Raw genomic sequence first — 132839 nt, 5'->3', positions numbered from 1 at the left:
ACTGTATGCAAAATTGTGCTAATCCACTAAGAAAACCTTAACTGTTTGTGGTTTTAAAGGAAAGAAAAGAAAAGGAAAGGTAGAAGAGGTCACAAATTAACCTCCAAAGTTAAAACATACTGAAACAACAAAAAACTGCAGTACCTCTGAAGGCCGTGTGAGGCATTGACATTAAAAGTTAAAAATTAAAAGTGATTTGATCCCCAAAGACCCCTAAGTTATAATGCTGGGTTAGAGTTGGCGTTGGAGTTGGAGTTGGCGTCATACCTGATTAAGGGTGGTGCCTCTAGGTCATAGGTTTAACCAATGGACAAGCAGAGCTTCCCAATGCATGCCACTTCTGAGAGAAAAAAGCCAAAATGCTACCAAATACTTAAAATTCTTCAGGACAGCATTCCTCAAACCAGAGGCTGATATCGTATATGCAGTCCGAGGGGCCTTTTACACCACGCCAGCAATCAGCTGTTGGGCACATCTGGAGTGTCGGTGAACATCTCCCTTGTATTTTTGGTGTTTGCACATAGAATCAATGTCATGTCTGCCTGTGAAAGAGCTCACTGATTGGCTGTTCCCCTTACCAAATGAGAACATGAGAAGGTAAGTGGTAGTAATGACAGAAAGCTAATGGCTAACTTAACATGTCACAATCTCTTCTCATTTGTCATTTTCATTTATTCTAAACAAGCAGTATATTTGACAACAACATGGCCATGTGGTGTAAAGAAAGTGAAGATCAACTGATATTCAAGAGGGAACAGCTTCTTTTGACAATGCCAAAAAACAGAAAGCAGACACTGCTTTTTTCTTTGTTTGGACGCTGCCAGCGTGAGGATATCTATTAGTAGGCCTCTTCTCGGCTGTGGTTGTTTATGGTGGTTTGGCATACGGCATAAGAGCCCCTAAGAAGATCACCAACAACTGCAAATATCTCTGTAATCCGACTGGCTCTTCACTGTTATATTTAAAGTCAAATACACAAAGCAAAGCACAAGACTTCTGGGGACATTAAAAGGAAAAGTCACAAAAATTCAGCCGGCTTCCTCCTATGTGGAAAACCAGATTTCATAATCATACATCTCTTTTTGTTGAATAAGACCTGCTCTATCTCTGATTTCCCTTCTGATATACAACAAAAAGCAAACGAGAATCGTATGAATAAAAGTAGTGAAAACAGTGGTGGGAAGACTGCATGTTCCTGTACTCATGCAATCTGAGACACATAGATAAATCCACTCTGGCCTGTATTAACTTCGCTGCTGGAATTTGTTTGAGTACATTCTGTGACTTGGGGAGAAGCCAGAACTCCAGCTCTGCTCTCATATCTCATGTTGCAACTAATGGCTTCTGGCCGAGCCTCGAGTCCTTAGCCACTGGGCCATCACGCACACAGGGAGGAGCAGGCTCATCACGTAGGGGTTGATTCACTCTCAAGTTAGGAATAATGAAAAGAGCTCAGCTTCTGTTTGAGAAGTTACAACAGTCCTAATGCTTTCTGTTGCACCAGACTCTAATTCCAAAACTCACAACAACCCCCCATGAATTTCACGTTTTTGACTGTGTTTATTAAAACTTTCTGACCTTGACTGTGCAACATGCAAAACTGTATATTTAACCAAATATATTCCAGCTAGCTTTGGCTCATTAAGAACATTAGAAGAAATGGAGCAACTGCAAAAACATCCATGATTATGCAACAAACCGTCATGTATGTTCTCTGCCTAACCAGTCTGTCATGCGACTTATTTACTTCTAAACGTATTGAACGGTGTTGATACAGTTCTCTCTGCAGTCATATGAATGATGCAATATAGACACAAGGAAAAGTGAGTGTTTGCGAGCGTGGGTGGCGTCTGTTTGAGTGTGGGTGAGTAAACATTGAAGTTACATTATGGAGGTTATGAAGAGGGTGGAGTACCAATAAAAGAACATTATTTTAAGAATTCGTGGAGATGCTTGTGTCGCAACATTTAGATAAATAAACAGTTCTGAGTTTGGAACGGATTCTGTGACCTGAAAAATTTCTTTTGAGCAAATGAGGCGTCTCCATGTAGAGCGAGGAGATTTATCTTTTTTATTATTGTAGACTACAATGATAAAAACCTTTATGACATGTTTGACTATTACGGTTCCTGTGCCAATGTTAGGTGTAATCAACACTGTGTAGCAAACACTACAAGCTCAGATTTATTGTAGCTTTTATGTAATACTGTAAAGTTTATGTTCATGTTATGTTATCGCCGACATCAGTTCAGTGAATTCACAGACAGGTGATGTCACTGTTTGGTTTTTGGGTTCTGACTCAATAAGCAGCAGGAAACAATCAACACATTAATACCAAAAAAGGTTCACATTTATGGTTTAACTGAACAATAAGAATCTCCAGTCACTAATTAGCAAAGAATTCTTATAATATTAATTCATATATCAATCAAAATCAATGCAGCAGAAGCATAGATATCATCAGTCTTTATTACCCACGATGCAACGTGAGAGCCAAAAACAAAACACTGATACCTGACATGATACTGATATGTGTGTGTGTGTTTTTTCTTTGTTGATGACAACAAAGACTAGTCAACTGTCTAGTTTATCATTTAATGTTATGAGACAAAAAGTTTTTTATTAGTTAAGAATACAAAAGTATTGTTTACTTCTGAAAATTGTGTTTTTAATTTGATTGTTTTCCCTTTCCTTTTTAATCCTTTTAAGCTTTTGAAAACACTGAAAGCACTTTTGGGTTCACACTTTTTGGTTCAGCTTAGGCAACATAATTTCTTGGTTAGGTTGGGCCATCAGCACTACTTTGGTGAGGTTCAGGAAATGGATACTGTTTTGTTTAAAATCCACAAGTTCACAACTTTATTCTGACTTCTTAAAGACACAATAATGCTCCTTGACAAACCTCAGGAACCAGATTGTTCGAAATGCAGGGGATGGACTTGTTTCTCTGGATATGGCTCATGTTATATGCCTCCATCACATATCTAAACCAGAGAGCAATGACACATTGATTCGTAAGGGACCCATAACAGCACAGTTTGCGTTTCTTTATCAGATTTGGTTTACAAAACTCTGTCTTCGTCACCGCTAAACCAGCCAAATAGTAACATAGTCTTTGTTTTTGTGTTGTGAGCCTGTACTAGTATAATGCATTTAGAATAACATGAAAGCTGCTAAAATGGTCTGCAGAGCTGAGGGGAACTGAATAGAGATGAGACTCGTAAGTTGATAACCATGAGCAACCTCTTCCAGTTTAATTTTTTTCCCAATCCAATTATCCACCCTGAGGCTGAAACACTAAACTCTCACAGATTTAGCTGACATAACAAGTGTATAGTGTTTTCATTATGTAAGCTTAGGAGGGCTGGAGATGGTATACAGTTGCTGCTGTAGGACTTTTTATTTCATGTCTATTAATCACCACCTGTCTGCAACATTAAGGTTCAACATTATATGTTTTGGAAAAATCCTAAAAGTCAGGAAATTAACATAATCAATCTTAAAGTGACACCAGAGACGTTTATGAATACTAAAACTGCGTTGTTTTTTTGTTTTGAAATATGCCAACTTTTGTTTTGCACATGGCACAGGCCTGAGACTGCACTGGAGCACTTGGGGCCTGAGATATTGCAGTTCACGATTTAGGTTTCCAGCCCCTTGACATTTTGTGGTCTTTTGTTGGTGTCTTTGTGGCCTCTTTCACATGGCCAAAAATGCATGTGTATGGCGAATTTAATAAATAACCACCACAACAACTGATGAGATGCTGTAACTTGACAGATTAACTTCTTAGCTGGCAGGTTTCTAGACAATCTTTAGATGGCTTATGTCCATTTTGGGGGGATAGGACCATCACCATTGAACCCTGCTAATTTAGCTGTGAACTGTGGGCAAATCCTACATTTTCTAAATGTGGAAACTCACAGTGTGGGAACGTAATGAAGTTGAAAATTCAGGGGTCTTATTTCTTGAATGTCACTGAAACACTGTGTGGTGTAAATGTTGTCATCGGAAAGTGTAAGGGTTTGTAAGGCCTCATCACGGTAGCATGTATGCTCTGCATCGATGCTTCGCACAGCTCTACCTGTTGTAGGGTTTTGCAGCTACTTGGTTGCAAACTAAAAAATTGGTGGGACAATCTGAGGTGAACGCTATTCTTGCTTTTGTTAGTATTGTTGATCTTACAGTTTTGACGCTTAAAGACAAAAATCTAAATCAATTGTGAACATCTTATTTTATATTTAAGCTAGCTTTTTAACTAATCAACACTCCTGTCACCTTGTAGTGTCGTCTCTGATGGCTATGCACTGTTAGCTTTTCGGAAGACAAGTCTTTTGGTTGAATACCCACAATCATTTGCTCTGTGTATGATAAAAACGACACAGGTGGAAAGCATCATGATACCATGAATAAACGCTAATTTGGTGTGACTGCACAGACTTATCAGCTTATTTGATTCATGCACATGCATTGAAAACCCCTTTATAAATATGCTGATCTACTGCAACATGGCATTGTAACAGGAGGAAATTGTGTGTGTGGTGCCTGCAATTTGTTCACCTCTAAGCACTTCTAAGATATGTAAGGATTTGACAATGGGAGAGCCCTGAATCTAACACACCTCAAATTTGTGAGGGCTTGACTCAGAAAGCAGATATTAATTTATTAATGTTTTATAGATTTGTTGTGCCTCAAAAACACTGGCTAACATAAGATATCCATATCTAAAGAGAAGACATACATACAAAAACAACAAATATCTGCAATTAGAAGAAGTTGCAAAGAGAAATGTTGGTGCTGGCCACTGCTGGGTTATTCCTCAGTCAACTGACCACTACCATATTCAGTCAAACCAACTTTAACTTGAGCCAAACTTTAAGTTGCTTCCTCAGTTTTCTATCTTGATCCTATTATGATCTTATGACACAGTTTTCTATACATTTAAATAATAAGCTGTTATGAAGACAGTAATACACAAATTCACATCTTTGCAAACAAAATTGGAAATTTCCCAACATATAACCTGAGCTGAAACTTGAAGGGCTATTAGGACAAACTGAAATTAAATGTTCAGATTTAGTAATCTTCTTGGGGCTTTATTGATCCTAATTAAATGTGATGTTAGTGATAAAAAAAGCCAACTCTAGGCACGGCTGATTGATAATCCCTCTCCTAGCTGCAGAGTGGATGAGTGCAAAAGGTCAAACAGAGACCCAAGCTGAGAGTCAGTGGTTAAGAAGAAATGAAAGAGGATGAAGAGGACAATGGGGGAGGAGAAGATCCCTCTAGCAGACACAGAGCTGTGGTCTGGGCTCAGATGAGTGACATGACCCCGGTGTGGTCCCACACCGGGCGCATTATTGAGTGTCTGAGAGGGATTTAAAGTCCTGGGCTTAACACAGATCAGGCTCTGATTCCCTGCCTCAGCAAAACCAGAGCGGGGATTGGAGGCTGTTATAGAGGCAGTGATACAAACTGAAGGAGATGTTTTAGACATTCTTGAATGCAACACCACCTGACATACCTTGTAGTAGTAAGAAAAATACATTGTATACTGCCTTTTCTAACTCGTTCTGATCCCATCTGAGATAGAAATTTATGCTCTTAAGCATAACATTTGTCAATTATTGTTGATTATTTTAGCAAAACTGGTAAAGTATATTTTCTTAAGTACTATTTGTAAATCGTAAGCCATCTGCAAAAGTAAACAAAAACTGTTCTTGTGAGATGTAACTTGAATTGTGAGTTTAATGTTTGTGTTCAAATGTTTGAACACTTTCATGGAACACGGCAACTGTTCTGTTCCGATAGTCACAAAAGATAGACTTTGAACAGCACAATAACCTTGAATGAACCTTGTACTCTATTGCTTAATTACAAGAAAACCGAGGAGAAGAACTAGAAGTGGCCAGATTCTGAGGCAAAATCTGAACTACATCAAAATACACAAAAGCTCAGTTTAAACTAACTATGTTACTCTCTACGATTTGATGCCCAGCTTTTGGTTATAATGGAGAAGACAAAACATTTCAAGCTTGGGAAAAATGTAAACTAAAGATAGAATATTGTTTTTAACTTCTCAACTTATTGTGAAGACATAAGAAATGTGCAGTAAGTATAAAAAGATTTCAGTCTGCATACTTTTGACTTTATTTAGGACCTGCTATGTGAAGTGAAAAAGCCCAAATGAGCGTTATGTAAACACATTCCCTGCACGCACAGCCACAGCTGGCTGAACTTGCGTAAGAGGCCCTGGCTCAGTCTCAGTGTATGCCATCCGGGTTTGTAGATCACTGGAAATCTGCTTTAGTTCAGGCCTGTGTCACAGGCACCAGCTGCATGGTACCGCATCGGATGGATTAACATAAGTGCAGGATTGAGGTCGGCCCAGATAACTAGAGTATCAAAAAAGCAACCTTTTGGCCCCAGTGATTTCTAAAAGTGTTCATGAAAGTTTTCAGGGGTCGTCTGAGGCTTGTAAAATAAACTGTTAAATGAACCAACTCAACTTTTGGATTCGTCTGAATGTTACACAGTTGATGCCCTGAAGTACACACAATTAATCTTAAGAGGTCTGCTTGATGAGTATCATTTCAACTGAAACTCTATTAAATTATAGTTATGTTATTGCAGGTTCATACAACATGGAAGTACTTAGAAGTTGAGTGGCCACTATATTTGCCAGCGCGTGGCTAATGGCGCTTTGGTGATAATGGTGCTGGAATGTAGAATAAGTAGTTGCTGAGGTGGTCATAGGCGTTTGACCTGCCACTCTGCATGGGTTTTGTGGATTTGGAGACCTATCATTGGACAGTAGAGTGTTATGTCCAGGAGAATTAGTGGGGTGTCACACCAGATTATTATGTTCAAGCAAAAAAAGACAAGGCTTTTGAATTACCGTTTTGTCTACGGTCTGACAGTCATCAGACTGGGTCATGACCAAAGACTGAGATTACAGATGTATCTTCAAGAGGCAAAAAATGGATTTCTTAATTGGATGTTTGGGCTCAGCCTTGGATCTTGGAGTGGAGATGCTATTCCTTTGTGTCAAAGAAGGCCAGCCGAGTTCTCTTCCCTTGCTTCCCTTCCTCTTCTGAGTTCTGGATGTAAATTATAGATGTGTCATGGACTGGCATACCCGAGAGCCATTGAGAACGCAAATCACATTTGGTTTGACTTGAAGCCTCAAAAAGACCAGAAGGCAATATCACCGTGACCCCAGTCAGTTCTTACAGTCAGGAAGTAGTTTGCACCTGTGACTTTTGTGCCTTTGTGTCTCATGGGGGTGTTTAGATGGTGTAGAACTTACAGGACATCAGGCCATCTCACTCAGCCTGGGAACGTCTCGAGATTCCCCAGGTGTCAAAGATCCAGAAACTACCATAAACTCATATACTCATATGTACTGTAAGTTTATCTTATGCTTATTTTAGTACAATATGAATTAACATTGTGTACTTTCATGTTTGTTGGTTGCTTGAAAAGGTAAAAAGGAAAACTATGAACTTAATTTCATACATAAATAATACATTGCATGTGGATAAAATAATTCAATGTAATGGAGAAATTAAAGTTAATTCACCAGAAGCTCCTACCTTTCCATGAATATGAGGGGTAGGTCATGCGCTAACAAGTACAGCCATGCACTGATTAGGGAGTAATGCACTTAAGTGGAGTAAAGTGCTCCGCTTCATAATTGGAACAGACTGGATTTGCTTCACTTGATCTGCCAGCATGGCACAGTCTTAACAGTCACAGGAACACACAGCTTACAGCTGCTGATTTCATCAGCTCAGGATGTGGAACCAGGGCAACAATGAGCTACTGTTTAATAGAAACCTGCAGAAAAATGCAGCAAATGTCACAACTTTACATGATTCATAGTACCATTGGTATTGAGCAGATGTTTGCATTTAGTGGTGTATTTTCACAAAATGTCAGGTTTTCACTCCGACCAAACAGAGGACATATTATGCAGATGTGTTGGGACAGCTGATATGGCTGCCTCTGATGGCTTTTAACATGTTTTCCCCAGATACAACCACTGGAGACATAAGTGTTCAGATAAAAACAAAAATTACATGTATATTAAGTGCATGTAAGATTGTATAACAGTACTGGTCGCAGTGTAGAGTTCAGGTTTCTGTAAGTGTAAGTTTACTCAGTATATAAACTTGATATTCAGCTGCTTTGGGGCAGAAAAGGAAAAACACTGCACAGTGTTCCTGTTTATCTGACAATTAGATGCACTAGACTGGTCAGTCAGAGACAAAGTATCTCAACCTCTTTAATGTGCTAACTTTACACGAATACAGATTATTCTGAATTAAACCTGATCATGATAGGTTTCTACGGCCTTGTCTCTGTGCTGAAATTGAGCAGTACCATGTTTTGGGTCCAACAGAGGTCATTCCTCTAAGTGAAAGTAGACAAATCTGCTGTTGGCAGATTTCTCATGCTGTGGTGACCGGTGGCGATAGACTAGTCAAGCTGCAGATGTTCACAGATTATAGGCTTGTGCAGTAATCAGCTTTGTGGAGACGTGTTCACTCTTTCATTACCAGAGGCCTACTGTTACAAAAATGCAAAGAAGTTTGCTCCTATTCTTTGGAAACTACACGAGCAAAAGTTTATTTTAACTTGTTAGCACACAAATAAAAGGAATGGATCATGGAGCCATGGTGTACAAACGCCAGAGGCCACATGGTCACACAATTAATATTAATATTTTTAAAAAATCCTCCCCTATACGAAAAGGCCATTAAAGGCCACCCCTGGTTCCAGATATTGAAATAGTGCACCCAGGGAGTGTCTCATGCCTGCTCGGGGTCAAAAGCTGAATAATTAGCTGGTTTCTCCCTAAAGTACCGCTTTTCAAAAGAGGTGCAGGATCAGGTCCTACAAGGCATGAGCTTACACAAAAAACACAAACCAAAGCAGTCTAAGATAGGACAACATACCACTGTAACCACCATAACACAAGCTGTGTTTCTTGCTGCTTTTTTTGCATTCCTCCCCTGTGCATGAGGTTATTGTGGCTTAAGGACAAACACGGCCAGCAGCATGAGATTAATTACTAAGAAAGCATTGTGAAGTTAGCATGTGACACCCAAACTCTTGAATATATCTATTCATTTGGAGGTCATACCAGAGCACTGCTTCCCCCAAATTTGCTTGGGGCATATCTAAATCTGAAATGCAAGGTCGCTTTCCTGAGCTATCATTGGAGAACAGTACACATGCAGTATATTATGGAAGAACAGAAAAATGCTGTCTGAGCGGTCAGTGGAAATCATATAAAAACTCACCTTTCACACAGGGACACAACAGCAGACTGTAGATCTTTTTAATGGAAAATAAAAGTGGCACAGCACATATGTTTAGCCGCTCTTCGATTTGAACTTATACTGAAACATTTATTTAGTGGTATTCCATTAAATGTCTTGAATAACCAGCAAAGCTAACAACTGTAATAATAGCCTATTTTGGACCCGGATTGCAGGAAGCACTTTTCTTTAATGGATGATTCATCCTGGTTGCTGACAAGAACATGGTCCAATGTTCCCAGCAGATTTGTGCTGAAAAGCCTCCCACTCGCATTATCCATTTTAGGGCTCAATCGGGAACCAGGTTATCAGATGAGGTAAACTTTCTCTTCAGTGAACTTTTGTTATCTATTTCAAATCCATTTGGCACAGCATTAATCCAGCCCTATTTTCCTGAGGACAGAGCAGTAAAATATATAAGAATTGATTTGGGCTTCAGAACAAGTCATTCAGAACTATAGTAATCAGATTTTACATGGAAGCATCTCTCAGTGTTAAGCTGATTTAATAGCATTTTCTGTGGGGGAGTCAGGCAGTGAAATACAAGGTAGTAGAAAATACAAACGACAGTCTGTTAACCATTTTATACAATTAATGCAAGTGATTCAGCGTATTTCTCAGTAACCTGGAAAATAAATCAATATCAGGATCCCAGTTTCTTAGAAGTAAGCTGTTGCAGTGCGTAACAACAAAGGTGTCTGGTGTGATTTTAGATTGTTGCACTGCTGTCCAAATTCTTATATAATCATGATTTACGATGACATGTATAACAACCTATTAATTAAAGCTTCACTAAACACAGATAGAAATTACATGGAGAAGTTGAGAGAATAACCCCCCAAAAATCTGATTTGAGTAGAAAAACTTACAGAGGCCTGAAGATAAGGCCCTATGGATTAATGAGTGTGAGAGTCTGCCAGGGATGTCCAAAGTTGGTCCTAGAGGGCCAACTTTGGACATCCCTGACCAAGATTTCACCCAACTATGTTATAAATATTAAGCTTTTATAGCCAAGTATGTCTGGCTGCAACTTGCGGTTGGATCACCCAGTTTCCCACATCCATCTCCACTATTTCAGTTATTTGGGTCTGTCTCTGTAATTTCGCCCCACCACTTGATAGTTGCCCCAAAGTTTGGTATGAAGATTAAAGGTGTTCCCACAGATTCGATTAATTTCAAAACCCTGGGTAAATGGTCCAGGAGGCCCCTGGGCGCATCTTTAGTGTCTTGTGTGTTGTATTTGGTGCATAGATGTTTGAGGGGTTCAAGGGAGCATCTTTGTGGGTGCACAGACATATACAGGAAGCACCATTCGTCCAAAAGGTCACAACCAGAACTCTTGGGTTGAGGTCAGGAGAGAGTTTAGGGCTAGAGTTTTTAGGTTGTAGTTAGTTTAATCCTTTGTAGAGTTTGTGACCAAAAAAAATATAAGAAAAATATAAAAAATGTATCAGATACATTTAGAAATTTTATTTGAAAGAAGGGTTAGATTAAGAGTTGGGAAGCAGAGTTGGGGGTTAGTGGGCGTGGCCTCTAAAGTAACACAACAGAATGGCTTAGATGTGGGTTTCAGATTTTATTATCCAAATATCTTTTTGGACACAAAAGTATTTACATGGAGGAATACATCCATCCATCCATTTTCTATACCGACAGTCCGTTAATCGGGTAGCGGGTGGGCTGGAGCCTATCCCAGCAGTCATCGGGCGAAAGGCAGGGTACACCCTGGACAGGTCGCCAGTCCGTCACAGGGCCACATAGAGACAAACGAGACAAACAAACCATGCACGCTCACACTCACTCCTACGGACAATTTGGAGTCACCAATTAACCTGACATGCATGTTTTTGGATGGTGGGAGGAAGCCGGAGTACCCGGAGAGAACCCACGCATACACGGGGAGAACATGGAGGAATACAGTCTCACAGAATTTTGTTAAACATTTATGAGAGAAGTCTTCACCTGTTTTAAAAGATGAAATGGTTGAAATACAGCGGTTTACCAGTGGTGTTGTAGATATGACTGTCATCCAAGAAACCTGAGTCGGTTTCTCATCCAACCCAGCATTTTTTCACTCACTTTTGTTTTATACTTCCCATTTGTTGCTCATTATTTGGTCGGTTAGTTAAGTATAGGCATTAAAGAGTGTAGTTAGGCTTTGGAAAATGTCTACCTCATCTTACCAGTTTTCTTTTTTTCTCTTTCCAACTGACAACTCCTACTACCTCTTAAAAAAATTTTAAATCATTACTGTGTTTTCTTTATAACCGTCTTCTTTTCTTATCTTTTCCCTATTGGACCAGTCGTGGGTTCGGATTTAAGTCAGGACTCGTTTTCTGGAAAGTTTAAATCATTTCCATAATTAGTGCGTTTGATTGCTGATGATGATGATGATTGGGCACTTCTCATTGCTGGTCCAGTCTTCCTTCAGGTCTTCATGATCCTTGGATTTAACTCCACACAGAATAAACAGACTTGGAGTTTTGAAAGAACGACATGTGAAAACAACAAAATCTTTCATATGTTGTGTCAAATGCCGATAAGATCAATAATACTGCACCGCTCCAAAGGAGGGGAACGCTATAATCATTTTGTGTTAGAAAACTCCTGTTATATCATAAAGGAGTTTGGCAGGGAGCTGAAGGGACAGGATGTCTGATTCTAAACAGGGACTGGAAACAACTAATATCCCTCCTCCCCTCTCCTAATCAGATACTGTACTCTCCCAAGAGAGGACTGAATCAAAGGCATTATCACTGCCATGGGTCTTTTAAAGCATAAAACCCAAATGTGTTTGTAAACACCAAGAAGGCCTCAGCAAGAGTTCCAGTAAGTTATATCGAATATGATGGAGGTGATTTGGAAGCACTGGAATTAAGCCAAATACACTGATGCAAAAAAGGAAGTGCATTACTTTGGAATTTGGCATCTCTAAGGGCCTGTTTTTGGAAATCTGTGAGCATCACAGACCTGAAATTCTTCCTATTTAAGTGTCCCCTTGATGTGCCTCACTTTCTACATGTCCAGTAGAAGTTTTCAGAACGCATCCACTGCAAGTTGGCATGGTCACTACAAACTGGTCTGCAGAAAGTCTCTCACACACGCACTGTGATAACAACATGTTGGCTACATGAAGACGCCCACCGTGTAACCCTCCTGGGGTTTTTTTCATGATGATTCATGATAAACATTCCCAAAGGAGCATTTTCAATCTTTGTGTACAGTTTTAATGTATGGATAAAATTTTATCAGAAACCTTCAACTTGCATCAGTTTGTCATTTCAAATGAAGGACAGAAATTAAACCAAGTAAGGAATGATTGCAACTCCCAAATTTAGTTGAAAGTAACACTTAATGTAATTATTACCTTATCTGATGCAACATGAAAGGAATATAGCTGAGAGAGACATTAGCACTGTTTGCATTTTAGTTATCAACTCTGAACATAAGAATTTAGAATGTCATCACAAACAGATAAATACCAATGCAGTAAAATCATATATCTTCAAAAAATATATACAGGATTATTGGCCAGATAAACTAAACTCAATTCAAATGTCCATTCTTCCCGTTTCTATACCTGTTTAATCCAACTGTATGGTCGCGGGGGGGCTGGAGCCAATCCCAGGTGCCATTGGGCGAGAGGCGGGCTACACCCTGGACAGGTCGCCAATCCATCACAGGGCCACACAGAGACAAAAGTCCACACACACTCACACTCACTCCTAGAGACAATTTAAATTTAGATTTACTTTTGGATGGTGAATGGAAGCCAGAGTACCCGGTGAGAACCCACACATACACGGGGAGAACATGTAAACTCACAGAAAGGCTCCAGCTGGGAATCAAACCTGGCAGCCTCTGGCTGTGAGGTGACGGTGCTAACCACCACACCACCGTGCAGCCCCTACTCAAATGTCGTAATATTGAAATAATACAAGCACATAATACAACCTGGACATAATAGTCCTCAATGTTAAAGCAGATTTCAGCTCTTTTCAAAGGTTTTCACTGGGATTAAGGTCAGAACATTGCTGGTAAGTTTAAATCAGTCCATCCTTTTTTTTTATATGCTTGGATCTGTGAGAGATGACAAACCTAGTTTTTCTTCAACTAGGTAAACTTTTGCTGTTAACTGCTTCAGTAAACCTTTGGTTTAATCGTTTCTTTGAGATATTCAGTGTCTCCAGTACCAGAAGCAGCAAAGAGAACCCATAGCATGAAATAACCTCCACCATGTTTTACTGCAGGTTGGATGTTATTTTGCTTACTGGCTTCATAAGGAATATTTTAGATATGTTCTTTGTTATTTGATATCTTTTTCAAATTCCAGCTACAATACTACAACAGTTTAAGGATTACCCCTTAAATTTCTAAGAGATATTCAAATAGTATTGTATCAGATCAGATGGAAATGTTGTGTTTTTTCCATTCAAATAGTTTTTCATTTGTGATGTCAGTCATGTAATGTAACAGCTCATTGTATAAAAAGGGTTAAAATTCTGATATTCCCAGATGCTTACTTTAAACACTAGTACAGTTTTTTTTCTTTTCCTTGTTATTTGATAAGGATTTAGATATACAAAGAATCCATATTCCATGGCTTACAGCAGGCTCTGAGGCCTAAGCTGTGCTGGGGAGACAGAAGATTGGTGTCCTGATCAGACCTGGGAGACTGAGCTGCAATATTTATTTTTATATCTCTTCCAGGAATGGTAAAAAGCCTCAGAGCCACATTCATAAATGTTAGTCATGCCCTGGCAGAGAACTGTACTGATGAATTGATATTATATGTCAAACAATGCTCAATCCAGTTTTAGTAGTCTATTCCAGTTGCACACATAGTCAGAGCCTGCAGTCATGCAGACTTGTCCCAGCCTGCACTGTGAAGCCAGACTAGTTGAGAGAATGTCTAATGGATGGCAGAGCTTTTAGTTTTGTCCAGAGAAAGCAATCTGTCTGCGAAACCAAGTTTTAACTTCAATATAAGGTCTTTTCATCAATAAAATCCAACCTCGGATTGTGGATTTTACAAAAATGTCCATGTAGTTTATTCAATTTAAATATCTTCTTAGCTTTACACTTTTAAAGGGTATGTTTCAGTCTAACACCTATTTTGTTTATTCATGATAACCACAGTTGAGGCTGTTGATAATAATTAACAAACAATCAATTCTTCAAATTAATTCTTCAGTTAATCAACAAAACGGTCGCTATTTTCCAGAAGCGATGTCTTTCAATACTCTACAACATATTCTTGTATCTTGGAATTTAAAGTTTAAGAACAATGCTATTTTTGGTTGATAAACAAATTAGTTCCTTTTAATACAAGTAAAGATTCAACATTAGCTCTGAATAAAGAGAGAAATGGCCACTATTTGCTGATTTAATAACAGTAAAAACCTGTCTTCATTTTTCACTTCTCTGGGGCCAAATTGACCAGTTTTCTTTCTCACAAAAACACTTGAAATAACTATAATGCCCAAACTTTACATTATGTTATTATGTTACATTGTGTTTAAAATAATTAAAAATTACATGCTGGTACCCTTGAAACAAAGCTGATGGAAAGCATTTGAATGTCTTTATTTGGTGGACTAGTTCCTTCCCTCAGTTAGAGCCATCCAAAGTCCTAAGAAAGTTTGGCATAAATAAAATACTTTTAACTATTTTGGTTTGATTCCCAAGTAGAATATGTCATTTATTCCCCTATTAGTTATTATTTAAATATATGGTTTGGTTTCTGCTCAATTTTATCTGGCAAAACATCAACAGAACCTCATTTTTGCTTTCCTCTCTATGAAATGCGTCAGTATTCTAACATCTTCTGTAGTAGTGTAAAGGGTCCATAATGTAAAAAGTGCTTTAAGAAAACTTCCTCATTTAATGTATCTTTGTGAAACTGGGCTGCTTCTTCGTGGAGGTTATGTTTCCAATTAGTATGTATCTACTACTCGGTTTCCTGCACATAAAACAGAGACTGTCCAGAAACAAGGCCTTCAAATGGTCAGTTCCTGTACAAATCATGTTGTTGCACTACTGAGTTGCCTCTTTAGGAAACCAGTTTTAATTCCAATGTAAGGAATGAAGATTTTCACTTTTTTTTTTCTTCAATTTTTCAGATTGCATCATTGAACAAGGCTTGATCTTCTCATTCACGCAGATTAGTGGAATACCAAAATGAAAAGGTACTAAAAGGATCATTTGTAGTACTTCTGACTACACAGTCAAACCCACAAATCCATCCTGACAACTATTAATCAGTGTAGCCTGTGTTTGTCTTGTGTGACGGCCACTCGGTGGGGCCTCTCTGTTCCTGTTGTTTTCTGTATGATGCCAGATGGTCAACCTTATACACAATGCAATGCCCTTTCCATAGTGTCATGTACACTGATACTTAAGCTTGTGGTGGGAAGTGAATGTGCAGTTGGGATGAAAGAAACAGCCCATTGCTCAGACCCCCTTCTTTAACTGGTCTCTAGAGCCCAGACCCTATCTTTCTGTGACGTATTCAAAGCTTCGCTTCTTCTGCCATCTTTGATTCTTTTGCCATCTGTTGTCAGAGTTGAGCAGGCATTATGAGTCCCCCTTTTGCCTTTTGTGCCATAAAGTTGGGGATTATATAGTGAAAGACAGTATATCCCTAAATCAAATAAAAAAATTGAAGGGATATCATGGTTATTGCTGCTGATGAATCCTGATGTCATGACTTGTGTCGGACTTGTTCACTAACTCCCACACTTGTTTTCAGACGCAGGAATTTAACAGTAAGTCTATGCCCACATTGTGATCTCCTTTTTCCCCATGAAACTTTCTACTCATGCAGCAACATGACCTCCTGCCATCTTTAGATACTTACTGAGACCAAGGAATGGCACTTTTATGGGTACATAGGTTACATAAGTTGTTACTGTTTGCCTCAACTTTATTGTTTCAGAAGACTGTCTCGGTAAAGGTAAAATAACGACTTTTAATAAGCAGTAAAGACCTGTATCCCAAACTAGATGTAAGTTGACTGAGCTTTGGAGACATTTCTTGTTCTTTCATTTCCCTTCGGGGCCCTGAACACACAGGCAGGAGTATTTTGATAATCACAATTATGTACAATTTTCTATGTGTTTCTCTTTTGTCCATATGCGAACAGTTTTGGGGAATGAAACCAAACTTTTTAGGTCGTGATGTCAAATTGCGTGCCGTTATTCATTGGTCTGAGATTAATTCTTCAATGTTGACATAGCAACAGGAGATGGCAGCCAAGACGTCACGATGCGCTGCAGAGTTCAACGCCACTTATTTCAATACAGAGCCAGCCACCACAGTCCCCAGTTTTTGACTAGACTTGTTCAAACTTCTGCTCATCAAAACTGTGACTAAAGTGGTTACACCAGACTCTTTTGCGTGTACATTGAGAGGGGAAGATAACTACTATGAGATCACCTGTTGGTGCTGTCAGAAAAATAAGACACAGTAAGTAAACCAGTATTAGTGGCAGTACCACTTATACCCTGTGCACATGCAGCTAATTGTCCCTGTGGAACTTGTGTTGTCGTGTTCTGCACTTCTACATGAACAGAATATTTTTCTTGTCAACAGTACTGTGTGGATGTGATTTTTTTGTTATGAATACTCATGTTTGTGTACTTAACCAGAGAAACTGTAGTGATTGTAGTTTCATGTCAAACGTGTGCTGATACTCTGCAAGATGATACTTAACAGAGTGACATTTTGTGCCAACAAAATTCAAATATTTGAAGATGTTGTGTGAGCAAATGTCCCAAACTGATATTTGATTGTATAAAAATTATTCCGTTTTGGTTTATTTCAGTTGGTGATTGAAGGGGGGATTTATTTACCCAGAGGAATGCAAATGTTTTCAACAACACAATTAGAAATAAGACGGCTTCCTTGAAAGACAGAAAAACGAAAAAGCTGCAGTAAATCTCGAAAGAACTGAGTCTTTGCAAGATTATATCTTATAATCTGAAAAAGCAGTTGTGGACCCCGCAGTGCCAGTGACAGGCGGACAGATGACTATCTACCAGGAAATTCAATTTGCAGCCAGATCTTATAGCCCTCTCGTGTAATTCAAATCGACAGTTTGAAACCCTCGCTGTGTGTTGATGACGAATTTGAAATGCAGGTGAGAAATAGCTGGACAGATCCTCTCTGTCAGCCTGGAGAGAGGAACAGAGCAGTGTGTGTTCCGTCCTGACCGCTGAAGGACATCCTTGGACTATGCATAGAAAAGTTTGTAGGGCTGATATACTTGCCTATGAAATATCACATGCAGCACATGTCATTCACAAATATTTACACCCAGTGTGTTAGTTGACAACTTTATTTTCTGCTTCAAATACTCGACTCTCACTGAAAGCTAGAAATTTAAACAGATATGCAAAAACTGTAAGGCATTCAGAGGGTGATACCGTCGTGCTAAGTTTGCTGTTGCATTTCCGATAAACTTCTGATTCACAAGTTTGTCGAGTTCTTCAACCTGTTTACTCCATTTTTCTTTGACAGAACATTTTTCAGCTGCTTATAATAAAAGTAACGAACAGAGAGAAGAGTGGAAATGAATCTGGAGATTAAGTGTATTCCATAAATTCCACTTTTATATCAATGTCAAGAGCAAAAGCTCATACTGGGCTCGCCCTCCTCAGCCCTTTACCCTTTCAGTCTCTGTGAATGATTTCTTCCTTCACTGGGAGAGCACTGTGGCAAGCACATCAAACAAGATTACATATTTAGAGCAAGGGTATATTTACTCCCCTGTGAGACATATTTAATTTGCCTGTTGCCTTGGCAACATGAATCTCACAAAGAGAGGCCACGGGGTTGGCTGTAATTATAGAGCGAGGCCTCTTCATCAGAGGCTTTAATCAAAAAAAATGAATATGCTCAAGTTGTTGTGCAGGCCCTGTGGCAACTTACACATGACCTAAGACGCCACATGATCGCAACCAGAGGGATTAAGATTCATTATTGGACTTGAACTTGCAACCTTTTTAAATAAACATTAGGTATAATTTCATAATAATGGGGAATCTGATGCCACTGTAATTCAAAAAGAAGAGAAGCAACTTAGGGGGTCCCTTGGTTTAATGGCTGTCGACTTAGAGGGGAAGCCCCATGCATTTCTCCCACCTCAGGGAGAGAATTTATTATTCAAGTTCGTAGAGCCATTCCCAGTACAGTCACCTCATAAAGCTACTGCAAAGAACTTGTATAAAGCAATGAACAAAACTCTTAGAGAATAATTATTATCTATAGAGCTCCCCTATGCTCACCCACAGGTTCAGTGTTATTTTCTTATACTTTTTTTACGTTGCTGCAACACTACATGTCACCCTCCGTCTAAAATGCTCTGATTTAGCTTCTGACTCTTTAAGGATCCACATTTATAAAGGCTCAGTCTGCTTGGATTGGTCAGCTAACTGATTGAAAATGGTAGATTTAGAAACTCTTGTGCATCTACACATGTACATGATGTAATCCAGTTCGGTTCATTTCAGTCCAGTTTATAGATGGTAGTCATGCAATGCCAGTCCATAATATGTGTCATGGCAAAAGAAACCAACAGATTAATTCAGTACCGTGTCTAGAACATGCAACAGTGGAGATGAAGAACTCTTTTTTGAAAGGAAAGACCTCCAGCTGAACCAGACTGAAGAAGGATGGCCATCTACCTCAGTTGGTTGGGGAGAAAGACAAATTTAGTAAGAAAAAAAAAATCAATTTCAAAATTCCTTCCTGAGAGAAACTTAAAATATAGCAAATAAGAGCTACTTCTTGAAGACAGAGGAACTTAATGGACTTGCTCCATACAAACACAAAAATGCAGAGAGATGTGGCAACTAAGCTCTTCCCTGCATGCCAAAAGAAATCAGTTTTTCTCTTGCCCCATTTAAGTCTCACTTTGGATTAGTGATCAGTTAACCTGGACTGCACACTTGTCTCAGTCGGTGATGTGTGCGCTTGCTGCAGACTAACTTGTCTCCAAGGAGCTAGTTGGCTCTGGGTATTTAGTGTACAAGTCAGGTGTACGTGAGACACACTGAAATAAGATTCTGCACAATCTCTGTCAGTGCTTTGTCTTTGTTGAAATGATAGCCAAGACTATAGTGCAGATCTTCATCTGTTCAATCTGTCCATAGCTGATGAGTGTCTAACAAAATATCAGACTAATGTCGAGAAATTATATCGAAACAATTATAATAATGACTCTGCAGGTCATGATGATTTTTTAATTTTGTTTAGACCAAGGAGCTGCTTTAAACCAAACTTAATGCTAGTGTTTTTGCTGCCTAAACAATTTTAATCCATTAACCTTACCAGGGGACAAATAAGGCCTGGAAATAAATATATAGTCTATCAAAGGACTCCTCCAACCTTGAACAAATGATCTGGGACTTTTTATTTAACCACCAATTTCATTGAGTGGACTTCTTTGTTAATAAAGCAAACATTTCTTTATGTTGCTGCTGTGTTTATCCTCTCTGTTAAATATTTATGTGTTTGGGCAGCAATAAAAAAGGAGGCATTTATATCTAAGAGCCGTTGACATTACGCACATCCTTGGTTTGCAAAAAACTGGTTTTGACTCTGGCAACTGGGTTGAAAGAAGTCATAAATAATTACAGGATTCAACGCTTTTATACCTTGGATATCTGACCCAGATGTTTAGAGGGTAAAAATAATCTTCTGGAGACCATGACTATCAAAAATTTAATAGAAATCCAGAGAGCAGTTTTGTTGCCATCCACTATCAGTCATCTGGCATGTCTAAGAATTTAAGAAAGACAAAGACACATAAACAGGAAAAACAAAAGGGCTGAGTGGAGGAAAGATTTTTCAGGTTCCATCCAACAAGAATCATATCTCTTCTCTCAGAAAGATTTCAACCCCAAGTGTTCCAAATGAGAGGGCCCTGAAGCAAGGGTGCAATCTCTGTTAGCTAAATCACTGGCCTGTGCTCATCAGCCATAAACATGTCACTGCGGAACTGGGTCATTCCTCTCTGTGCGTGCACATCAAACGGGGGCCTCCAATGCAGCATTGACTGTCTCTGCAAATTCTGGGCTGCACCTCCACATGATGTGGCCCATTTTTTTGCTCTTTTGTCTATGTGACATGTCACCACCTCTCGCCCTCACGGCATGCAGCAAAGAAGAGACACAGACTAACTAAGTGTTTCAGTCAGGGATCGGTTAGACGGGAGGGCGGGATCGCTTTGAGAGGCGAAAAAGAGGGTAGAGGAGAAAGGAAAGTGTGTGCGGACATGCTCTGTTATATTCATATATATTTATAAATGAGAAAATCATGAGAAGGAATAGAACAGTTTGAATATCAAGAGGAAGATGTGTTTTAATGTCACAATAGTATCACTAAAACTACAGACTAGAAGGACAGTTTCAAAGATGCTGTAAATGAATCTGCAACATGAATTATTTCTGGACTAATGTTTTGGTTAAAATCGCTGAACAACAAGCTGCCCTGCTGCAACAATAGAATGAGGAAAGACAGAAATATTTTTCAAATGAAGTGACAGTTCAGGTTTGTGTCTGTGTCACTGATTTCCCAGAGGTCTACACCACAGCTTGCCAACATTATTCATTAATCACCTTGCAGGGCTTTTTTTTTTTCCAAGGCATCTTGTTAATGCAAGGCAGAAGTTACACTGAGTTTTGTTTTTTGTTTTTCTTAAATCTGTTTTCAGGCGACATGGTGATATATAAACCTCCATATTCATTTTCACTCATCTTTTAGTTCACAGCTGCTCTCGGTGAATTCCATGCCTTATTCTTGTTATTGTAGCTGTTTACAGTGAATGAGGGGCCTGAAGAGCAAACATTCAGCTTTAATTTGACAGAAATTTAGCAGGCAGGTTTAAGAATAACAGATCCCTCTTTCAGACTAATGAACAAAACCATCAATGATATTTTTATTTGCTTTGTTGAGAATCTACTTCAGGCATGACTGCCTGAGGTCTGGAACCCATGGATTAGTGAAGATCTGCCAGAACTTTACTGAAGCTGTTATAGATTGTTTGTGGGTCTTTCTGCATTTAGTTTTGCCTACAGCAGGTAAAATGCAGCGTGATTGGGTTGAGATCAGATGATTAACTTGACCAGTGTTCCACTTCTTTGCTTTCAAAAGCTCTTGTGCTGCTTTCCCAGTGCAATTTAGGTCACCAGCCATCTGCACTGCGAAGAGCTGTCCAATCAGCTCCTGCCATTTACTGCATTTGGCTGAATCTGAGCAGATAGTACTTCCCTTCACACTTCACAGTTCAGCTGCTTCTGTTTTCTTTCGCATCATCAATAAAAACTAGTGACCCTCTCATTTCTTCTTCTTACCTTACATACCTGTTTCTTGCTGTGTTATTGGTACAGATTGATCTTAGTTTTAGAATGATGTTGCAGAGCTCATCTGTTTTTTAAGATAATGTTGGGTAAAGTCTAATAACGCCTTTCTATTTTTGAATTTATGAATGGTTTGCACCTTGTGGTGAACCCTGTGTACGTGTTCTTCTCTTTGTGTTGCACCTAGATAATGATATGTCTACCACTTGGAGAATGTTCTTTACTTGGTGGCATGTTGTAAAGGAGTTTTTCTGTACTATTGAAAAGATCCAGCGATCACCCACTGCTGTTGTCCTCTGTGGAGATCCAGGCCTTTTAATATTTCTATGCTCACTTATTTCTTTTCAGGATGAACCAAACAGCTAATGTCACCACAAACAAACACTACAACTACAACTGCAATTATCACCACTTTTTGTGCACAGGGCAGCCATGAAAGATTTGAACAAGTTCAACAATTAAAATGGCCCTAAGTATAGACAAGAAAGACCCAACGATTGGATTAGATGGTGGTTTAGGTGCAGCTCTTTCACATATTTGCATGAAACAATTGCAAGAAACATATGTTCAAGACCAACATATGACATACTTCTGAGTTCGGTTCAGGTAATATCCTTAACACTTCTGGTACTGCCTGGTTAGATTTGACTGGCATTAAAGATTATTACAACTTGGTCAAGGTTAGAAAAACGATCATGGTTACATGGATACATTATTTTTCAATGCAGCTATTAACCTCATGAACACAGTTTTGTTGTTTGTGTTGGTTACATGCAAACACAATGATAATATTTTGTCACTTCCTGGTTAAGTAAGCAAAATAACACTATGTTAGGGTTAGAAAAACAATCATGATTAGGGCTAAAATATATTCTTTTTACAATGCAACTGTTACCTTCATCGCCAACGTCTACAATTCACATGCTGTTGCTCTCATGACCACGAGAGGGAGCTTATTCTTCAAACTTAATTATAAATTGCTTTGTGGTTGTATTTGGGATTAGGACTGTCGCCAGATTTTGAGGTCAGAGCTGATGAGGTTCCTCCAGTCAAGAGGATAATCTTGCATAGAACAGAGGGGAAAAAATAACCTCTGAGTTTAAATGGAGCACCTCATTACAATCAAGTCCAGACCTTTTCCCTGCTTTATTGATGGAGGGATAATGAAGAGGCAGCTCACACCTTTTGAGTCAAATGTCATATCGTCTTTGGGGTCCATCAAAAAATTCCCTTACTGTCAATGTTAATACCCACTGACAGTAAGCTCAGGGTTAAATAACTGAAATGTCACTGCTTTCTGTTCACATGTAAGTCATGCTGTTCAATTTCTCTTAAATAACTTTAATCAGGATGTAGGAAACACCCCTTTAAATTCGGCACCATGAGAAAAATACACACGTTTTGACCTTTAGAATCATTTGAGCACATCAGTATGTGTCCACACTGCAGGACATCTTGTGTGTAACATGATCACACGTACTACATCCTTGGTGTTCTTTTAGTTTAACCTTTCACTGTAACACACACAGCTTCATACAAACCACACATACACAAATATATGTGCAGTTCAAAGAGTCAATATTACATTGATATGTTGTTGCTTCTTTTTATTGGTGTCTCATTCTATTTGTTTTGGCATTTGCTATTTCATCACTGTTTATTGTGATTAGACTGGGTCCACTACCAATGCTGCATGGAAACTATGCTTTCTCCAATGATAATAAAGTTGAATTTATAGCTCCAATATGGTGCACATTGACCTGGTGTACATTCATAAAAATTTTACAAGAGTGTAACAGGAGTTCAAGGAAAATAATAAGACACAACATGCTAAACCAGTACTTATGATATTTTGCACACACAGTGCAGCTTAACGCAACTCTGTTCAATATTCATTTATTATTTACAATGTATATTGTAACTGGCACATTTTTATTATTTACGAGTGCAAAGTTCGAAATTAGAAGAACTGGTGCTAAAAGGTGAAGTGACAACATTGCAGACCCCTAATTGGCAAGAGGGAATCATCACATGTCGGTGTATCAATGATGTCTCCAAAGCAGAGCTGCAAAGGAATAAATTGTTTGCAAATCCATCTGTATAATTTAAAGATCTGTTAGCATGGATTGTAGTGGATGGCAAATTGTCAGGCTGTGTGCGGATTACAAACCTGTGTGATTTATAGTGGAAGACATTTTCAAACATGGTTTTTAGGTTAACTCTATAGCATGCAGTTGCCACATCTGCAAAGGAAAAAAAATAGGGAAACATACGTTGTAATGAAAGTAAATAAAAAATTTGAATGTGATTTTGGCAACATGCTAGCGTCAAGCAGCACTATGATTAGCTTTCATTATGTCTGTCATGTGGACAGGAGCACTACCAAAAACTTTTGGTAATTTTTGCTTTGTGTGTCCTGGATATCAATAAACCAGGATGCTCACTGCAATAACTTATTCAGTTCTGAGGGAACGAAGGTTTAAGCTTTAAAATATTACAGCTTAAAGCTGATGTAGGTGTTCATTTACAAATTCAGCCTATGTTGATGCTTGTCTTTTGAGGGCAGCAAACACTTGAACTGTGGCTAATATTGAAAATTTATGATTTACAGGCAAGTCCTGTGAAGATTGGACTTTGTCTACATTGTTTGATGAGTTGATGTCACAGGTGGTGAAAGGAGATAGACCCAAAATGTGGACTCAGAGGCAGGAAAAAACTAAACTTGTTTATTAGAAACAGAAAGCGTGGACAAGCCAGAATACTAAAACTAAAACTGGTTGAAAAAAAGAAACGAAGAACTGAGAAACCCAACTGAGGACAATAATATAAACCAGAACTTGAATGACTAGACCAAGTGGAGATGCAGCGAGGATCTGGCCAGGACTAAAGAAAACCAGGGAGCTTAAATACTGAGGAGAAGTGAATAGTAAGACTAAGACTAAGAATACTAAGACAATCAACACAGGTGATAACCTGAGCGTGAACATGAAGGCTGAGGAAACTAAGACAGAGATGTTGGCAAAGAAAAACAATAACCCACTAAGAACAGGAACTAAGGAATAACTAAGAGCACAAGACACAAAGAGCAGAAATCATAAGAAAAACCTGTGACTAAAAACACAAGAAAACAGAATAGAAAACTACAATAACCAAGACAAAGTCTTGAAAATCGACCGTGACTGTTGATGGTTAATTAGCGGGAGAGTAATTTAATTTCAGTGGAATGCATTAAAGATTTTATTTCACAATGCACACTTAATGCATGCTGATGAAAAATATTTTATGAGTTACAGATAATTTCATGATTTTAGTCATAACAGGCAGTAGAGATTGGACAATTAAATTTGTTTTTATGTTGATTCGATAATGACGTTGATCCTCATCTCTCTGTTTTACTCTTATGGAGTTAGAAGCACCTCATGTTTAAGTATCGTGAAACAACAAACAAGCATATATATGAAAAAAGTGGAAAAGTGACAGAAACAGAAAAGGTATTCCTGTAGCAAAAAGGAACCAAAGCACAAAGAGGAAGTATCTTTTTCCCCTTTTTGGGGGGTGAGGGGATATTTAGATAGCCGTTGGTGGGTGATGCATTTCACAAGTTCATCTTATGTTAGAGAGCATTATGGGGTTGCATGTGAAACTTCTCAGCTTGCTCACAAAAGTGAAAGAACCTGTGAATATGGTGTGTGTGTGGGTGAAAAAATCTGAGTGCTCAGCAGACTAAAGTGAGCTAATTTATTCAATATCTGAAATCAACAAAGATTAACGGTTTAAAGGGACCAATGCAGCCAGAGGGAATTCTTTAAGAAGCGTGTCCAGTGTTACAACATGAAAAGAATCAACTGTCAGGTCCTGAGAGCTTAACTTCAGCATCTGAGAGTCCAGATAGCACTCTGCCCCCTGAAGCCAAATCATCTTTGACAGATTCTGGATGACGTGAGAAAAGCTATTTTTTTTTTGTAAAGCTAAAGAATTTAGTAGAGTAAACTGCTTACCCAAATGAGAAAAGTTTGTTTTTGCAATAAGAGTCTAGCTTTATGATATATAAACTAATATTTTTTGGTTGACTGACTTCAAACTTTAAAATGTAATAAATTGATCTGTGTCCCGGGACATGACTTTCACTTCTTCTTTTTCTTCTTCTTCTTTTTTTTTCTGCATATACTTTGACCTGTCACGACGGAAGTGTTTACCAATTCTGACATTAGAAATAGTCCCACTAAAAGGAATGACGATGGTATACATCGAGAAGGGCTTATTTTGTCTACTGTCTCACCTGGCACTTTTTGTGTTTTAATTAACTTTAAATTAGACTTCTGTTTTCACATTCTGTTATTTTCGGACATTAAAACTACATGGTCAAGGTTAGGAAAATACCACAGTTTGTCTGATTTTATTTTGCTTAACAATAGGGCTGTTAGGTATAAATCAGACGTGCAAAGAACTGTGGGGGAGAAACTGTCTAAACTTTGCAAAAAGAAGACTGTTTCTCAGCAGACTTATAAATGCAGAATGAATTTTCATGGTTGGAATACATTGTTGAAGTGGACAACGAAGTAGTAAAATAATAGCACGATATGAACAACTTATCCATGGTGTCTGGCTGCCTGTGTGCATGTCTGTAGACTTTTATCACTAAGCCCATTTCACACATGCATATTTCTGCAATAATCTGGTGGTGACTGAATGTATCAATGTCATGTCTGAATCACACTCCTGTGTTTATCTGTAACATTTTTCAGTGGCAATCTGAGGAGATCAGACTTAGTAGCCATTACATATCACTTAACACACAGCAAAAGTGTGAACTTCTGCTGTCATATTAATTGGCAGATTTGTCTTCTGATCAGCTTTTCTGGCAGATTGCGTTATACTCTCCTCCCGGTTTTACCTTCAATAAGATGAGTTGTTTTTTCACATCATCTTAGCCATATAAGCTGCAGCTAAAGCTTCTGCCCTTTGTCTGATCATATACTGCTGTTTGCAAATCTCAAATATTACATGCACTGTGGCTTTCTTTATTACAGTCATATTAGAATAAGATGTGGGTAACATTAACACATAAGGGACCAACACCTAAATAACTGTTAGCCATTGCTTTAACAGATTGATGAAACTGTTAATGTTGCGTATTTCATGTCTGAAAAACGTTTTACACTGTTTTTAGTTTGGGGTTTTTGCCATTAAGCTAACAGCAATAAACATTACCTCCCACTACTTGAAAAAATTAGTATCCAGTAGGCTATATTCAAACAAAGCCATCAGAAACATTTTCAATCTCCATAATTGTATGTTTAGGTTTGTTAATGGGTAAAATGCAGGAATATGGACGTTCCATATAAATTAAAGGCAACTCCCACATCTGCTCACTGATTATGAAAGCTATGTGAAGCTACAAGTTGCAGGTACTTAGCTTAGCCTAGCATAAAGAGAGTAAACAGAGGACTAATTTTGTAACTGCAACGCCTCTAAACCTCTGAATAACACTTTTTAATTTGTTTTTCTGTGTCTATACAACAGAACTGCCACTGTAACCCCTTTCCCAACCTTTACGCTAGCAGCTAAACATATATTTTGGTAGGCAGATATAAGAGTTGATCAACTTATTAAATCAGCTCTATACCAAAATATAGTTTCAACTTTTCAAAATTTTTAAATAATTGCTCTAATTTGATTTATTTTTCATTAAATAAATCTTTAAAGCTGTAAAATAAAATAAAATTGGACTAAGGAACATAATTTAGTCATTATCATAAGCCAGCACAATGCTATCTGCAACAGATATTACATTTATACATATTTGCCTGTTTTTGGTAAAATATTAATTGAATAACTTTCTACCTAACTACCTTTTTTTAAAACTCATACAAAACAGATGCAACATGGCTTCTTTGCAAATGTTGAATTGTGTAAACAGGTCAAACAAAGTTTATTGGGAGTATGAAATACATTTTATGCCTCATCCTGGACAGTCTAGACGATATGAACAAAAGTTTAATCTACTAAATGTTTTGTCTGGGAACAGCAAAAAAATTGGAGTTGTGGTTTGGGTAGCTGTAGGACAGCAGATGGGTCATCAGAGCCTGACTATTCAGTCGGGGGGGATGAACTGGTACAGGCAGAAAGGGGATTATATTGTATGGTCTGGTGGTTCAAATATTCATTTCCATCATCTGCAGCTGACTTTAATAATCAGATATCTGCTGGACACTGTTTGGTCTAGTGATAAAAAATAAAAAAACACTATCTCTTTGAGGTCACTGTGGTTCATAAAAATTGCAACATTTCCAGATAAAAAAGATAAAAAAGGGTTGTTGTGACTCAGGGGAGGGGTGCATTCTGTTTAAGTTTCTCAATTCACCACAGCAACAGCTAGAAGTTCCTATTTTTTACTGATAGTTTCAACACCATCAATACTTCTGTTCTTGACCTAACTTCCTCTTTTCTCAGTAATGAGGGGCCACTAGTGTCTGTGTGACTGAAGCACACTTAAAGGGGCCTGTCCTTCGACAAAGCTGCTTACAGTTTCTTTTAGCGCAGCCGGGACAGTAAAGGGGATTTCTGCAAGCCAGCGCTCTTTCTCAGCCATAATTAGGCCACCCACATTCACAGTCATGTGCCTCACATAGTGACTTTGTAACATTTTCAGGCCCTCCATGCTGAAAACATGTAATGATTTATAGAAAAAAATGTTAAAACCATGTACCTGAAACATGCTTACGAGCAGCCCTGACTGTATCTTAAAAGTGTGCATCTCTTTTGTTCAAGGTGTTGGAAAAGAAAGAAATTATGAATACAGGCTGTTCAATAGGTTTTACTGTATTTTACCATGTATTGTGTATTGTTAATCTTCTAAATTTTTGTCATTTTTATGATAATGATCTAAAGTCAATCAGTTTAATCCAAGCAGATGTTCACAATAAAAGCCTAAAGAATCCTTTGGGACTATGAATTCAAGTTATGTAATTTCCATAGGTGTTTCGTGTTTCATGAAAGAGTACATGGAGGGGGGAGTGTGCACCACCAACGTGAACGGGATTGGTCCAATTGTGTGAGGTAATTGATTGACAGGGATACGGACCAATGTGTGGCCGTTCTTTGTCTCGCCCCTTGTTGGCTGCTGGGACGACGTTCAAGGGAACATTTGTTCGGGACTGGGAGGTTGTACTGTTATGTCGACTGGCAGTTTGTCGTAAGACTCTGTACTGTTCATGAAATAGGATTTAAACTCTATCAGAGGTTTTTGTTTTGAACTGAGTGGGTGAGAGGTCTGTTTAAGGTTGCATTTTGCTCATCGTTTAGCGACGTTTAACCAAGTGGAAGCGGTTTAGTGAGGAGGGAAGGAGACTCGTTGGAATCTCTTCGGGATCCATGCACTCTTGGTAAGTTTCTGTTGTGCGAGCTCGCTAACTTTGTTAGCAAAATGTTAACTCTTTGTCCTTAAAAACAAACAAGGAGCCTGTTTGTCGTGTAGCTAAATTTTCCAAAGATTAGTTTAAACTGTAGCTTCTTTGTACCTTTGCGCTAACTTTTAGTCTTCTTTTGCTAACTTGGCTAACTGCTTCCACGATTTTTTTTGCACACAGTGTAAGGTCTTTGCTTCAGTCACTATCTGCTAGTTCAATTCGTGAACGTTTCCCAAACGTTCTCAACGAAGTGGATAATTAAGTTTTATAACTGACTTTAGCTCTGCCAGTGATAACGCTCATGTTAGCAGCCATATGCTGGCTGTGCTGGACTGTGTGCCAAAAACTGTAAAAGGTGCCATAAAAAAACCGGCTCATAATAACGGAGTCTTGAGCAGTGAATTATTTACTCTTGTGACAGTTATTTTCTTGCCATCTTATAACAGCTCCTTTTGGGGCTTTAGTTCAGTCACACAATAAACTTGTAAGAATGTGATAGGAATATAGAAAAAGGCTAAACTACTGTTTTTAGATCATGAGCTGTTGGGTTATTTTACTTCCATTAGTCAAACCTAAACACCAAAAATACAACTTTACAGCAGTTTATTTTTAATTAAGTCCAAATATGGACAAACCTTTTATATGAAAATTATCATAGGCATGTAATTTCATTCTTCTCATTCTTTGGCTTTGTGTAATTACTGTAAATAAGATTTCTGTCCTGTAAATTGATCTTTCTTTTTTATAACCAATTTAATGATATCCTAGATACTTATTCTGCTTGCATGCGAGTATTGCATGCAGCACAGGCAACAATTGTCTTGAGCAGTGTGCTGTACATGGCCTCTCCTCTCATCTTACAGGTCTGGATAAGCACCCTGAAGATCACAGCTGCGGGCCATTTACTGATGGGTACATACTGCGAGGCGACACACCAACAGAGCTGCAGTTTATTGAGAACAGGCACGAACTGTGAAAGAATGAAGACAAGTTAGATATTTTTGTCTCCTTAAAAGCGTTTGCTGTAGCTTTGTTGGAATCAGCAAATGAGTACCTGGACTAAACGCATATTCAGAGAAACCTGAAGAGTAACATAGCCGATTGCAGCCCGTCTTCGAGAAAACGCCTCGATACAAAGGGATCAGTATGAGTGCCGAGGGATATCAGTACAGAGCGCTTTATGACTACAAAAAAGAGAGGGAGGAGGACATTGATCTGCATGTGGGAGACATATTGTTGGTAAGCAAAGGAGCTCTGGTGGCTCTTGGGTACACTGATGGTCTGGAACAGCGGCCAGATGAGATTGGCTGGCTACCGGGCTTTAATGAAAGCACTCAGGATAAAGGAGACTTCCCGGGGACGTATGTTGAGTACATCGGGAAGAAATGGATCTCTCCCCCTACACCTAAGCCAAGACCCCTCAGACCCCTACCAGTAGCTCCAGGCTGCTTCAGGGCAGAGACGGACTCCGACTCAGAACAAGGTGAGTTCAGTACTAAAGCCGTTTAACAGGAAGCCACACACACACACACACACACACACACTTTATTGATTGGTTTCAGATGAACAAAAATGTACCTCATCACAAAAGTGTCATATTATTAGATTGTTTTGTCTTTCTTTGACTCATCAGTGCAGTGTGATGGATGGGAGACTGCACAGAACAGGAAGTTTGAATGGTTCATCTTGGGTTAAAACTCTGAACACTTAATTGGTCAACGAAGCTGTGGCTGAATCATCAATAAATGGCACCCAGTTACTGGACTGTGACATTCAGATTTTGGTACACGTATCATATTGGGTTAGTGTTAGGTTTCCTGGCTCTTGAGGATGTGATTACAACTGCCATCTGGTTACCTGACTGACATCCCACAGCCCTTTTACATATTTCTTCCAGAACTTTCGGCCATATGTCTTGGCCTTCATCAGCAGATGGAGTCGCTCGTTTGCAATGTTTCTTACAGCAAGCAGCTCAGATACATTTGGATTCAAGTTAATAGAGTTCGACAAAGGAGCTGGCCTTGTAAAATATTTTTTGTTAACAAATTGCTCTGCTTGGGTGCTGTCCAGCTGCAATGAATGCAAACCAAGCTTGGGTCCCAATGGACAATGACACTGGTGTGTATTCAGCGCACAGTACAAGTGCGCGTTATCTGCAGGCCATATGGTACCAGTGGATGTCATCTGTTTTTCTCCTCAAATTGCATCTTTAGAGGATGTAATTCCCTTATAAGTGTTGAGAAAGATGCTTAGATTCATGTGGTTGAGCCAAACTGCCTTTTGTGTGGAAGCATAGCATAACAGTTAAGCTAGCTTCATAACTTTGGATATAAATATGTCTCCTCTTGCTTGCTTGCTTTATTTAGATGTGCCTTCTCTTTGTGTTGCTGTTGGTTAATTGGCAAGATGGTCAACAAACCTTTAAATTTGTCCACGCAAGTTTGCTTTTAGACCTTAGAAATACTGCAGCTCAAAAACATGAAACAACAAGGCCTAAATTGACCCTATGGCCATAAGCGTTTTAACAACATTTCTGTTTTATATAGAGTATCATGTCAGACTGAACATTTGCTTATTTTACAATATGGCAAGAATATGTGAATCAGCTTATAGTAAAGTGACCATCTCTTTTTGCTACCTGTGTCTACTTTTGGCACTCAAGTGTCCTTAAAAAAAGATTGACTATAAGAAAGAGACTGTTTAACCAAACTACTAATTTTATTTGATGATAATCGTGTAGTACCAGGATACTGAGATGTTTTCCAAAGCTGTTATCGCACTGAAAATATATCATTGTTCCACTTGTTTTGCACAAAATACAGCATGAGATTTGTGTGGTTTTGGGCCTATAAGACACCACAGTTTTGATCAAAGCAGGCAAACTTAATGCTCATTACTTTTGTGGAGACTCGGGCCAAATACATAATCAATTTCTGTTGAACACTAAATATCTGTTCCTTAAATATCAATGTTTTTATTTTACTAATTGTCTTTACTGACGTTCTAGCTAAACTAATTGAGATGATGTAGGATAAGATAATTTTTTTCTTGTTTCATGTCAGAATTTGAATAAAGGTCCCTTTCAAAAAAGTCAGAGCTACCACAACTATGAAGAGCAATTAAAACGTGCATCTTCTTAAGGATTCTGCAGCTTGCTCAGATGTGCACTTAAAGCTCTCTCCTCACCTAAAGAGCAGATGTAGCTGCCAGGTTTCTAGTTTCTGCTCTTTGTGGTACAGTTGTGAAATTCTTTGCTGTGGTTTGCAGGGTGAGCAAAGAGCTGTGTGAAGGGGGCATGTGTTCAATGGCTATGTCGTGGTTGACTGGCAGCAGCGTTGAGCCTGGAGCAAATGTGAATGTAGCACAGGGAGAAGAAAAAGTCTCTGTGTCCTGGGCTGTGGGAGACGGGTGGGGAAGGAGGGAGGGGTCCCTGAGGTTGTGGGTAAGGGAGCGAGAGCCCTTGTGCTAGCTCCAGGGTTTGTGTAAGGGATAGTGTGCACAGGGATCAGGGCTGGAGCAAAGCTTGGGGCTTGGCAGAGGGGCTGAAGCAGGGGCTAGGGTAGGTGGGGGGCCTTGGGAGGAACCAAGGATCTGCATGCTCAAGGGGGCTTTGAAGAGGGTCTCTTTGCTCCCAGAGTGTCTGTGATTTATTGCCCACCACCGAGGGATCTAGCTCCCTTCCTCCTACACCACGGCTTTTTTTTTCTTTCTTCCTCCTTGTTTTTTTTTTTTCAATGTTTTGATAGTTCCTACAGTCAGCTCTGGGAGGGCAAAGAAGGTGGAGGATTGAGGCTTGGAAAGGGACCTCTCTTCTCTGAGCCGAGGGAGGGGGGTTAACATGAGTGCAGCAGATGTGGAGAAGGAAAGAAAAAGAGAGGAGGGCAGGGCTGGGAAGCTATTCCGCCTCATTCCAGCTCTCACCCTTTTTTTTTTCATAAACATTAAAGTGTTCTTCCTTTGCTGGGCCCCTCAGTTGAGAGAACATGCATGTGCTCGGGCACGCCATGCGAAAGCAACACGGAGTAACATTGTCAAATTGATTCGAATGCAAAAGTTCACGGCAGATAGCATGAATATTGTGTAAGAGTTTTATAAAGTAATAATGTGTCATTTTGTTACCATTTAGCTGTTTGTTGCCATGTTTAACACCACTGAAGCACCAGGACAGTGTCACGCGGGCAATGCATGATTATATAACTGTATGTAACTGTTTTTCATCGTTGAGCAGACAGTCTGACTGAGCACTCCTGAAAGCTGGAGACGAGCGTGAAAGACGGCTCGTTCTGCATGTTCTCACAAGGTTCAGCCTGCATGCTCAGTCATGTTAAAAGAAATATTTGATGCCCTCAGTCTATCTGCTCTCTGAGCCTTATCGCTACGTAAGGATTCATGTAAGATCACAGTACACTGCAAACAGTTCACCTTTTAAAAAAAAAAAAGAAAACTTGTATTCACATGTTTCATAGCTTCTTGTTACATACGCCCTTGTGAGTGGAAACGTTTGAAAAATGAGAGTTTTGGAGCTAGTAATAGACGGCGATATGGAGCGTCTCAAAGTTGTTAAAATATAGATGGTAAAAAGGACTGCTGGAAGGAAAAGAGAAGGCTGTACAGAGGGGACAGTTGCAGAGAGAGTACTCTGCATAGCTGGAGATTGAGATAATGCAACTCTCCTTCTCTGGGCCTCTTAGCACTCAGCCTGACATCTGCTCTATTGAACGCTCTTTCTGTCAGTACTGTCATTTTTTTCACCCCCTCAATATTTCACTTCTCTCTTAAATTATGCATGAAGTAGCCTTTGCAATGTTCTCAAATTTGGATTTTTGACTCTTTTTTTATTTATTTTTTTCTCCAAAAAGGACAGTAACGGATCACTTGGTCCATCCAAGTCAGCAGCAGAATAAACACAGCAGATGTTTATGGTGTTATAGTGTGCTCTGATGTAGAGTTCCTCCTCTGTGGGACTAAAGGCAGCTGAAGCCAGGAATGTGTCGGCGCTTCTCTGGTGGAGCGCTGCGCTCAGACTGCATGGTAGACTGGTTTGTAGCTTTGTGATGAATCAGTATTGTGCTAAGTGCTGATTGCAGTAACACTGTGCACAATGTAACCGGACAATAAATGGTTGAAGGCTGAATAGCGCCCCAGTGATAGCTGTTTCACACCGGCATTGTTTTTAGTGTTCATGTGAGGCAGATTTTACTGATTTGCGATCGTTGGATTTTTTTTTTCTTACATTTGTAGATTATTATCCTGTTTACAGCTTGTGTTTTTGGAAAATAATTGTCACTTTTATTTGGTCACTAGACGTTAGCGTAGGCTAGAAGTGGCAAGTGTACAACGCTGACTGTGAACATCAGGCGCAAGCTGGGTTTAAATGTATTTTTGGATCGTCGTAATTTCCAAAGTGTGACTGTGTCACAGATGGGTGTTTATTAAATGTGTGTGTTATCTTATCATTATAACCACTTTTGGGGATCATGTTTAACTACAAGGGATTGCTTATTCCAGTATTAGTGGTTGTTTCCCCAGAGCTAATATGATAACATGGATTTCTCCCTTTAATTATGTTCAGTTACAGTAACATTTAGGTTTGAAATTTAAATAGAAACAAACTTGTAACCTGAGTTGCTGTTTGTTTGTTTTAAGTGGCTGGAATTAAAGTGACTTGGTCACAAATGGCAAAATATTGGAAATAACAGGACTTCTTTCTCTAGACATGTTCATTTGTGACATTTATGGTTTGCTTTTAGAGTAATTCTAAGATCAAAAGAAGGGGCTTTAATTATAGCCACTGCTATCTTTTAGGATTTACTGCTGTCCAGTGATGTGGAAAAAGATAAGTGGTGCAGTTTCAGGGTCCAATAAAATCAACAGTGTAATTTGATATTTTTCTTTTCCTAAAACAGCATTAGAGGTTCAGTTCTGTCAGACTTGTATGTAGCTGTGTGCATGAGACCATGCATAACTGTTTCATTACTTGATTGTGTGCAGAGACTGTAGTCTGAATTGGCAAATCTTCTTTACTGGAGTCAGGGCTTGTCTGCTAGCAGGATTAAGAATGAGCGAGAAAATAAGGCGCAGACTGATGGCCTTGAAGTGTAGTAAGACAAAGGTGAGATTAAAGAGAAACACAATGTCAAGAAGGGCAGAGGGGGAATTTCAGAAATGTGATTTATTGAGACCGACATAGTAGGCAAGCTAGTGTGACGAGGGTGTGGCATCACAATGCTTTGATTAAACAAGACAAATCTTCTGCTTCGCTTAAACGCTTTAATTATTTTTAGCTTTGGCCTTACCATCCCGGATTAGCTGGTCGTGCTCCTCAGTTATACAGAATATGCAATTTTGTACTGCTGAATGTGTGTGGCTGGCTTAGCCAATAAAAGTAAGAGCTGTTGCGACACAGGACTCGTGTTGCAGTTACATATCTTAAAACCGTTGTGGTTAAACAACCATCATGATGTGCCCCACTTCTGCACAACTAGAAGTGCAGTGAGGCTGGTATCTCATTTGAAATGCATGATAACGACTCGCAGAAGTGCTTACTTATAGACCAAAGTTGTTTGCCACGGTGCATATCTTCTCATGTTTAAAAAGTTTTTACATTACATCCTCAAATGTCATATCATCATCTCATCTAGAGACAAAACCCTTTGTGTTATGCAAAGTAGACAAATAAGACTGTGTCAGCATAGCGTGACTTTGGATATCCTGTTCATTAGATTAAATCAGAATTAAACTGCAGTATTCTAAGGGTATTGCAAGTTTGAATTGGTTGAAATGATCCTTGCACCCTATGGCCAGTACTGAACATGGTGATTCTTTATTTAAAAGCTCTAACAGTGTTTCAGACATCACAGTTGTAAGTCTCTTTTTCATTTGACTTAAAGCAGCTTAGTCATCTCTGAAAGTCGTGCTCTGTACGTATAATTGCGTCTCAGGAAAATGCAACAATTTAAATGAGGTCTCCCCAACATAGGGTTAATTGTCAGGTTGTAGCAACAGTCTCCTCATTGGCTGTTGCTTTACTTCTGCACTGCATCTTCCAGCCGGTAGGAGGAGACATTGCCTGTCTGTTTTCTTCCTTCATCATTCATTGACTTACAGGTCAGCCGTGTTAAAGCATGTTCTTAGTGCTGCCCGTGCACACATGTTCATAGAGATGTTGTATATTTTGATAAAATCTGCAGTTGGGGTCCACTTAATATCTGAATTGTTTTGTCAGCACCTGCAGCTCATCTTATAAGTAATTCTTCCCAGATTTACTGCATGATTTTGTACATTTGTGGCACACTTTCTGTGTGTTTTCACTTGTGTTGAGGTGGTCTTTTAAGTTTCACTAATGTGCCCCAGCCAGACCTTTCTCAGACCAGAAGAAATGGTATAACCTGAAAATGCTGGTTACTTGAGCTGGCTCTCTAAATTTATCCAAAGTGAGTGCTATCTTTAGTGTGTCGGTGGTGCCCCAGCTCCGTCCTGCCCTCAGTCTGCAGTTTATTCAGTTCAGACATACCATTTGAGCCGGTGAGATTGTCCCCCAGTGGCAGCTGCATCGACTTCCTCAACCTGCGGTTGTCTAACTGACTATTGGCTGGCTGAGGCCTTTTGGGATATCTTGAGGTCTGCCAAACATGCAGACTTGTAGAGGCATGTCCAAGGGGCCCCCGTCGTACCGCATTTCTTTCCCAAGTTACCACAGAAACCAGCTTGCCTTGAAAAGTTAGTCTAATGATATGCAGACATTCAGCTCTTCTAAATAGAGGAAAACATTGGAATGTAACTCAAAGTAACACCACTGAGACTAGCACAATAAATGAATCGTTTATCGTCTTTATCGAGTAGTTAAAAGCTGTGGCCAGCAGGGGCATGTTGATCATTTGATCTCATGTCGAGGCATCTCAGAAATCATCACCGATGGCTCGAAGCATTTCTGCCATATTTTGTCTGATACCTGATCCAACTCCATTGACGCCAAAACTGTCACATCGTTGACAGTACCTAGAAGCAACTCTATCTCAGGCTTGACCTGTGTCACTCACAGGCCAGCCATGGACAGAATAGTAAACATAAGAGTCTGGACTCCTTTGATCTGTCTCGTTTTAGAAGTTATCACCAGGCTGTAGGAGAAACGCAGGCAGATGCTTTTAATATGTTTGTCTTTTTAATGCGTTTTCAAAGTGTTAATTAGTGACACAATGCATCTCTGAGACATCTAACAGTCTTTGATTTGTGAGAAAGATTTAATGAAACAAGTGCTTACCAGGATGTTGTGTAATCTTTATTGATGTGATCAATGGAGGGGCGGGTGGGTTGGGTTGGGGTTCATTTACCTTCTGGTTGTGAATTGAGTTTCTCAGAAAAGAAGTTGGCTCTTCTAGGAGAGTCGTGTTAGATATCTTGTCTGGGAGAAAGCTTACACTCCCAAGGTGTGTGATGGCTGCACTGCATGTCTCGATTTCTATTTAGGGAAACTTTGTTCCATCTCAAAGTTCGCTGCTTCTGAGAACCCCCCCCCTCCCCCCCCCCCCCTCCCGGTTTGCAGCTCCAATAATGTCTTCCAGATGACCAGTTGTCCAACATGGAGTTTTGTGTGTTCTGTGGTTAGAGGGACTTGGGTAATCCAGTTTCTTCACACGCGACATGCCAGCCTGAGTGCTGCGCTGGGCAGAGGATGTGGATTTGGATGAAGTTGTTCATTATATTTGACTTGATTGAACCCTTTTCTGGGGGAAGAAGGCAGTTCCTTGATAATAACTAGAGCCGGACTTGCCCATTTAAGTCTGATTTTTTTATTATTATTTTTTTTAAAGTAATCATTTTTAAGGTGGCAAGAAAGATAAATATGGTTCCAAGAAAGGTTTCATTCATGGTTTCTCAACATTTTGAATCTGCAGACTTGTTGAACAGTTGAGCCTTTCAGAAAAATACCTTTTCAACATACGCCTTTGCAAGTCCAAATATAATCCTTGCCAAATCCTTGATCCTTTCATGTCCACACCTGGGCGCAGAGTTCTGAAGACGAAATAAGTAAGAAAGTAAGACCTGGCTTACCTCATGTCACAGGATATTTACTTAGTTTCTTGGCCCACAAAACACTAAGTTTAGTTCTCAACACCTCCTGTTCTTGAATTGGTCTTTTATTAATACACACCTTTTCTGTTTGAAAGCAGCTCTTTGGTCGTGTAACCTCCTCCTTTGAAGTTCTGAGCCGTTTGCTCGTCAAACACCTAACCGGTCGTGAGCCCCCACTAGTTGAAGTCCCACCAAACAGCCATCACACGGGTTCGATTTTTCTCAGCAGGACGAATAATTTATTCTTATTATAATTTCAACTTATTGAATGTGATAATACTCTCATATTCTCTCATAGCTAGATCAGAAGACTTCCTTGTTAGACATGTGAGTCAAAACAGAAGCACAACAACTTTGAATCCTACATTTCCTTTTTGCTTTAGAAAAAGGCACGGTGACTCCTGCCTTGAGCAGAACAGCGGATAAGTAGATAATCAGAAGCTTCGACGCTGGTGAAGGCTCATTATTTCAGTGGGAAACCACTGCACTGTCCGGTTATATCTCTGCACCTGTGGAGTGTTTAAATGTATCCAGTCCATTTATGTCCTGTCAGAAAAGGGTTCACAAAATGAACCGCCGGCCCAGTTGATAATTAGTAGGAAGCCAATCACTCCTTTAATGATGATCTTTATTGACTGTTTGTTGTGATCTCCTCCAGGCTTCTCTTTGCCGGACTTGACGGAGCAGTTTTCCCTCCCAGAGACCGCTCCACCCGTGCTGACCAGACTGCTGGAAGCTATCGAGAGGAAGGGTGAGTTTCCCTGAAAAACCTCAGTTTACCCATCTTTCTGTGCTGGTGTAACATGTTTCACAGAACCATGATGTGACCTGTGTTTGGGTATTTCCAGGTCTGGATAACCCTACTTTATACCGAACATTTACTGCTGGTGCTGGACTTGAAGTCAGACAGTATTTTGATAATGGTAAGTAGCCTAACCCTCACCCTTTTTACTCGCGTCTTAATCAACTTGTTTGAAACCTGTAACTTTCCTGTGAGTGCGATTCACACGCACACACAAGAGGAAGTCAGATCAAAGAAAAGAGTTTGTTAAGCGACAAAAAGGGACTCCTGCGCACATGTAAATGAAGTTTGAAACACCACAGAAAGCTGTGGTCTTGCCATACATGAGCTTGTGTATAAACATGCAACTTGTGTTGCGTTGCTCCTCAGACCCTCCCTCAACAGACCTGGATCAGCTGGAGCTTCCAGTCATGTGTGATGGTCTGCGTAGGTACCTGCAGGATCTTCCTCAGCCCATTGTCCCCGCTGCAATACATGCCCAGATGGTCCTCTCTGCTAAAGGTGGGAGCTCAGATGCAGATGCAGTGATCACTTATGCACTGTACAGCTTGCTTTAAGCAGAAGTGTTGACGTAATGTACCCATGCCCTGCTGTACATCGAGTACTTAGAACAGAAACCGCAAGAGTTTGCCTGTACCCTTTGTTCCACAATGTTGACATTTAGATTGAATCTTTTTTCAGTCCATGAGCAATTATTCTAAAATAAAAACCATGCAAAGTGTATATTACTCATATTGTATCCCTTTTTATTTATTTTTTTTATCTTCCTTTCTCTTTTTCTTGCAGCTTCTTGCAAGCATAGGAAAAATGATCACGCCACACTTGTTCTGTAGCTCTGCATTTTCTTGCTGTCACATGGCCAGAAACAGGATATATGTGGTTAATAGGAACTAAAAGAAGCCTGAAAGTTTATCTCTAGCATCTCTGAGCAGCCAATCACCTGCTCGTGTACCTTACGCTCAATGTCAACCACACAGTCTCTCTGTGGTTTACAAGACTAACTGCATATGACGGCTGTTTCCATCTCTTCATGGTTTGATGAAGAAGCTTTCATTTTAAGCTCCTCTTCAACCAAAGACCTTTAATGCAGGATTGGTTTTTCACAACTCTTCGTCTGACCCTTGGCCGCTCTCATCTTTTTAAACAGAGGTGGTGAACCCTGAGGAATGCGCCCAGCTGCTACGTCGCATTGCCAGCACCCCAACCCTGCCTCCTCAGTACTGGCTAACTCTCCACTGTCTGCTAAGGCATTTTGCTAGAGTGTGCCAGAACAGCTCCAAGAACCTGCTTAGTGCCAGATCGCTGGGTGAGATCTTCAGCCCAGTGTTTTTCAGACAGCAACCCAGCAGGTGAGTGTTGGAGCAGTGGACTTATGCCTTGCTGCTGCACATTCTGGTTTGTCAAAGATTGACGCTCAGGCAGCAGATAGATAAGTGTGCAGGCTCAGTCATGCAGTGGTGACACACAGTCATGCACATTCAGTCGAGCACTAAGAGCGTGCAGTCTGTCAGTTATTCATGGGTTTTAGCTATACACAAATATAGGTTGGAACTTTTCTTCTTACCAGCTGTGCAATTAAAGTAGCTAAGCCTGAATTACCATCAGATTGCAACCAATGCAGAGAACCCAGAGCAGCAGACAGTCACCTGGGCTATAAAACTTTTTTTAACTTGTCTTTTCTTCACCCTCTGCAGTTGTGAACCCAGTCTGGATGCTTACATAAAGATCATTGAGGTTCTGGTGACCAGTGAGTGGAGTGAAAGTCAAGCTGCTCCAGGTAGTTAAACTTTATTTGTGCTTTCCTTTTCGTGCATCATTAAAAAATGTATCAAATGCAGCACTTCAATGAATTGCATTGCCCCATTTTGGAGGAAAACTTGTTAAGAGATGTGTGCATTATTTATTATTGGAGGTGGAACGTGAATGTTAAGTTCTGCAGGGACTAAAATTGCTGCACAACACGCACTGTGGCATGAGCTATTAATAGCATGAGAGAGAGGCGTTGAGACTTGCAACTGCTGCACTTGCAGAGGACCACAGGGTACTCTGTGGTGGTAGACTATCGATATTCCAGAGCAAAAGCAGGTTTATGTTCTTTTATTGAATACCAAATAGTAACTTTAGCATGACTCCAGAACATCTCAGTGGTAGAGCAGCAGGTTTAAGGATTAGCTGCACAGGGTGTCATTTCTTTCTTTTGAACTTAACAGAGATACTTGTTACAGTCCTTTTTTTACCTTTTTTTTTTACAATATTTAATTGTACATTTATGTACAAGGTTCCCTTTCTAATGTGTTGACTAGAAACTGATGGATTGTATAACATCAGTGTGGATTTCCATCTGTGTAACTGTGCAACATGATTATAGGTGAGATTGCATGTGGTTTATGGCTGTATTGGCAACAGGATGAGACCGGTTTATACGATCTTTAGTGATATCTTGCTTTCTTTTTTTTCTCAGAATAGTTTGTTTTTTCATGACTGACTTTATTACCTGGAAAAGCTTTGTGTCAGAGCTTTTGTTGGTGGGCTGCTGAGACAAAGCTGCTGTGGTGGTGTGAGACAGCAGTGAGTTGCGTGGCACAGTTTTCTTTTTACAGTGCTAGTTAAAAGCACCGTCTTTGGCTGGCCCAGAGGCCCAGGACTGTGGCCGTTTAAACATTTTATTACCTGTCAGGGCTATTTATAATGTGCCTGTGCATGGACTGTTGTCAGCTGTCAGCAATTTGCACCTGTGGGAGCACTTTAGCAGTGAAATTGGTGGATAAATGGGTAAACGGATGCATGGTCTGGCTGGAAAGACACAAAAGCTAAAGTGCTTCTAGTTTGTTTCTCACATATAGAGCGATGCATATGTGGTCATGTGACTTGGTCAAACAGCAAAGTTCAGGCGTGCCAGACTAGTTTCAGTCTTCAGTCTCATGCAAATAATGGGAACCAAAGACGAGAGAGCCTACTTTGTAAACACACATGTTCTGATTGTGTGCGTTTCTGTGAATGACCCGTGTGTATGCATGTGTGCACGGTGTCTGCATGCCTCCTCCCAGTTACTGCATGACTATTTTAAGTAAGCGACAAAAGGCCCACTTAGATTTGGTTGGCTGGAAAGTCGGCCTGCGCCACAGAGCACTTCTTGTTAACTGAGGACTGCTTCTGGTCTCTAGAGCCACTCCCCCCCCCCCCCCCCCCCCCCCCCCCCCCCCAGTCCAATCTTTGCCTGGATATTCACATGTCCTGCCCCTCAAAGTGCTCAGTCAGCAAATATTTGAAACTTTGCAAGTTAATCATAAGACTGAATCCACCCCCCGCCTCCTCCTTTACAAACAGAGAAAGAGGGAGTGACCAAAGAGACTTGACAGAGCCGTGCACACAGACACAGCTGGCATACAGAACAGGCTGCTCCAACACCGAGCAGCTACTGCTAATCATTAACTATCTACCTCCACGTGAGCAGGCCTCAGCCTCACAGAACTCAGAAAGGAAGAAACGGAGAGAGAGAGAGAGAGAGGGGGAGAGAGAGAGATTCAGACCTTTAGCACTCACGGCAGGAACTGAGCACTCAGTCGACTGAGAGAGAGAGAGAGAGTGAGTCAGTCACACTCAGCCGATCGCATGTTGCACCTGCCTCACGCTGAGGGGATTACCTGGATTTCATTAAGAAGCACATAAAGCTGTAACCTTTTAAGAAATTAAAACTAACCACATCCTCGTACTCAGTGGCCTAAACTATGAAATGGAGCTTGACCGGAGGACTTGAATGCAGCTTTATTGGATTAAATTTAACCTTTGGGAGTAAAAGTGAGGCTTCAAAGAAGAGACTCTTAATCCACCAAAACATGCACAACTTGCAACGTAAGTTTTCTGCTCCTGTCATGCAATATGTTTCTGCTGCTTTTTGCCTTCAGGCCATAAAGAAGAGAAACTTTGTGAATAGAATAGACACAAATTCCACGTCTTAAGACTTAACTCGGACAAGAAGAGTTGGTTTTTGTTTCCTTAAAGCTTCTATGCGACTCGCCTGGGGCCACTGCTGTGTGGCTTGTGAAACATGCTGTGTAGATATGAGCTGCTCTAAGAGATACTTAGAATTCAGAGGCTCGAGACCCACCGTTCAAAGGAGGCCTAAAACATTCAAATTATTTGTAGATACTCCAGAGTAAATACCAGTAAAACAAATAATCTTAGTTCCCCGACGGGATTGATTTTTAAAGTAAAATGGAACAGATGTTTTCAGTTGGATAACAGAGGAGGATTTAACTTTTATTTTAAAAGTATACATACACATTTTGTAATATTTAATCAGCTCCGCAGATTTATAGTTGACTTCTTTGAATTAAGTCAGTTGAGCCTCGAAGGATGATGGACTGTGTTTCACTTGAATCCTTAATTCTGTACCAAGAACTTGTTCTATTTTAGTTTCACTCAGGAAATCAAGTAGGCTATCTCTGTCACGTCGAGTGTCATGCTGTGGGATTACAGGCATATTTTGGAGCTCAGGGTGCCGCTGACCGGGCCAGGCATTATAATTCAGCTGCGTACGTGCTGCTGCAGAGCTGTCTTTGTCTGCGTGCCAGCAGTGGGACGGGCTAAGCGTCCGCACGACACATGAAGGGAGGAGGGGCCGAGCAACCTGCAGGAGAGCAAGTGGACAGGCTCAACAGAGGGAGACGGAGGATGACTGAGGGGAAAGCATGAAGCAGGCTGCAGGGTCCCTTTCTCTTCTGTCTGCTAGTAAAAAGAAGCTGCTCGTTTGCTGTTGAAGGCTAATGCACGCCAATGCTGGAGGCTGCAGGGAGGAAGATCAGAGTTTTTTTCTGTCTAGCTGCAGTTTTGTAAAGAATTGAAGCAGGACGTGAAGGAAATGTGTTTTAAGAATGACCTCATCGCTCTCAGGAAATGAAAGATGCCAGAGCGGTTGGTGACAGATCCCCTATGTGATTGGCTGTGGTAAGTGATGTAACACGTTACCGAGCAGGCTGCCTTTAATGGCTTTTCAAATTGCCGTTTCGGTGGCTGTGTAATAAAGTGTTAATTGTGCCTCCTTGGAGGAGAGGAGAGATCGCACAATATGTCTGTGTGTGGAAGCCTCGGCAGGCTGCTGTTTTATAAGACTGGTTTGGTCACATGGCTGGATTTAAGAATGAGACATTTCTAGTAATCTGGGGATGAAATATGATCAGGTTGGAAGGCTGGCACAGAAGTGCAGACCATGTGTTGTGGTTAAGCAGTTAGGCTGCAGTGAAACAGACTATAAACCTCTGCATTTCGTGCGGTCGCTCACAGTCGCAGCTGTGTGGCAAATGAGCAGCGCTTATGGTGTTCGGTGAGCAAAGTTGTGCAAGCTCCACTGCTGCAGAAGGGTGGCTAATGCAGTGCAGATTTGTGGGTCGAAAATAGCCACCTACCTTATCTCTGCTAATGCTAGACTCACTGGGAAACTGTTGGTTTAACTAATATTGATTCATTGATGGTGAATCCATGGAGCAGAATCTGGTTAGCGCACATTAAAGCTGGGCTCAAAGGGGATTCATTCCTCAGCTGCTTCAGGGTTCAAAGTCTTGTGAGCTATATGCATTTGAACCTTTCTTTTACTGCTTTTCTCTTCAAAGAAACTTCCAATGTGTGTGTTATCTGTCAAAAGGTTTCTCTGCTGCTTTTGCAGCAAAGAATATTAATAGATGGTCCTTTTCTTGAATGAAATTCATTCCCCCTGACTCACGCTTCATCTCTCCTCCCACCGCCTCCCTGTTACCGTCTCTCTCTGGGAGAGTGGCAGTATTTCATCAGCCCCGTTTGATCAATGGGGAAAAAGCATCTGTGAGAGCCTTCGAGCTAGTGCAGCAAAAATGCTTGATTCTTTTGAAATGCATCCTCTTGAGAATCAAAGCAAATGTCGATGCAGCTCAAAGGTGTTCTTTAGTCAGGCCAGAAAATCAAGTGCTTGATTTAAGCCAAGATCCCGCTTCATGTAAACAGAAGCACGAAGAAGCTCCAGTCAGTTATGTTAAATTTAGCTTGTGCTTCTCTTGTTTCCACAGCTCTACCTCCAAAGCCACCCAAGCCCACGTCTGTGATTAACAACGGTATGAACAACAACATGGCTCTGCAGGACGCTGAATGGTACTGGGGGGACATCTCTCGGGAGGAGGTCAATGAGAAACTGAGGGACACTGCAGATGGTACGTTTTTGGTGCGAGACGCCTCTACAAAAATGCACGGAGACTACACTCTGACTTTGAGGTGAGCCATTTCTCTCCTTTCAGTTTGAAATAATGCCCCCCTAATGACCGTCTTCTTTTGGATGATGTTGTTTTAAACAGGTTTTGTTTTTGTGTACAGGAAAGGAGGAAACAACAAACTCATCAAGATATTCCATCGGGATGGGAAGTATGGCTTCTCAGACCCGCTGACCTTCAGCTCTGTTGTTGAGCTCATCAACCACTATCGCAATGAGTCACTGGCTCAGTACAACCCTAAGCTAGATGTAAAGCTGCTGTATCCGGTCTCCAAACACCAGCAGGTAGGATGCCAGCTCAGTGAGAAGCAGCACATTTAAAACGAGTAGGATTTTAAACCGGTTTAACTGCAACTTTTGCCGATTTATCAATCTTTCTTCAGGATCAGGTGGTCAAAGAGGACAACATTGACGCTGTGGGGAGGAAGCTTTGTGAGTACCACCAGCAATACCAAGAAAAGAACAAAGAGTACGACCGTCTGTATGAAGAATACACCAGAACATCACAGGTGAGAGTCACCCACAGATGAACCAGGAGTTTAAAAGTTTAACTGCAGTGTTTGTGTATCAGACACTAAAAATGACTTCTCCTCACAGGAAATCCAAATGAAACGCACAGCGATAGAAGCTTTTAATGAAACGATAAAGATATTTGAGGAGCAATGTCAAACACAAGAGCGGTACAGCAAGGACTATATAGAGAAGTTCAGGAGAGAAGGCAACGACAAGGAGATCCAGAGGTAAGAAGGCTGGAAAAAAGCAGCGTTGGCTAATAAATAAATGCTCCATTATGTTCCAAACTGAGTCATCCTCTATTGTTTTCAGAATCATGGGCAACTATGAGAAGTTAAAATCGAGGATTAGTGAAATTGTGGACAGCAAGCGCAGACTGGAAGAAGATCTGAAGAAACAGGCAGCAGACTACAGAGAGATCGACAAGAGGATGAACAGCATCAAGCCTGACCTCATCCAGCTCCGCAAGACCAGAGACCAGTACCTCATGTAAGTACCGCACACCAGCACTGTTCTGGGACCTCTGACACAGATCTGGCCCGGTTCTGACGTCCGTGTGTTTGGTGTCTCGTAGGTGGCTGACCCAGAAGGGAGTCCGACAGAAAAAACTCAACGAGTGGCTGGGAATCAAGAACGAGAACACAGAGGAGTAAGTGTGCTGTTACACACGAGCTGACACAAAAATGCTAATGTTTTGCCTCACGACTAATGTTTGTGTGCATCGCTTTGTTTGTTTTTAGTCAATATTCTATGGTGGACGATGACGAAGACCTTCCTCACCACGATGAGCGGACCTGGAGACTGGGCAACATCAATCGACCTCAGGCCGAGGCTCTCCTCCAGGGCAAGAGAGACGGAACATTCCTGGTTCGAGACAGCAGCAAAGCGGGATGCTACGCCTGCAGTGTTGTGTATGTATCAGTGCATCGCAAAAACATGTCCCCACATTTCTGAAACTAATTAAACAGCCCGAAGTAATCTCAACAAGTGGGCATCCCTGTTTGAAAAGCAAGAATTGTACCCAATTGGTGTCAAATCAAGCTCTTGATTACCATTTTAATAGAGGGTTGTGAGCAGACTGTTTAGTGGTTTAAAAGTAGCTGGTGTAAAAGAAAGCAGCTGGAGAAACTGCTCTATTTTCTGGAAGCAGAGCACATTGTGATGATTGTCCTCTCTTTGCAGCGTGGACAGCGAGGTGAAGCACTGCGTCATCAACAAAACCCCCTCAGGCTTCGGCTTCGCAGAGCCATATAACCTGTACAGCTCATTAAAAGAACTCGTACTTCACTACCAGCACACGTCTTTGGTCCAGCACAACGACTCTCTGAATGTGACGCTAGCATACCCCGTTTATGCTCAGCAGAGACGGTGAGCACCTGGACGTTTGGACACGGACGCAAAGATTTAAGGCCTCGCAGGAGTCGGAGACATGTCGTGGACTACTTGATTTATTCAAAGAAAAATAAGCCACGCTCCGATGCCTGACTCGGACTTGAAAAGACAAGATAAAGCCTGAGACATTTCAGTGACTTTGCCTGACCACAAGCCTGAGGCAAATCTGAATGTAGATTTCTTTCTTTTTGCTTTTTGTGGGAGCACAGAATCAAGCAGAAACTGCTGAACTCCCCTGCGGAGGACATTTGAGGCCTTTTTCTTATGGTGCTTGTTCTTTTTTGAAGCTTTACCAGCTGGAGTGTTGAATCACCGCAGGTGAAATCTTTGAATGGACTCGCCGGCCATGAGTTGTTTTTTTTTACAATTTCTTTCCCTTTCACGTCATCGGTGTGTGTTTCTTCGTATGTGGCTGTGAGTGTGTGACTGTCCATGTGACCAAAACTCATAGATTCAGGAAACTGTGTGGCGTTGGAGGGCTGGTAACACATTGCTTGTGTTATCTTTTCAGTAGCAGACCATGGATCAACTGAAAAATGTAGCAAAATGGCACTTTTAAAACACTTTTTGTTTCTTCTTCTTTCTTTTTTTAACTTCTTTGGACTTGTGTGAGAGGATCAGAGGACATGACGTCCATCTGCATCTTGCCTTCTCGCTGTTGAACATTACAGTGCAGAAACAAACTTGATCTTAACTGTGGGAAGGTGAAGCTATGAATGGACTTACTATTTCATGTACATAAGTGAAATTCTGCAGTCATGAATCAAAGTGCACCGTACCAAAAAGGATCAGTTTCTGTTGAGTTATATTTTGATCTGCTATGCAAGTCTTTTCTCCATTTTTACATCGAAATTGTTTTACTCTGTTGCAACCCACAATATAAGCTTGTTTTATTGCTTGAAAAGTATCTTTTCCTGTGTAAATATCCAAGAGGATATTTTGTGTCAAAATGCGAAGATACAGTAAAAAAAAAAAATGCTTCTAATTTTTAAAGATAATAATAGAAACATACATTTTTATTAATTACTTTATCAGCTGGTATAAAGATGGATAAGATGAGTATTTTATTAGTTTCTTTTCTGCTTCAAACTAATGTTCCTCTCAGGCAGAGCATTTGGAGTATTTGAGCTGCTTCGGTTACAAATACTTTTTTCCGACAGAGTGAAGCCTTCATGCAGTTCTTTGTTTGAGCACTCAGAATGGGCCGATGGGATTCTACAACCCATATCACCACCAAAAACAGCAGTATAGATTTATTTTGTAATAAAATATATATATAGATACATATATATATGTTCCCATATGAAAATATTAGATCAATATACATATTACCCTTAGTATTTTTCTGTATCAGAAAATCACTGTTTACATGGGTGGATCGGCTCATTTCAGTAAGTAATTTCATAGGGTGACACGTGCCAGTGGAGTCTAAACTGGACTAACTACAGTTTCCCTCTCCATTTTTAATCTACCTTGAACAAATCTGTGATTCGAATGGTACATTTGCAAACCCAGCAATCAAGAATTATATTTTAGTGTGTCAGAAGTGAAAAATGACATAATGGATCACTTATCTGCTGTTCAAGATATATTTTAGAACAACCCCCCCTCCCCCTCCTCAAACTGGTCATTATAGCTACCAAGTTAAGCGGTTTGTGTTAGTGGAATGTGATCATTTCCATTTTGAGCTTGGAATTACCTACATCCTTCAAACAACTTCTACTCGGAGAAGGCAACTGCATTAGAAAATTGTTTTATTTTCGTAAATTTAACTTTCTGAAAGGCGGAAATGCTTCGACTAGGTTTGAAAACAGTTAAAATCAAAGTGGATGGACTTGACCAAATTGCTCTTCCAAAACTGAATCATATGCACATTGTTAAAGCTGTTCATCTGGTTTCTAACCGAATGCAACATGTCATATTTTACTAAAACGGATTTTATTTACATCCTCAACAACTGGTGTTTTAATTAATTTTTTTCTTAAGTTCCAGACCACATGCACCATTTTCTTTGGCCCAGTTCTGGGTAAATGATTATTTCAGATGTCTTTCTTTCTTTTTTTTTTAAATTTGACCCTACTATTTTTTGTCCTTGTTGGATTCCCACACACAGTGATTGGATTGAGATTTGCCAGTGTTCCCCAGTTTGGCTTCAAATCTGTATTAGGTTTTGTTAAAATTGAAATAAAACACTTCTTTTTAAGAAACGAGTCTGTTTGTTTTATTTGTTGATTTGAATGCAATGTGTTTAAAAGGAAAAGTTAATGTTGGTTGGCTTTGAAGGATTAAACTTAATCTCCTTACTGAACAACGATCGTTTCATTATGCTTCCTTGGATTTGGACCATTATACAATTTTGACTGTTGGCACCAGCATGGTGGAGTTTCACAGATATTCACTGGTGTGCAAACCAGTTTTCTGACAGACAGCTAGAGGCCTTTCCCACATGTTGTGAGACATACTGAACTGAATGTGTGACAGATGCACACTGTGGACGTGACTGTCATACCTGATTTGCAACAGAACAAGAACGCAATGTCAGTAATGAAACGAGAGACTCAAACCTACAACAAAGTGTCAACCTGGAATTTTTTTTTGATCAGATTCTGTGCATCAGCTTGAGTGGTGGAAAGTTACCATGAATTATCTCAGACATTTAACAAATTCCAGGGAAATATTCTAATGCTGATAAAACAGAATTACTTAGTTAAACTGTAACTTATTTACAGGGATATGCACATCCTGACATGTTCGGTGGCCCAGAGGCATCAACGCAGTACAAAACATAAATCCTTCTGGGCCACCGTATGTATAACATAAACATACAATTAACCATATAAGCATATTTATATTTACAAACACATAATGACATACACAAATTTATACACCCCTCCCACCCACAAAAGTACATATTTGCTTACATACATACCCACGTATACACCCATACATGTACACGGTACATATGCATACATACAGTTAAATTAATACATATTAAATGCATACTTCGACTTGTATACATATATATTTATAAGCAATAATACATAAACACATGAACAAACAATATTACACAAAGAAAATATATTTATATGTACACATACATAAAAGTACATAAACATACATACATGTTTATGTATGTATGTGTATGTATACATGCATGTAAACATACACGTATGTATTTATTTATATATTTATGTATGTCTTTATATATGTATGTATCTATGTATGTATGTATATATACATGTACGTAAATACATACATATGTGCAGCCATAAATAAATACATACATGTGTGTATACATACCTACATTCAGCCGTACATATATGCATAGATGAGAGATATGTACAAACATGCATACACACATACCTACATTCATACATAGGTACATACATACATACATATGTACTTGCACAAATACCTATGTGTATCCATAAATATCTGCATACATACACACATGTCCACATACATACGATCATACATTGATGTACATTTGTACATATATGCATATATTCATACATACATACATGAATGTATAAACATATATATGTACATACGTATATACATGCATACAAACACACATAAGTACATTCACGCATACATAAATTCATTCATTCATGTATGCATACATACATACATACATAAATTCAGGAATATATACATACATACATACACAGGTACATACACATGTTCATGCATTGATGCGAACATACATATGTGCATCCTTAAATATATGCATATATACATACATAACTAATCTGTATGTACATACATGCATAGATGGTAGATACATACATGCATACGTATATTTGCATCCATAAAAAATGTACATCCAAAAATACATACATCCATACATAAATAAATATGTAAAAACATATGTACATATGTATATACATGCATACATACATACATACATACATACGAACATACATTGCATTCATTCAAAATGCATTCATGCTTAAATACATACATACATACCCATGTTCATGCATACATACGTACATACACTCATGTATTCATACATACATTTACGCAAATAAACATACATACGTACACTCGCATATGTACGTACATTCACGCATATAAATGTAAATACGTACATTAACACGTATATACGTACATACATTCACATATACACGTACATAAATTCCCGCATATATACATGCATACATACACATACACATTTATGAATATATATATGTATATATACATATATATGTATGTATATATGTACGTACATATATACATACATTCAAATATATATATACATAGTCAAGTATATATGCATACATACGTACATTCATGCATATACGTACACATATACATACATTCACACATATATGTACAAATATATACATACATGCATATATATATATATACATATACATACATGCATATATATACATACATTCATGCATACATTCGTGCATATATACATACGTACATTCATACATATATACATACATATAAACACTCACGCATATTTACGTATATACATACATACATACTGCATATCCACATACATGCATACATTCATGCATATATACACAAATATGTACATACATACATTCATGCATATATACGTACATACATACATACAGATATACACAAATACATTCACGCATATATACCTAAATACATACATACATAAGTGCATATGTACATCCATAAATACATACAGATCTACGTATATGCATAAATACACATGTACATCCATAAATACATACCTGCATTACATCCGTACGTACATACTTACATACATACATCCATTCATACATACATAAGTGTATATGTACATACATACATGTTTGCATACATATACCAACGTTCATCCGTACGTACGTATATACATACGTAAATTCATAAATATGTATACATACATGCATATGTATTTGCATACATACATACCTACTTTCATTCGTATGTATATATCTACATTCATCCGTACGTACATACCTATATACATCCATATGTACATCCATACAAACCTACACACATAAATACATACATACATTCATATGTACATGAATTCATACATACATATGTGCATGCATACATACCTACATTCATCCGTACATACATGATTACATAAATCCATACATAGCCATACGTGCATATTTCATACATGTGTATACATATGTATGTGTGAGTGCATACATTGATACACTCACACATGCAAACATGATAGCTAGATACATACATTCATGCATATATACAAATGTATATGCACGAATATGTACGTTGATACATCGGTATATACACACAAATATATTAATATATATCTACATACAGACGTACGCACATACATGCATACACACATGCATGTATGTGTGGGTGTATCTATCATCTATGCATGTATGTATATACATGCATAAAGAGATAGATATTTCAAGCAATCCACTACATTTCTACAGCTACAATACTGCTCCCAGTCAGGAGTGCATGCTTTGTGACTTTCGCCCTCTTACATGTGGCAATACAAGTTGCGTAAGAGTGAAAGAGTGCACAGTGTTATGAGTAAACTGCACCTGCCGTCATTTCTGGTGGCCAGGGAGTCAGTTTGGATCAAGAAGTTCAATGTAGTTCATTTAAAGTATGTTTAAAAAATGTAGCTTTTCATGTTAAAACATTCATCCATTCATCTGCTTTCATTACAGGCTCTGATTGTTTTACATCAGAGGGGAATGGTGGGTTTAAATGGTATCCTATATCTGTGATTAATATCATAATCCGTAGAATATATTCAATCACAGATCTGCAAAAGCTATGAGTTTACATGAGGACAAATGCAGATTCGTCTGGAAATGATAAAAGTCCTTCAGCTTACATGTCATCTTGCTTGAAGTAATTAAAGTTACATGATAGAGAAAAAAAGCTCTGTCTCATTCTTGCTAGTGCCCACGAATGTAAGTCATAATTCTAATAAAGCTAAAAATAGTCATGTTTCTTTTTTTGCTTTCCCTCTTAGGAGGAAGAATTCTTCCTCTTTTAGGTCAGCTGCACAGACTGTAATGTAGCCACACCGGTTACAGAGCTATAAAAGATGAGCTTTTAAGATAAGGCAGCGGGTTCAGACAGTTTATCTTTAAAGCTCTGATAGTGGGAGCAGAGGCTGTCGCCTTGCACTGCACTCTGTTAATAATTAACAATTATATCTGAAGCCTTGATGGGCAACTCTTGGAAAGAGGGAAGTAATTAAGGACCAAAGTCCATCAATCGACCCCCTACAAAAGATTAACAAGCTTGTCATGATCAGGGACATACATTTCACACTTGAAATACTGCTAAATCATTCCCATCTCATTCAGCCACAACTTCATAAAAAAGGAGCAGTTTTCTGTTATTCTTAACTTGATTTCAATTTTGGTAAATCTAAAATAAAATCTCTTTTTTCTCATTGCTTTGCTTTGATGTTTCAATGACATTTCATGACTGACTTAAAGCATAAATAGTTCCATTGTCAAGTTTTTTTTTTTTAGATAAGATACAGTCACCGTGTGAATCTACAGTTGTTCATGGTTATATATTCCAGTAAGCTACATTACTGTGTTATCTTAATTCCGATTAACAACCACACGGAAACTATCAAAAATCTAGAACGTGGACTAATGAACAAAGAGTCACGTTGACGATTATTCAGTCTGTGTGCTTCCTAGAATGAAGCTCATAACCTTTACATAAAGAGTTTAGCTTCGACTGAAGGCATTTACAGTGTCAACTGTCTGAGAATATCAGATTGCTCCTCAGTTACACATCTATCACCAGGGTACATAACCCAGTCCCACATACACAGCCTCCTTTGGACTGGAGCTACGACAAACTGGGAATCATCATGTAAGCGTGCAGCTGTCTCATCCCTTTTATCTCTACACATACAGCATGTTTCAAATGAATGGTGATTTTTGTGTCCAGTCACATGCTGCCAAGTCAACTCGTGCTATGGATCCCGTGAACAAATGCGCACACTGTATACATTCAAGACTGTTGATCAATAATCAAGTGCATTATACTGACTGTTGCCAGAGCAATTTATGATGTCTGGTAGATATGAAGACATTCTGTCTGTCTTGACTGCAATCACGTAACGTGACAACAGAGGTGACTGCACGTTCTTAGACTTCAGGAGAGGGGTCAGTGCAACAGTTTTTTTGACTGCACGTTCTTAGACTTCAGGAGAGGGGTCAGTGCAACAGTTTTTTGGTTTGTTGGGAAAATGCATTGTGCGATCAGTTGTAACACTGAGATCCTAAATAGTGAAGCACTAATAAAAACTTTTTTAAAAAAAGGTTAGGTTTCTGGAAGAGGTTGAATTACTTTAAAACTATCCATGTCATAGCGCTAAGCACAGAGATGTAATAAACCCACTTTTAGATACAGAGGAACGCTTAGGATACCAAACAGACATTAAATCCACATTACAAATATTTTTAGAAATCAAGGAGAAAAAAATAGTTTCCTCAAATTTAGAACTTGACCAAGAGATCAAGTTTATCTCTACATCAAATCCCAGTTAACCACCGCATGTATGAGGACTCACGTAGGGCCTCACCTAACTCAGTCATTTAAATTAAAGCAGAGACAAACATTTGCAAGGTTATAAAACCTGATTCCAAAGGAATGACAGGCTCTGAAAGAATAAAAAAAAAATACAATTCTACAACAGCAAAACAGTAGAGCAATATTTTAGCATGTCTACCTGAATGCGGGTGGGGATTTGTTGCTAATCTTTGTAGGTATGCCTCCTGTGGACTCCAACTTAAAGTGTAAGTTTTTTTTAACTTGGACCTTCTTTCTGGAATAAAATACGTTCATCTACTCACTGATAACAGTTGGGTGATACGTGTAGACATATACAGTGCGTATGAGTCTCTGCTTCTGCATCCTCCTTCCCAGGAGCACTTCAGCCATATACTCTGGCTCAAAACGGTAAGGACATCCATCCTACTCAAAGTCGTCGTCCACGTCGTCAAAATCTGATAAATATTCTGCTATGTTGCACAAAACTAGCAGTAGCAACTCCGTGTGAAGATAGCCGACCGTCAGAGACCACGGAGTAAATAAACTGTGCTGCAGCGGCGCGCGTCGATGACGTCATCCCACTAGCCGCGTGTATAGAAAGCCCCCGATAAGCCCCCAATAACAACAACAATAATAAAAATAAATAAATAAATAGTCCGCGTTCATTCAACGTCTCAAAGTATTGGTGAAATAAAGACAGATAATGCCTTATTTAGAGGCTGTATTGCCCCATTCATTCTCGTTATATGGATATGCATGGATCTAAATGGAAGGACACCTACTTTCACCAAACTGTTATTGGTGAGTAGATAAACGTATTTTATACCAAAAAACTATCAAGATGGAAAACAGAGTTTCAGGACACTTTTGTAAATCAAATATAATTGTTTTTCAGACCATTTCAGGGCATAAATGGCAAAGGTTAAAACCCTCTCTTACAATGATAGCAAGAAATTATTTTTCAGCTTTACTTAGACATAAGAAATGCATTAAAGCATTTAGAACGAATGCATCTACTGTGTGCATTGCCCTTTTAGACCTGGAGAGTCATTTGTATGCTTATCATTTCCAAGACATAATTATCTTTATATACCTTTTAAATGTTATCACTGACTTAAAAGAAATGGAAAAAGTGTTTCCATTTCAGTATTACATACCTTCACTGCGTTTTAGAAATGGCTCAGGTAGGCTCACTTCCACAAATGGTTAATAAGATACAGTTTGGTTACAGAAAAAGTTGCTTTACAGAGTGGTATAGGAGGGCATTAAGAGATTCTTTCTGAGAAATAGAGATTTTAGTGGACAATATTGTGTTTTTCAGAAAATCATCAGGTTTTAGGAGGCCTTTTTCAGGCGTGTTTAAATTCTGAGTTTCTAGACCAAGCAGGATGCAAATCTAAACGACTGTGTTCAAAGCTAAATGTTAGGGCGTTTTAAATAAATTGCTAATGTGCAATGTTGGTCTCTCAATTATTAACAAGGCAGGGTTCACCCAGCCACGATGACATCAGCTCTGATTAGTGAAGTGTAGAGATGGAAGTCAAAGTGCTGCTGCTGTGTCTGAGGAGGCAACATAATAATTCATGACGATTACGGATTAATTTATGAATTTCCTAACAAGCCAATCACTTTACAGCAAAACAGTAAAAGCAGCAAAAGTCTGCTTTTTAGAAAAAAAGATGCAAAAAAAGATGTTTTTACAGTAAGATATTAACAAGAGTGTCAAAGTCAGTGGTATTTTTATTATAATTTTCCCCCCTCCTCAGCTTGTTTCCCCTTCAAAGCTGCTCCCAAGACCATAAAAGAAATTAATTACCTTCACTTCATACTGTCAGTGATCTTCGGATTTATATTCCAAAAGTTAGCTGATAAAGCAGTTATATGCAGATATTAACAGTTGAAACAACTCAAGACAGCAGCTCTAATGTTAACATGCATAAAAAGACAGGTGTTAACTTTTTCTAGGAAACTATAAACACAAAGTGCAGCTGAGGCATATGGCAATGCCATTAGAATAGATGTAAATTAGATGTAAGGGATTAAAAAAAGGTGTTACAGTCAAGTTAATAATGATAAATATTAGTCACTTACAGCCAATAAATGATGATGATTTTTGGAACTATGTATTTTATAGCAATCCAAAGCGTTTGAATTAAATGCTAACTGCCAATGCATGTTTACGGACAGATTGTGAGGTCAATTCCAGTGGCCCGATTACACATAGCTTACTTTTTTATATCCGTTTTGCAAGAATTTGAAACAAAAATAAGCAGTTTATAGGCAGAAAAAATATATATATGCCCTTATGTACATGACACATCCTCAACAAGCAGTATCCCATGAAATTACGTCAAAATTTTCAAAATACGACTGACAGTTCATACTAGAGGAAATTCCAAGGATCGACAAAGTCATTAACAACATGAAAAATGGGTTTATGTTGAATTAAAATTATGTTGAATAAGGGGTCGTTTTAAAGGGTGCTGTGTCTGTAAGAAGTCTGTAAGATTCATCTTCTTGGACTCACAAATGCTTTAAACTCACAAATATCTTAAACAGATTGCAGTTGCTATTTGGGCTTAAGGTGTAAGAAAGGCGCACTAAACAAATAAACTAGGTTGAGTCAGCGGCAGTGGATGATTGAACTGTAAGAGGTTTCAACAGACGAGAGATTACAGACTGCTTTATTTACCCAGATAATAAATGACTCAGGATATCATCGTGCAGTATTTGATATCAATTTGGTGCTTGCCCTCTGTCTTTGCTTAAAACGACTTGTCTTTGAGTCTGACAGTCTTCTCTCCTTGAGAAGTAAAAGAGAATGATATATCTCTTTAATAATTTCAGCTTTCACCTCACGAACTGGTAGGCAGAGATTATTGAAATTCTCATTTTGATGTAACCTTGTGTTACTGAGCAGATAAAGTTACGTGGCTGGGAGTGAGGAAGAATTTTTTTCTCCTTTGTAATGGTACACTTTAACAAGGGCAAGGCCAGCATAAGAAAACTGTGGTTTGAGCAGCTTTAAAGAAAACATGAACATGACTTGTGTGTGAACATGAATATCGATGCTGAAAGATAGAGTTTCAGCAGACAGAACGCTAGTTTTCTTCACTGCATTCTCTGCTCATGGTTATCGCCAAACGTGTCTCACATATCGCATACTTTTGTCTTTCACCCTACATTTTCACAAAGCAGTGTTTCTCCACTGGCGTGCACGTCATGCATGCATGCATGCCAAAGCCTTCCACTTATCAGAGATGCTCATCAGTGATTACAGACTGCAATGGAAAATTTCATTTTCATTTTCGTTGGGTGGACCAACCTGAGATTTTGAGAAGACTTTCATGGGTTTTAAAGGGGGAATCCCCCTTTTTTTTATTGCCAACTTTTTCCCAGACACCACCTTACAGATATTCGTGGTTCCCAGAAGATGTATCCTAAAACCTGTGTCAATCTGTTGACGGTTGGGTTCAATGTTTCAACAAACTTTTGTTACAACAAACATTTGTGGTAGTGCACAAATTAAGGTCTTTTAAAGTCCCGCTACAGTATTTCAGTTGGGTTGGGGTCTTTGACTGGACCATTGCAACGCCTTAATGCTTTTCTTTTGCAGTCATTCTGTTGTAGATCTATAGATCTGCATGGGATCACAGATGGCTTCACATTTTAATCTAGGATACTTTGGTATACAGAGGAGTTCATGGTCGATTCAGTGACTGGAAGGCATTGAGGCACTGCTTAATGGTGAAAGTATTGAAATGAGGAAAAGTCATAGCATATCACAATTTAATTTAAAAAAGGCTGTGGCTCAAAATTTGATTTGCCATTAAGATCCAAAAGGACAAGATGTATTGCCAACAATAGCTTGCCTCAGACATTCCCTCAAGGTGAGTTATATTGATACTGGCCTTTAAAATGTTTAAAACCGTGTCCAATACTTAGGTTTATGACAAAAACCTTGCAAAACAACTCACCTAACATCACACTCACACTTGAGTATACCAACAAGCTCTCTTGAAAGTCACTGAGGGCAGCTGTCGGGAAACTGGTGATACGTGCTTCCAAACAAAATATCCAGGCACAAAACAGATCATTAAACAGAGCTAAAACCTGGTGTATTGTGTGGACTTAGGTATAAGAAATGTATGCATTCACACAAATTAGCAACACCTATTACTGATTAACCTCGACTTCCTTAAGTAACAGTGCTCAATTACCCAAAACAGTGGCACTACTCAGAGGAGCTGCAGAAATACAGCCAGTGTGGCTGGAGACTCTTACTTTTGTTTTCTATTCACTTCAGAAGTGAAGTTAATCAGCACCCAGCACAGTTTAAATTCTGCTCCGGTAGCTGCTGCACTGGAGAAATAGCGCTGATAAATGAGACCTGTCACCACTTCAGTGACCCTCTAAAATAGCCTAACGCTTATCAAAAATGGCCACCTCTCTGGAATGACAGCTCATCAGATCCATGTTTAGCCATCACAACACAGATGGGGATTAACAAACATTTCAAATGTTAAAGGTCACGGAGTAGCTGACCTCTGGGTTTGAATGCTCGCAGATTCATTGTGAGGCTAATCCTGTTTTATCCCAGCAGACCTTAAAATAAACCCAATGCTCTGAAGAATGAGCCATAATCCCCATCAGAGCCTGTGTGCTCCCGTTTCGTGCCGGGGTGTTATATCACTGCGGTCAGAGCTGCAGAGTTAAAACCATCATCACATCGGAGAGAGGGGGGGCATGTGCAGGTACAGTGGCTATAATAAAGGGCAAAATGGGCAAAAAGAAAAAAAAAGTCGCTATTGTGCACAGTAAGTACAAAGTCCTTGTAGGCAAACATAGAAACTAGAGTACAAACAAAGCTAAATATAATAAATACAACCATATGTTCTAATGTTTACCAGCTGTTGTTCAGATTATGTCTAAAAGAAGCTAGTACTAGACTCTGTTACCTATTAAGATACTTAACTAGTTTTTGTCCATTTAATTTAAAAGTACAGCTAAAACTCCATAAATACTGTACAGTCAGCATATTGTACGCCTGCAGTCTGAAAGTGAAGTGCTCTGTTTGAAAGAAATGGAACTATACGTCCATTTCAACCAACAGCTTCCAGAACTTGAAGAAAAACATATATAGCTGGGTATCATCTGCACAAATATCAGTGGGGTTACATGAGTGCCATCAGATCGGATTAATGGCTAAATTACAATAAGACTAAGTTATTCAGTTCATGTAGACACCTTAATCTGACAAATAAACAGATTGGATCGGGTTACTTGTGATCGGATTAAGACCTTGAGATAATTTAGTCCAGATGTACACTGAACGTGCATGTAGAAGACAGTGGATTGGATCGAGCGTTCTGCGTATGCTCAAGACTTTTTCCCAGAATCAGACAATACTGTTGTTGTCGCCGCCGTCGGAAAGAAATAAACAACGTGATGGAGAATGCGCCGTTGTGCATTGTATTTGTGCCATAGCCATGCTCACCATAAACTAAATGTAGAGGGATATAGCTTCATCTTGCTCTTCATTCGCCATCTTTCTCGAATGCCTGAGTTTAGTTGTTGGTGAAGAGGTCAATCGGGAGTGGCTCTATTAGCGATAGTTCAATTGGGTACAGCGCCACCTATCGTCCTGGGGTATGACATGCTTTGTGCCAGTGATTCGATTCATTCACCGCCATATATCCAAGGATAGTTACCCTTGCTCAGATAAGGAGCATAACCCAACTATAGCTGTAATCGAGTTAATCTCATCGTGTAGACCCACTGAGTGTAAACCTGTGGTTTCTCCTGAAAGTGTTGCCCAAAGGAGCATGCACAGTAAAGCGAAAAGCATTTGTCAAAAACCTGCTGAATTCCACACACCAAACGCTCATCATTAACACAAACTGGAATGTGATGAATATGACTTGAAGAAGGTTGTGACTAATAATACTGAATGCTGCTGTGAGATTTTAAAGGACAAGTATAGACACCAAGTCCATTGTTAGAGGCTGAGAAAAGATCATTAGGAACTTCTAGCAGTCGTTTTTGTGTTTTCTGAATCTTGACTGAAACTCCTCAAACAAGCCATTTCTGTGCAAATGGTCTCATGCTTGAACTCTGCAGCCACTCTTTAAAGAACTTTGGAAATAAGGGGAAAGTTGGATGTAGCAATCTTAAATGCCTCTTGACATGTGGCCAACCAACAAATGCACCTGTCAAAATGACATGTGGATAGTTCAGATAAAGCAACTGTCAAAATTGAGGTGTGTGGGAGGAAAGCAGTTCAAATACAAATTACAAGGTACACCTTGTGATCCAACAACTGGCAGTGAAGGATGTTTTCTCTGACTGATACGTTTCTTTAAAGAAAACAAAAAAAAGCTCATAACGCCATTGCAATTTATAGACGACGGCAAACAGAAGACAAAGGCTCAACATAACTGTGGCTGTAACCACCTGGCTACGGTCCAGAAAAGAATCTGTTCTGTTCAGTTAGTGAGGTACTCCTGTTATAAATGGCACTAGCTTTACAGAAGGCTTTTTGGTACATTTTGAAAAAAAACAACAAAAAAAACATCTTTCCAGGCTAGCTGAAGTTCTTCTAAAATAGTGGGATCTCACTTCCTTTCCACTGAAATTAGTCGAATGTGTTCATACCAAGGAGCTAGCCAAATTTGATTGATTACATTCTTTAACTCCGTCTCACAGAAGCAGTAGCATCGAGTGTCATTTATGGTGAGGCTGCAATGTCAACAACAAGATAATCAACTTGAGTGGAAGTCATATTTAGATAGCTGCAGTCAGTTGTGTTGGCACATGGTGTAGAAGTAAGAGGGAATGGAATTAAAGATTTCAATTTTGGTCATTGTATTCTCAGACAGACACCACTGTAACAACTTTTTCTCAAGAGTTGCGTCTATTGATGTAAATTGAAACTATTTACAAAATAGACAAAGTTATGAGGGAATATAATTAAATTCTCTATTCCCATGTCCTACATAAGAATAAGGTATGATCAAATGAAAGAGTGGGTTTTGTTTTTATTGAAGAAAATGAAAGAAAACTGATAATGAAATATGTACAGTTGTCTTTTTTAATGTAATTGTGTTTATGTGTTTTATATATATATATATTTTTGTCCAATCTTGTGTTTTGCACCTCTGACACACAGTATATATCCATATATGTCCAATTGGTTCTATAAATAAGTTATAGGCTTTTAAATCAGGATTACAGTGATCTAACAAATTCTAGTGAACAATATTACTTGAACTGTACATTAATGAATGTAAACATTCATGGGATTTAAGATCCTTTAAACCCTAAATACCAAAAAAAAAGACAGATGGCAACTTGATGAGGTCAAGAAGTTGGGCTTTTGATCTGGGCAGTATGTTGGACTGCAGTGAAGCAGCTTGAACAGGTCATATGTGAGGTTCGACATATATACTCCAAACACAATCCTCTTAGGCTCGGGTCCAACTTGACGTACATTTGCAGTGATCTAATGAAATGTGTTTTGCTTTAATACCCTTCATGTAAATCGAAGGAAAGACGACACACTGGTAATGTAAGGATTACAAGGGCCCTTCAAATAGACCAAGAGGAAGGACAACCACTTCATACAAAACAAAAGAGATTGTCTTAGTATGACCTCTGATTAAATAGTTCAGTTTAATATGGCTGTCAGCTTTCTTGACTTTTAATCAGAGGTCAGACATCTGGCCACAAACCTTTTATGTCATGGCATTCAGAATTTTGCCTCGGACAATAGAATTAAATCTCTGAATTTGATCAAATCATCAGTGATTAACTAAATAAACTCTGCTGTTAATCTGGGAAACAGGGGTCCATCAGATGGGAATCACTCACCATGCTGATAGGTTATAAACCTCTCCAGCGGGATCATAAGTATATGTGAGGTCACCGACTGCCACTCGCACTCGTTTTATATGCTTTCATCTTGATGAGATGTTGGATTGCTGCCTCCATTGTTGAGCCCCCAGACATCAGGGGGTTACCAAACTGATTAGTGATTATTTATATAATGTTTCGCAGTCCTTCATATTATTTGTGACTGAAGTATCTTGTACTTAAAGAACTGTAAAATGCTGCATGAGAACAACAGCTACTGCGGATTAAAGTGTGTCTAGAAATACTGTATTTCAACTGTATGACACCTTTACTGGGGCTGAAATGAATGAAAAGCATTATTTAAAGGCCAGCATGTGTTCAGTAAATGTGCTGCGTTTAGTCTGCAAGCAGAAAAGCTCTGAAGATTTTGCTCAAACATTCTTGGTCGCAGATGCTAAATACTACTGACTTCATATGAAAGTCTGCTAATTATATTCCTGCCTCCTCCTCAGTGTGAGTTAGTCAAATTTTCATTGTGTTCAATGCAGTGAATTCTCAAGGAAAATGTCAGCACATCTGTCTGAACTGATTCTCAGGAGAAAGTGGGTCATGCAGCACGACAGCAGCCCTTCCACACAAGTCGGCGGACATGTTCTCGAATTATTGCAGTTTTTTCTCCCCATACGGATCAAACCAGTTACTGAAAACAAAGCCTGACATAGTGTTTCAACTTTCCTTGATAAATGAATCGCGTTAAAGACAGTTTGGGTGGAAAGATTGATGAAGCTAGCTGTTTCTGCAGGCAAGACTGAGTGGAGATTAGAAATATGGTAACACTGCCAAGCATGTTGGCATGTGCCTTATTAATAAGGATTTATCTCAAAGCTCTCCAATACAGGATGAATAAATTGTTTTATGTCAGTCGAAACGTGTTGAATGACAGCAAAACGATACGACCCTCACTTCACAGTTTTCAGAGTTTCTTGTGATCTATCATATCCTTCAAAGGAGGAAGGAAGCAAAGCACAGATGTGATACTTTAAAGTGAGTCAATGTGAACTTTCAGACAGTCTGGTAGCAAACAGAGATTGGATACACACGCCTGTTAACTATAGTTAACTATGTTTAGTGTATTTCTGAGTCATTGTAGAAAATATCAGTCATTTTTAAGAATAATGTGTTAAATAGCCAACCTATTACTAAATTATATTCATTTGCAGATCACTGTGTAGTACTGCACTAAATTTCTAAAAATTAGATGTGCAGTGACAGCTTATTTAAAATGTGTTAAGCCAAAAAATAACAAGCTAATCATTAATCAAACCTTATTAAAGCATTGGATACACTTTTTATAACCAGATTTTGACAAGGTCACTTACCATCTGACACATTTCTGTGATAATTATTCCAGTCTAAAGGCTTTTCCCGCTGCAGCCCTGCTCTATCCTAATGCTTGAATTCAGTAGAATTATCTATATACACCATAAATCAATGTCAATCAAATAGGACTGTGTGCAGGTGACGTTTCCTGTGCAACAGTTGGCTTTACATCAAACAAGACTCTAAATGAGGTAAAAAATTATCAAAGAGAACATTTAAATTTTTAATATCTGCTGGCTTAAATGTAAAATTACAGCCTGCTTTTATGTCCTTTTTAAATCAAAGCACAGGCGTGGGGAGTTCACTCAGCATATATAATGATCACACAGGGCATAAAATTACATATTTTTCAGCTGCACATGTCCAGTGGAGGAGTGGAAAATATTGTGGGGCGCACTGACAAGGCCGTGGCAGATGATTTAGATACATATTCGCACAGTGCCAGGGACCCTGCGCCAAGAGCAGAGCCAATTCAAATATAGCACTGACTCTCGGGAAAAAGTTTCCTTGAAAAACATGATTAATGGCCGTCCAGTGTGTTTCAGTCAGGCTGCATGGCGTGACTAATGCAAACAGGTTTTCTTAGGCAACACGGTAACCTTTGCTCAACTGGCAGATGCAGAAATCACATTATTACTTTGGTCTCTATTTGACTTCATGAAATTAAAGCTCTGTCTTCATGTTGCCCTCAGAAAATACTTTATATCATGACATATTCTCAGAAAAAAATTCAAAACCAATCACAACAACATAAAATTACATAAAACAGAACCTTAAAATAAGCCAATTACCTTTATCTGAATAGAAACCAGACTTAGTTTAGATTATTACATCAACAGGAGAGAGTTGACCGTGTAAATTTGAACCAGCGCTTTGAGCAAACAGTGATATAACTCTGTTCAAATAATGAGAGTATCACAGTGTGCAGGAACTCGATGACAGTTCAGAGAACTGTTTGCTAATTTTGGTTTGCAAGTTTTGACGCTTTGACCTGTTGAACTGCAGCCTTGCAGTGGATGTATACATTTCCGCACAAGTAGTGTATCTCTACATAGTTTGGACTCATGTTACTTAAAGCATAAAAGACACCAGAGTCACTTAAAGGTGACCCATAATGCGGCTTCTTGTTTTCTGTCATATGTTGTACGGTGCTGGGACTGCAGGGTGTGTCCAGTCGGAGGCCTTTATGGCTCTGCTGTGGTACAGAGTGGTGCTGGAGGTCAACCCACCAGCACCAGTAACCACATGCAGTGGCAGCTTAACATGATTAATGCAAAAATAATAAGAAATAGATAGAGCAACATTATAGTGACCTTTTTGGTATTAATAAAGATTTTTTCTATTAATACAATTTAATTTCTTGTTACATTTACTTGTTTATTTCCAGTAAAGCTGAGTAAAGCTGAAATGTTTAAAAGTTCTTAGCCACAGGCACAGACTATCCTATAAGCCCAAACAGAGCAGAACACAAGTACTGAGTGCTGCAGGCTACCAGAAGCTGGCCAATCAGGAGAAGTTGGCTTTTAGGGAGGGGCTCTAAAGGAGTCAGAAGCTAAAATAATCTGTGTGTATGTAAAATGTATGTGGACCATCAAGAAGTACAGAGACGGTAATCTTGTCCTTAAAAGAGAAATTGCTCTTCAGACTTCACTAAAATCCAATAGTCCTGATGCTCAAAGACAGAAAATGCCTTAAAAAGCTTAAAATGTGTTCGAAACAAAATGTAAAATGTGTTTCTTGCTGGTCAGCTATACAGCACCTGTGTAGCAGGGACTTTTCGGTCATAAGGTAGTCCTGCCCTAAAGCAAAACAGTATCTATTTAGAGTGTGTCAATGTGACAGTAATTCAGAAAATCAACACCAAATTATATTGAAGAGGAGTTGAAACTAGCGACTCATTAACTCATTAAGAAATGTTTTGAGATAATCTATCAAGTGAGAATTATGGTCACCTTCTCAGACCCATATAATCAAATAAAGAAAGCAGAGTTTCTATTGTTAAGTTACACGAGGGGGTCATGACCAGACAGCAGGATATAACACCATCAGGGTGAGAATGTGTCAATAGATCATCATCGCTGCACCCACCGGACTCGTGAGTTTACAGAAGAATTTAACAGCAGCTTTGAATGTCCTGTTAGCCCCAAGTGCACCAAGACAGTCTGGTTTTCATATCAAAACATGAGGAAAACGACATAGTTTCCACATATATGTAGTCTATATGGCAAACTATAGACTGAATGTGGCTTTAGAAACATTCAGTTCTGCTGTTGATCTTGTATAAACCACTTTTTGTTTTTATAAATGGGCGTATGACCACCCACTTGTGAAACCTACCCAGTTGTTTTTTTAAGGCCTCTTAGAAGTACTAACACAAAAGAGGCTTCTATAAAAAAAATATTGTATTACATTTATTAAGATATTGCTGCATATATAAATGCAAGACTGTCTCTTACGAACGTCACAGTGTGAATCCTGTTTGTTGTTGCCGACATACAGGTAAAGTCAAGGTATCACAACAGTCATTCATCTTCCTGAGACCATCAATGTCACAGCAGCCAGTTGAGGAGACAGCCTGCTCTACTTGGCAACATTTCGTGGAAAAACAAAATTACTATTATTACTTCTGTTATTGCTGTAGGTTGGTTTGCCAGATATTCCTGGCAATTTCAGGCACAAATGAAAGCAGAAACCATCTGATTCACAAGTTACCCCCTAAAAACATTTCTTTATATCATTGCTGTTAACTGTGCTCCTTACAGTAATATCCTAATTGTGACTAACGCTAAGTTCTTGAGTACTTCTAACACCGTCACTCTCTAGAGCTATTTGAGAAGAATATGGAGCCCCCCTTTTTTTTTTTTTAGAAACATGAAATCTGATCATAGTGGTATACTCTGGTACAAATCTAGGTCAGAAGTTATTTCTAAACCTTGAACTTAATGTGGAAAACTCCCAACTCTGTGCCGGGAGACATCTCACGTCTCATCACTCCTCTTTGTCATATTCAAACACAATGTTCCAACAAACTAAACCACTGACAGCTGAGTGTTGGGCGTGTTTGAATACGTGAAAGTTGACAACCGGTACTAATACTCGGAAGCCGTTGCTTTGAGGATCGGAGGCAGGAGACCAAAATGCATAGATTAAAAAGGGATGCAAAAACAAAAGTCCTGGAAATCATAAGGTTGCTGGGATCTGAACACGTCGTCACCTGACTGATGAAAGACTGTTGAAAGACTGACACGACCCGTTACTGCAACAGGAAGTTTAAGACACGGATCAATCACTTGAAACCAAATTGTGTCTCAAAGACTGATTTTAACAGGTTGGCAAACACCGAAGTCTGCATTTCCATCCAGTTTACTAAAAGATGGATTTGATGACCTTTGTAGAAAAGATATTTATTTTGCAAACTAAGAGGCTTTGAGAGAGAAAAAAGGGCTCCAGTTGCAAAAGAGATAAAACTCACTTTAACCTTTGGAACGGTGAAAAGAACCTTCTGCACCAGAAACCAGCAAGAGCAACCTCACCTAACATCAGTCACCAGGTCTGACACTTTTACTGCAGTAAAGTAACAGAATGTGTTCATTTCATTCACTGACGAATATTTTCTGATGTCAAACATGTAAAAACTTAAATTCAGGCTTTCTTAATAATGAGCAAAGAACACATACCACAACCACCAGAAAAACAAAAGCAGTCCATTTTCATCATGTAATGTCTTGAAATATTAAATAATTCCCAACATAGCTAATTAATTTATGTGACCTCGACTGTAATAACTGGAAACAATTGAACTAAAATGCACACTTGCACATTAAATATCATTTATTCTTCCAGCTATTGTAGACTTCAGTCACAGAAAACTAATATTAGTGCTTTTTTTTTTTTAATACTTCCCTGAATACAAAAAAGGCACTTACCAGCATCTGCTTTGTGAAAAATGCTCCCACAGCTACACTCCACTGTAGTAAACACTGCCATCTGCTGGTGTGGGCATGAACTGTGCAGTAATACAAGCTCTAGCACACTTTCAAACTGTTTTATTCGTATTGAAGGTTACAGAGCACCAGATGTTATTTTCTTCTATCAAAATAAGCAAATCGGAATTTAAATATGAACAACAAGCGTGTTGGTGGATGGTCATACGTACAGTAAACATTTGTTTTATGTTCATTACAATGAATCTTTCCTCACCAATAATTCAACATACGATGCCAATGAGATACTGCAGAGGATGTGACGTGTTACTGATCTGGTGGATTCTTTTCCACTGTTTACATACTCATCCAGGTGTTTGGTCCCATAACACATGATTGTTCATCCAAGACATTTATAAAAAAAAAAAAAAAAAAAAAAAAAGAAGTCATCGGCTACTTTCTTCAGGAACACAATCACACAGCAGAGCCACATTGGGACAGCAACAAACCCACAGCCAATTCTAGTTGGTTCTTTGGTGTAATGTTACCAGGTAAATTTCTCACAGCCAAAGCTGAAATCCAAAATTCACTGGTTCGAATATGTTTTAGAGCGTGATTCAAAGAGGAGGGAGTGATGATGGGTGGAGATGAGATGCGGGGGGGGGGGGGTCGGGTTCATGAGTTTATGATCTCTTTTTTCGACTTTCAAAATTTCTGAAGTTGGCTGGCCTGATCTTCATCTCTGCAAATTCGATTGAGTGTTCGTGGCCCTTCCAGTGAAACCAGTTGATCCCCTGTGGAGAAATACAAAACAAATCTTGTGAAAGTAGTGAAATAACAAACCAGAGTGAGCTTTTCCAACAACTCCCATCCACTGATGAAAATTCTGCTCTGCTGGTTGGATAGTTACATCTTTGTGCTAAGTGCGTATTGGTTATTTTTCCTCTTAGAAGGGAAGCAACAGATATGCTTTAAATACTTCCCAAGAGTAATGAAATCTTTTTAGTTCCAGAGACAAAAAAGGAACAGGCAGTCGATGCTTGAAGAAATGAAGTGGATGGAAAATCTGACACATTCTGAGACTACAAAAAACAGCCCTTATGTAAGATGTCGGCTCGAGAACAGAGCTGCAAATAAGTCCATCAACAGGTTTTATATAAATGATGGAACAAAGTGGAGAATGTGAGCTGTTAAATTCAGCTTTCCCTGGAATAATTCAGGATTTTATGAAAACTGTGCATACCTTGCTATGACTGCTGTCACCATATTTCCCCATGAGGTTGACACGATGGCAGTTTTTATACCAAAAGGCACCTTTGTAGGACAAGGCGCAGTTGGTCACGGCGATATCATTGTCATTATCGTAGGTGGAGAAGGGCCGACCCTGGTGGTAGGTCATGGAGTCACCTGGTGAGCAAATTAAATGAGAGTAAAACTCAGGGGCTGATTATTGACTGTACAGATTTAGCTACAACAGTTGGACTTCTTATTTGATATTAATATTAAATATTTTTGAAAAGGAAGAGGTCTGGATGAGAAGCTTCATCACTCTTATGTCTGTGCACAACTCAGAGTACAAACTACTCCAAACTACTTTTAGACTTTTTTGAAGGTAACTCTGATGCAGCTGCAACTCAGGCCATCACTTAAATGTCAAGGTTTTGTTTCTCCTCTCTTTGAGAATTCAATAAATTAAATAATTTTGATTTATTCTGCCTAAGATAAAAGCTTACACCTGCCTGCAAGATCACATAAACAACCCGGACGAATTTCATGGAAACTCTCTGGAGAGGTAGAGAATGGGAAAGACAGACCTGCAAAACTAAGGCATTTGTTCTGTGGCCAAGATGGCTGAACACACTACAAAAATAAATCTTCATCAATTCAACAGCACTGCAAAATACAGACTACACTTTCAAACAGGCAGCTACCCAACCTGAGCTGCACATACACTGTAGCAAACTAACCCTCCTCCTTCCTACCACACTGCATAGATATACAACATCCAGATTGACACCCGATGTACTTTCACACCAGGTGTCTGGCCTCTAAAATCAACTGTAACTTGCTCAATTCTTAACTAATATTAATGTAATATATTTAGTTTTATATAAATGACAGAAATGCAATATTATGATGATTACTATTCAATTAATTAAAATCATTAACTGTGGTGGGATCTAATACATTAACCCTGACAGCCACAACTGCATGCGGGTTCAGATCTATTAACAAGATTCATTTAGTTGTTGTAGATTCTCAGTCATCCAGGTCATGGTATTCCTAAAAGTCAATAAGTCAATACTCCCACCAACTAGTTTAGAACTGAAGAAGCCTCTCACATGTGGTGAAATGTTTTCAAAAACCAGGAAGAAGCCCAGTCACCCTTATTCAAGCTGTTACGGTGATGAAGTCACTATTTCAGCCTCTATGCAGTCCTCTAAGCCTGCCACTTTGATAATGATCCGTATCCTGTTTTTCCACAGTCTTCAGTACAGTTGTTGTAAAATTGATTAAAATGTTTTCTCAATTTTCGACACAGTCATGACTTTTCTCACGTTGTAGGTGACTGAACTCTTGGCCTCGAGGCATTGGTTCGGTTTTGATAAAACTGCCGCACAACTTGTGCCTGTTAATTGTGAGTAGACGTTTACATGACAGCTTATCCAGTCAGCATCAGAAGAATCTTAGCTGGAACCTTCAGGAAAACTCCACAAAGGTGGAAATGTTGAGCTGAAAAGTGAGATTCTGCTTTCTTTTTCCAAGTTTCCCCAAACTGTCTTTGTGTAAAGGTAACAAAATCACCTCTAGCTAAAACTCATCTGTTCTCATTTTAGAAAAGATTTGTTGATGCAGTCTATCCTCTGGCAACATTTGGATGGTGGAAAGACTGAGATGAAATTGCATGCTGCTACCAAACACACCTTTAAAGGCACAGCTGGTGTTTTTACACTCAATTAGTTACAGGTTAAACAAAGCAGATCTAATGTGGTCATGAGTGAGCCCAATTAGCAGTGTTTCCTTATTTCCATCTTTTATGTATCTTACAGACACACTGAGTCGTTTCAGTTTCCTCATCAAACCCATGCTTTAAAATGATACCCACCTGCTGTTCCACTGTACGCTCCTATGTAGAGTTTAAAACGTGTTTTTGGTTCTGCAATTGTGAACTTGTCATACTGAGCGTAGGCTGACTCCCCGTTGTCTCTCAAGTCCACTCGCAGCTCATAATGTCCCAAATTCGTGATTTTATGGAGGTTGGAGAGACCTATAAGAGAGGTTTAAAGCGTGCGAGTCAGAAGCAGTCCGAGAGGAGGGAATATGATGAAAGACGAGCGCTCTTACCCAGCCAGAACTCATCGTTCATGTTACCAAAACCGGCGGTGTAGTTCTTCCAGTTCCTGAAGAACTCCAGCTTTCCGTTTTGGCGTCTGAGGAAAACCTGAGGACAACTGACTTTCATGAGTGTCACAACAGCTTCAAAGCAAACCCCTCGAGTGCTGGCTGTCATTTATCATCAGAAAAACAGAGGCTGCATGCCAGGAACAATCATATATTCACTGTGATGTGTGGTGTGAAACTGCCCGCTCACCATCCATCCTCCACCATCTGTGGTCATATCACAGTAAACCTGGATGGGTTGGCTCTCCTCCCCTCCGATATAGACGGTGTAGAGGCCAGAGGTGGTCTCTCCATTTAGTAAAATCTGAGCACAGTCTCGGGGGCGCCTGTACAAATGTCCAGCTGAAAAACACACATTAAAAAGACATCAGCTTAAAGACCAGCGAACACAGTTGCTTTATCTTCATTACTGTTACATAAAAAAAACGCCACGCAGAATACAACGTCGTGTGAGAGGATGGCTCCTGGAAAATAAGAAGAAACGTATTCGAAAGATAAGTTTTTCCATCTGTGGGGCTCAGGCAAGATGAGGAATAAGCACAGGTGATCTGGTTGGAGTATCACATTAAACATAAGGAATCTGCATTAGAAGCGCATTTGGACCAATCATTAGACCCTTCACTCTTCAAAGTTTTGAATGACACACACAAATGATGAAGACTTTTTCATCCTTACTGGTGGAAAAGACGGTGGTTATGTAGCGACTCCTCTGGGCTCCAGCTATGGCCCGCAGTTGGACGTTATACTCTGTAGAGCCAGTCAGCTGAGACATGCTGTAAGAGGACGCTGTCGGGCTTAGCATCACCTCCTGCACACACAAACACAAAGTGATCCCAAAGAGCAAAGCCTTAATGAAGAAAGACACGCAAAATGTGCACTCTTTGCAGCACTGCTAACCACATTTAAGCATTTATTTCTGTATTTATTAACTATACCTAACATGAGATGGCAGGTTGAAGCTCTCTGAGATTAAGTTACCTTCTAAAGCACATATCTGATGTCTGGAAATCCAAAAACTGTTGAAACATTGGCTGCCAAGAAGTTTGGAGAATCAATTCAAATCCCTATGGCATGCTTTGAAGAACATATCCTGTAATATTTGAGTTCAAATGCCTCTGCTGTCAGTGACTGAACTGATGTGGGTGTCTTTTACTTACCCTGATTACACCATCAGCAGATGAGAAGGTGAGAGTGTACCCAGTGACTGCTGCATGAGGGGGTTTCCAAGTCAGAGTTGCACTGTCTGTTTGGATGTTAATAGCCATCAGGTCACGAGGGGGATCCACGTCTGCAAATACAGCACCACACATTAGATATCGCTGTCTTACTGGAAAATCAGCTTACATGTTGCAGCCCATGGACTTTTCATATCGACCTACCTGTGGTGAATTCAGTAACAGTGGAGGCACTTTTCTTAGCTTCTTTCACACCATGAACTCCAGCTGTATAGTGAGTTCCTGGAACCAGGGAGTTCATCTCGAACTCCACTATGTTTCCAGAAACATGCTCCACCACTGGGCTCACTGAAGGGCAAGAATCAAATGATACAATCAGATCAAAAAGAAATCTGATCATGAAGCTCTTTGTGGAGAAACTCACCTGAATCTGCCCTATAGATGATGACGTAGGCATCAACAGTGGCTACAGATGGTTGCCACAGCAACAGAGCAGACGTGTCAGTGACATTGACTGCAGTCAGACCCTGCGGGCTGTCCAAAGCTGGAAGACACAAACAGGAAGGTTTCAAATTGTTTTTCCTCGAACTGACTCCAACGTAATGACACAGGTGTGGGTGTACACGAGAGCAGAGGAAATCCAACCTGTGGTTACAGTGTCTGTGTTCGGCTCACTTTCCTCCAGGCCCTTCAGAGCACTGACAGTTACTTGGTAAGTCTTTCCAGGAATCATATTGACCAGCAAAGTCTCAGACACACCGCCATCTGCTGTCACGATCAATGGGCTTCCTGTGAAGGGAGAGAACAAACAAACTGTGTACAAAACAAGCAGGTCCAGCGGTGATAGATTTAATTTATTAGTGCATTTGTGCTGCCTTTTTCACAATTAGGTTTACCTTTAGTGACTTGAGATTACAGCTGCACTAAAACACTCACAATGTTTATATTAAGCTATATTAGTTTAGAAAATGTTAGAAAGCTAGCATTTATACAACTTAAGCTGGGTTTGATGAAGAGTCAGAGGATGACAATGTTATAAACTCCAGGTGGGCTTGGATAGCTGCATTGAAACAAAGGGCAATCCAGCATAAAGTTGTTAAAAAAAGCAAAAAAAAACCCATCAAGCTCATGGTAGCACCACAGAAACACTGGTAGTTACTTTCTTAATGTCATATTTTATAATCCAATATTTGAACAACATTTTACTGCAATTCTGTCATTCTGGACTAAGTTACAACACTTGTGATGTTAAAAGGTCATCTTAAACAAAGAGAGGATTTAGCCCTTTAACTTCTCAGAAAAAAGCAAAAGGAACATTTTCTTTGCATTTTTTTTTCTATTTCTTAGACCAACAACAATCAGACTCAATGTTTCTTTTCTCAAATTGCTGGGGTGACACTTAATGGTAAAAGTATGACATTTTGAAAAAGTAATGTCATAACACAGACTTTATTTAAGCATTACATACCTAAACCAATCTTTAGAGATGGTTCACTTCTCCTATTCTCTGATAAAACAGAGTATAGTCTGTAAAAAATGTGCTAAAAATGCGGCTAAATTAAACTATAAACCTAACCACAACTGTACCTGACACTTTGTAAAACCTTTAAATTATCCACCTGAATATTATCTGAAACATCAGATTTTTAAAAAAGCCCAAACAGAAGACAAATGGACTCCAAATTAAAGAAAGATACCACTATCAGCTTTGGTAATTTATTTCCAGAGGAAATGTTTCAATATTACATGTCACTGAGTGTTGAGAGGATGAGAATATCTTAGACTTTTCAACTCACATCATCCACTAGAATACAAACTGGCTGTCATCAGAATGCTACACCACAGGGCTAAGAGTGCACCTACTGAAGCTGAGGGGAAACAAAAGGAACATCAGCACTCCAAGAAAGCTCTGAAAACCTGTGGACACCCAACTGGGCCTTTATCAAATCAGCAAAGAAATCTGGACCAAACAACTCTGTTAAAGAAGTGAAAAAGAACAGGAGCAGACATATTGTGATTCCATATGTGACGAGAATGTCTCAGTAACTTAGAAGGATCTTCTCTAAACGTGACATTCCAGTGCACTTCAAACCCAAGAACACCCTCAGACAGAGACCTGTTCACCCAAAGGACAAAACATTCAAACATGAACTGAGCGGTGTCATATTTTCTGTGCAGTGAGGAGTCCGAGGACCCTTATATAGGAGAGACCAAACAACAGCTTCACAAATGCATGGCAGGACATAGGAGAGCCACTTTTTCAGGTCAAGACTCAGCCGTGCACCTACAGCAGTAATGTACCCATTCTGGACAGAGACAGATCGTTTGAGAAAGGAGTCAAGGAAGACATCTATGTTTAACTGGAAAAAACATCTTTGAACAGAGGAGGAGGTCTCAGACATCACCTTCCCAGCACCTACAACACAGCATCATCTCTAATCCCCAGGCAGTTCCACAACCATTCACACCTTGGATCCCGTGACTCAAGAAAAAATGGTCTCCGTCTTTCAGGCTGGTAGAAAATTCAGTGGTGATAATTATTTTAATGACATGCACATTGGTCAGGAGGTTCAGTGACACGTGACTGTACCGACCCTCTCTGCTTGTAAGCCGATACTCCCCACCATCCAGTTTAGAACTGAAAAAGCCTTGCTGATGAGAGGTAAAAAGTCAGAAAAGCCGGTAGACTGGTGGAAAATAGTTTTGAGGACAAATGTCACCGAGGCTAAAGTTTTAATTTAAATAAGTATTATGTTTAGAGGAAGGAAGACACTGCATTCCAGCATTAGAACCTCTTCCCATCTGTAAAATATGGCTGTGGCAGAATCATACTTTGGGTCCGTTTTACTGCATCTATGCCAGGACAGCTTACCATGAAAGAAGAATGGAAACTGACAGAGATGAACATCTGTCTGTGATGTGGAGCAAGACAAGAAACCCAGAGAGTAGAAATTCTTTATCAAAGACTGATTAAGAAAGAATAGGGTTGTTGTTCTGGAATGATCATGTCAAAGTCCTGACCTAGGTGCAACATAAATGTTGTGGAGGGTCCTGAAATGAGCAGTTTATTGAGGAAGCCCACCAACATCCCAGGGGTGACGCTTCTCTGTACAGAGGAATGGACTAAAATTCCTACAAGCTGATTCTGGTTCTGACCAACTGTTTCTGGAAACAAGGAGGTCACACCAGATACTGAAAATGAAGATTCACATGCAAGATAGGAACCTAAGAGCTTGAATGAGGGCAACTAGACTTATTTTTATTTTTATTCAAGCTCTTAGGATGTCTGCAAATCTACACCACCGTAATATTGAAACATTTTACTTAAAGAACAAATAACCAAGCATTTGTTGTATATGTTGCTGTCTTATTATTCCCTTTATCTATTTTTGTAATGTGCATGATGTGGTTTTTGGTCACATTTATGTCAAAATACACAAAACTCTAAGTAGCTCACACATTTTTAGGCATTGCAAACCAGCAGTAAACCGTTGCAATGCAGCAGCCCTGACAAACCACTTACCTCCTTCAAATGGCATATAGGTGATGCGGTAGTTGTCCACCGGAGAGCGGGGCATGGACCAGTGAACTATAGCTGTAGAGTCGGTCACTTCAGAGAAGCGAAGTCCCCTTGGAGTGCTCAGACCTAACAGAGCGCAACCAGATATGCACAGAGAGGAAAACAATTAAAATATGAATAAAGGTGAAGAAAACAAGTCTTCAACTTTGGGAATCCAAATGAAACCCAACAGAAGGCACATGCCCAGAGACCATTTTCTATTGGACACACCGTTTAGCCTAAACAAGAGGAATAAATAATGATTAGTGGGATTCTGGGGTCAGCGCTTCGCACTACAAACTCAAAAAGTAGTTAGTATGACACTTCACACTTGTTGTCCATGTACCTGTGTGAGCAACCCCTATAATGGGTTGAGAGCGTTGGTCCAATGTGACACCATAAAGCTCGATTTCATACTCAGTACCACCCATGAGGCCAGTTACAACCTTGGTACGCTCATCGCCGCGGACGCTGTGCTCTTGAGGATGAGCTAATCTTTTGCTGTCTCTTATTTTGATCACAAATCTGTCAAACAGGTCTTCATCAGCTGCCCACGACAGACGGAAACTGTCAGCTGTGATATCTGAGACGAAGAGATGCTCCACCTCCGGCTCAGCCTCTGGTTAGACAAGGAAACATTAACGAGGCAATGGGTTTGGTGTTTTTCCCAATGATAATCATCAACGAACGTCAGTCTGGAAGAGGTCAGCCAAGAGGTAAGGTTTCCGGGTGGCAGCCAGGATCACATTCCAGCCTGAAAGCTTTTTGGTCCACCACCTCTGATTTGCCATGCTCAGGCATCCAGTTAGTGTGAAACAGTCAAAAACATAGCGGAGGGGCTACGGAGGCATACGAGTAGTAAAGGTCAAGAGGCTTTTTGTTTTTTTGTTGTTGTTTATCTATGTCAGTAAGTGGATCTGTTGAGAGTTCCCCATGCGTCCTTAAGGCCAACCTTGATGCATTCAGTGCATTCAAAGGAAATAAAACAAATAAGATCAGAAGTTAAATCAACAGATATGTCATGCTCAGAGCATCTGTTGATTTGTCAGTGTTTTCCTACATGTGGAAGTTGGATTTCACTGTGTTTTAAACACGATCTACAAAGAAGCAAGAGTAGACAGCAGTTTGGTGGAATTTGTCCACGAATATCTCTATGCGAGCAATTAACAAAATGTGAAGGAAAACACATTGTAAAATATGAATACAAACAAAGATGCTTGCTCATATTTTAAAGGAAAGAAGAAACAGACAGGAGCTTCACGTCTCTTCTTCTCGTTGACACAGCTGCATACCAAGAAAATGCTTAAAACAAAAGAAAGGTGAGCTCATTCTGGAAAAAAGTTGTTTTATAAAATAAGAGTTAGGGTTAATTAAGAGTACTGAGCTGAAGCTTCATCATCAAAACATGGCATATACCTACATCTATTAACACTAAGGCTGATTATGATCATTTACAGATTTTAATCATTTAAATCAATTTCAGCATTGATACCAAGAAACACTGCCATGTTTTGTCTGTGAAACTTCATAAATGAGTAATAAAGTCTACAGCTACACATATAGAAGCTGCAGTAAATTGAGGAATTGGACTGTTTAGTAAGACGAGGGTCCTTGCAGTGCACTGTGAGTGGTACCTGTCACAGCCACTGTAGTCAGAGGCCGAGAGAGAAGCCCTGACTCTGACACACCGGTCAGCCTGACCTCATAGCCTATGCCGGTGATGAGGCCCCAGATGTCCAGGTGGCTTTGGTTTCCTGGCACAGTGAACTCTTGAGGCTCCAACAGCCAGCCAGAGTCTGTCACCACTATGTGAAAGTGACTGAAGCCGCCACTGGAGGGAGCTAGTTCCTCCTGTTGCTGCTGCTGCCTCACTTCCCACGACACTTGGAAACCGTAGGGGGTTACGTTGGAAATGGTCAAGTTTTCCACTTTAGGCAAAGGAGCTGGGAGGAAGGGGATGGGTTTCATTGAAGGGGGAACGAGATTCCATTAGGAGGATAATATGTGCAATGGTTGCAAAAGCAAATAAAGAGCCAGCTCTTCCAGTGTTACAAGTGCAAGAAGAAGTTGCCACCAAATTAAAAGGTAGGATATCTTCAAAATCTCAAGTTCCCAGCATGCTAAAAGGCAAAGTGACGTGCATCATAGTGCTTCATAATTCCTCACCCAGATGCTTCTAAAGCGACATTTTGAGGCTTGGATCGAGCTTCATGTTTGGAGACACAAAAAGCAATTGCTACGTCAGAGAATAGACACATTTCCACTGCAGCGTAAATGACGACTCCACTGCTTGTCCCTTGCAGCCAGTTTATGTTGCCATGTAGGAACATAGATATGAAAGATGGATGTACCCTACAGGTCTGAAAATATAGACAATGACGAATAGCCTAGCAGGGGGAGACTGCACTTGTCTGCATAGAGGTCTACAAGAAAACTGGATGTATTTAATCAGCCAGAATGTCACGTTTTTTCTTGAGTTACTTACAGTTTCTGACATAAATTCAGAGGACATCAAAACAACGCAAGTTGTTGGTATGGATCAATGGGAACAAAACAGCAACAATAGAGAGAAGTAAAATGGTTGCTGCGCTGTTGCATCAGCCTTTATGGTGAATTCTAAATTGTTTAGGTGTTTCTCAAGTGTTTGAGAAGAGAACACGGTCTCCAGTTCTTAGTCTGGCCCTGAAAGGTGTCTTCAGGGCCCTTTTTACAACCAGAACACAAAGATGCAGACCATCCTATAATTTTGAGCCATAGTGGAAACCCCATTAATATAAAGCATTCCATACATCGCAAGTTCTGCCAACAAAACTTCTAGTGCTTTTCCAACCAATACTCACGAGACACAATAAATTGAGCAAACAAAAAATTTAGGCTGATTGTATCAGTTTTGGACAGAATCTGGTTTCTCTCAAATAGGAGATTTTCAATGCTTGCTTAAACATATTTGGAGTAAATACATCAAATTGTTTAAATTGTGACAAGCAAACCAAAAACAATATCTGCCTATGATGCATGTCAACTTTGCTCCTTAAGCAATTTAGACCTTAGTTCTGTAGATATCTTTGCTATTCCCAAAAAGTGGAACAAAACCTCAAAATGTCTGAAATACATCAAATGGATTCTGTTACACTACAACTGGAACATTTTTAAAGTAAAGGATATGAGTTAAATACGTAATACCTGTGACAGCATGGGCTAACACTGAAGGAGTGCGGCGCCCATGAGAAATACCGTACAGTTCAATATCATAGCCTGTGTCATCCATCAGGTTAGAGATCGTTATGTTACGGACTTCACCAGGCAGTCTGAACTCCAGTGTATCAGACTGCTGCTCAGAGTCACTGACCCGGATAACAAAGCCATCAAAGTGGCCTGACACAGTGCTCCAGGACAAGCTGAGGTTATGTGGGCTCACAGATGAAGCAGTTATGGGCCCCAACTGTGGGACATCCTCTGAATAAAAGAAGAACATGACCTTTCAGTTATGCTGTCCTGATTATACATGTTGCTGGAACATGCAGCATCAAGAAATGCATGTAATGCAATACCTGTTGTAGCTACAGCAAACAGAGGCTGTGTGTTCTGACCACCGTCACTGGCGTAAAGCTTTATGTTGTAGCTTGTGTTCGCTTTGAGCCCAGTCATTACTGTGGAGCGCAAGTCTCCTGGCAGAGTGCGCCCCACTGCCTGCGAGGGCAAAGCAGACTCTCTGACTTCAACTATAAACTTATCAAATTCCTTCTCTCTTGTCCGCCACGACAGAGAGAATCTGTCTGAGGTAATGTTAGAAACTACTAGCTTCGACAAAACGGGCTCTTCAGCTACAGGGGAGAAAAAAAAATAGTATATATTCATTTATTGAATTAAAAAGCATGTATTTGTCTCTTCTGTAAGTCCAGAGTAAGCATGCAGGTGCAAGTCAACTCTACAGAGCAGATAACTAGTGAAGAATATTTAGAAGCTAAAAACTAATTTCTTAGGTTGATAATTTAATGCACATAAATTCAAAATACCTGTTGATGCAACAGTACTGACAGCACTTGTTCGAGATCCTTTGTATGTCCCGTAGAGGTAGGCTATGTAATCAGTGCTGGGCCTGAGCCCTGTGACGTCATGGGACCTTACATTGCGGGATATGTTATATTCCTTTGGCTTCATCAGCCAATCAGAGTCAATAATCTCCAAGATAAAACCATCAAATTGTTCTTCAGTGCCATTCCAGAGGATAGAAAAGCTCTCTGATGTTAAGTTTGAGATATATATTTTGCCAACCACTGGCTGATTCACTGAAGGAAGAAACCATGATTAGAAATTCATCAAAGCCATTCTGCAAAACAAATCTGTCCAGATATGCAAATTATTCAAATATTGGCAGCTGATTAAATCTATTTATCGTAAAAGAAACATGTTGCGTATCAGGACACTCACCAACATCAACAGCATTTTCCTGACAGTCTGAGCAGCTTAATTACATGCATGTACTTCTGTATAAAAATGCAAATAGAACATCCTGCAGTAGAAGTTACACTGCAGCTTGATTTTAAAACCAAAGCAACTATTTTTTTTTTCTTAAATATTTATGATAATAAGCAACACTGAGGGCCAAGGAAAGACACTAAAAAAAAGCTTTCAAGTAAATACCTGACAACGGTTGTCTCAATTTTTTTGTCTCAAATTAATTATTGCTTATATATATATGTGTAAAAGAAGATGATAAAAGGTGGTTAATGAGGAATATTTCATGCACATTGGAGCACTATTTGATCATGCAGCTGACCCGTTAATTTTGAGGACATGATGTTGCACCTGAGCAATTCAAAGCCAACAGCTAAAGATCAAGTTTAACCTTTAAAAAGGTAATTCCACATGCACGGATGCATTCCAAACATGCATCCAATGTAAAACAAGGTGGCGTTACTGTTAACCTCACATTCCTTAACTAGCTTTTTACCTTGATAATGACAAGAAGATTTAATCATTTGCCACCTAGTTCAAAAGGAAATAATTTTTACTTTGACATTCTGTGAAAATACACAACTATCTCAGTGTCACTCATACAAAGTCGCAGAACTCATCTGACATGTATACTCGCACATGCCATGAGTACTTAGACACCCATGGGTAAAACGGTCACTCAAGGTTAATCAATTACACACTGAATGAAGGATAATGGGATGAAATGAGATGGTCACGCTGTCACGGGATGATGGGCGAGGGAGGGTGAAAGTTATTGGTTTGCTTTTGCAATCATTGCAGCTCATCAGCGTCAGACCTGACCATGATGCAGGGATGGTAGGGGGAGGGGCTTCATGCACTTTGGTAACTGGGATGGAGAGAGCAGTTGGGGGTGAATATTTGGCTCAGTGATGCGGCATGGGCGCACATCACCCTGCTCTCTCTCAGCGAGACAGAAACAGTGGCTGGAGGGTGGAGAATGATAATGTTGGTTAAGATGCAGCAGTTCAGTGCACTGAGGCCCTGTTGTTGGACAGTGGTGCCAAAACAGAAACTGGGTTATGTTGTTTTCATTCATGCAGCGAGGAGAGGATGCTCCACTACGAGTGGGACAACAGAAATATGTTTGTGTATGCTTCACAGGTGCTGACTGAAATAGAATAATAGAAATCATTATTGGAAAGAGGGAAAGTTTGGCTGCAACACCGTCAGTTCCAGGTACCTGTAGTTGCTTCACTGTACAGAGGTTCAATGAAGGAGCCCTGATACAGCCCATACAAGCCAACCATGTAGCTGGTGTTGGGATTCAGCCCAGAGATGCCCAGGCTCAAAGCGTCCCCGGACAGAGTGAGGTTCTGGCTCTCAGCAAAATTCTCCATGTTTGTTACCTCCATGACAAAGCTGTCAAAGTCCCCACTTGTGGGGCTCCAGGACGCAGTGAAGCCGTCCCATGTAATGTCAGAGAAGGTGAGGTTAACCACTGCTGGCTTCAGCTCCGCTGGTGGATAGACAGATCAGACTGGGATCAACTGGACAGCAAGACGGATTATTCAGTTAATTTCAAGGCAGATTTTTCATTGTAAAAAGGGCAGCGGAGTATTAGGGCCAGACGGAACAGTTTGTTTCTGTGGATAGTTTAGAGTGAAGGATGAGCTGATTTCCAAAATGCATCAATGAAGAGATCAGAGATTTTCTTTAAATATTCTAAGCAAGATTATTGTTTTAGTCTCCACATTTTAAACTTTCAGATGAACTGAAACAAAGGTTTGGATGCATGGTCACAACTTACTAACGCCTTAGGGCATTTTTGTTTTGTTGGGGTACTGTGAGGGCCACGGCAACACCTTCAGCTTGGGACTGTTGCAGTCGTCCATTATAGTCATCACTGTTGTGTTGTGGATGTCCATTTTGCTGTCAAATAGTAACATTTCCTGAATGCCACAAGCTGCAACACAACCTCAAAGCATGATCAACCCTCCGCCATGCTGGAGTTCAAGAAGTGCTCTTTTCTTGAAATAGTTTAGTGAAATAGTTACTAAAAAGCATGAGGCTTGGTCTCATATGCATTCACACATTTTGGATTCTGAATTTCATGGTGTGGTTTTGCACAAAGGAGGAGCGTTCTACCACTCCAGACTCTACCCTTATTCCTGTTTGGATAACACTGGCTTTTGGTTCAAAGCTGTTTCTTCTCTTAATTTAAATGCCTTTAACAGCACAGTTCACTGTTGGTTGAAAAGCCCAGTTACTCAAAGTTATAACTGCAGTAAAAAGATGTTTTTGGTTTCATCTTTCTCTTTTCCCTTAGATTCTGTTTCGTGCTTATGATAACATCCATCTTATATACCCACCTAAACTAATTCAGGGTCGTGGGGGGCTGGAGCCTATCCCAGCTATCATTGGACAGGTCGCAAGCACAACCCAGAGTTTTATGTGTAAGTACAGTCTTTTTAGTTACATTACAGAGGCACCTGCTTCATGAAAATGCTTCGTGTGCCAGCAAGCTGCTTACAGGAGCTCGCCGCTGCTAAAGGGAGAAATTCAGAAGATATTTGAATATTTAATAACACTTGGCCGTTTTTAATTGTGACAGAACAAACCAGTCTTAACAAGCCAATTAAGACTTGAGACCTTGGTTAAGTTCAAGTTCTATAGAACAAAAATAAACTTGCTTAAATTACTGAGAGAAATGTTCCATCTTTAACTTTGGCTCTTTAGGAGATGAGTTCATCTTCTACACACTGAACTATTCACTGCATGCGTGTCTGTGCAAAACAAGTCATTTAAAACTTACTTCATAACTTGTAACTTCATTCAATCAAATTTCTGTTCATGAAATAACATGAATAATACGGATGTAATATTTTCTATCCTCAAAAAAAAAAAATATATATATATATATATATATATATATATTATATTGGGATTTTTTCATGACTCAATAATTTTATTAATATCAATGAATTATATTATCCCAACATTCTCACATTTTAATTTCAATCTAAAAAAAAGACTTTTTGGCCCCAATACTCTTCTGCAATGTGTCAGAAGTGAAGCAGAGAAAAAAATGTGATGGAGAGTGATATTTCACAAAAAAAAGAAACATCTGTGGAAGAAAAGTTACGTTGCAGCCATCTTGAATTATTTAGAGGATAGAAGAGAAATGTGAGAGTTGTGATGATGCCAGAGGCAAGAGGTTTTTATTCCATGTACCTGTAGCAGCAAAAACTTTAAGAGGTAAAGATTGCTTCCCTTCCACCATCCCTTGCAATGTAATATCATAGTGTGTAGAGGGGGTCAGACCCTTTATTTCAGCTTTCCGTACACTTCCTGGTAGTGTGGTCACTTGAGGCTGTGCTGCCACTGACGGAGCACTGAGCTCCACCAAAAAGCTGTCGAACGCCTCTTCAGGCGCCGACCAAGCCAGGCTGACACTGGTGGCGGTAACATTGACTGTGAGGTCGCCCGGTAGATCCATGCCTGAGCTTTCAGGCTCAGCCCCGGAGCTCATCACAGTAGTATCAGAGGGTGCTTCACTGCTAAGAGGGTGGAGGGGATCAAGGTTTTCATTCTCCAGAACAGACTCTGGGGCCTCTTTGATGCTCAGCGCAAGTACATCTGGAGTTGTAGGCTTAGGTGCTACAGTGAATAAAGCAGGTAAAATAGTGAATTTCCTACTGGTTTTGCTGGAAACTGTAAAAGATCCTGTAAAGAAAAATAATGAGTTAATATAAGAACACAATTCAATTCTTCTTCGGCGAGTTCTGTCCTTGATCTACCTGAAGAATGAATCTTTTCTCTGGATTTGTTTTTCCAGAACAATTAAATCACCAAGCAACAGCTAAGGCATTAATGACACTTGAATCAGTGCCATTAACTTGTTGAAGGCTCTGAGTAGTCCACTGCAGTGGAAGTACACAGTGGTCTTCAAACGGATGATGAAGCCATGCACAGCCATTTGGTTCCAGCTGCTCTAAAGACGGACTGTCGATTCACTTCAATGACATGCGAGGGACGTCTGATGGAATTTTATCTGACTGCGAGAGAATCATTTCATTCTGTGAAAGGGAGTAATGATGATGAATTGGATGGAATTAGTTAGACAAGGCTTTAAGAGAGCAAAATGGTTGCCGTTAAAAGATCAAATGCAGGAAGAAAACTGAGGCAGCCAGCTGAATAAAATCCCAGTCTAGAGCTGTTCCGACCGCTGATTTCTTCTTGTATTTGAATTTTGGGAAGCAACATTTTGCCTCAGTTCTAAAGCCTTGGCAGATGATAAGTGAGATGTGAGATGATATCGAATGAGTTTTTTTTTTTTTTGTTGTAAAACATGCCAAAGATTATGCAGATAAAAGTTGCAATTTTAAAACCAAGATCTCTGCTTGGAAATCTCATACCCACATGCAATCATGATTGGATTTCAATCATGATCTTTGCAACTCTTCCATGAAACAGGGGCTTCCACTGAGGAGAGAAGCTGGGAAACACCATTCATTCTAAAAGAGAAGCTTATACCTGTGACTGCAACAGCTTCAAGTAGCGCAGATCGCTGGCTATTCTTAAGTCCATAAAGTTTTATTTGATACTCTGTTGAAGCATTAAGGCCACTGATTCTAGAGCCATGAGCATCTCCAGGTAGTTGGACCTGTCTCACATCCCACAATCGCTGAGTGTCTTCATATTCTACTGCAAAATTATCATACACATCCTGAGGCTTTAGTTTCCAAGAGAGGTCAAATCCATCAGGCGTGATGCCTGAGATGGTCAGCGATCCGTGCTCATCCTCAGGCTCTGTCCCAGAAAACTGGGACTCGGACGGCTCTAAATACACAAAGCTAATGACATTGTCCTCCGAGCCTTTAGGAGTCACTAGCTTGCGGTCGTCTGAGTCAGCTAAATAAAAAGTGAAAGAGGCTACAAGAAAAACAAAGAGGCACAAATCAAGAAAACATGAAGTGTAGTTTTTGAGTGTGTGTTTGTTGGCTTCACATTCACAAACTTGTTTCCAAAAAAGTTACAATGCTGTGTAGAATACAAATCATTTAAACCCTAATTCAAGTGAAAATGGCACCAAGACAACATCTAAAATCAAAATAATTTACTTTAAGAAATGTTTGCTCATTTTTGATAAAAGGCTTGTAATAAAGTTTAAAAAAAAATAGGACAGGGGCAAGTTTACCACTATGTTGCACATGTTAAGAATGCGGTTTTGTTTTGTGTATTGTTTCAGCAAGACAATACTAAAGAAGTTGTCTGCATAGCAGCATGTACAGATGTGTAGCTTATCCATGTACGATGCAGATGTGTTCCATATAGCTGGGCCGAAGCAAGATGATTCAAGAAAATCGAGTTCTGATTCACTGAGCCACAGGACAGTTTTGCAGTTAATCTTTGACCACCTTAAATGAGCTCAGGCCCAGAGAATGTGGCAGCGTGTCATGTTTAAGTACGTTTTTCTTAACTGGTTTTTGAGAATGAAAGCATGCAGAAATTTCCACAACAGAATCATCCCTTGTGCCAAGATTTCCTCACAAACGTTTAATTATTTGGAATTAAGATATATGCCTTCAATTACCCCCAAATTGCTTTATCTTTTCATGTTTTTGCTTCTTTCATGAAGTCAGTTAACCACCGTCGCCTGTTGTTGCATTATATAAAAAGTACAGTCCTCATGCTTCCACTTTCTGCTTCCGTTTCACCCCCTGATCAGTACTTTTTATTTGATGTGCCTTTTACAGTAATAACCTGGCTGTTCTCTCATATAGAAGAACCCATTATGCACATCAATATAAATGGTTCATTCTAAGGTTATAAAAATAGAATTCAATAAGCAAAGGGATTAGCTATAAACTGGAATATTGATTTTAATAATAAAAAATAAAGTAAATCTGATCACCGAACGCCAAAACTTAAACAGAAAATGACCTTTTCATCTGAAATTTGAGGGTGTGTTTTCATTGATTCTCACTGAGGGGAGCTGTTCCCCACCCACCTGTGGATGCAGTCAGGGAGACGGGTCGGCTCCTCTTGTGTCCCCTTTCTGCAGTCAAGGCCAGGGTGTAGCTCATTCCAGGAGTCAGGTTGGACAAAACATAGGAAGTTGCTGTGGACGGGATCTCCACCTCTGCAGCCTGACCATCTTTGGAGATGTATGTGAGCCTGTATCCACCAACTTTGGCCTGAGGTTTCTGCCACCTCACGGTGAGAGACGTCTCTGTAGACTTGACCTCTTCAAAACCTCTGGGAGGATCAAGATCTGACAGAAGACCCATGAAGCAGTTAACACAACAAAAATGCATAACATTTTCTGACAGTAAAGCCCTGGTGTACTCAACACAAAATCATAAATTACAGTCCTCTCCATTAGTTTAATATCATCACTCAGTTTGTATCAACAGCATACGTGTGTCTGTGTATTTATGAAACAGTGTGAAGGAAGACTGTTTGAACAGCTGCTCAACAGTGTCTCTCACCAGTTGCTGCATTTGTAGTAGCAGGGAGGCTCTCCCGCTCATTCTTCACTGCTGTCACTCCGATCCCGTACTCTGTCCCCGGCTTCAGCCCTGCAATACGAAAAGATGGAAGTGAAATAACAGTATGGGGTGAGACGAATGAACGTCTGGAGGCTGTGTGTGTGTGTGTGTGTGGTTGTGCTTTATAGATGCTTTCGTTGACCCTTACCAGTGATAGCAGCTTGTGTGGCGTCTCCTGGTCCCTGTCTAAACACTTCCTCACCGTGAGTGGCCCCAGAGATCGGCCTGTATTTCACTCGATAGCTGCCTACATCCGCTTGACTGTTGGTCCACTTCAGAGTGATGCTGTCGTCTGTCTGTGACACAGCCCGCAGGTCTGTGGGGGCATCCAGTGCTGAGGTACATACAGTTTTTTACCATTAATAACATGATTAGAGTAACCTGGCGCTGATCAATATACATTTATCCTCCCAACCACACCACAGACAGCTATACAGTATGAAACTACTGGTCTTATTTACATTTTTTGTTAATCATAGAAAAGGAAAAATACAGGTCTAGCTGCTAAAAGCCAAGAAAAGACCTCTCACTGTTAAACTGTTTTATAGATTATACTCTTTGAAGGTTGTCATCAATTGCTGCAAAAGAAAATGACTGGTTTTGTGGGACCTCCTGGGAACATTATTTGTATTTGAACAGTAAAAGTATATATTATCTGTCTTGTCTACCCTGTTGTTGCCTCTAAACCACCAAGTCGACTGGCTTGTCTTCAAAAACAGTTCACAATTATAGCGTTTCATTTTCGAGAAAGTCTTGGTAATTTCCTAAAACAGTTGGATACTAAAGTTCCATCAAACAAACATCAATTAGGGTGTGGACACGTGGAGTTTCTGTTTCCTGGTCCTGACTAAAGCAGAAGTAAGTCCTGGTTCTCCGTTCATGCAAGTATTTTTATATTGAAGAGAAATGTGAGAGGTTTTTTTTTGTCAGACACCTGTTAAGAGACAGATGGATAAGTTTAAGTTTCAACAACTTCTTGCATATTTTGTTTATGGAACTTACAAACTGGTTGGATTCCAGCAGATTCCAGCATTTATTCCTCATTTTGTCACTAAGAAGTAATGCATAAAAGTCCAAACAGTGGCAGGAGCTCATGAGCTGCAATCACAAATAAAGATTTGTGCAAGGCAGCTGTGGTTCTGACGCCTGTACTGAGCTGTAATGTGCAGCATGGCTCATACTTTTTGAACGGGGTAAATAAAGTGCTGCATGTCTGTGTACGTGGCCCGTGCCACGTTCATATTTCAGTCAAACAGCATCAAACAGTGTTTGGTTGGAAGCAGACCCAGCGGATTAGGCGTTACTGGTCTGCTGGTTTTGTGCACACCAAAGTTTGGATAACAGCGTTCACACCTGCTCAAACGAACCGCTCTGACAGAGCACACCAGAGTTTGTTTTTAATCAAACTAAAGTTAATGTGCCTCCAATTTTGAGACTCACAACATAATGCATGTAGTGAAGGCTTTGAAGGAACTGGTTTGATCCACAAGATTAGTGTCTGAAACATTTTGTCTCTTAATTCAAAACCAAAATCTGACAACTTCATCTTTTTTTCAAAATTTATTGAAAAGAAAATCAGAATGAAAATAAGAGTTAGTCTTCTCTTCAGTGTTCAGTTTATTATATTGCTTTGTCCATGCGTTAAATTCGTCATTCACATGAATTTCACACCTTCCACTATCATTAAAAGATAAATATTCTGTGGTTATTGTTGCTAAAAGCTCACCTGTTGTAAATGTGGTGGTGACAGGGTCACTGGTGGCGTCTCCACTCCTGGAAATGAGTGACACTGTGTACTCAGTGTCTGGTTTCAGACTGGCAATGCTGTACTGCTTGTCAGGAGGGGAAATATCCACCGTGGTTTCGTCTGAGGGGTCGGAGCCGGGCATGTAAAACATGGTGACTCTGTCCACTGGAGCCACCGGCAGATACCAGCTGATCAGAGCAGAGGAGTCCGTAACATCCTTCACCTCCGCTTGCCGGGGGCCATCAATCTCTGGGTTTTGAGGTCAGGGGACAGAAACATATGGTGTTTGTCAAACACATGGTGTTAAACTGACAATAGGACTGAGAAAAGACTGAATAAAACAAAGTAAATACATTTGAGAAGCTGACTTACATCAATCCCTGATCTGCATTTACACTGTGCTAAAGTCTTGAGTGACCCGTCATTACTTTCTGTGTTGCCAGGAAAAGGGCAAATGAGCGCAGTGATTTACTGAAATGTGAAAACATAAATGGAAACGCAGTATAGAAGAGAAAAGCAAAGTTTGCACAATTCATTGAAAGTTAATATTTGATCTGAGCACCTTTTTTCTTCAACAACCCTGAACCCTCTCAAACAATCTTTCTGTCATTTCTTTAAGTAGTCTTCAGGAATAGTTCTCCAGGCTTCTTGAAGGACATCCCAAAGCTCTTCTTTGGATGTCGGCTGCCTTTTGTTCCGTTCTCTGTCAGGATGATCCCACACTGCTTCAGTAATGTTGAGGTCCGGGCTCTGGGGAGGATTCACCCCTTCATAAGACCCGTTTGTCCCTGCTTTTCAGTCCACTTCTTGTGTCATTTGGCATAGCTCAGCCTTTTCTCCCTGTTTCCCTTCCTTAAGAATGGCTTCTTGACGGCCATCCTTCCATGGAGACCATTTCTGATGAGGCTTGGGCCAACAGTAGATGGATCAGCTGAAGGTCCAGATGCATCTCTCAGGTCCTGTTTCAGGTCTTTGCTGGATTTTTTCCTCTTTCTTAATGACATCACTTTCAGATACTGTTCATCTGCTGTAGATAGTTTTTTAGACCTGACACTCTTCTTTTGTGCTCCACTTGTTCAGTTTTCTCAAATGTTATCTTTGGTGTTTTACATTGATACAACTAAAGAAATGTGAACAAATGATGTGTCTTTGTGACAGGCTGCTGGTAACAAAGTGCCTAAAGATACAATTTAAAATGGTTCTTTGGTAAGTTCTCTGTTATGTATCGACACAGCACTGATTCATCCTTTGAGTTAGGAGCCTTTTTTTAAGCTTGAATGATTCATAGGTCAGAGTTAAGTGACTTAAACAAAAAAAATCTTCTGAAAACACATCAACAACACACAACAACTGGAATGAAACTAAGTGAAAAAGTAGCCAATGTCCAAAGACAAACTTTAAAAGACCCTCAGAAAACCAGAGGAACTATTGCTCAAGATCACTTTAAAAGATCATGAGAAAGTCTAGCTGCTTGGAGGAAAATAAAGAAATGAGGGGCTGATCAAGAATTCTGCACAGTACTATTGCACCTTTCAAAGACATCAAATGTCACTGAACCCAACTGGTCAATTTAAACTGAGAGGTAACCAGTGTGAAGACTTTAAAATAGGTGTAACATGCTCCCCTACATGCCTTAGTCAGCACTTGTGTGGGAGTCTTTTTGTAATAATGATAAAATATAATGATTTAAATGGTTTTCTGTAGGTGTACAAAGTACAAAAGTAACACACAAATACTAAAAAATAAAAGTGGAGTAAAGACGAGTAAACAGCTTGTGTAAGACTTCACTTGGCTCTATGATATGAAAAAGGAAAAACTTTCACTCCCACTTCGTGTTTACTACCTGACAAATCTCCTGTGTTTACATGTGGGGGAGACATCGTTTCACGATGTTTTAGGGGCTAAAAGAAGACAAACAAACCTTTTTCTATCCCTCATTTGGGGGAGCTATGTCAAGTTTTGGCCTACACAAATAAATGACATCATGAACAAATGGGGGGGGGGTACGCAGGAAGTCCACCAGCACAGATCTGCTACTAATGACTTTTCCACACACAACTGAGGAGGTTTGACTTGGCTTGGCGTGCCACATCAGTTGTGTAAGGACTTTGGAAGCATTTCTCTTCATAATGTATAGGGTAATACAGCAATAAAAAGTTTCAGCAAGCAGTGAACAAAAGTTAAGAGCATGATTTAGATTTACAATGAATATGACAACTATGACATGGTCATGCTCGACTGAGATACAATTCACTGGAGTTATTATTCTTTACCTAAAATCTGTTGGATGAAAGTATGCAGAGCCAGCAGGGATTTCCTGTTGTAACTCTCCTCGTCATTATGGAATTTTACTCTGACATTAATGTATTTTTCTTAATCTGCACTCAGGTTATGTGACAGGTACTGGTACCCAACCAAAACTGTTAATAAAAACCAGACAAATCATGAAAATAATCTGTGTGCAGCTTCTCATAAACCAAATGGTGATTAAACATGTCTGTACTCTTTCTGTGCCCATGAAACTCACTGGTAGTGACTTTTCTGGATGTTTGGGGTCCTCTGGTGTCGTTCTTGATGATGTTGATTGAGACCTCATACTCCTGTCCTGGTCCAAGCCCCGACTGGAAGAACTGGTTTTGAGAGGAAGGAAGGGTGCTCACCACTTTTCCATTTTCTTCTTTCTGCAGAGACACATGCATACACACTCTTAGCCAAATTTAAATCCAGCAGGTCAGAAAAATTCCGAATTTGTAACGAAACAGTGTTTAGCATTTGTGGTGAATGTGCCAATTTGAATTCTTGCAAACCATCATGAGAGAAGACTGATAAACAGCTGAAACAGCACCACTGAATTGAAGGAAATAGTTCAGAATATCTTCAGAAATAACTACCAGTTAACCAATCTCCAAGGTTATTACAAACTGCCTGGGTAATCTGATGATTTAATCATCACTTTGATATATTCAGTGCTTCCAGTAATAGAGGAACAAAGAAGCTTCATAGAATCTCCACCATGCTGTTGGCAGAGTCTCTTTTTTTCCTCACTTTGCCTCAATTTGAAGGCAATAAATGAACCGATTCAGAATTTTGTTTCCCAGTCGGTAGAAATGTAAAACTGTGTCTTATCTTTAAGCGCTGTTGTACTCATTAGTCATGCCTTTTTGTGCCTTTCTTTGAATTTTGATATTCTCCTTTAGCCTTTGTGCAGGAAGCCCGACTTGGTTCAGTGTGCAGTGTATGAGGAAGCCTTAAACTGCCACTCCAGACTGCTCTAGACAGTTTGAAGCTCTTTAAAACTCTTGAAAGGTGGTGTTTTTCCACCATCTGCACCAACAATCACAGATCTCTCACATTAAGCCCCACATCCTTGAAGCAGGGCTGGAGTGAGACCAGTTTTTAGTCTGTTCACGACCAACTCGCTTCTATTCAGTGGAGATGAAATTAATCAGTTCGGCTCTTACTATCCTGTAGTCGTCATCAGTCTACCCTAATTAAGTTAAAATATATTTACGTTCAATATGGCCTACTGTTTCACTGCAGTCTTAAGAAACTATGTTAATAATTGTCTCATTGTCAGTGGATGTGGAGATTTCCTTTTTAGTACAAATTAGCGGGAGGTCTTCAAGTTCTCCTGAGAAAAAAAAATATATACATATATACATACACACATACATACATGGTGTTAATCTGAAATGCAAACAGAAGCCTCTGAACATTTAATGTAGAATCCATCGCTGCACCTTGTGGATATTTTCTACTAAACTGCAATGACTAAACTTGCATCCAACCTGTCCTCTTATCAGTCAGAGTCAGAAATTGCTCATTTCTGGGTCATCGTTCTCAGCAGGAGACTGGGTTATTAGCTGCTCAAGGGCTAGAAAAGCATTATAGAAAAGGTTTGTTCTACTGCACATGGAACTCGCGCTTTAAAAATTATCTGAAAAAACAAAAACAGCACATTTTTCCTCTTCAAATGCCGTTTGAAGAATATTCTATGACAGACGATTTGACATATTTTCGTGGCAACACACTAGCAATGTGTGATTCCATGATAATTATAATATTTCCTTGAGTAGCCAGTCCTGTTCTCATTTGTTTTTTATGGAAATATGTTAGTTTCATATATTGTGCAGCTACACCTTCCAAATACCTTTGGCGTTTTTTTTTGTTATCACTATGTAGTGAATTTAAAAAAAAGTAACCGTGCGCCCTCAATCCCCTTTGACATTTAGAAGAGGAAACCTTTTTCAGGTAGCACTTATTTTATCTATTGCACAGCCCACCAGGATTGCTTCTGTCACTCCTGACTGTGAAATCCGGGTATGCCTGGAAGCGTCAGGTTTTCAACTGAGACTTTGATAACATGGGAGGGTAATATTCAAACGGGCTTCCTGAAGTCTTAGCAATGCTATAAGATTATCTTCACAGAGAAGCAGCTTTCCATTTCCTCCAGAGTCCATTTTTCACACCAAGATAACCACTTCAACGCTGCAGTCATTTCATGAACACGAGCAAAGACTGTACCAATCTTCTTATTTATCTATGACATTTAGGCAGTTGCACTTGTTTGCACGCATGCTGAAATTGGTCCTTTTAGGTTCAAATGTGAAGCGAGTGTGATGTGACAGCACAGACTCTTTAATAGAGGAAAGGAGAGTTTCATCCCACTGTGTGAATATATAGATGGTGCACAATTTTTGCATTTGCAGCTCACACACAAAACTGATTTTACTCAGATCACTTAATTTATACTTTGGACCAAGGCTACTAGTAATAAAGTAATCAAACATTTTCATTTGCATGTCTGAGACAGGCTTCAAAATGAACTTGAGGTCAGAAAAGGACAGTATATTTAAAGCCGAGTAAAAACTCAGAAGGCTCAGACTTATCAGCTGGCACAGACGTTTCTTTTCAAAGAGCTTCTGCCTCGGATTCCAAGCAGCGGATTTAGCTGCAGCTCTGTGACATTCAAACATGTCTTCACTTTATTTTCTGTATAGCAAACTTTGACATAAGAACTGAAATAAATCAAGGTTTTGCTGAAGCATCAAATAAGCTGGCATTACTGATGTGTTCTCTTGTTTTCCCTGATGGTTCATTAAACTGAGGGCAAGCCTTCAAAAGAAATGGACAGACTGACCGTGTTGCGGAAATAAATCTCCCAGCCATCAAAGGAGATGTCCAACTGGTCCCACACAACCTCTACGGAGGACTCTCTCACTGATTTGAATCTTAAACCTTCAGGCTGAGGGAGATCTGTGGACACAGAGACAAAATAATCAACAGCTTGGACTTTGTTTCCTGAAGATATTCTTGAGTAAACTAACTGGGATGTACCTGTGGCCACCCTTGCACTGACAGGGATGCTCCTCTTGTTGCTCAGGACGGCATAAACACTGATCAGGTACTCAATGCCAGGTTCAAGCTCTTTAACAGTGGCGGAAGTTTGGTCTCCAGGCACAGTGAACTCCAGAAGAAGACCTCCAGGACTGGTGGGCACATATGTCACATGGTACTCTGTAACCAGCATCTCATTCTTCCAGGAAAGGTCCACGGTGTCAGGGGTGACCTCGCCAACTGCAAGGTCCTTTGGAGGAGACACTGGAAAAATTAAAGAAAAAATGCTGAGGGTGTTTTCTCAGATGGTTTCTCATGGCCTATGTTGTTGAATATCCTCCATGAAGCCCTAATGCAAACTCCAGAGCCACATCTGGCTGCGGTGGGAATAACTGCCAAAAAAGCACAAACCAAGACCAGACAATGGCAGCTCACAAGCCGAAACTCTTTTATATCTACCAAAATAGTTTCTCTCAGGATGAGTGGTGAGTGAATTTTGAGAATGGGAGGAAATTACATCACTCTGAATTTGCTTTTATAGTACTTCAAGTTAACACATGGAAACTTTCAGACACTCTTAACTGCCAAAACCTTTTCAATGCAACTCTGCACTGAGAGCTTCTTACCCTCTGAGCAGTCCTCTCCGATGTATCCCTCGTCACAGACGCACTGACCGTTCACACAGCGGCCTTTGTCCTGGCAGTTGTTGATGCAGCTCCGCTCTGCACAGCTCTCTCCTTCATATCCACCCTCACATGTGCACCTCCCGTTGATGCACCTCCCCCTGTTGTTGCAGTTACTTGGACAGGCGAGCACAGAGCAGTCGTCTCCTTTGTAGCCCTCCTGGCAGACACACTTACCATCGTTACAGTAACCCCGGGCCAGGCAGTCATTGGGACAAGCTTTCTGACTGCAGTCTTCCCCGCTGAACCCTTCGTCACAAACGCACTGCCCATCGATGCACCGGCCACGGTTTCTGCAGTTGTTGGGGCAGCTGAGTTCACTGCAGTCCTCACTGGCAAAGCCTGCATGGCACACACAGCGTCCCTCAATACACTCCCCACGGCCGTAGCAGTTTGAAGGGCAGGTTCGGATGCTGCAGTCCTCCCCAGCAAAGCCTTCATCGCACACACACTGCCCGTTAACACAGCGGCCCCTCTGCAGGCAGTCGTTGGGACAGGAAAGCTCAGAGCAGTCATCTCCCTGGAAGCCAACATCGCATGAACACTGGCCATTTATGCACTGGCCTCTGTTGTTGCAGTTGTTCAGACATGCCAGCTGGCTGCAGTCCTCACCTTGATAGCCTGAGTCACAGATGCACATCCCATTGAAGCACGTGCCTCTTTCATTACAGTCGTTCAGGCAGGTGAGCTGAGAGCAGTCCTCTCCACTGTACCCAGCGGTGCAGGTGCATTTACCATCAACACAGAAACCATTGCCATGGCAGTTGTTCGGACAGGTGTGATGTCCGCAGTCCTCCCCGCTGAAGCCCTCATCACAGTAGCAGGTGCCGTTCACACAGCGTCCGCGATCGTAGCAGTCTTTGGGGCAGATGAGTTCAGAGCAGTCGAAGCCGGTCCAAGGTTCATCACACACACAGTCTCCATCATCACAGCGACCGCGGCCCAGGCAGTTGTTCAGGCACCGACTCTGAGAGCAGTCATCACCGAAGAAACCATCCGAACAGACGCAAACGTCGCCCAGGCAGTGGCCGTGTGCTCCACAGTTCACGGGGCAGACCTCGAGTGCACAGTCTTCGCCGGCGAAGCCTTTGAAGCACTCACATTTTCCGTCCACGCAGCGGCCGCGGTTCTGGCAGCTACCAGGACACTCAGGCTCCGAGCAGTTGAATCCTGTCCAACCGGACTCACAAATGCAGCCACAGGTTTCAGCACTGTAGTTTCCATGACCATTGCAGTAAGGTTTCATTCCCAGTTCACCTTAGAAAATAAGAACATAAAAAAATCTCATCAACTTGAAAACTTTAAACTAACCCATCAGAGTGCCATATTTTCAGAATGGTCAAAGTTTTATTTTAGCAACAAGACTTACAAACTTCATTGATCAATGGCACGTTAAAAGTTAACGGATAAGTTGTTGGCCTCACTGCACAGAGAAACTGACACTTCCCCTCTGAATTCCAAAAAAAAACGTGGAATATGAGTGGAACTGATGTGACTCATAGTGAAGGAGACTCATGGGGGTTATGAAGTACTCCATTTCTTCACTTTTCATTGATAAGTTAATAAATAAAAGATTCCATCATTGTGGCTTCAACATAGGAGTACAACACATCCCACCTACCTGTGAGCTGTGCACTGCAGCACGCCCCATCACTGTTGCACTGATCCCTCAGAGTTGAAACTTCTCCTTCAAGCATCTCCAGCCGGCTTATGAGGTCCTTCAGGCCGGGCAGATCCTCGGTGCAACCACAGGCCTGCCTCGGTATATTGATGCGGTGGGTGAAGATGATCTGGTTCTCCCCATCAACAGTGTGTTCGGTGATGTGGTGGCCTGAGGAGACCACCTCTGCATCTTTGGGATGGAGCTGAGTGCTCTTTGGTGCGTCCAAGTCCACTGAGCACAGTAAACTGGCAGGAACATTGATGTTATAGATATGGCTGAAAACCATAGGATTTCCTGCACCTGGGAGGGTGACATTGTGTTTTTTAAGGGACGACAGAGTCTGCCGTCGATGTGGCAGGATTTTCTTGACAAGCCCAGCATTTGATAAGCTGAGCAGAGTAATCAGAAGAAGGCAGCCCAGGAGGCTTTGTGGGCCCATGCTCAATGTGGAACGTGAGACTGATTAAATAAATCCGTTTGGATGTCAGACTAAAGGCAAGTCTTTGTTATGGTGAAAGTCCTGAAAAGACAGAACGACAGCATAAAAATAAAAAAAATCAGACTAATAAAACGTTAAACTGATATAAATGCTGTAAAAAGTACAGGCACAGCCACTTAGAATTGTTGCTCTCAGCCACAGGTTGGCCAGTTTCCAGCCAGTTAAAGTTGAGTATTACAGCCAAGGATTTAGCAAGGAATAGGCTGAGAAATCATTTAAAAAAAGGCCCTTGCGAGAAGCAGATGGATGTACTAAGTAGCTTTATTTGTCTCTAATTTGATAAGGGCATGAAAGCCTGATACAGTAAAGTACATTAGAGGTCACCAACAGACAAATTGAAAAACAAATGAGAAAATCAAGTGATAACTCTTTGTAGAATGGAGTGAAATTAAATGCTGACAATCATTTATATTGTACGAGTTCAGCAGGTCTTTTAGACAACTGACTAATTGTCCGAGAGGTTACAAAGAAGAAACCAAATAAAAACCTTTGTTTGATGTCAGCTCTGATGTGGAAACACTTATGAGGAAAGGTGGGCTCAAAGCTCTGCTCATTTTAAAGGATATTGAGATCTGATTTTATTGAACTGGTGATTACTTTAATCATTCACATTTATCTGTAATGTGACAAAGTGAGATCGTGGATTTCTTTCTCGTTTATTCAGACTTTGATACATGTCATTGTCCATATCTATAAACTGAATGTTTTTTGTTACTTTGTTTAACAAAACCAGAAATGTGAAGATGGAAAAAGGAAGCACGAAAATCATGGAGCGCCATCTTCAACGTTGCAGATATTTTACAAACAACTAATTGATTCTGTACACAGTTTACAGACTCACCAATAATGCTGTGGACTGTTGTCCACCCAGAGTCTGGTTCGGAGTTCCTCCCATTGCAGCTGTGCTAATTCAGAGGGAAACATTGGATCTCTTTCCATTATATTTTAAGCTCACGAGCTTATTGCACAAATTGCCCTGTAATCATTTGCGTCTAATGCTATAAACAGTGTAAGGGAAATCAATTTCAACTGAATCATTTGCGTGCAGCGTAACAATGTCACACACCCGAGATTCATCCCTTCTTTAGATTTCTTTCATGCTTTCCTGTGAATGTAACGTTGCATGAGAAAAGCCTCAATACCGTGGAATCCACAGCTGTGCTGGCTCAGCAGCTTCTTTTATGGTATTCATGCAAACATGTGAAAAATGTCAACTGTTTTGACTCCCTACAACATATACATATAGTAGGGTAAACGTGTTAAAATGTATAATCCTTCCTATGGACTGCAGCACTCTTTCTTGCCCACAAACGTCTCAGATGACTTCATCATCTGGACATTAAAATACCAAAATTTGAGGGAGTCAAATGACAAGCTTCTTCCTCAGCGTGGGAAAGCTTCCTCAGATTGGTTTATAAGGACTTTCCTAAAGGATCCAGAGTAAGGATACGAGACTGAAAATCAAGACAGGCCCCAGAGGGATTTTTGTAATTCTTAGCATTACTGGAAACATCTTCCCTCAGAGTTTCAAATCACATTATAGCCATCATTTCAGGCACCAATTGACACAGTTTGCAGGCTTTAGATGATTTTAAGCTTACTTTGAACTTCAGCACATTGTGTTAAACATTTTATTCTCAACCAGCCTGTAAATGTCTTCCAGACAGTTTCACGTTTGTCTACTGCTGTGTCCGAGATAAACTACATCTCTATAAAAAAAAGGTGCACAAGGATTTTGTCCGATTTTTTTGATTGGTAACTGCCTGCGCCTACAAACCCATAAATAATTGCTTCCACAGGGGACCAGTACCTGCAGTTATAGAAAACTTTTCTAAAAGATATGGGACGCACCTGGGATTGTTCTCATGAGGGATTCTGGAAACTATTTGGGACAATATGCAGCTTTACTCTGCTGATCAGTCAACAGAAAATTAGATGTTCAAAAGGTTCAGCTGTTCAGTGTTTGTTACATCACTATGCAACTATGACTGCACTCTTCTTTTATTTCTTGCCCCTCATAGATTTACGAGAATGTATTATATTCCACTGAAACAAAAATCAAAACAGCTGCACATAAATCTAAACTTCTAGTCTTTTTCATACCAACATCACCCTCCAAGCCACACTATCAAACTAAAAAAAACCACGAGTTTTCACTTAAACAGAAGTCCTTTCTGCATCCGACAACAATATTTTTTCTCACAGTTCGGCATCCTTGCAGTTTTTAGGCCAATCTAAAATTCTTGCAGCTCAAATATTTTTAAATATGAAACAGATCAGGCCCAAAGTTGTCAAAAATAAACCTACATTCTTGCTCTTGCCGGATTTTTTATGACTCTGGATATCTTCTGGGCTGTTTTTTGGGAAACTGCAGACTTTTAAAGAGATAAACCAAACTTATTTGTTGCGCAGTGTGACAGTTTGGGTGAGTATTGATGGGAAAGTTGAGCCCGAGTGTCTAAAATGAGTATATTTTTGTTTTTCGCCAAATTTTCCTGTGAGAGATGCCAACGATTTTTATTTGGGGAAAACCATCAAGGGAAAAGAGAATTACACGTGGGTTTCAGGTTAGAAGGCTTTGAATTCAGCAAGAGTCCTATAAACTGAGCATACCATGATGACTAAACGTGTTTTAAAAGTGCTATATTTGGATGGCAGGCAGCAAGGTGTCCTCTCTAAATCAAACTGATGACTGCAACAAGACCCTTTCCTTTTTTCCCCTTTCCTTTCACTGTGGTGCTTGTAACCACAGGTATGAAGGCACATGCCTCTCATCAGTCCTCCTGTCCCTCCTTTATAGGCCCCACCTTTGACCTGACCTCTCCTTCAGCCTGAGCCTCTTTCCAGCACTTCTGCTCTCCTTTACCTGGTTAAGTGCAAATGTGTACAGATGTAAAAGTTTGAGTTTCACAAGTTTTCACACATCTGGTAAGTTGGGTAGAATAAAGGTAGGTTATGGCTAGAGTTGTAGATCTAAAGTTTAAGTCTTGCAGCATGTTTTTGATCACTCTGGGAAACACAAGGCAAGTCTTGATAATTTGGGATATTCACAGTAAATAATTATAATAGTATTTGCAAAATAGACATTTTTTATAGTGAAGATTATAAGGGTCATTAGGTAAATTCTAAACTGGAGTCCATCATTCTACAGAGAGAAAGATTATTCATCTGGAAAGCATTCAAGAAACTCGTCAGTCTTTCCAGCAAGTTCACCACAAGGTCAGACCGTGCAAAGCTGCAAAACACCCAAGAGCTCCATCTCAGACTCTACAGGCCGCAGTTAGCGTGTTAAATGTTAAAGTTCATGACAGCACAATTAGAAAAAGACTGAACAAGTATGGCTTGTTTGGAAGGGTTGCAGTAAGATTTCACAAGACTTCTGGAACAATGTCCTTTGGACAGACCAGACCAAAGTGGAGATGTTTGGTCATAATGCACAGCAGCACGTTTGGAGGAAACCAAACACAGCATATCAGCTCAAACACCTCATACCAGCTGTCAAGCACGGTGGAGGAGGGCTGATGATTTGGGCTTGTTCTGCAGCCACAGGACCTTGACCCTTGCAGTCATTGAGTCCACCATGAACTCCTCTGGATACCAAAGTATTCTAGAGTCAGATGTGAGGCCATCTGTCCAACAGCTAAAGCTGGGCTGAAACTGGCTCATCAACAGGACAATGATCCCAAACACAGCAGCAAATCTACACCAGAATGACTGAAAAAGAAAAGAATCAAGGTGTTGCAATGGTCCAGTCAAAGTCCAGACCTCGAGTTATTCCTGTGAAAGGTGGTTTCTACAAGCTGCTGGATGGACTTTCACACACCGTTTCTACATTTGGGCTTACATTTTTTTTTACTAAATAATGACACAGTGTAATGTGTTATGTGCTGTTTAGCTGAGGTTGTTGACCTTTTTTTTTATGAAGTACTAAAAATCAAAACAGAATTAGAATTAAAAGACTGTGTTATTTGTTCTTTTCACATGCCTGTAGCTACCTTTGGTAGGAAATGATGTGCTAATAAAAAAATCTAAAGACTTTCAGGGTGAAAATTAAGAAAAAAGGCTAGGAAGTCGATTTCAAAGAAAACCGTTTGACGTCACGGTAAAACAGTCTGGAAATATTGTTTGTATTTTACCGACACAAGCAAAAGAGAAAGGGATGCTACTTGTCTGCAGTGAGACAACATATCATTAACAAGCAAAGGATAAGAACTGCTTGTTATCTACTTGCCAATCTTCTGTAGCTCTCTCAGTGTACAACCCAGGTTTTCCTAGCCACTTCTGCCTTTGGCCACGTCACACAAATAAATGTTGCCTGGCTGATGTCAGTCTGACGGCAGCATCATAGTGAGCCGTGTTGTGACTGGACATCAGAGCAAACAGCTGATGAAGAAGGGAAAGCATGAACTCAAACCGTTCTGCATCCGTTTAGAGAATCAAAAACAAACGTCTCCCGTGTTCCAATAATTTCTGTACAATGTCTCAACAGACGGCAAAAACAAATAAGAGCTCACTCCTATTTTTACAGACTGAACAGACAATAAAAGTGTGAACTTTTACGACCTTCTGGAGACTTTTCAGAAACAAGCTGACACTCTTTTTATGCAAAGATGATTGAATCTTTTTGACCTGTATATGCAACTAAAACGTCTTGCAATAAACTGCCAAGGATACGTCGTTCAGAGCAGACCTGGGGTTAGCCAAGGACATCTAATTTGACTGTAGGACATGGAAAGACTATAAGGAGAAAAAACAGACAAATATAACCTGTTCGCTAAGTTAAAATCCATTTGTAGGAGCTTAAGTATTCTTCCCCCAAGCTGGCAGCCAGAAGGGAACTTTCCCACGTGGAAAAGAGAAACTGGGAATGTTGGCAACGGACTGACGACATCTGTTTTGCCTGGTTCAAGGCAAAAAAATTAAAAGGCATTGAGGTACTTTTGTGTCCAGATACTGTAAAGGATGGGCCTTCAGTTAAACTGAAAGTGCAACTGCATGCAAGACATGATCAGGCAGTACAATCGACCTTGCTGAGGTGCAGCAGTCTACATCCATGCCTACAGAGCAAGTGCACTCCTCATTGGAAACATTTGTGGCTGATAGGAGTGTGTGAGGAATCTGTTCAGTGGTTGGCATTAAATGAGTGCATCTACTTGTTTGTATTATTTTTTCCATCATTTCTACAGTGCATAGGCTGATTCTCACTGCATCTGGCACAGCTGGAAATCATCTCAGTAAAGTTAATCGGAGGATTTACTGTTGATAGAAATTGCAGCACCTCATCAACAGATTGCAAGTTTTCCCACTGCTGTATGGCAGATATCGTCAAGGGTGTCTTAAAGTGTAGTCGTCTCAACACGTGAGACTGAGCAGGAAGCTGACTTAGACTTTCAACAGTAACTACTGAGACTGCAAAGTGATTTCTATTTCAAGAAAACACCCAAACATTTGTAGTTACACACTCTTAAATGTGAGTATTTGTTGCTTTTCTTTGTCATAAATGTCAGTAAACTGAATGTAATTGGGATTTGGACAAAACAATCAAAATGTGTCACCTGTTCTTATTTTCAGTAAAGTAATCTCCTAACCAAATAATCATTTGGTCAAACTGACTGAAGTGTGTCCATATTACCTTTGTGTAGGATATAAAAGGATACATTCCCACTGGTAAATCATCACCTACAAGCTGCCATCTGTGCTCAGTCCCACTCATCACCAACACACCTGATTTTAGACACATCAACTCTCACATTCTGACACAGAGCCTGTTATTACACTAAATACATAGATCAATTCAAGTGTTCTGTAAGCGAAAATGATATGTCCACTTGTGAAAAAACACAACACAGGCATTAAGCCCAGCACAATGCCCTCACTAACCTCCAGCACTTTTAGGCGACACCTCGATCGCTTGACTGACACTTCCAGCTGGAATATAACGAGGTGTGTGATGCTGAGTTATGATCAACCCCTGGCTCCTTGTGTTCAGGTCAGAGGGAGGGAAACTGTGGAGGATGAACCCTCAGGGAGCTCAAACCAGCTGTCTGACTGACAGAAGTGTGTTCACAGAGACACCTCTCACACATATCAGGACACCCAGCTCAAACTGCAGCAGCAAGGCAGTAAAACATGCCGGCTTCAACAGCTCACACAATGCACATTTTAGATAACAGTCAAGGAAATGTACATGAGGAAGAAGACAATAACTCAGATTAAATACTCTGCTGAATGTGGAGTGCGCGGTTGGTGACTCAAACCCTCCACACAAAAAAAAAAGGATAAAACACAAGTTGAAACATCTGTAGCCAGACTCCAATTTACCACAGCTAATGGACTGAATGGATGAAGTATTTTCTTCTCTTTGCTGGCAAACTCAGCCCCGTTGCCCACTTTTCCCTTCAGTGAAACTTCATGGTGGAAAAATGATGCACAATGAAGCCTGGATTGCACTGCCTAAGGTAATGTGGTGAATCACCAAGCTGTAAAAGCTCAAAACAAATGGATGCTTGTGCATTTTTCTGGCCCCATGCACAAACACATGCAGATGGTCAGCTTTAGTCTTTACATTTCCAGTATTGATCTACAACCTGACAAAATTTGAGAGCATCTCTTCTGGCATGAAGTGTGCTGGCCGTTCTACTGAGGTGATCAAAGCTGGGGATAACGCTTCCACATGTTCACTCCCTCAGCAGTGAGTCATTACCTCTGATCCCTAAACTTGCTGCCATGTGAGTGAGGAAGAAGTTGCAAGTATTCACCACTTCTATTAAACGAGTCTGAACGAGCAACCTCGGCAAAATTTGGGGAAAAGAAGTCAAGTAATTCTCTATTGTTGCATCAAATCAGCAGAAAAGTCAACTCGTGCATAGTCTTCTTACCTGTATTAGTGTGATTAATATCTCATCTGCAGGTAACACGTGGTGATCCACCAACTCCTCACAAATTCAGCCGAGCCAAATAAAGGATGCCTCCCTCTCTTCCGTCACTGCAGCGTCTCCAGCAGCTCCGTCAGTCCTCCCTCAGCCAACTCCTTATCTTCCCTCACCGTTCACAGCTCAGGCTCGGCTCCTTTTCAGTGAGTCAAAAAGCAGAGACGGAGGGAGAGAGTGTGTGGGAGGAAATGTCTTTTAAAGCATGAGGACTGTTTAGGTCAGACACCCATTGCGTTAAACTCCAGCCCTTAAATAGCTGTTAACCTCCCTCCCTTCACTGCCCTCCCTCTACTGTAACTAATGGATGCAGAGTGGGGCTGTTGCCTTTAAATGAGATGCCACTGCTACTGGGAGTCATGACAAAAAAGAGCAGTGCTTGTGGTTGTGCAGGAAAATTAGAGGGGAAAGCCGGGCAATGAGAAGAAAGACATAGACAGGAGGCAGACATTTGTCTTCAACCAGATTAACTTTGCTATAATGATTTATTATTTTCTCTTGCATGATTAAAGCTGCAAAAATTAAGCATAATTTTTCTAAATTTACCCAAAGTCTTATGTCACATTTGAGTCCTGCACTCACCTCCACAGTTGACACTAAAGCCTTCTGAAAAGATGGAAAATCTTTCTCCAGCTCTGTCACAGTATTTCACATTAAATGAGTCTTATTTCAACAAATATGTAGCACATTTCCTCGTGAAGGACAAAAGTCAATCTCTAATTTCTTTAGGAAATGTTTCCTTGCCAAAACAGACGTGGCAACATTTAAGAGATGTGATGGGCAGGAAACAGAGACATTCTTCCTTTTTGATCTCCCAGCCATCGTGGACCTTGAAATAAAAGCAAGTTGCTGCAAGAGACATTACGAAATCAGTTCTAGTCCACCCCAAATGCCAGTGTAAAACTGAAAAACTACCCAGCCAGAGAAACGAGCACTGTGCCACCATATGGACACACTTTAATCTTAATGGGATTAGAGAAGGATGAAGCAATAATCAGTTGAATCTTTTAAGTGAGCCTGTTTGAAAGATACAGTTCAATAAGATGAAGTCACTCAGATGTATATTATGTAATAATTGTAATATTCTGGATCTAAGCATGCCCTTAATGTGACAACAGTTTATTATTTAAATGTATTCTATTCTTAAAACACAAATTAACCAAACAAAATCAGAACATAGTTGTTCTCCAAGGACCAAATCAATGGACTAAAAGAAAAAAATCCTGATTAATCGAAAAACAGAGCTAAGTAGATTTGTCACTTTTCATTGCAGAACAGTTGAGCTTGTTAAAACCTCTAAATACAAAACAACAGCCGTCTTTACTGCAACAGCTTGTGATGCAAATGTGGAAATTAATGCAAGTGTGAAACAGAATTTAAGTATTTACTAAAGAGGATCAACTTCTACCACACATGGAAAAAATTACAGGGTCACCACACTTGGAGGATATTTGTACAGATATCTTAAAACTATTCAGTTCTAAAGCTGAACATTTTGGCTTTGAAAAACATACCTAAATTTTTTTTTGGGGGGGGTTTCCCAGATTAGAGGAAGATTGGATCTCTCAATTATGAGGGGGAAAAAAAGATATCATCATGTAATTTACATTTCCAAAACAAATGTCGGCACACATAATTAAATACAAATGAGTCTGCAGATTGTAGAGTTTAATGAGCTGTTACACCTGGCTGATTGGCAGAAAACATGACCCCAACAAGAGAGAAGTCAGTGGAAAACATTGGAAAGGATTATAAAACTTCTGTGTGGCAAAACATGTTGCTTGTTCCCAGTCAGCTGCTTCTAAAGTTTGAAACAAGTACAAAGAAAATGCAAAGGTTGTAAAAGGGAAACATACAGGTTGACCAAGGCGCCAATGAGTCAGGAGAGAAAAGTCAAAGTATATGTACAACAGTGAGAAACAAATGGGCAGAAACAGGAGTCAATGTTTGTGATACTATCATAAACCATCACTGACAACTAAACGGAGGAACTCAAGGGGGCAATGGGCTAAGAGGAGCAGTCATGGACTGTGGATGATGGGATGAAAGGGATATTCAGTGATGAATCATTTACACTGGACGAGGAGATGATGCTGAAACTTTAGTTTGGTGCAGGTCAAATGAAACATAGAAAGCCTGAAGAAAACGAGAATATTCTCACAATTTTTAACGATATGGGGTTGATGTCAGGTAAAGGACTAGAGGAAGATGGCAGTCCTTAACTCTGCAGTAAATTAAAGCTTTTCTCTCTCCATCAATCAAAAGGCGGTTCAGCGATGCCGAGGTTATATTTCCAGATGATAATGCATGTTGAAGTGTAGTCTGGCTCAAGGGTCAAGAAAGATGTTAGGTGGGCAGACTCGGCAGTCCTTTATACTTCTCTGAGGTGAGCATTTTATTAAAAGCTGGTCACAATATGAAGAAGGCAAAGCTTACCGTTAAGTCCTCAGAGTCCAAAATCCATCTGCCTTTATTCAGAATTGGGTGCACACCTTTTCTACAGAAAACAGAGTAAAAACTATGATTTGGTTTGGTTCATGATATATTCCAGAGGGTATCTGGTTCGAATCCCAGCTGGGGCCGTACTGTGTGGAGTTTGCATGTTCTGCCTGTGCACGTGTGGGTTCTCCCATTGTTTTAAAAAAAAAAACATGCATATGTGGTTAACTAGTGACTCTAAATTGACCCTAGAAGTGAGTGTGAGCTTGCATGGTCTCATTTGCCTCCGATGGACTGGAAACCAGCACTGCCTCTCGCCCAGTGGCAGTTGGGATCGCACCCCCATCGTGACCCTGAACTGGATAAAGCGGGGAATAGAAAAAAGGATGGATGGATGAACATCCAAGTGTTGTGATTCCATAATTTTTGCCAGGGGTTGTAAAATCTGTCAGGATTCATCAAATCAGTTCGAGGAAACCCAAAGGATGTAGTCTCAAGAGGAGCCAGAAAGACGTAGTAGATAAGTTGCACCATAGTTCTCTTTCATTTAAAACCCCACGTGTATTTTACGTGTACAACACTCTATAATAAAGCACATTTGTTTCAGGCACAGATTAATAAACATTGGCAAGTGGTGATTACAACCAAAACAATCTGAAGAATGTTTGTGACCAATGGACACGTCTCTGACTTCAACCATTTAAGACATGAGACGTGTGTTGGTGTCCCAAAATTTAGCAGGCTGATCTTTACCATGTTCATCATCTTAACATGTAAACTGTTATCGTTTCAACTGTATAAGAAATAAATATTTAACCAAAAAAAAAAAAAAAAAGGGGAACAAATATCTGTACCAAATATAATTTCATGGTTTTTGACTCAAAAGACAATAGATCACCGAAGTCATTAAATCACCAAATGAGCATCATGACATAACTGTCTTTCCTTATCTAAATAGCACAATTAAGTGATTATTTCTGTGTTTCTGGCTGGTTTTGGACAATAGCAACTTCAATGTCACCTTGTGCTGTAATTACTCAATATCAGGGTAAGAAAATCAGCAGATGGAGATAAGGGGCTCCAGAAATGTAAATGAAAAGTTATACAAATTCAAATAAACATTTTTTGAGACACTTCACTGAAAGAAAGAGCTGTATGCCAATATTTGCTGACTTTTTATCTCTTACATCATTGCAATGAATGCAGTTTCATTTCCTGATTTTAGAACTTGTCAAACAGTTACTTGGTATTTTATACAGTGGCATTCCTTCTTATAAATCATATCTGAGTCCAAGAATCTGTGCTGGCATACGACTCGCTCACATCTCAACTTACAAATACTGGCATAAAGAAAAAGCCAAATATCTCCAGTCTGGCCTTTGAAAATAGCTGTAATCCTAAAGATTTGTGGGTCAAATTACTTTGAGCCCAGCAAAGATGAACAAGTGGAAACAATGTGGGATTAAAGTTTCCGTCTGTGTACCTTTTACATCCACATGTGGCCTACAGCAAATACCTACATGGTTACTTACATAATGTTGAGTTTTTTAGCTGTATAATGAGCGTTGTTGCTGGTATATGTACTTCATCATCTTTATGAGTCAAAAAGTCGGTGAAAAACATATATACTTTGTATTTCACATATATTCAAATTTTCAACAAAAGAGTGTTATCCAGAAATAAGAGTAATGTGCTAAAGTCACACTTTAAATAATAACCCTTTTCACACTAAAATGATTGTACGAAAGAAAATATACTTCAAGTTACAATTACAGCTACAGGATATTATTATAGCTGCAGACTTGGACTGGGTTCAGTTAGTGTTAGAGTTGTCTGTGTGTTAAAACTGATGTAAAGGATTCCTTACTAAGTGTCAACGGAGAATAAGTTTTAGTTGAGTCAAAAACTTTTGACATGTAGGTGGACTAACTGACAATTCGGGCTCTTCTTGATGGTGCAGGTTTGTTGGTATTATTTTGCATGAGGCCTCCTTCTTTAATGTGTTGTGGTGTGATCCTCTCTATTTTAAGGGTCTGTAAGGACAAACTGTGGTCTTAAGAGGCCCAGAAGGCACTAACATCTGTTTTCTTGTGTGTTTAATGTGTAATAAAAACACCACACTTCTCCACCTATTCATATCAATGCAAGCTTAAAAACTTTTGCACTAATAAATATGACAATAAAATTAGTTTAACTTTCTAAGGTCTCTTGTCTGTTTATCCAGACTTTAGAATTTGAGTCTATTCCAAAGGGCCACCAGATTTATTTTCAACAAGCAGTCAGTTACTTGTAAACATATTAACAGACAGGTTAACTGTTAGATGACCTCATTAGTTTTCATGACCGACTATAAGTCTTCCTAACTCGTGACACTTTCCTTTAGATAGTTTAATGGTTACAGCTGCTCTACTGCTGGAAAGTACAATAGTGGCAACAAGCTACTGGTGCATGCAGTTGATTCAACTGCAGAATAAATCAAATACCTTAAAACAACAAAAAATTGCTCTGTTGTATCTAAAAACCTGAAATCATTGTTAAATATCTCATGCTGAAAATGTTCACACTGGTTGGCCGAGTGAAGAACAACTGTGGCACAACAAAAGCAGCGTCAGCCACAGACCATGTGCTGACACAAACCAGGCCAGAGATGTCCCAGCTACCACAAACATGAACTAATAAGGTTCTGAAGGCATCTCTAACCTCTCAGGTCATTCCTGATGTTTACCAACTCATCAGTCGAGAGCTTCTGATAGTAACAGAGAGCGCTTGCAACCAAAACCACATACTGCATGGAGATCGCCTTCCTTTGTTGTCTCAGCATAATAGCTCTAATGACCTTATGCTCTTTACAGATTAGAGGATGTGAACATTGAGGCAGCAGTTTGAGGATTGGAGCGACACTGCTGAATGATTTAACAGCTGGGTTTGGTACACAGCCTCATATCCTTAATAAGATCAGTCACTCATCCCCCACAGTTATTACAGTTGTGGTGAAGTTACAAATTACACTGTAACTTTTCATTAGGAAGTCTTTTTTTTTTGTAAATGTTGCATCAAATTAAAGCAAACATACTTTAACCAAAGCTTGAGAAAATGAAAGGACAAAAACAGGAGGATATTTACCCTTCTTTATCCTGCCAAGATACATACTCATCCCACAGGTTTTACTGTGTGCAGGTAATATACACAGAGAATTATAGTTCAATGTGACCTTTCCCCTTTGGATTATATTGTTTAGCCCTCTGGGAAAGTGGTCCTTCAGAGCACCTTGATTTATGAGTCTGTTTTTAGGCAGAACAGATAGTGATTTAAATTGTTGTAAGTCCTGCACTTTTATACCGTTTTAATTCAGTTATGCGGGACCAGAACTTGGATATTTCTGGACAACTCTAAAAGCAATACATGCATGTTACAACTGTTAATATACATTTAAGACACACCTGAAGCCCATTAGGATCCACTCATTCTATATGGTCAGAGTGGCCACATTTTCCTTTTATTCTACCAATCATGAATCATGATGCCGCCCATACAGATGTCAGTTTTTATTAAAAAGTTGAAAAATGTATGTTTTGATTGGTGATATTGTGTCTAGAAAGCAGAAGAATGGCCTAAACTTTCTATAATATTCCTGTATTTTATACCACAGTGTGGGGACAATACAGGCTGCTTCAGCTATAAAACACGTAATTACTTTATCTTTGCAAATTATTTGTATGATACAATAACCATAAAAAGGTTTTCAGCCATATTAAGACAGTCTAAACCTCCGTGTGAACACACACTACTTAAATCTCGTTAGCAACGTTTCTCCTCAGGTACATCACAGGTGGGTGTTATAGTTCCTGTTATAAGCCTCTCCTAATCCATTTTACAAATACATTCGATAAGTGATGCTGCTGCTATGAAAGCAGGGAAAAAAAAAATTTTTAAAACAACTAAAGCACCACAGTTTTAGTGCTGCGATGGAACAGGATGTACTCGCATGGAGCAGGCATAAATTAAAACATTTGTTCGATGATGCTTGAAAATAGGACCGTGTCGAAGTTACGGCACATCATAGAACGCTGTTACGTGGCCAGCTGCTGCCAGCGTGGGGGGGGATATGATACAAAATAATGTGAGCATCTGTTTTGATGTGTGCCATTCAGCTTCAGTTCTGCTGGTCTGAACTTGCAGTCATGTACACATTTCAAGTTGAGAGATTTTCCACAAAAATTATCCATTTGATCAGCTCTTACCACTCTCCCTTGAGTTTGATGATGTTTAATCTGAGGCTTCCCAGCATATCAATTGACGCAGCATAAGTGGTAAATTGATTTGTAAACCATTACCTCAGACTTCCGTGTAAGAGTACCAACAGTTGTTGGGGAGCTTTAGTTGCAACACTTATTTAAGTGTTGTCATCACATAATTCTTATCTGTCCATTCTCTCCTCCTCTATCATCCACTGTACTCCACACTGTGTACACCATGTTCAGTGGTTTCATTATAACTCAAATTGAGAGTCTCGAACATTTTGCTTCTATTTAAATGTCTGTAAAGCACAAAAGTTGATCAATGTACTTTTCAGATAGAGAAACAAAAAGATTAAGAAAAATATAAATAAGATTAAAAGGAAATGTAGAATAGAAGCACAGCAAAATACAAATGATCTATCAAGATGTCATAATGTACTCGTGTTAGAAGCCACGCAGTGTATTTAAGGGTATTATAAAAATTATATATATATAATTGAACATATGTACAGTCTGATCATACAGCCTGCTTACAGGTATAAGTGGAAGTAAACTGTTCCGCAGATATGGGGCAGCCACTTCAAAAACTTGATCACCTCAATTTTTAATTTGCATCTTGAAACATCCAAGAGAGTCTGACGAGTCAAAAGCAGTGTTCTAAGAGATGTGGTCAAGAGTGAAGAGATGCAAACCCAGAGTAATTTATTCACACGCTTTTGTGCCAGTTAGAAGAAAAAGCACCACTGACCTGCTTATCCAACTTAAAAACTCAAACGTATTTTTAAAACCGTATAGAGCCAAAGGTCGAGAGAAATGTCCAGTGGATTTTCCAAACCAATGACTTCAGTCTTATTTTCACTAAGATTGACATGTAAACAGTTAGTTGCAGTGGATAACTACAATCTAACTTAATAGTGAAATAGATCTGGATATCATAAGCAAAGTAAAGAAAAGGAATATTGTTTTTCCTGAAAAACAATCCCCCCAAAACAACACAAGTTAATAGCACTGGACCCAAAATGGACCCTTGAGGAACTCCACAGGTGAGAGGGTCTGCAGAAGTGAAGTGAAAAACTAGTCTCTCTAAGATTTGATTTTAACCAGGTCAGAACTGAATGACTCACAAATGAGTGTCTGGAAATGGCTGGAGTTGATTAAAAACAGCTTTCTCTAGAACTTTAGACAGAAATGGTAACTTTGATTCTGGCCTATTGTTAGGAGAGCTGAGTTGAGTTTTGCTTTAACTCAGGTATCAATGTATGGGTCTCCATTCTACCAAAGCACCAATTCCAGATACATTCAAGTCAGATGTGTACAAAGAAATTCGAAGTGAACCTGAAAGCAGGTAGATGTGTATAAAGTATCCATATTTAAAAAGTTAATATAATCTGACCACTGTAGAAATACTTACTGGCTTAGTCATGAACCTCAAGCCTTCATTGTTAACTCCACTGTGTGTGTAGATCTTGGAATAAAAAATGGCAATTGTTTTAGATTTACGGTTTCTTTTATGTTATCTTTTTATTATTTATCTTTTTATTTTCTATTTTTGCCTGCAAAGCTCTTACTGGGAGTAATGATGTAATGTGTATTGGTTAGCAGTTGGATTTTTAACTTGTTTTTAACTTATTTAATCTCTAGGTAATGGCAGATGATAGGCAGAAGATTTGTATAGTTCTTGGAACGTCCTCTTTCACAAGATTGAACAGTGTGAAGCACCATATCACCTCAGGGCACTTCAAAGATACAGTCCAATTCAAGGCAAATATTCAAATTCAAGGTTCATTGTAATAGAACTACACTCCAATCAAATCAAAGTTTGTACAATTCATACAATGCCAATTCAAAAAAAGTCTTCTAGCCAAGGAATCGAACAGATTGCATCTGAACTTCTTTGATCCAATCCCCCGTCCTGAGCTTTCACGAGGTGACGGTGGAAAGAAAAGGAAGTGGGACTGAAGGACTGGCTGCGTTTCTAGCTGCAACACATTAATTCAACTACCAACTCTGAATACTAATTTTAGCAGGGACCGACTCCCAATCATCAACTTCAGAAGGATACGTGGTTGACTTCTCAATTTTGAACAAAATAAATATGACTCTTCTGTCAACTGATATTTGCTCCCCAAAACGGTGCTTCTTTCACTCAAAACCTGATTTTCAGAGGAGTTGGACTTTGAACTAAAATTTTCAGTGAAATATTGAATATTATGGCCATGCTGGAAGCTCAGGCACAGCAGTACTTTAAGATAAATGTCAGCCTGACTTGTTCAATGACAATACTTCATCCGTCGCTTTACCAGCTTCATGTTAAGCCCTTAACTCTATCAACCCCTCTGGGGTCTATACATGATTGAACAATATTAAATGGCAATCCCTCACATAATTTGTTGATATTTTTCAGTATGAACCAAAGGCTGACTGACCAACATCACCCTCCCATGAGACCCAACAACAGTCATGTGATTAATAAACACAATTTCTTATCATTTTAGATAAGGGATTTCAATTAAAACAGTCACTTATTTCTTGAACACCAAAGAGAATAGAACAGGAACAGGGCTTTATGCTCTTCTCTGATAAGTTCAGCTCCTGAGTTAATGGCCTTATTAAGCTGAGAAAGAAATTATTATTATCAATTAATAGAGCCAAAGGAACATAACACAAGCACCGACTGCACTGGGATTGTCTTTTGTCACTGCTGCATGCCCCAGTGACCACAGTGCTATGAAATCAAGATGTTCAGAGGTTTTTAAATGCAAAAAGTTTCAGAGGAAATTCAGCCACAGATATCATCTCCCTTAGCGGAATTTTAAAATAAAGTAATTTCCTCTGACTGCCATAATTGCTTAACTTAAAAATAAATGTACAAGTCAAACAATGACAAAAAAAGTACAAAATGTCTAAACTTTTCCTCTGACAGTCACAAATCTGGATTAAACTGTCACAATACCACTGCAGCTTGCCAATTCAAGAGGCTAGTAGAAGCTTTATTTTTTTCCCCTGTCAACACAGATTTGTAGGATTTTAGAACAAGCAATGCACATTGTCCCAAAACACACCAGCTCCCTCCAAAATGACAAAAATCAACCAGAGTGAAGCTGTGAATGTGTCAGCTTAGATATCACGTCGAGGGGTTCTGCCAGAGGTCTCCGTTGGTACTTAAATCACTGCATTTGACTGTAATCCTATTTTTTTGTGTTGTTAGCTGCAATCCTGCTGAGACTGAGCTCTGATTAGAATATTTCATCAACACAATGGCGCATCGGACAGTCAGTTTAAGGGACATCAAGATATTTTTTGAACATTGTTTTCCGTCTGCTTCGGCTTGTGACCTAAAGCAATGGAGCATCCACTCATGATTTCACATGTCTGAGCTGCAAGGAGATGAATGAACAAGAGTACTTTAATAGTGTCTGAGTTAGAATTAGTAACTAAAGAAGAGCTTTAAAAATGATTCCTCTTTTAACCCGTCACTCACTTGATGCCCTTTGGAAAATCCCAGACGACCGCCCAACTGCTGCTTAGAATCAGGAAAACCACTCAATTTTAAGGAGAATGTTATAAAGCTCAGCTCAGAGTGCAACCTTGTTCCCAATAAATAATGATGAATATGGGTATGCTGGGACATTTTAAACAGTAAATGTATCTTTATGTACCTGTAATAATAAAAGCAAAGATTTTGTCCCTGCAACACTCACTCTTATTGACAACAGAGAGAATTAAAAATTTCGTTGGTTGGATCATCTGTGTGTTTAACAGATAACACAAAATCAAACCTTTGCACAATGTGACAAACATTACATTTAGATACGTTGGAGCTTAACACATCAGCAGTGGCGCCATCATTGCATGCCACATATATTGTTGCTACTACTACAAAAGTTGCTGGAGTCGGTGTTAAACAAAAAAAACAACACGCATTCAAAAAGATTGCAGCACTTCAGCGCTCTTCATCATTATGATGAGTCTCTTGTAGCCCTTTGTTATTGTAGTAAACGGAGATCGATTTTGCTGAAAACTGAAAAACAACTTGAACCTCTTAAAAGTATTTCTTGTCAAAACAAAAGCAAATATATGACTTTGAATCTCTTTCCCTTCTCAGAAATATTGGCAGGAAGAAGTGCAGGGATACCGTTTCTCTGAAAATCCCTGGCTGAATAAATTAGTACCACTAAAATGCAGGACTATCGGATAGTAGAGGAAAACTAAAGGAGAGCTTTGAAATCTTGCCTTCTTCTTTGTTTCAATCTAAAATTGGAAACTTGTTCCAAACTCGATGGGATCTTCACAGAAACCGCAAATTAAGATGAAACCACATACTATACAGTACCGTCCAATGAACATGGATAAAATTACACTGGTGCATGGAAATCCTTGTTTAAGGTCATTCCATACCGATTTCTCATTATTGAGACCCACATTTTGTTTCAATTGTCTGTCATAATACATAGCTTGTAGCTTTAAATGTCTTGGATAAGTTATGTTGATGGTTGTCTGCTGGGCTGTGCTTCCAGCCGGGCCGGCCTCATTCCATCAAGCTGACATCTCCCCACTGTGGGAGATGGCCGGTCTTCACAGAGGTTACTCAGTCTGGCCTTTGTTAGCAGCTACTCAGCGCTTTTATGCATACAGCTGCAGGATCTCTGCGGTCTCCACTTGGACAGAGTCGTATGGAAAAATGTGTGGGAGCAAGAGGTTGATTGTTCTCACTTCTGTGACGTCCTTTGCAGTAAGGGCTGTCGTTTTTCAAATGTATGAGGGATAGTCTAATAAAAATCTCCATGTAAGACTACAATAAAGACTGTGAAATTCAGCTTTATGAGGCTGATTTGTAGAATTCAAGTAACGACTAGTAGGAAAGAAACAGATTAACTAACTATAACAAAAGCAAAGCTGCAAGTACATTTTCTAACATGGAATTCTGTAATAAATCTGTTGGTTAAACATTAAGTGAAGTTCAACTGAGTGACTATTTTAGCATCAACTGCATCACACTCAGTCCGTTTCTGACTGACATGCAGACGAACCACCTGGCCATTAATTATCATCATCTCTAGCTCTTTTGCATGTAAACTGCACCCAGAACATCTTATTCTCCATTTCAAGCATCCAATTTTACGCCTCAGAGAACTACAGAGTTACTTGAATCATCATTACATGTTAAATAGCCAACTGCATTTGATTAGAAGACGTCAGAAAAACAGCTGAAAAAATACATTTGAAGTATTTGTCAGTTTTATGACCTAAAATCAGCCCTGAGCATAGTGTGGCAAATGGTTCAGGGAAAAATGTCTTCAAATCTTATCATCTGCACCACCATCCAACAATAATACAACTGCACAGCCCCAGCTAAATTTATTTTATTGGACTGTTGAGCTGTTATGCTGCTTCTAATCCTCCCTAACGATCACTGAACAAACAGCAGTCAGTAACTAAGTCCCGATGTGTTTTATTAATACATCAATACCCCTCATGGAGCCATTTAGTAGTGACCAGGTGTCTAGACCTCAAGACTCAAGAGGTGTTTAACCAGCTGATAAGATGACCGCATAACTGTTCCCATAATTTCCAGAATGTCAGTGGCACAGTCTGATAACTTACTGACCACACTGGAACTACAGATTAAAATGAAGAACACCAGTTTCCTCGATCCAAGCGACATCATATTCTTTACACTGTTTGTTAGAACACACTTGGTGCTGGAAAATGACGTGAATCAGTTCGTCAGGATAGTTTGTGGATAATACCACGTATTGTCGTTCTGAGCCATCAAACAAATCTCAAAAGACTTTTGATTGAAAGAAGAAAAATGCAGAAAAAAGTCAGCTCTGTTCAGAAAAACAATGACAAACAAACGCTAATATGACATTGTAATTATTTCTTAGCCTGAAACAATATCAGACTGTGTGAAAAGCCCTTGATTCTGATATTCACTTATGCATCAATGCAAGATCTTCCCACTTCCAAAGAGCACCCAAAACAAATGACTTGTTGAAACAATATTAAAAAAACGTGGATCAAATTTCCACAGAACTGTAGATTTCTTTCAGCATTAAGTAATTCTTTTTTGTTTACTTGATATGTAAGTATTGGTTCAACATAATCTTAATCGAAACCACATGTAATCATGTACCTTTGGCTAGTCCTTTGAATGAACGCTAACAAACCTATACTGGTTTATCCAACTATATGTAAAATTAGTTCAAGCCCAAATAAGTTTAATGAACTACTGCAGATTATATTGACCCAATCCAAACATATTAAGATGATAAAACAGAGTTGCTTGATGCTGAAATATAGCAACATAATTCAGTGGAAATTTCCTCCATATATCTATGATGTTTAATCAATAAATCATGATTTCACGTGCTTGATTTTACATCCAGCCAAAAAGAATGAATTATTAAACAAACCTAAACTCAATCAATTTATGCTATGCAAGCATATTTCTAATTAACTATCTAAACGTGAGAATCTTGGAAGTGGAAAGGTACAAGTAGTAGAAGAAGTAGAAAATTTCTCCTTTTTTCAAGTTCTAAATCTAAGCCAGCTACAAGGGACCCAGCAAACAGATCATGTTTGAAGTATGCATGGAGAGAAGTGGCTACATGGAGAGAAGTGGCTACATTTTACTTGACATTTTTAATAGTAAAAAAAGGGAATAAAAGGAAAATTAATTTTCAAATAAACTTGGGCACCTGTAATCATATAAGAGGCCCTGTAATGAGCAACACTTGAGCTCTTTTTTCAGGAGGTATGAGCATACTTGGACAAATACCACAGCATATGCAACATCTAATTTTCTAATCAGCACAGCTTTACTTTTTCCACAAAGTTATAAAACGGCTGCTGCAGAAAGGCCAAGTGAAGGCATCATACTCTGAAGCCTCATCTGTAATTTCACAGGACTCATCTACAGAATAAGGATGGAGAACCTGCACGTTACGTTTAAGCCTTCAGTTTCAGTTCCAATGCAGGCAACGACACTAAAATGAAATGCTTCTTCCCATCTAACCAAGTTTCCATCCGACCAAAAGTACCTCATTTGAATTTTTCTTCCAGTAATTAATTAGCTTTTTACACTCACACTCTTCTTAAACTTCAACGCTGCAGATGCAGGAAAATTTCTGAGCATATTTTACTCGTGACATCGAAGGAAAAATAAACCTGTCCTTACAGGAGTGAATCAGCAGAAGAACATCTGTTCGGCGTTATACCAGCTCCCAGTGTCATCATTTCAAACATTTACCTTCATAGTAGAGGAACACCGTTGACGTCAGCAGAGAGGAATGATAACGCGTCACCCTAAAATATATTTGGCTCACATTTCATAAACATAACTGTCATCCTTCAATGTAATACTAAATGGGAACACTTGAAAAAAGATAACACTGCACTGTTTTACTTTAAACAGCTTTAAAGTGTCCTTTAGATTTCTGTGCATAGATCTATCCATTTCAAAATCCATTTGATAAACACTACCTTCTTATACCAACATACGACACCATAGTTTCCACCTAACGGTTATCCCCTTTTTGAGAAATACTGGTTGAGAGGAGGTTGTCTCTGGTGTCAGAGTGATAATGACAAGTCAGTTTAGACAGAATATCTTTAAAAAAAAAAATTAAGCCGCTGCTCAGATGACTGCACACAGCAGGCAAGCCGATGGTGACAGGTTTACCGGCCTCCTGGAAAAAATGCTTAAACTCAAGCTACTGGACCAGTCAATATTAAGGTAAGGTACCAAGTGTCATTAGCAGGATTAATTATAGTAAAGCAAGTGGAGCATGCTGAAAAGATTTGTTTCAAACTTGTCTTACAGCAATATGTCCATGCCCACTGTATGTTGAAATGATATGAAAAGGTATTCGATATTCTTTAATAGGGTGCTTCATAAATAAAACTGAAGGAAACTTGAGCACAAAAGATGGATGAAATCAGAATATTGTAATGACTTGCGGGGAACTTCTCAGACAAGACGTTGTCGAACTGCTCTTTTATTTTACAGAACTCAATCCCGTTTACAACACAGTACTGTTGGACCGTAACCCACATGCGATCATCAGCACTGCTTCTCAACCAAAACACAGGAGAGCGCCCAAACCTGCACCCAGACTGGCTCACGGCCACTCTGTCCCACCAACCACCAGCCCACACCTGAGTGACATGACCTGTGGTCTAGTGATTGACAGGAAGAGGTGGGAACAGCAAACTGTGTGCTCTTAACTTTATTCTGGGTCGTTACAATATTTTGCTTGCGATTTGTATTCAATGTGGGAAGAAAATGCAGAAAAAGGTGTAATTTTTAATTTTCTACATTCTCATTTTTAACAAAAAACATAGCAGTAAGTCTCATCTATCTATCTATCTATTTCATGTAGGGCTGGGTACCGAACTTCAGTTCTTTTAAGGCACCGACCGAAATGCTTCGGTAGTACCGAGTATCAAAACATTTCTCGTCTTTCGAAGTTTCTTTACCCAGAGATTAATCACGTGATCAAGACCTGATCATGCTACCCTCGATTGGTTGTATTAACTTTACACTTTGCCGGATGCTCCGTGTTTTACTGCAAGAAGGTCGGTCTGCAACCATCCTCCTCTCAGCATTCAAGTCAGCCTGTGGACGCCACAGAGCCCGAGCGACATAATTCAAAATCTCCACCACTGGACTCCGCTTCATCCAAGAGCACCGAGGATGGTGCAGTGTGTGGCATTTTAACAGGTACATTGATGTTCAGCGAAATTCGGCAGTAATCTTATTGTTACTGCAATTTAATACGTGCAGAAAGCAGACATGTTGATTTTTCTGAAGAAAAACTGCTAAATGAAAAGTATCCTCAGTATGTAGGATAGTATTAGACACCAACCTGTCACTTGTTTGCAACTGTTTTGCACTGGAAAAAAAACATTTGTTATTTTTTTCTGTAAGAAACAGAGAACTGGTATTGAAGTGAAGGTATTGGTATCGAAAAATTGGGGGGGGGGGGGGGGGGGGGGGGCAAAAACAGAAGTAAACTTGCTTTCATTCAGAATCCAAACTTTTATTCCAACAAAAGGAAACTTTAAACTGCACTGACCTGTCTGAACCCAAAATTGACCATCTGTAAATGCTTCAGACTGTTTCCCTGCCAATCAGCACAGAGCTCGAATATCAGTTCGACCTCATGGAGGCCTTGTCGCTTCTAACAAATGAGGCTTTTGCTACAAAAATGGAAAACAAAAAGTGAGAAGAACCACCCTGAGAGGATGAGCAAGATTCACTTTGGAGCTCGCCAGCCAAGTGAGACAACAGAGGCAACATAGACAAACGAGACAATGTTGCATTTATCTACATTTTAAGAATAAATTTCAATGTTCAAACTACATTTTTTGGAAAAAGTGTCAGCCTGAGTTTTCACCTGCAGGATGCTGTAAGGAACAAAAACTTCTGCACTTTTCAACTCAGTGGAGAAGATGCTGAAGTTAAAGACTTCATATTTCAGTTAAATCAGGCATGAACCACTCTTGGAGTTCAGAAGGTTGAAATGTTTAACTTTAAATTTGGAGCAGTTGCAGTTTGTTGAGCCATCCTTCTAGATTAGTGAGAAAAAGCTACAGGAATAGTCAACACTTTGCTGCAGATTTAAATAGCTCAATGAGTCGATGGACGGGGAGACACCAGAGGATAGATCAGAAATTTCCTAACATTTCCTCAACCGCCCTCATGACAAGCTTATGAAATCTGCCCTATCTAAGATCCCCAAAGGTTCAAACTTTACACTTTAGTAATTCCTGTACTTTTCATCTATTTAGGACCAGGTTCTCAAACATTTAGCCATATTTATGCAATAATCTCTGACAGACGTCCCACCATTTGGTGCCAACATCAGGTCAAATTTAAACTTTATCCAAGAGCAAACTCCTTGCCATTGCGATTATTTGGAAGGAATAATTACTCTACAGCAAAACATTATTTTATAGTTCCTTTGGTCAAGTGACTCTTGTACTGAGAAAGATTTTTCATGTTATAGTTTTTATATTTCTCAGTGCCAAAATTAAGCCTTGCTGCAAAAAAAAGGAAACAGTCGCCCCAGAGATCGGAGAACACCCGTCTGCCTAATGCACACAAGTGAGGCCCATCTAAATAAGAAGTCACATGCTTAGTGGTTTAAAATCCATTGTGGAGGAAACTGTAGCTCAGTTAGAGCCACGTTCTGGTGAATCACACTAAAACCTTGTTGCATGAAGTTTAAACGATCTTCTGAAATGTCAGAATCAGACAACCCAGGATACCCAATTTGTGTGGCGATTCTAATCATACCATCTAGAAATCATTTTTCAAACTAAAAAAAAAAACCTCTGTAAGTTATAGAAAATCAAGTAAGTCAAAATTAACTTAAGATAGTCAGTTTATGAATAAATTAGATGTGTTGCACTTTCATGTAAAGAAACGATTCCTAAAATATAAAGAAAATAAATAACTTCTGAAACTTAATTATATCCAACTACATTATCTATAGTTGAAGTTGAAGACGAGGCTCTAAATAGTGCAACAGCTGTTATAAACAACATTCCACACTCATTCGGTCTACAGAATTTTCTGATGACACAGTGGAGACTCTTGCAGAAATACCCTTAAAAGCCAAGAGTCATCCATCCAAACCAACCAAAATAATGGATTGTTACCAGGACAACTGTATTGTTACCATGAGATGGGGATGACTGTGACCGACACTTCTATTGTTGTAAGTTGTAGATGATGTTCACATGGCATACATGAATAACTTTTGGAAAATTCTGTTAATTTTCTGTATTTAAAGGTGCAGTTGGTAATGTATTCTGAAAGCGCAGATTTGGAAACTCCCACCCCAGCTGGGAGAACAGCAAGTTATCCTATTACCTGAAACCATGGTAAATACAGTCACTGACTAATAAACAATGTAGCTGTATAATAAGGAAACATCAGTTTCCCCACAAAACAAACCAAAGCATCATATGTCCAGTGGAAAAACAATAACCATATTTTTGTTTGTTTATTTACAAGGAAGCCCAACTAATATTCAAATTTAAATATAAAAAAAAAAAAGAAAGTATTTTGCAAGAGAGACCTTGTGTCAATCAACTTCTAGTTTGCAGTGGCAGCCACAGATTGCGGAAACAACCAAGTCAACGGTGGGTGGCAGCAGCATACCACACATTCTGCCCAAAATAGAAATAAAAATAGACAAGATAATCCAATTAGCACAGGGATGCTAATATCTAAAGCAGCTGATGGTTTAGTAGATTGTCAGCATTGCTATGATGGTTGATACCAGCCTGGCCGAGGCAGTGTCTAATCCATTGGCTCACCAACACAGAGATGCTAGCAGTTAGCTTCTCCAATGCTAAAGCACATCCGGGACACTGGATGATCCAACGACTTGACATGATTGTATTGGAGCTAAAAGTAGTTTACCTTAATGGTCATAATTTTGCTGGTTGCCTCGATTACATGTAAACACAACATATGCAATTTTGTCACATCTTGATTTGATTTAACGACACAACCATCATTGTCATGGATACCATTTTTTGATCTCACATGCATGAGCTCCTGAGACCACCAGAGGATGCATCGTCTACAAACATGAAAGTATAGGTCATATCTGCATAAACAAATGTCCAAGGGGAAATGTTGAGCAGAGGATAGTCCTATATAATAAGTAGAACCAATGCAATGAGGCCTCTAACTGAGCTAAAATTAATTACCATTGATTGACAAAAAAAATTGTAAATTGTTGTTTGTTCCATAATGTTCGAGGGGCTGGGTGGGGGCGGTGGTAGGAAAAAAAAAAACTGGATTTTCCTCACAGAGTTTGTCTCAGATCAGTCACACAGAGGTTTCCATTCCATTTCTAAACTAATTTAACTTTGACTATTTGGCTTTATTTTTTTGATTATTTAAAAAAAAAAAAAAAAAAATGAACTGTTAGAATATTGTCTGTATTACTGTTTTTAAAGTTTACAACTCCACATGTTTCCTATATGAGTGATCATCCAGTTTTAGTGTCATAAACCGCTTTCAAAATATTTCTTCCACTGGTTTCATGAGGATTCTGAGATACAACCCTTTAAAAGCCTTTATGGATTATATTCAATTTCAGTTTACCTCAAACTGACATTGATCTCCAGGAGAAAGTGACTCCTATCACTATTACCATGGTGAGGAAAACAAACATCTCAGTGAGAGCAATGGGGGGGAAAAAACTTCAGGCAGGGTGGATTATTTGATTTTTTTCTTTTTTTGTTTAAAGCAGATGTGCTAACAAATAAGCCAAATGCTATTTTCACCTACTCATAAATAGCAGAATCTGCAGTACAGCTGTGAGCTTTTTTTAAAATGGTATTTTATGATACGAATAACTAAAAGATAAAACACATACCGTATATATATATATATATACATACACACACACACACACACACACACATACACACTTTTATGAATAAATAAATTCTGCAAGTTAAAAGACAAAATACCAAAAAAAAAAAAAAAAAAGAACTGAATACTGAAACATGTAAGGTGTCCTTGAAATCCACATAAACAGTATATATGGAGACTGCCCCACCCCAGACTACCACGTTCATACGTTACTTAAGCCAAGAAAATGCAGTTGAAGTGGTATTCATGTGCATTTTTATCCTCAATTTATACAAAACAAGTTCAAAAGTTGAGCTTTCACACTTACAGCAAATGATTTTTCAGTCTCGTGAGCTCAGATCCGATATCTGCAGATGAAATTAAGTCTTCCAGAAAAAGCTTTCTGACAGCAAGATGACCACATGAAGCAAAAAAAACAAAAAAAACAATCCATGAGACATTTAATCCAGCTCTGCGTTCACTGGAACACTCTTCCTCTTGTATATTGATAAACTGAATTTATCTTGAGTCGGGCAACAGCTGATAATGTTTGTTGGGGTTGTCAGTGGCCAGCAGTAGCTGATATGTGCATGGGTCATCTGCCTCCCTGCAGGAAGTCTGTAATATAAAGAAGCCAAAATCAATACTGGTAATAAGCCATCAACTGAATAAAGGAGGTCAGCGCTTCCAGACAGTGAGAGATTAGAGCCAGCACGCTTGTCTGGGTACAGCGGTCTGGACGTTGCCGTCCTACACTAGGATGTGAATTTTACAACCAAACGTTTCTGCACTTATTGGACAGAGTCTCTATAGTGATTACGCACATTTATTTTATTCGACACTCCAATACACATATGAGGGTCACAATCCCACACCACTTCCATGCCTCTTCTACCGTCCTTTTTAAGAATGGAATGAATTATTCTCTTTATGCTTGAACAGATCTACGCATTAGTAGATCCATTCTTATTAACATTAGCTTAGCTTGCTTCAGAAGTCCCACTTTTCCATACATACAAATCAATATTACTACTCATTGGTATGCAGACAAATTTTAGACTCAATTATGAAACAAAAATGCTCAGCTTCTTGCTCTAATTAAATTCTTTGAACCTTTTTATATGTTTTCTCATAGGAAAGCACCTATTGTGTTAGATTGGTAGACAATTTATGTTTTTTACTACACAAAAATCCTCATGAAAGTTTTCTTGAAATAATGTTCTGAAGCAGTGATGAGAATTTTTTATTTTTTATTTTTTTAAATTAAACATCCTCTAACAATGCAAAAATTATGTTCTGAAATCTGCTTATTCTCCATTGAAAATATAATTTTTTGCCATTATGGCAATCAAAACTTATGTATGAACAATATACTATGAATAAATAAAAAATTACATCAAATAAATGCACTGCAAATGTAAAGATAAATTTGTAACGTATCAGCTATTTAGTTGTTTTAGGAGACTTTGCTAATTATTCTCAATTGTAATGCATTGTTCAAAATGAGATGTCAGTCATGACACCATTATAAACCTACCAGCCAATGTAAAACGACACCTTATTCTTCTGAGGACTCTTTGTAACAAATAGATGTGAATCCCTGCTTATCTCCGACGGTTGCAGGCACAGGATTATCCACATGCGAGACACAGCCAGGTAAAAGCCATTTTAAAATAATTACGTTTATCAAACGAAGCAAGGGTAAAAAACTGAATTATTGGTCAGTGAGGCAAGGCAAGTTTATTTGTAGAGCACAATTTGTACACAGGGCAATTCAAAGTGTCATAAAATAAAATCACAAAAGGAAAATAAAGACATTCCATAGAACAAAAAATAATCATTAATTAATCAAATTATATTACAAAGTTGTCATATGCACAGCTAAATAGAACCGTTTTCAGCCTGTCTCACATCTTCTGGACGACTGTTCCAGATTTTAGGAGCATAAAACTGAAACGCAGCCTCACCTTGTTTAGTCCTGGGGGGGACGTTTCTGTTGGGTAATCAGCAGAACTCAGCAGATCAGGTCAAATATTTCATTTTACTTTGGAACCCTTCTTACTGACTGATGATATGACTCAGAGGTATCTGTGTTGCAGTCAAGACAAGAGCTGTTTGAATTCTCCAAATGCTACGAAAGGAGCTCCAATGCTTCCTTAATGATCTCCTTTAGCATATACACCGGACTCCCCTTTATGAGAGAAAGAAGATAATTCTGTCCCACCAGTCCTTGCAGCTGCAGCTTTTTTTTTTTTTTTTTAATACAGCAAAGCTCGATGATTTTCATCCAGTCGTACTAAATGTCATTCCTGTGGAGAAATATGGCGAACATGAGGGTGAATGTGAGCAGCCTGGGAAAACACAATGTTTCACTTTTAAAATGTTTCTGGCCTTTTTCACATATGAACTTTGATAATTAAGTAATGTTCTACATGTTTCTCTAACATGAGTGATATGATTTGCAACAGAAAGTATCTAAAGTATAAGTAAATATTTATTCAACACTCGTAGTTTCAATGCTGCAGAACCACATCACAGCTTAGTGTAAATGTGGTCGAATTCCTATTGCAGTGTGGTCATATTTTCCTACATCTTTCAGTGTTTATCCTCCCATCTTTTCTTAACCCCCACAAAGTTTTTTTTTTTTTTAGTTCTTTTTTTTTTTTATGGAGGTCAAGGAAAAGACGATAGAGCAGATGGAAGCAAAACACAGGACCAAAACAAAGTGAAATACATGAGGGAAAAACAGGAAGTACACAAAAGTGACCAAAAAAAAAAATCCAGTGTATCACAGTTTAATGCATCTAAAGATGCATTTTGATCCATTTAAATGGTTTGCGTCCTCACTTTATTTTCAAAGCACAGAGTTACCTTTCACTAATAAATACAAACAGATCTCTCTCAACTATTTTTTCATTTAGTGCTTTCATAGATAATAAAGTATATAAGACAACTGTCTTCAATATAAAAAGCTGCAACTTTGAGACACCCCTTCACTACCCCAAAATGTGCCTCTGTGGCATTTGTTCTTGCAGTCGAAAAGAGACAAGTTTTATGTTCAAAGATGAAGTGGATTGTTAGGATTTGTCAATGTTGTCAGCACCGTTATGGAGAATGAGACGGATTTCCTGCCTGTAGAACTTTACAGGACAAAATTATAGGTTATATCTAAGTGTACGAACGAACAACAGATATGACTTTTCTACAAACTGTTGGAATCTTTTCAGTGACAGTATGAGTGATGTTCTTCAGTGCTGTATTTAGGCCTGCTGTGTGTTACATACAAATCCATTGCCACAGAGTTCCTGAATAACATGTTGTTAGGAAGCACTTGCTTCCTCTTTTGAGTAGAGAGGTGGATGTTAAGCACACTCACTCATTCAGCTTTCCCCACACTGTCTTGTTGTTTTAGAGGCTTCTGATCTTCTTGAATATTAAAAAAAAAAAAAAAAAAATGGCATCATGTTTCTCTGCTCCCTTAGGTGTAATCTTACCACACATGTAATGGCCATTTCAAGGCACAGACTCTTATCTGGGCTTTAGTGTGGCTGTGAGGTGCAGATGTATCTGTGAAGTGCAGTTTATGATGGGAGCTTCGAACTGGGGCTCTCAGGTTCTAAATAACTTGAGGGTCCTCAAAAACTGAATTATTCCATAGATCCTGAGCTATGACAGTTGCAAATATGAACATCTGTTCATATTTGGAGAGCATTGGTTGATAAGTTGGACTATATGCATTTTGAAGATATTTCATTTTAGCTCATATACATTTACTCAATGTTCTCTTTTAAAAAACTCTGCATGTGTCTTTCTTCAATAAGGTCTTTTTATTCCTTTTTTTTTTATTTTATTTTTTTTATACTACTCGCTGTTGAGCTCCGTCCTCATCCATCATACCACTGGAACATAGGAGCTACATAATGTAGCTTCTCCTGTCGATATGTCCTCTGGGTTTTACAGCAGTGGAACTTGATGCAACAACATAACTGCACCTGTATTGCTCTGCTGCAGATGGAAAAATGATGAAAAGATGTTTGGTAATCTTATTCTGCACTTGTTCATTTAGGTGAATAGAGACCGCTGTGACAAGTATGACTTAAGTCAACTCCACTAATGGCAGTCAGGGGATTTTATAATAGTTGTAGAAAGCCAAATGAATGTTTCACTAATGCTTTAAAACTGACTGACCCTCAGCAACTGCAGGCTAAAAAGGCTGAAGGAGGATTCAAGTTTTATACCAGCCAATTCTTTTTCCCACCCCCAAGATTTATGTCAGACAGGAAAGGGGGATCATACCCTGAGAAAACCTTTCGAGTTGAGTTTAACCTAAAAACACACATTCCTGAAGAGGAGGCAATGATAATGCCTGCATGATGTCCCACGTAATGTTAAGGTTCATGTTAACAGGTCAGAGGTAAATCAGACATCTATACTCTCATGGTGTCTTCCCTTTTTTTTTTCTCCTTAGAAAAACTGTTTCTGAGAACAAAGTCCAGAAAAAGCCTTGGAAAACAAATCATCTCATTGAACAGGAGAAAATAAAAGCACTGGGGAGTCCACTATGCTCATTTGCCAGTACTAACCACTTGTGATTTTGTCATTTTCAGGATCAAATAAAGTATTTTCATATTTTATGGAGACAGGGAGATGATGAGTATATCAGGGCTAAGTTTTCTTTTCTAATGGAATCCAAAGATGTTTAATGTTACTTCAGGGTAAAATCCGTTGACCTCATGCTCCTTAAAGAAACATTTGGCCAACTGTCAACCTGATGTTCATGCAGAAGTCACAAGAGTTTCAGCATAACGCCCACCAAACTTGCCAATGATCTCTCCATCGCTCTCCATTATTTTATCTTAACCAAAACCGGGCGTTTAAAATGCAGGTCAACATGTTAGTTGGCTGAAAGCTTCTCTAAAACATGCTGAAAACACCAAAATGACGCCCAACCAGACTTGAATAGCCTTGGCACCCTGCATATCTTCCAAAATGTAATCCTTTTTTTAAGAACAGTAAACAATAAGGGTGGCCATTTTTACAGATTTCGTAGTCTTCATACCAGGTTTTTAGTGGTGTTGTAGGGCACATAATGTGGGTTTTACTGACAGTTTCAATTTGTTGTAGAACCACTGACTCTTTTTAAAGAGACAGTACACATTTAAACAGACTTGGCAGTGGGATGCAGATTTAATTCAGATTTAAAAAGTACTGATGATGATTTTTCTGATTTGTAATTCTTATTTTTTAAAATTCGGAATCAACGCACAAGTTGAAAAATCTGTTTTGGAAATGCAAGGTCTTTCTGTTAAAGTCTACCTTTTGTACACTTTTCCAGCTTTGGTAGTACAATATATGTTCTGTATTCTCAGAAGTAGTAGTATATTAATATGGTGTAGCTCATCTCTACAGCATCCGTTTTTTTACATTTAATTTGAGATATTCAATGTTAGATTTATTTTTTCTGTATAAAAACTGGTAACAAACACATCAGCAATAATTAGCACTTGAGAAAATGGTTTATCGGCACCATATTTAGAAATATACTGCAGTGAAAACTTTGTGGATAGTAGATAGGATCCATTATTCAGTAGAAGGCTGCAAATAACCAATGCTCTACTGGCTTGTTTGTACAAAAGGATGAACTGTGCTGGCTGGAATGCTCAACATCTCAGACACTGCCAACAGTTCTAACAAACTTATGAGGCATTAAATCTTATGGTTTATCGTACTGCATTGATTTCCTCAGCTTGTTTACATCAAGACCTGGTGAAGAGGTGGATGTCGTGTGGCAACCTCACTGTGTAACTGGATATAAGACCTCAAGCTATAAACATTCCCCTGTTTTTCTCCAGGAGCCTTTCCAAAAACAAACAGGCCCCAGGAGGCTCTGGGAGATCTCATAATCTGTCAAGAATTTGTTGAACCAAGCTACTTTATCCAGAAACATCAATAACACTCATTCTGGTGCGGAAGGCTGCATGACCCTGTATTTATTTTAGAAGAAGCCCGCTATGTGGACTATAACAATATATATGATTAATGCAGGACTCTCATAAAATTGTATACCTATTTGTGATTGTTAGGAATTCTTCTGCAAACTGCACTGAATGGCTCCTGATTTTTACATCCCTGCAGATTGTTCTGACAGCTGAAACCTCACACTGACTGCAGGTAAAGAGGATAGATCACTTATACTTTAGATGGTCGCTAAGAGGTCTGAGTGAACAGCAACATTACCTCTCATAGTCTAAGCACCTTTACTTGACCTCACTGAAGAATGTCAAGAATTTATGGAAAGATGATGAAAGAAATTCTTAAGGACAGCAATTCTAAACAAGACCACACTTACACTCAGCTCTGTAGTAGTGGACAGCTATTTAAAAAAAAAAAAATACTCTATGAATTTTTTGGGTTAATGCATTCTTATGATGCAGTTATATTACATAAATCACAGAACGAAAAAAAAGACTTAACCAGACTCTGGATGCATTATGTATTAAAAAACATAATTTTTTATGTTCAGAAACCGTTCATATCTTACCATACATGAATTAGGCAGGAACAAAAATCCACCATTCACTACAGACTGGTTGGAGTTACCATCCAAAATACAAACACTACATTTGCACAATTTGGATGGTCGCCAAAGAAATGCTGTTGGCTACTTTTTTAATTATCTGGAAATCATGCAAGCAAGCAAAAGCTGCTTTCCAAGTCCTAGCATTCTTCTTTAGATTCGTTTTGAGACCATCCTCCTTGCAAAAATCCACCCTATGGGTTGTTAGTCCATGCAGGCAGAGTAGGTGACCTCTAGTGGTCATGAGAGCAAGAGTTTTGATTTCCAGCCCAAAGCAGGTGATGTCATTGCCTAACAAAGAGGTGAGAAAAGTGTACTGGTAAAGTGTTGTTGACTGAATTTAACACAGAAATGAAGAGGAGTTGTGTCTGGGTGTTTAACTTGCATCCTATAGTGAAAAGTGCACACTTAATCAGGGCCTCCCCCCCTTCCTCCCAAAGAGGACTTGTTCAATGAAACACTATAGAAAGTCCTTCTGGGTCGTGTCTAACCTAGTCAACCCACTCGTTCCGTGTTGCACAGTTCCTAACAAGAGGACGCCATTTGAGCACATCTGATGTTTCTGATGTAGTTGTTTTCATAACTTTTTACATTTAATAAACCACCAAAGCAAGTTACAGATTAATAAAAACTTTGTAAATCATTTAAACAATAACTGGTTTACCAGTTGGTATTTGGAAACTTTATATGCTTGCACAACTTTAAGCTGCTGTTAGATGAATGCTGTCATAAACAAAAATGCTTTTTTTTTTTTACATCATACATAGATTTTGGCTCATCCTTTAAATTCCCTTGAATGCACCATTAAATGTCATTAAATGACTGAAGTCAAACAAGCAAAAACTATTTTTTTTCTAGCAAGAATTAGAAATAATATATATGCATCTAATGACAGTACTTACTGCTGTCCCTGTGCAGGATGATTTAGACTGAATATTTATTGCTGTATCATTGTTCTGTTTGTTATCGAAAAACTACAGAAGTGAATTGTATGAAATTTTGTAGAGAATGGGACAAAGCCATTAAATATTTATGCAGATCCGGATAACATCCTTTAAAACTGCTCGATAAGGCCCTGGCTCTGATGGAGTGCCGCTCTCTCTGAGCATCCTTTTTGTCAAGTAAGTGATTCTGAAAGGATGAACTTCCTACACATGCAGCTAATTTGCGCAATACCTTGTTATATAGTCTTTTAAACTCAGAGGAGAAAAAGAAATTGTCGACATATACCGTTTCTAACCCGGTACTATTGAATAGCGGTTCCTGTCACTGAAGTGGTTTATTGTGCACAGGAAGTTCATCTGCATCCCGTTTTAATTATGTATTGATAAGACCTCAGGGACTGACCTATTTCACTACTAACAGGCATTTCATCAGCCAATGTAGGACATTATACAAAGCTGCACAAAGAATACATAAACCTCTCTCAGACTTCAGTGGTTTATCTAACTGAAGTGTTCTTTAATCTTCTTTTATATTGATAACCCACTCCTCAAGGGGCAGTTGCTCCGTTTGACAAACACAGAACAATCTTAACTTCAGAGATAGAGGACCAAAGGCAAGGCTACCATCTATCTGTGATAGAGAGAAATATATTTTATTTATAAATGTCTTCCATATAAACGGTTTTGGATTGAAACAACCTCCGTTGAGGCTCGAAGTGATGACCCTCTGAAAAACACACGAGTAAAAATGATCTAATGTGCGATAGCTTGTGCAATCATCCTGAAATCCACTGAACTGTGAAAGTATAGCATGAGTAATATAAATAACATAGCAGTAAAGGGTGAAGGTGAGGACAGAAATTGATTCTTAAGAAATAGAATCAGGCTTTTATGGTTTAGATTGTAAAGATCTGAAACCAAACACCATTTGGAAAATTTTACAGCCAACTTTAGCTTTCCACTCAAGCCTTTTGAAAGTTGGAGGAGAACCACAATGCAGTGATTTATGCGAGGATGTTTTCACTTATAGATTCACTACTTTTGGCTTTTGTGTTATATGTAAAGTTGATGAAAGTTTGTGTCACTGAAATACAACCATTTTCTCTTTAAGGTGGCAGCTTACAAGCTTAACAATTTCATTGGGGTATGTGACCAGGCACAGGATTTCTATCCCTCGTCTCACATTTTGATTTCCATTCTTTACAAGTTTGGCTAAAATTCGGTAGTTGTGTGGAGAAAAAAAAAAGAAAGGCAGTTAAGTCCTAGTACATCAGTCTAGGATAAAAGCCTATGCTAGAACCTTAAAAGAATTAGAATATTTTGCATTAAATCTGTATGTTTTTGAAGTCTACATTTCATTATTTCGGGAGGATGCTGCTTGACCCTTTCACAAATCTGAAACTTGATTTTATTTTATTTTTCAGCCTTTGAAAAAAACTAAAAACATGAAATGCAAAAAAATTGATATTATTTATTTTACCTATTCATTTTGTGAATACCTCTTTTATAGCCAAGCCAAATATATATTTTTTTAAACTGGAAATGGAGTAACGCATCAGAAAATTAGTAGCAATAGACTGCGTCCATCTGACCTGACTCATTACCACTTTGGTAAAAAAAAGTCTCACCATCCTCATATTGTCTCATTCAGAAAAGAAATGCAGTCACCTGATCTTTACAGAGTGAATTCCCTTATGTGATTAGTTTGTTCTATTGTCACATGTCCCTTCTTGAACCATATGTTGTTTTTTCAGAGTGTTGTGGATTTTCTTTTTAATGAACTTTTAATGTTTCTTAATGAGAGCTCCCATAGTCTGGTCACAGATGTCAGCGTTACTACAGTCCCTTCAAAAGCCAAGTCTGTTTGTTTTCTCACAGCACAACCAACTTTATTTTACAAGTAGGTGAAAGAAGCATCTATGACACAGACACAGCGTTGCCTTTATCAATGTTAGCAAAGCAAGACAAAAAACAGGCAACCTACAGAGAGACAAAGATACAAAAACCTCTGGTTCCAGGCAAAATTAGGAAAACTTAGCTGTTTGTATTACTGTTGCTTATTTGTTTACTCTGCAAGATGGTTGATTAAAATAAAATTCAACCTGATATCTTGAAGTTTCTTAGTTGAAACATATTTCAGTTCATGGAGCAACTGGAGCTCAGGAGGAATCTCAGTCATCTGCCAACAGGAAGATCGGTGGTTCGACTCCCCCAGATTACATGTGAAAGTGTCCTTGGGCAAGACATGATGAATGTGTGCGATGGAGAAAAAAAAGCATCGATAGCATGTAACATTGTATAGACTAAAACATGCTGTATGACTGTGTGCGACTACAATTAATAAGGCCAATGATTTCTGGATATAAGACAGAAAATACTGGTCGTTTAAGGGGACTTGCTATACAATACAGGCAGAGACATTATGAGACTATGTAGTTCTTCAGAGCACACAGCTCTTCCAGACTTTGTTTTTCTTGTCTATTTAAACTGAGCTGCA

The 132839-nt window shown here is 39.4% G+C and overlaps 2 protein-coding genes across 5 annotated transcripts; one reads left to right on the top strand and one right to left on the bottom strand.

Annotated features, from left to right (window-relative positions):
• The first annotated feature begins 28824 nt into the window (after positions 1 to 28824).
• pik3r1 (phosphoinositide-3-kinase, regulatory subunit 1 (alpha)) lies at positions 28825 to 49318 on the top strand. 4 transcript variants are annotated; one of them, XM_072372312.1, is made up of 15 exons: positions 28825 to 29073; positions 29961 to 30576; positions 38827 to 38920; positions 39018 to 39092; positions 39341 to 39472; positions 40119 to 40320; positions 40666 to 40748; positions 45010 to 45211; positions 45311 to 45491; positions 45590 to 45715; positions 45804 to 45946; positions 46032 to 46208; positions 46294 to 46368; positions 46460 to 46630; positions 46902 to 49318. In XM_072372312.1, the coding sequence occupies exons 2-15, from the start codon at positions 30244 to 30246 to the stop codon at positions 47089 to 47091; spliced, it is 2184 nt and encodes a 727-aa protein (XP_072228413.1). In that variant the 5' UTR covers positions 28825 to 29073; positions 29961 to 30243; the 3' UTR covers positions 47092 to 49318. The 4 variants fall into 4 exon arrangements, with proteins under 4 accessions (XP_072228413.1, XP_072228412.1, XP_072228414.1 ...); XM_072372311.1 differs by having other exon boundaries at positions 29961 to 30580; positions 38828 to 38920; XM_072372313.1 differs by lacking the exons at positions 28825 to 29073; positions 29961 to 30576; positions 38827 to 38920; ... (2 more) ...; positions 40119 to 40320; positions 40666 to 40748 and adding an exon at positions 42322 to 42823.
• Positions 49319 to 67885: 18567 nt separating this feature from the next.
• On the bottom strand, positions 67886 to 104006 carry LOC140277119 (tenascin-like). Its single transcript, XM_072372021.1, has 29 exons — positions 103712 to 104006; positions 96293 to 96854; positions 94615 to 95928; positions 93989 to 94252; positions 93792 to 93907; positions 91179 to 91332; positions 88631 to 88900; positions 87053 to 87238; positions 86845 to 86934; positions 86364 to 86627; positions 84887 to 85285; positions 83585 to 84010; positions 81594 to 81869; positions 79930 to 80202; positions 79465 to 79737; positions 79097 to 79369; positions 77548 to 77856; positions 76260 to 76532; positions 75878 to 76000; positions 73000 to 73143; positions 72779 to 72898; positions 72559 to 72702; positions 72337 to 72467; positions 71855 to 71987; positions 71370 to 71521; positions 71123 to 71219; positions 70884 to 71045; positions 69021 to 69184; positions 67886 to 68571 (listed from the first exon to the last, which is right to left on the bottom strand). The coding sequence occupies exons 2-29, from the start codon at positions 96771 to 96773 to the stop codon at positions 68461 to 68463; spliced, it is 7122 nt and encodes a 2373-aa protein (XP_072228122.1). The 5' UTR covers positions 96774 to 96854; positions 103712 to 104006; the 3' UTR covers positions 67886 to 68460.
• Positions 104007 to 132839: the final 28833 nt, after the last annotated feature.

Source organism: Leuresthes tenuis, unplaced genomic scaffold (genome assembly GCF_036924035.1).
Source record: "Leuresthes tenuis unplaced genomic scaffold, fLeuTen1.0.hap1 SCAF_19, whole genome shotgun sequence".
Taxonomy (NCBI): Eukaryota; Metazoa; Chordata; class Actinopteri; order Atheriniformes; family Atherinopsidae; genus Leuresthes; species Leuresthes tenuis.
This window is presented reverse-complemented; position numbering and strand designations above follow the sequence as displayed.

Bases quoted from the DNA above. Each gene is read 5' to 3' on its own strand.
- pik3r1 (XM_072372311.1), top strand. From the start codon at position 30,244: ATGAGTGCCGAGGGATATCAGTACAGAGCGCTTTATGACTACAAAAAA. The intron at 45,716-45,803 runs GTGAGAGTCACC...TTCTCCTCACAG, and splicing joins AATACACCAGAACATCACAG to GAAATCCAAATGAAACGCAC. The intron at 46,369-46,459 runs GTAAGTGTGCTG...GTTTGTTTTTAG, and splicing joins AAGAACGAGAACACAGAGGA to TCAATATTCTATGGTGGACG.
- LOC140277119 (XM_072372021.1), bottom strand. From the start codon at position 96,773: ATGGGCCCACAAAGCCTCCTGGGCTGCCTTCTTCTGATTACTCTGCTC. The intron at 94,253-94,614 runs GTAAGAAGCTCT...TAATTTTTCCAG, and splicing joins CGGAGAGGACTGCTCAGAGG to TGTCTCCTCCAAAGGACCTT. The intron at 86,628-86,844 runs GTGAGAGACACT...GTCTTCTGTCAG, and splicing joins TACTACAAATGCAGCAACTG to ATCTTGATCCTCCCAGAGGT.